The sequence below is a fragment of the Amphibalanus amphitrite genome, unplaced genomic scaffold (genome assembly GCF_019059575.1).
Source record: "Amphibalanus amphitrite isolate SeventyFive unplaced genomic scaffold, NRLGWU_Aamphi_draft 000069F_arrow, whole genome shotgun sequence".
NCBI lineage: Eukaryota > Metazoa > Arthropoda > Thecostraca > Balanomorpha > Balanidae > Amphibalanus > Amphibalanus amphitrite.
Genome location: NW_024881565.1, coordinates 565,654 through 677,966, shown reverse-complemented (window position 1 = coordinate 677,966; position 112,313 = coordinate 565,654). Strand labels below are relative to the sequence as shown.

The following is a 112,313-nucleotide window of genomic DNA, read 5'->3' as shown; positions in this document are numbered from 1 at the left end:
CGTAACCTCTTGCGGTCTTGAGCTTGGGTCCTAGCAGGTTAGGGGATAAAACCCTTCAAATCAATAAAGCAAGCTGATGCGTCGGAACTTTCCGTTTTGCGTATAACAGTGCATGACAGAAGAAATGGATGCAGAAGCATAAGCAATCAACATTTCTGATCGCTATAACCAATGAGATGAGACTTTCCGTCGTGAATCTAAAAGTGCATGGATAAATAAGATGCTATGACAAAAAGAAACGCAGCAGTTAAAATGTTTCAACTTGCATAGGGGAGACCCGGGAGGTATGGGCCCCCTGGAGGTATGGGCCATCGCAATTTTGAACAGGTTTTGCGTATTTTTTCCAAATTAACTGCGTAAACTGGTAGCTGTCATTTCGTTATACAACCCACGTGATTTCCAAAATCTTCCTCAGTCTCCTTTGGCAGTGAGCAGTGATAGTGCGTTTATGCCCTCTTCGAGTAAAATACAATGCATACAGAAAATTCGTGATTTATGTGAAACAGGCTGGTTTTATTATGTCACACCATCGCTAACATAAAATTTTAACCATGCAAATTAAGACTGGGCAGACAATTTGAAGCTATGTTGCAAGGTTATGAGCTGAGATGCAACGCACATTCAGACGTCCTAACCGGGAGGTTCGGACCACCCACCCTCGGTGATCCTAATTCAATTACACGATGCTTTCATTGAATGTCCTAAGTTTTAAGGGGCGAAAGGCAAATTCACGTACACAGAGTGAATTTCACAAAACCGGCCCATACCTCCCGGCTTTCCCCTAGTCAACGAGTGGAGGCGTAGCTGCAAATAATCGGAACTCTGTGTGCACCGACATTCTCTGGTGCTGATCGAACTGCTGGCGAGTCTTATGCTTTGCCTACTTATTAGTCAACAGTCTTATGCGTTCCATATTTGTTCAAAGAAGAAAAGTGATAAGCTTTACCAGAGAGACATCAAATGTTGACGTGATGAATACTGGAGCATAGACCTCTGTATATCTAATTATACATATATCTGTATATGTAGGGTAAGGTGCCTAATTAGCGACCCACTTAATTTGAACCGTCATTGCTCACGCTCTGTGGGTGCCATTGTGTTACTGGCTTGATTTTCGGAGAGATCGTTCATTTTTCTATTAAAATATAGTTGTTTTCTGCCCCAATATTCACCAAGTTATTTGTAGTGAGCATTTTGGCAAACCATTGCAAAAAACGCTAATAGGGAACTCTTCCCGATTAGCGACCGGGGAGGGTCGCTAATAAGTCTATGGGTTTCCCCATATTAAAAATGGCAAAAAATGCGACGCCTGAAAAGATGAAATATGATCTCAAAAATGTAACCTATGCGCAGAGCACTCAATCACTCGAACAGGAACGTTTATCCAACACATTTACGTAAGTAAAAACTGATCATGTGATGCACCGAAGGCGAAAAGAAGGCGGAAACCCAAATTTTGCGGGCTATCTTGTATGATATTTGAGGTCCGCGCTGAATTCGGCACCCCTGCAGTCGGTGACGACATTTGGCATCCCCTGCCACATATTGCAAGCTTCAGCAACACCTCATTTTCATTTCTCTCTTTTCCCTTTTCTTTCCCTTCTTGAGCTATTTGCGACCATGTCAGGCGCAAATAGGAAATTCGAGTTGCGACACATTTTTAATCGCCATGTTGTGCACAGTTGCGCGATTCACTATGGGAAAACGGCAATCAATTAAAAAAGGAATGTCGATTCAGAATAAAAAAGGTGCATCATCCTAATGTGCATCGCTTTTCATCAGAGAGGGCCCAAACACACACGTTTTGGATAAGAAACTCGTCATTTTTATTTAAACTCACCTGAAACGTCCCACCAGAAACATCGACGGCCGGAAAATATTTTAATTTGAAAACCAAAGTATGGCTGACCTTTTGACGATGTTTTTACCCCGTTTTCTCCTGCCAGTTTTTCTGTAGGGAGGTAGGTCGCAAATCGGAAAGGGTCGCTAATTAGGCACCTTACCCTATACAGAAGTCTATGACTGGAGACTTCGCCACCTTACTATAGGGATGGGATTATTACTTTTCGTCGGGCAGATACACCTCCAAGTTCCATTACATTGAAATGCTATGATCTGTAGTAAAACTATAAACCCGCATCCCGCTGGCTATTTGGCCATACGCGCCCCGCTGCATATGGCCCTCCCCAGCGCGCTGGGGAGGGGCAGATTCTGCCCCCCCCCCCGTCTAACTTCGGAACCGGTGGTCGTATAAAGAGGGGAAAAGCGGCACTCGAAAGCTCTCAACAAGACGGACACTTGGAGCCAAACGTTTTGCCTTAATAGGTCAGAGGTCAGGTCAAGGTCAGGTCAAGGGTACAAAATGCAATCTTCTACATTATCGGCTTTGGAGCGCGGCTGGCGAAGAATGGACTGAGGTTGATTATCCAAAACGTGCTCTTAGGCCTCCAAGACAAGATTCGTTGCATAGGCAAGAAAAGATCAAGGTCAAGGTCACGTCAGGTCAGGTCACCAAAAATGAAATATGGAATAGGACGTGTTCGACACATGTTTTATGGGTCAGTTTATTAATAGAATTCAATGGGCACACTAAGTTAACCAGTACAACGCCTTTTGGGGCGACTAACGGAGCGAGCGAGAGGGTGAGCCTTGCACGTGCGAAATTTCGAGGGGGTACCTCCAGCTGACTTGTGCACGGCACCCTACTAACCGGTCTCTAGTGATGTGCCAAATTTGAGCACAATCGGCCCAGCCGTTCTCGAGATCTGGAAGCGGCACCCTGCACGTGCGCACGTGCAAAATGGGTCCCAACTGGCTTTTGCACTGCACCCTACTAACCGGTCCCTAACCATGTACCAAATTTGAGCGCCATCGGTCCAGCCGTTCTCGAGATCTGGAATCGACCCCTGCACGTGCGCACGTGCAGCAGCACCCCAACTCTGGCACATGGATATGCATTGCCTAGTGGGTGCCTAGCTATATGCCAACTTTCAGCGCAATCGGCCAAGTAGTTACCGAGATATTGCAACAATTACAAAAGTGACACCTCTTCGTTTTGCACGTGGCACGTGCATAAGGGGTCACCCACATGCATCGGGAATAGTCCAATACTTGGTAGAAGGAATGAAGCTACCCTACAAAAATTACCGCGTGTAAATCGGTCAAGTGGTTGCTGAGATATAAGCGTCGCAAAAGCGTGACCACGGCCGGCCGGCCGGCCGGCCGCTCATACTCAGAAATTTCCGTTAATCTAAGGAAAGACTACGCTCGCTTCGCTCGCTCCGTAATGATATGGACCAAATTTGAATAAGTTTCAGGTCGAGATCAGGTCAAGGTCAGGTCAAGTTAGGTCAAATTTTGAAATTGATTCATAAGATCCAAAAAGGTGTTTATCTGAAGCAGATTTTCATGACGAATCGAATAGTGCTATTTTTTGTTCTTGTGCGAGGTCTAGAAATTCCGAAAAAACTCATTAATTGAAAATTGTTTGTGTCGTGACGTAAAAAATTGAATAACTCCTACATTTTTGAACTGAATCTTCTAAAAATTGGAATATTGCACAGATGCACCTTCTCATACATATTATGGTATTTTCGATAAACGTACCTATTTTTTTATTATTTTAAAACAAGTCATTTTTAAATGTTCGTTCAAATCCAAACTTTTCAAAAATCAGAGGTAGCCATTAAAATGACTTAAGTGAAATCCCGTGCATGATTTTGTTACGTCCTAATTATTTTAAAACTGATGATGTTTTGAAGTTTTGCACTTCTTGAAGTGAAAATGACGTGACATGACGTCACTAAAACGTCATTTTCGCAAAAATGTACCAACGGATTTCGCTCAAGTTTTCAGAAAGCATGCCAAATTGATGTATGATAAGCTACTGAAAGTTTGACGTCTCTGGCTTAACGCGTTCAGAAGTTATGGGTGAAAAACGGAAGGGGCAGATTCTCCCCAATTTTGTCAAAGAAACCAACACCCATTTCGGCAGGAGAGAGCTCTGGTTTCAGGTCATCGTTGAGGGGACAGCTGGGATCATGTGACCGGTAAGGGAACAGCTAAGGTCAGGTCCCAGTGAGGGGACATTGGAATCAGGTGACCAGTCAGGGGACCGTCGAGGGGACAGTTTGGTCAGGTGAGAGGACAACTGAGATCAGGTGACCGGTGAGGAGGCAGCAGGGATCAGGGACCAATGAGGGGGCAGCTTAGGTCAGGGAACCAGTCAGGGGACATTGGGATCAGGTGACCTGTCAGGGGACAGTTGGGTCAGGGTGACCAGTCAGGGGACAGTTGGGCCAGCTGACCGGTGAGGGGCCAGTTGGGTCAGGTGAGGGGATGCCAGGTATAGCGCGGCAATCCAGGTGGGCGTCCCGGAGCCCGGTGTGCATGGGCGGCGGGTCGTCGGTCGCGCGCGGCGCCGATCGATGGCTGCTTCCGGCCTGGCGACGCGCTGAGACGGCCGATGGAGAGAGAGGGAGAGCGCCCGCCCGCCCCCGGGCCGGCTGGCGCGTGCCCCACGGCCGGGTCATTGAGCCATCAGGTGCGGCCGGCACACACGCGCGTCTGCCCAGATCCGGGGTCGGCGGGCGTGTGCAGTCGAACAGGTGCTTTGATCCACATCCACCTCCATTCAGCTAATGCACCTGCGCGCTGTTCGCTCCGATGAATGGCCGCGTGTCGCTGTGGAGGCGAACAAGCCAGCTCTTGACCTTAGTGCTGTAAAGTTGACATAAAGTTGCAGCCACGATCAAACGGCAACATGCTATTTTAACCCGCGCCCTGCTGGGGGGGGGGGTGTTTGAACACCCCCCCTTGTGGTTTTTCGCGAATATCTCTAAAACGGCGGCGCGGAGCGCCGCCGTTTTTGGTACACCTTATCATACATCAATTCTACACATGTTGTGAAAATTTCAGACCAAGGTCATTCAAGGTAAGGTCACCAGGTCACTTGAAGTGACCTCACCTCATAAAAAGTTTCAATGTCTGTCATAGCTACACCGAGTGACCGATCGCTTTGAAACTTTCAGCGATTGCTAAGAGCAATAGCATGTACAAAATGTATATCTCAGAATTTTGATATCGATGACCTAAGGTCAGGTCAATTTTGCGACCTCCCCATTATAAGTCAATGGGAGAAAATTGAAATGCGCCTCTTTTGGACGAAAGACATTATAAACACTCCCAAACACTGAATTACAAGTGGTTTAGACACACTGAACATGAAAATGGTGTCCGTGACCCCTGTTTATACCCTGAGGTCATCTTAGGTCACGAATGGTATCTAACAGTTTTTCGCAAATAACTTTTGATAGAAGCATGCTAGAGCGATGAAAACGCCTTAGATGTGTTCAGCTCGACGATACGGATCGACTGATATGCAACATGACCCTTTCCGGTCAGGCCATGACCTTGACCTGAGGTCAAATTTTCAAGTTGACCTTTCAAGGTCAAGTTATAGTTCATTCGATGCGTCTTGACGAGAGGAACACGATGCCGGTAAAAGTGGGCTCGTACAAGGCTTGGGTCAAAAGTTATTGCAGAAAAACTGTTTCCGAAAAAATCGACTATTTTTGCAGTTTTTGCCCCCTGCAGGCAAAACCGTTGACGTTAGGTCAAATCTGAGAGAATTACTCAGAAAGGGCGTTAATAGGGCTATCGAATGCGCTTTTCCGCGGCGCTGTAGCTCTATTGGTTCCCGAGTTATGCGTTGGCTTCTTGGAAATTGTCGACATTCGACCTGGAAATCGGCGAAATTTTGCCTTCAATGACCTCTGGTGACCTGACCTTTGACCTGACCAAAAAATTGACCGAAGTGATTTCCTCATTATTTTTGACGCTCTTTCGAACGCCGCCTTCCGCGTATTGCTACGTGGCCCAGGAGCCGAGTTAGAAGGGGGGGGGGGGGGTGTTCAAACACCCCCCCCCCCCAGCAGGGCGTGGAAATCCAGGACCCCCAGCAGGGCGCGGGTTAAGAGCTGGGACGCGAAAACAGAGTTCATTCGGTAACTAAGCAAGGACGTGGTTCAGAAGCAGTGTGTGCTCCAGCTATAATAAACATCATTCAGCTGCTCGTTCTTTATTCCATCGCTGGTCTCTACTTCTCACCTCTCTTTGTAAAAGCGTGCAACTACGCAGAAGGCTGTAAAAATGACAGCGTATTGCTGTTTCTAAATAACCTGGAGTGTTGTTTCGTTATTTGTTTTCATAATTGTTTAATTAAAACATATCTGTATTTACCAGTAAAACGCCTTTTGGGCGAAGAACGAGCGAGCGAGATAGTGAGCCCTGCACGTGCAGAAGGGCGAGAGGGTACTTCCAACGGGCTTGTGCAAAGCACCCTTCTAACCGGTCGCTAGCGGTGTACCAAATTTGAACGCAATCGGACCAGCCGTTCCTGAGATCTGGAAGCGGCATTCTGCACGTGCGCAAGTGCAAACGGGGTCCAAAATGACTTTTGCACGGCACCCTACTAACCGGTCCCCAACCGTGTACCAAATTTGAGCGCAATCGGCCCAGCCGTTCTCGAGATCTGGAAACGCCCCCTGCACGTGCGCACGTGCAGTAGCACCCTAACTGCAACACATGGGAATGCATTGCCTGGTGGGTGCCTACCTGTATGCCAAGTTTCAGCGAAATCGCCCCAGTAATTACCGAGTTACTGAAATGGGAACAAATTTGACACCTCTTATTGTTGTATTTTGCACGTGCAGTGGGGGTCACTCACATAGATGAAGAGTATCCGACCTTTGGTAGAAGGGATGCAGCTACCCTATAAAAATGACCGCAAGACAATCGCTCAAGCCGCTGCTGAGATATGGGCCTCTCAAAATCATTACTTTTGCAAAACTGCTTGAACACCCTTGACTTTTCACGTGGCACGTGCCACGGCGGTCACTGAGATGTATCAAAAGTACCTAGTCAATTACGGGGTAGAAGGGATGGGGCTACCCAGCAAAAAAGACCGCAGGCCATTCGGTCCAGTGGTTGCTGAGATATAAGCCTTTCAAAAGCGTTACAGGCCGGGCCGGGCCGGGCCGCTCATACGAGGGGCGTTCAAAAAGTTCTCGGCCCGACCATGAAGGAGCAGAGATACGACGTTGACTTATTAGACCAAACATGTTCATTTAGTCAAATAACCAGCGTTAAGACAAAAACATTTCGCGCAGCGCTTCGCGAGAGGCCCCTGGGTCTCCATAGCCAAGTGGGTTTTGGACGCATCTGGCACGTCCAAGACGGGCGCATTTGTCTCCTTGCTGTCAGCGAAGTTGCCACTGCTAAGCAATTTCCTTATGTTGGGGAAGAGGTGGCAACCTGAGGGTGCAAGGTACGGAGAAAAAAGTGGCTGTGGCAACAACTCGAAGCCACAGCTCACTGCTTCGCTGATCGTCACCCTGCTCATGTGTGCTGGTGCGTAGTCCTGGATCAGGCGCATGCACTTTTAGTCAGCTTCCCTAGTCTCTCCTTGATATCTGCTGCTCGCTACTGTTATCGAAGGGAGGTGTAGTATTCATCAATAATTGTGCGTCCCTGTTTTAGAAAGTTGACGAGCAGGGCCCCGCCAGCATCCCAAAATGCAACCACTGTCACCTTGCCGTCTGACTTTAACACGTCGCACACATTTGGTGGCCTTTACTCAGTGTGCTTCCACTTGTGCAACTCGGTCACGCCCTTAGGGTCAACATGTGACACCCACAATCCCTCCACGGTAACAAGTAGTTCAATGAACTCTTTTGGATCTTCGATATAGGGGCCAAAATTTTCGCGTTACGCCTCCTTTCGAGTTTGCCATTCCTCGAGTCAGCAAACGGGGGATGCATCTTGCAGATATCTTAAACATATTAATACGCTGTCGAAGAATTTTGAGGAACCTGATAGACACCTCCGCTTCTGCTGCGTTGTTCCAGACCAGAACATTTGTCATTTTTCACAAAGAAGTGCTTATTTTTCATATTTTCTTGAGTCAATGCTGTTGATGGCTGGCCACTGCGGGGGTGACCATTAATGATCTGTTGACCAAAATTGAGCAGAGATGTCCACTCTTTGACGCTACTGTAAGAAAGACAAACCTCAACATGTGTTGGCACTAGCTTTTCGTGAATAACGTTTGGTGCATTTTTCTGCAATACATGAACCAAATCACTGTTCTCTTCTGGGCGTCGCCCATTCTGACCGGGAATGGCGAACTATGTTACGATTCATTAGCAGCCTAAACCAATCACAGGGCAGATTGGTTAATGGCTACGTAAGTGGACATCCCAATAACACATCATTGAACACACCGCGTTGCAGGCCGAAATTCCAACTCCTTCATGGTTGGGCCGGGAACTTTTTGAACGCCCCTCGTACTGAGATTTTTCCGTTATATTGAAAAGACTTCGCTTCGCTCGCTGCGCTCGCTCGCTCGTAATCACGTAGTGCCTTTGCAAGGCGCATGAATGAATAATTACGAGCGAGCGAGCGCAGCGAGCGAAGCGAGTCTTTTCAATATAACGGAAAAAATCTCAGTATGAGCGGCCCGGCCCGGCCCGGCCTGTAACGCTTTTGAGGGGCTTATATCTCAGCAACCGCTGGACCGATTGGCCTGCGGTCTTTTTTGCTGGGTAACCCCATCCCTTATACCCCGTAATTGACTACTTTTGATACATCTCAGTGACCGTCGTGGCACGTGCCACGTGAAAAGTCAAGGGTGTTCAAGCTGTTTTGCAAAAGTAGTGATTTTGAGAGGCTCATATCTCAGCAGCCGCTTGGGCGATTGACTTGCGGTAATTTTTATAGGGTAGCTGCATCCTTTCTACCAAAAATAGGATACTCTCGATGCATGTGGGTCACCCCCAGTGCACGTGCAAAATACAACAATAAGAGGTGTCAAATTTGTTCCCATTTTAATAACTCGATAATTACTGGGGCGATTTCGCTAAAACTTGGCATACAGGTCGGCACCCACCAGGCAATGCATTCCCATGTGTTGCGGTTAAAGGAAAAGGGCCACCTTTAATATGGGGATTGAAACTGAGATAGCCATCTGATCTTGTAGCCCGTGTCCGAAAACCCTCCAGTCTATCTCCTTACGGCCGATTTCGGCTTCCATTCGTAGGTATCGGTAATTTTAAAAGAGTAATGCGTCCTTATCCCAGGAATGCGTCCTTACCCTGTAATACAGCCACCCGCGGCGAGGCTTTGGTTTTTTACCAATCAGCTCCAATCAGCTCAGCTTTAACCAATCAGCTTATCTGACACTATCCGACGAGTCTGTCTTCTGAACGCTGATTGGCTTGAGTGTGACGTCATCGCAATGCCATCATACAGTAGGTGCCGCAGAGAGTATCAACATAGTACCAATATGTTAAATAGTTTTAAATACTTTTTCGCGAATTGTGCACTTCTGGCACCAGTTTTAAAAAGAAAATGAAAAATAATAATGTCAAAATGAAAAACAACGATATCTTCATATTTCACGAAGGTGGCCCTTTTCCTTTAAAGGAAAAGGGCCCTCGGCTTCGCCTCGGGCAATAGCACTTGTTTCGGTCTTCACCCTCGGGCGACAGTGACGTCACATCGGGCAATATTTTTTGCTATTGCCCGCTCCCCCATGCAGTATTCGTATAATACAACCCACGTGATTTTCAAAATCTTCCTCAGTCTTCTTTGGCAATGAGCGGTGATAAAGCGTTTTTGCCCTCTTCGAGTAAAATACTGTACATACAGAAAATTCATGATAAATTTGAACCAGGCTCGTTTTATGATGTCAGACCAATGCTAACATTAAGTTTAAAGGATGCCAATTAAGGCTGGATAGACAATTTGAAGCTTTCTTGCAAGATTATGAGCTGAGATGCTACGCAAATTCTGGCGTCCTAACCGGGAGGTTCGGGCCACCCACCCCTGTTGATCCTAAATCAATAAAAAGATGCTTTCATTGAGTGTCATCTTCAATAAGTTTTATTTTTGTCGCGCCGAAGTTGAAAATTTAGCTTCAAATTTCATTCGAACAGACAAATATTATATATTTTATTTCATGGTGCATGATTGAGTTTACCAAAATACATATGTGCCCAAGTGACCTCCATGCAGTAAGCTGTTCGCCGCTTATGCGATTCCTGGGCTCTAAGAGAGATCAAGGTAGATACCAGCTACGAGTATTGTTCTCATTGTCGAGAAAAGGATATGAAACATGGCACCGGCTCATACCTCCCGGGCCATGGCCCATACCTCCCGGTGTATTTCGATGGGTCGAAAAAGTGCATGATTTATTAAAAGTTATCTTGAGACAAAATAGTTGATCCCAGATGCCTAATATCAGGCACACTTTGCAGGCGAAAGGCAATTTCACGTGCACAGAGTAAAAAACCGGGTGTAGCCACTGCCCACTAGAAGAAAATTGCCTTTTCACAAAACCGGCCCATACCTCCCGGGTCTCCCCTACGTCTCGGTATTTAGTCCGCACGTGGGCCATTCGCGACGGTTGAGGGTGATTGAGGCCATCCAGTCTGTAGCCAATGTCTGACGCTAACTGGACGCACAGTCAGCAAGTGACGCCGATGATATGTCGGGAGTCATCGCTGCAAGTTTATTCTCTTTTTTGTCAGCTCTCAGGAGCGAGCCATGTGGCCAAAACTGTGTGGCGCCAAAGTAACCGTCAAAAAGGTCTTAGCGTTAGAAAGTTGGTAAGCAGGCTTTTCAGAATGGATTACCAGCTGTCGAGTATTATTTCGGGGTACATAACTCACGGTCACTTTGGCTTAAACTTAACGGAGGACGCAAAACAGTCGAAAATGTCTTAAAATGGCCAAACATTTGTTTCGTTATGCCTGAGGCTAACAAACTGGAGGGTCGATGACATCAATGTGGTCATCTGGAATGCCTAGTCCGTGTTCGAGATAAAACACCCGTCTAAACCCCAAAACGGTCCCATATGGGCGACGGAAAAGGCCTTCGTGTCATCCCGCTTTATTCCTATGCAAAAGGCCAGGGTCACGGTAATGTGGGGTAATATGCGTCCAGATGCTGAGCAGGTTGCGATTCATACTCCAGAAACAGTGTTGGGACGCAGAATGCTTCTCCAAGAAGATCTAGGAGGACTTTCAGCCTTCTAGCTTAAAGGGACTATCCCACCTTTAACCCTCGCCCGCACATGGGGGGGGGGGTTGCCACCCCCCCCCCCAGGCAGTCTTTCTGCTCTGCACTCAACATTTTTAGAGCTAGAAGGCTGATTTTTCGTATAGCTGCTCGTCTATCCTTTCTTGATGTCCACTGAAATTTCCAAGTTTCTGTGATTTTTGGTTTCGGAGATATGACCTTGTTTTTCAGGTCATGTCATGACCCAAATGGCCAATTCTCAACATCTTGCGTTTGCCATGGGCCTTGTGAGCTTTTGACACCCTGATTTCGGCCTTTTTTGCCAGTCTTACCTCCCACCTATCATGGAACATGTTGTTCGACGATGTACAGGGGTCAAGGTCAGGGTCAAGGTCAACCTAGGTCATCTACTACCACTACTACTGTACTACTACTGTACTACTGTTATCTGTGTCTAAGATAATTGCGTTTTAGGCAAGCTGAATTTACTTTTTGTGAAGTTTTTTGACTGCATTTTTGGTAAAAGCTTCTCAGATCATGATTTCATGTGATATGGACCCAAAAACAATCGGTGCACACATCAGTATACACACAGACACACACAGACATACAAACACATATAATTGACCTTGACCTAACTTGACCTGAAATGACCTCAGCAGCAAAATTCTGGTCGGATAGTGTGACAAAGAGGTTCTAGCTGGCTTGGCACCAGAAAACAGCATCGTCATCGGTATTTGATAAGCAGCGCACTTGATATCCAACGGTGACCCAAAACAGCAACATTTTTTAGTTTGACCTGACCTGGAAGGTCAATGACTGACCTGAGAAGGTAAAACTGGGTATCATTGGATTCGTCTCTTCCCAAAGAATCTTTTTGGTCTTTACTGCTAAGCTCTATCTCCAACAGGAACGAAATGGCGCGGGGGGGGGGGGTGGCAACCACCCCCCCCCCATGTGCGTTCTAGGATGGGAAAATGGCATGTGCGGGCGAGGGTTAACATGGGGTTTGAGTTGAGATAGCCAAGTTTGCGGCGAGGTTCAGAAACTACTATCTATCTAGGTTGCAACCCCCGCGGCCTCTTGGTGTTGAAGAAATTCGTTCCCTTCATTTGAAAATGGGCCTTGCGCAAGGCCCTATCTTCAACATGGAGCGACCGTTAGTGTGACGTCACCTCGTTTAGTCATTCTGATTTAAATGGGTTTGTTCGTTGAAAAATCGCTTAAAACTTGGTCTGAACTTTGTTGTGGTGCCTACAGAGTAAAAAGAATCAGCTTTATGACAGTAATGTGGCCTGGGGAAGGAGGTAATTTTGGGCTGTGACGTCACATATTTGAAAGTTTGTGTTTGGAATATGGGAAGCCTAAGATGTTTAATGAAAAATAAATGCCAGAACCGTGTTCCTGGTCATCCAATCTATAAAGTCGGGCACAATTTAACTGGTTTTAACAACATTTTAGAAGGTGGGATAGTTCCTTTAACTCGAACCGCAAGTATGAACACATTTTTGGAAGACAAAATGGCATCCGGAAGGTCGTAGGCCCATCTTCAAGCAAGACAGTGCATCAGTGCAGAGCTCAAACAAAGCTTAACCCGCGCAACGACGAGGGGCGGGTTAGAACCGAGAACGCCAACTTAGAACCGACGGGGGGGGGGCGGATGACCGCCCCCCTGAGATCTCGAGAACGAAGCAAGCTAGCGACAAGCGGTAAACAGCAATGGATACGCACGGACAAGGGCTACAATTTTTACCAAGGTCATTTTCAGGTCAGGTCAAAGATGACGTTACAGGGGTAAAAAAGTCAAAATGGCGGCGCTAGATATGGAGATGGAGAGAGTTTTTCTCGAATAACTTTCGAATTAGTCAAGATAGGATTAAACTAAGGGCACCATCGTGATCCTCTCGTCAATCCGCATCGAATGATATATATGTTGACCTCAAAAGGTCAAGGTCAGGGTTGACCTCAAGTCACGTGACCTCAAGGTCATCATGTATATCAATCGATGCGTCTTGACGAGCTGAACACAATGAGACCATCCGCGCGGCTGTATCTTGTTCCTGTGCGGAGTTATTGGCAAAAAAAACCTTTGGTGACCGTTGATGACGTCACATGACCTTACAGCTGCCCAACAGCAAAACATACCTCAAGGTAGTGAAGGTTAATCGTATATGAAGTCATGTATGGTATATGGGGCCATTCCGACCCGTTTTAGTGGTAAAAACAGGGAGTTGATTTTTCCCCCATTGACGTATACCTAATGGGGGGTCGCGAAATTGACCTGACCTTAGGTCATCGATATCAAAATTCCGAGATATACAAATTGTAGCTACTAATGACCTTATAACATCCTGCGACTTTCAAAGGCCTCCGACATCTACTGTAGCTCTGGCACGTTGACAAAGTTGTAAAAACGTGACGAGGTTGGGTCATTCAAAGTGACCTGGTGACCTGACCTTAAAAGTTAGGAGGTTCAAACTTGCACACCCTGTGTAAAGTTGATGAGAGAATAGTCGTACCAAATTTCGCGGCGCTACGCGCCGCGGTTTTCCCGCTATTCGCGAAAAACCTCAGGGGGGCGGATCCGCCCCCCCCCGTCGTGCGCGGGTTAAAAGCAGTGCCAGGAGACTGTGATAGGCGTCTATGGCAAGATCACATCCCAGCCAACTCGTCGGATCCAAATTTCATAAAAATGTTTTGGACATATTGAAATCGAGGCTCGTCGAAGCGAAGCGCTGTTCCAGCCCCGAGGAGCTCACGGCGCATGTCAAGTCAGTATGGGCTAACTTCAAGCCTGCTATGCTGCCAAACATGCCGGTTGGCATGCCGCAGCATGTATTCATGTGTTTGCCTATGAAATGGGGAGCATATTGAAGAGTCATAAGCGTATCAAAACGCAATGTACTCTGTTTTACATGCAGATATAAGGTGAGAGAACGAACGAACTTATTTTAATAAAATAAGATAACTTATTTTTAATAAAATAAGATAACTTATTTTATTAACTTATATTAAGAGAACGAACTTATTGGACACCCTGTAATTCCAGAGGGCCTTTTGCTCAGAAGCATACACCCTTCTTATCCAAGTGACTTTGCCAACATAGACATTGCCATTCCTGAAATGTCCTCTCTGAAATATTAAAGAAGGAAGCTCTCTGTATTGTTCGAACGAGGAGGTGTCCTGTAAGAACTGTGACAGTCAAAAGAAGCCAGCTGAGACCTATGTTGTCGCGAGGGTCTTGTCAGCATGAGGAAATGGAATCTCGATACAAGTTCTCGTTAAGAGGAGAAGAGTTCTATTCTGAAGCCTGGAGGCTGAAAAAGGCCACTTATCAGCCCGGGTGAAACTTGGTGGTTACAGGAGGCCCACGAAGCTTAAAGGGACCCTCCCACCTTCAAAAAAAGCTAATGAATAGGCATAGAAGTGATGTAACATGGTTCAGAGTGAGCAAAAATGATATCTACCAAGGTTCACCGAAAAATAATCACTACTTTTTGAAATATTGACTTTTACTTTTGATTATTTGTTGGAACCCTCACTGCTCCGGCTCCTATGGCGACTGGCGTCATTTAAAAGCAATAATTTAGTATCTTATCCCGTGCCCGGGGGGGGGGGCTATTTTTGCCCCCGTCCCCCTTCCAGACTTTTCGATGTATCTCCAGAACCGCTGCGCCGATCGTCACCAAACTTTCAGTACCCTCCCAGGCATCAACGACCAAAAATTTTCAAAAGGCTATGATAGGTTGGCCACAAATGACGTTAGAGTGACGTCATGTTTTGCCGTTTTCGACCCAAAGAAAAGTGTTGCGGGAAGAGCTGTCACTGTCAGGCCTATAGTTTTGAAGATACAGAAAAACGTTTAATACGTAAAAGGTGTAGAGTTGCCAGGGCTACTGAACTGCTTTCTCGAAATTTTCAAATCCTCGAATTTTGACCTCCAAAAATAAAATAAAAAGTTTTGAATATAATAGCAAAAAAATCGAAAAAGTTTTTTGATTTTCGAATAAGCCGGAATATATATGATAGCCCCTACCGACTTCTATTGGCATACCAAATTTTTGATCGATACCTCTTTTTTGGCCAACTTATAGCGAAAAAAACTGTTTGAAATTGATGACGTCAAATTTTCAAACTCAATTTTTTTTAACAATTTTAGAACACGTAGCGCAAAACAAAGACCACCATAAGACTCGCCGTGACGAGCTGCATCGAATCAATACCAATTTTATGCAAAACTATCATTTTTGAAATTTGTCCTTTTTTGACCTGACCTTGACCTGACCTCCACCAGAAAGTGACCTAAACCGTACCTGGTGGTCTTATGACCAACACCATTGAGTTGGAAATGAAAAATTGGCCATAAAACATGCATCGCACAACCTTAGTGAAGCTGGGTTCATGTGCTGACCCTTGTTGACCTGACCTGTGACCGGACCTGGTATTATCAGTGACCTCTAATAGCAGCATATGTACTAGGCAACTGACGCCCTATCGCTGATTTTCGACAAATTAGTTTTGCTCGGTGTTATAGCGCATTCCCTAGAAGACCCGTGAACGGTAAAACATTTTATCTTTGACCTGACCTGTGACGTCATTGGTGACCCTGAGGTCAATGAAATTTAGGTTCCTTCGACAAATTTGACAGGGCTATCGAACGCCGTTTGAATTTTCCGGATCCGTCCAGTAGTTTCGGAGATACGGGGGGGGGGCAAAAAATGCCCCCCCCCCCCACCGCGCGGAAGGGTTTTAGGCTCACTTATTTTTCAGGCCTTGGACTTCAGCGAAAAAACAAAACAAAATGAAAACATTTGCGGAAAAGTGAGGCATTCCGTCTCAGCTGAGTGAAGAAACTGCCTTTTTGGCAACCTGGAATAAAGGTTTTAATCTGCCAAATGAGTTGCTGAGCGAATGAAAGTGTTGATTTTTTCTTAAATGCTTTCTTCCGTTGTGACCCCCAACCCCTAATTTGGGAAGGATATGCTGTCCCAACAGTTCCTGGCCCTATGAAAAGTTGTGGGGGCACCACCCCCCCCCCCCGGCCCCAGAGTTATGGGAGCAAGCTGTTCCACTACCCCCCCCCCGTTTCCCGCGCCTACATGCTGAATGCTTTTGCTACTGAAACCCGTGCCGATGGGTGTGCCCCCACAACTGGGTGTGCCCACGATGGGTGTGCCCCCCAGCGTTCGCATGATGTTTGATTCCCTCGATAGTTGTGTCGTTTTAGATTCAGAGTGTACCAAACTGCTAATGCGTCTTTGTCACATCACACAATTAGCCGTATTGTCTCGACGATGTGTCCTCGTCTTCTCGCGACATTATTGACGAGCCCTGCGTCCGGTGGTTGGGTGTAGGTAGACTGTGCCGCGAAGCCGCCGTGTCCTGCGGCGCAGTCTACCTTGTCGCTCGGTGTGGCAACTGGCAAGTCTAGCCGCGCCGTGGTGAGGGGTGGGTTGGGGCAATTTTAATGCTTTTCAGTTTTCAGAGTTTGGCACACCATGTCATGCACCTTTCCCGAACCTGTTGTAAAGCTTTCAGCTATAGGTTGCCCTAGGTTGGGTCATCAAGTCACGCAAGAAGCCTTATATTCAGATAGGTATAGTATAAAATATAAATGTTTGTGATAGTTAGCTACACCGACTGAATGATTACATTGAAGTGTTAGCGATGAATAAGAGCAACGAAATGGACACATAAAATGTAAATCTCTTTTACATATATTGTGTCTTTTATATTGTTATAGGTGGTGTTCAAACACCCCTCTGCTTTTTAGTTTTTTTTTTTCGCTAAACTCTTAAAAGCGCCGTTTTTGGCACACCTTATCATGCACTTTTCTGCACATGTGAAGACTTCAGACCAAGGTCTCTCAAGGTCAGGTCACCAGGTCATGTCAAGTGACCTCGCTTAACCCATTTACGCCCTTCGTTGCGTTTTCGCAACGCAAGCAAGCGTCGACGTGATCGAAGCTTGAGAAGTGTGTAAAAGAGACTAACCGATGGGATAAGTTTCAGCGTGTGTGGCATAGTTGTGCGCATGATGCTACGCAGTTACAAGTCTGTGCGGCCGGTAAGTTACTGCCTAGAGCTCCCAGAGGGAAGTCGAAGGTTTTCTGAGTGATGACGTCACGAAAACCAAGATAAGTAGGCTAAGTGCTTAATAAAATCGTAATGAAAATTGTGTTAACATATTCTGCAGAATCCCTACAATAGCTTAGATATGCATTTTGTTAAGAAATAATGCTACAAAAAGGGTTTGTGACTATTTTCAAATATGACTACGGTCGCGTTGCGGGAACGCAACGAAGGGCACATCGGAAAGACAGCGGTGTTGCGAAAACGCAACGATGGGCACATTGACAGGGTAGCGGAAGTATGAATATCAACAATAGACTTCACTCGTGATACGCTGTGGGTTCTCTCTTTCTCTCCCCCATCTTCCTCTCTCTCCTCCTCGTTCCCCAACTCTCTCCCTCTCTCTCTCTCTCGCGCTCTCTCTCTCTCTCTCTCTCTCTCTCTCTCTCTCTCTCTCTCTCTCTCTCTCTCTCTCTCTCTCTCTCTCTCTCTCTCTCTCCCTCTCTCTCTCTCATTTTGTAGCCCTGAGGCTGTAGCGGCGAAACATCTTCAATTAAGGGGGCACTGCCGACTTTTGGTCCCATTCTTTCCATTTCCATGCAACGCCTATATGGATAATGTTAAAATGGCAAAATCAAGGGGAGCACGGTGCCCCGGTGCCTCCCCCCCCCCCCGCTCCGCCGCCTATGCCATGAGGGAACATACCTATGTATAGGTATGTTTAGTGCAAGGTGCGTTTGCACGTAAAATGTTGCGACACATTTCATATTTGCTGGCTCAAACAGCCACAAACACTCCTTTCTTTTTCTCTCGCAGATTATCGGCCTCGGGCTGTTCGTTCACTAAGCAATGTGTTCCCATGTATCTGAAAATCGCATGGTATAGGAAAAGGACCCATGCATCAAACGGTCGGCGATGCTAACGGAGCTGGGAGATAATAAGGTCCTTTGGAAATTGGATCTACTATGTACATTGTGCATATATAATGAGTAACGGGGATGTATTCTGGTATCAGGCGACAGATAGGCATCGCCATTCTCTGGATAGAATCTGCTGACTATTTACGTTAGAAAAGATAACTGAGGGTTGGCAAATAGTGGGATAGGCCCCCTCTGGGGGTAGCTGAGCCCTTCGGCAGGGGAAATGAGGGCGGACCTGGGAAAAAAATAATTTTTAGGATTCATAACTAGCATAGATTCATAAGCTGCTTGATGTGGAGTATACCCTTGTTTTCTTACTTTGATAGGCTTTTTATCTAATCAGACCATTTTAGAGCTAGCAGGATTATTGGAATTAGGGGAGACATATGTCTGACCGGACACGGTTAATCGTAGACTGGAGACTGAGCCCAGCCAGTGGGCAGGCCACCCATGACCCACCCCCTTCCCCCCTCCCAAGCACTCACTGCACCCGGCTACAGGCGCGCTCCTATGTGAGCTGCCCGATTGCGATATACGTTGCCGGTCCAGCCCGGAACAGGGGGTTGAGGCGTGGAGGAGGATTCAAATATCCTGAAGATGGAAAGGACGGATATTGACGTCGAATCACCATTCTGTCCTGGCATTGTCTCGAGAAAGAGGTTACACGTGAAGGTCGCTGAGAGTGGGGCCATGAAAGTTTTGGATTAGGTGTAAACATGATAAACTGGGAGTCGATTTGTTGCGATGCGCTACGCCTTACGCGGGTAATTTGTTAGAGCCGGATCGGTCCTTTTTTTCTTTTTGCTGGGAGTGGGTACGACTAACCTGCAATGGAATTTAACTTAACTCCTAGGAGGGTGGTGTGGTTAACAATGATTGCGGATATACGCGCATACGTGAGGCACTGGTTTACTCCCAATCCTCCGTTTAATTGTATTCAGTGTGGGGTCTGCTAGGTGGGGGTAATGGCTCTGTCTAGCTTCCAAAAAGAAAGCATCACCCTGGATACGTGTCGGCCACAACTTTAAATGAACAGCAATGGACAGCGTAAATGGTTGATAATGACCGTGTTGCCATCTCCCCGTTCGCGAATCATGAAGTTATGCTCCCTCACTGAGGCTCTTAGGCGGGTTATAGAGCATGGCGGATGTTGGTTCCGCATTTTCAAGCAATAGTTGTCAACAGTTGATTGACGTTTTGTCAAAACATATTAGCATATACGGCAGTTCAGTGTACTTTATGTCCGTCTGATGTGCCCGTCGTTGCGTTTTCGCAACGCTGATGGCGCCCGGTGTGCCCTTCGTTGCGATTTCGCAACGCATGTTTTTTTACGTTTTTCTCGAAAAACTTTTGCTGCAGGCAAAAATTATTTTCGATTCCATGCAAGGCCCTGGTAGGAGCATAACATATTTTGTTTTCGTCGATTTTCATGATGGTCAATATTCCTGGGCATAAATGGGTTAAACAATTTACAATGCTTGCCAAAGATACATAGAATCACGGATCGCCTTGAATCTTTCAGCAATTCATGAGGGCAGTAGTAGGCATAAAAAATTTGTTTCGGAATTTGTATGTCTGTGACATAAGGTCAGGCTAATTTTGCGCATTCTCCATTTTACAAATTATCAAGGGAAAATTGAAGGGCGCTTGTTTTGGACAAAGCTATTCTAAACACTCTCAAACACCGAGTTACAAGTAAACTTGACACACTAAACGGGAAAATGGCACCCGTGTTCCTTCCTTGTGTCCCTTAGGTCATCCCAGGTCACGAATGGTATCTTAACAGTTTTTCGCTAATAACTTTACTTTCGATAGAGGTACGACGCTAGAGCAATGAAAACATAGGGACTATCCCACCTTCTAAAATGTTGTTAAAACCAGTTAAATTGTGCCCGACTTCATAGATTGGATGACCAGGAACACGGTTCTGGCATTTATTTTTCATTAAACATCTTAGGCTTCCCATATTCCAAACACAAACTTTCAAATATGTGACGTCACAGCCCAAAATTACCTCCTTCCCCAGGCCACATTACTGTCATAAAGCTGATTCTTTTTACTCTGTAGGCACCACAACAAAGTGCAGACCAAGTTTTAAGCGATTTTTCAACGAGCAAACCCATTTAAATCAGAATGACTAAACGAGGTGACGTCACACTAACGGTCGCTCCATGTTGAAGATAGGGCCTTGCACAAGGCCCATTTTCAAATGAAGGGAACGAATTTCTTCAACACCAAGAGGCCGCGGGGGTTGCAACCAAGATAGATAGTGGTTTCTGAACCTCGCCGCAAACTTGGCTATCTCAACTCAAACCCCATGTTAAAGGTGGGACAGTCCCTTTAAGCTGTGTTCATCTCGATGATACGGATCGGCTGATATGAAACAGACCTTTTCCGAAACCTTGACCTAAGTTCAAATTTTCGAGTTACCCTCTGGAGGCTGAACCGTTCGCCTGAGGTCAAATCTAAGGACACAATTCAGAAAGAAGATTAAAGGGCTATCGAATGCGCTTTTCCGCGGCGCTGTATCTCTAATGGTCCCCGATCGCTGTTTCGAAAAATGTTGAAATAGGCAACCTTTTACCTTTGATGACCTCTGGTGACCTGACCTTTGACCTGACCTAAGAGATGACAGAAGTGTTTTCGTCCTTATTTTGGACGCTCTTTCGAATGTCGCTCACCGCGTATCGCATTCGCTACGTGGCCCAGGAGCGGAGTTAGAGGGGGTGCATTCAAACGCCCCCCCCCCTTCACCCTCCAGCAGGGCGTGGAAATCCGGTACTCTCAGCGGGGCGCGGGTTAATGACCTGTTAGGACCAAACAGTTGAGCTGAGTTCAAATCTGGCGACATTGTAGCGAAAAAAGATCTAAAAGAACTATGAAATATGCAAGTGATTGCTGATTTTTTCAAGCTTTTGTGGGTGGGGGGTGGGGGTATGCGTACATACATCTTGAAATATGTGTACAAAATGTGAAAGAATGTAGGCTAGTGTCATTAAAGCTGCCTAAATTCGTTCAAAGTGAACTCTTCTGGATGCTGCCTGGTAATTCACAAACAGCTCTGCGCAAGAACCGGTCTAATCGTCGTGTTCCTGCATTCCGCTGCCCCGTGTGTATCTGGTATCGCGGGCTAGCTGCGTGTGTCTTTAGGCGAGCGAGGCCGTACTATCCAGTCTGAACGTCTCCAGTGCCCGTGCATTGTCCGATCAGGCAGCTAGGTGTTTCCGAAGTTCAGCGGCTCGTCGATCGGTAACGCTGAGTTGTATGGTGATGCTTCCTCAGTTTGTGGTCGACCCGCTATATTCCCTTTGTGACCCAACAACATCAGTCCTGAAACGCCAATATCCCATTCCAGCCACGTTTATTAAAGTAAAAACTCTTATATAAGAATAGTAACAAGATGCACGACGATGTGTTATAGGTAACAGCGATGCATGCATGACATGATTATTCAATCGTATGAGCGATTGATTGGCTGAAGCGGTCTCCTTTGCGGCGCTGGGCGCCGGTCCGCCGCTGCAGGTACATGTAGTTAATGGCAGTCGCAGCGCCGCCGCGGGCGTCTACACTCCCGGTACATCGAACAACCGCGCCGTCCCCACCCGCTGCGACGACGGCGCCTATAAAAGATTGCCTACGTTCGTTGCGAGTGCAATGGCATGAGCGTGAAGCTGGCTGAGCAGCCTGGATGCTGGATGACTTGGCACTGGTTTTCACGGCGGCGACTCTTTGTACTGGCCGGCCGGCGGGCGTCAGCGCCGCGCCGCCGCCGGCCGCCTCGCCGGCCGGCCCATATCACACAGTGGTGGCCCACCGAGCCAGACACCCGAAATTCGGCTGCCGACTAGCCGCTGCCTGCCGAGCCGGCGCCTCGAGTCTGTGTGGCAGAGGCGCGGCCGGCGCCCCGGCCGGGCCGACCGCCCGGTCCCGGCCCCGAACTGGTGCCGGGGTCGCCGCCGGGACCCCCAGGACCCCGGCCCGCCCGCCGCGGCCGGCGTACGTGAACGCGGGCGTGCCGCTTCTTCTCGTCGGAGCGGGCGAACTTCTTGTTGCAGACCTCGCACTGGAAGGGCTTCTCCCCGGTGTGAGTGCGGATGTGTGTGGTCAGATGGTCCGAGCGCGAGAACGAGCGCAGGCAGATGCTGCACTGGAACGGCTTCTGACCCGTGTGGATGCGAATGTGTCGCGTCAGCTCGTCCGAGCGAGAGAACCGACTGCGACACGACTTGTCCGGACACGGGTAGGGTCGCTCTTCCAGCGGTGTCCGGCTGGGTCGCGGCGAGCCCCTGCGGGGCCGCACCGGCCGCAGAGGCAGGGATGACCCTGTCGCCGCTGATGACGACGGCGCCAGGCCGGAGGGGCCAGCAACGGGCGAGCTCAGGCCTGAGGGACCCGCTACGGGCGAGGTCAGGCCGGAGGGACCTGCCACAGGCGAGGTCAGACCGGAGGGGCCCGCTACAGCGGAGGTTAAACTTGAGACACCAGCAACGGGTGACGTCATACCTGACGGACCCGTAACGGGCGAGGTCAGACCTGACGGGCCGGTGACGGGCGAGGTCAGACCTGACGGACCCACTACGGGCGCGGTTAGCGCTGAGGAAGTTGATACGGTCGGAGGCATCGCTGAGGGCCCGGCCGCGACCAGCGTCGGGTCGAACTGGAGGACGGACGGCAGGACGGGCGGCTGCCAGCGGAGCAGGCCGGCCGCCGGCGCCGCGCTGGCCGGGTACGCCGGCGGCGGCCGGCTGTACACGCCGCTCGGGTCGAACAGCAGACCCGGCGGCTGGCACAGGCCCGGGTCGCGCCCGAACGGCGGCTGCGGCTGGTGCTGGTGATGGTGCTGCTGGTGTTGATGCGGATGCTGGTGGTGTTGATGCGGCTGCTGGAGGTGTGGGTGCTGAAGCTGCTGCTGCTGCTGCTGCTGCTGCTGCTGCTGCGGGGGTGGCTGGAATGTCTCCTGCTGGGCCGGCGGCTGACCGTAGGCGGAGAAGAAGGACGGGAACCAGGCGGCCAGTGTGGTGGTCACGGCCGGCTCGGCCTGCTGCGGCGGGCGCGCCGCCTGCTCGCCGCTCTCCTGCTCCTGCTCGGTCGGCTGCTGGGACGGAAACATGCCCAGCACGGCTGGCTGCTCGGCGGACGGCGACGGCGGCGCCGCCGCGCTGCTCAGGCTATTGGGGTTGGTGGGCTGGGGGCCGGCGCGACTGGCCGGCAGGGCAGGGACGGCACCGGCGGCGGCGCTGGTCGGTGCGGCGCCGCTGGAGGTGGACTCGCCCTCAGCGCTGCTCCGCAGGCCGTCTCCAACTGCCGACAGAGGAGGCACAGCGGGTCAGCGGGGTGCGCGGGCGGGCGGCTGGTGGGTGGACCCGCCTAACACCGGACAGAGGATCACGTCTGCTCGAATCGTATCCTCGTTGAGTCGTGCTCTCATAGGCGCGGGAGCCCGGGGGGGGGGGCAGTGGGGGCAGCTTGCCCCCCCCCCCAACTCTGGGGCCGTGGGGGCGGTGCCCCACACCTTTGAGACGGAATACCACACTTTTTTTGCAAATGTTTTCTTTTTTTGTTGAAAAAGCCGTGGGGTGAAAATAAGTGGCCTAAAACCGGTGAGAAAACTAGATTTGGGGGTACCCTAGGTTAATCTCTATTATGGTGTGCTCCCCCCCCCCCCCCCAGTCGGGAAGTAGTTCCCGCGCCCCTGCGTGCTCCAACTTTGACTAAGATGGATCCATAGTCTGATACTTTGCCACCATGCTGTCCACAAGCTATTAAGTTGAAAGAAAAAATGGAAGGGGGAAATGAGGTGCGTGTGATTCATGGGAAATTCATGTCCGTGAAAGGTCATTATTCATACCAATTTTTCGGACATGTCAATGTGCAAAAGGATGTCTCATGTCCGGTAAATCAAAATGTACTAGGGAAACCCACGTCGAATGAATTCTAACGGATGTCACCTTTCCTTTGAGGTTGTAAGGAACATTATGTTTTAATGTTGTTATTTTTATATGACTAGCATATTTGTTGTTGATTGCTTTGCACCGAGTACTACGTCAACTCAACATAGCTTTTTGGCGTCACTATTTTTGGATCTCGGTGACGGTAACCGCCTCTCCCCTTGCCACTCAAGAAAGCAACTCCAGTCTCCAACTTTTCTCGTAGTTCGCGGCGTCGGCGTGCTCGAACGTCCGCCTCCATCCCCGAGGGGGAATCAGTGACGATTGGGAGCCGCCTCTACTAAAACTGTTTCACCGCGACCGAACGGTTTACGAGCCGGGTATTTTGGTCGGGGCGTCATCTGTTTACTCCACGTCATGCTAATTCGGTCGCTGGCTGTCCGCTCCGGCGTGACGCGCCGGCTGGCAACAGCGCGCGCGGAATGTTGCCCTTGGCGGGCGGCACCGTGGTCCGCGCGCCAGGGCCGCTGCACTATCAATGCCAAGGGCTCCCCGCTCCCGGCGGCGGCGGTGGCGGCGGTGAGCGAACCGGTCGGGAGTGATCTCATACAGCGCCAATGGCAGGCGGCCGCCGGAGTGACCTCACCCGTCGCCAATCAGCCGCCAGTGCCATGACATCACATGTGACGTCAAACTGTGACGTCAAATGAGTGACGTTGCCGTTCGTAGCGCGGGCGAATTCGAGAAAGTAAAGGCGTGTTTTGGGGAGAGTGCGATGACGGGAAACCCGAAACGGGCCGGCTGGGGAATCTCCATTCGGAAAATTGGAAGGCCTTAATCGGGTCGTTTCCCGGGGAAGGCTCGGGTCCGGGAAGGAGGCAGTGGCTTACCGTCATTGGGGAAACAGTGAGGCCCCTACTGATTCAGCACACAGGACCTATGGGAGACCGAATAAGGCCATAGGCGGCGGAACGGGGAGGGCACCGGGGCACCGTGCCCCCCTTTGATTTTGACATTTTAACATTAGCCCTACGGGCGTTGCATGGAAAGAATGGGACCAAAAATCGGCAGTGCCCCCCGTTAATTGAAGGTGTTCCGCCGCTAATGAATAAGGCAACTACCTACTGGGACGACTCTCAATGGGATATCCCATAGAAAATCACACCACTTGGACCAATGTTAAAGAAGGCATTTGACAAGCACCAGTCAATGCATACGCACTTCATCTTACACAAAGATTTGATTGAGATACCAGCGTGCTCTTCAGGACAACTGACCCGAAATGGGGAGGCTACTGACCCATCGTCAGGGGGCAGTGACCGACTTAACATTGGGAGGCTATTGACCCACTGGGGGGGGGGGGGTGACTGACGGTGATTGCGGCAGAGGGAGCTGACTAACCCACCGTAGAAAGGCTACTGGCCGTCACCTTGCGGAGGGTGGGGCTTGCTGACCGTGACCGTGGGAGATGGTTGACCGTGACGAGACCGGATGACCCACAGAACATGGGGAACAGGGATATTCCTCCGAAGATAAGGTGTTTGACCCACCATGGGAAGGTGACCTGACCCTAGGGCTCGGAAGCCTGGCCGACCTACCGTGGCGTGGATAGGATGTTTGACGTGTTATAGGGAGTTTGGCTGGCCCAGGAGCCTGGCCGACCCACCTGGAGTGGGGAGAGGGTGTTTGACCCACCTGGCCTGGGGAGGTCGTCTGACCCACCTGGCCTGGGGAGGTCGTCTGAACCACCTGGCCTGGGGAGGTCGTCTGAACCACCGTCGCCTGGGAAGGGCGTTTGACCCGAGGAGCCTGACGGACCCACAGGTGGCGTGGGGAGGATGTTTGACCCCCTGGCGCGGTAGGGGCGTTGGACCCATCATAGGGAGTCTACCTGACCTACCAAGGCCTGGGGAGGGTGTCTGACCTGCTATGGGGAGCTTAACTGACCTATAGGTCACGGTATACCGTGACCTGGGGAGTCTAACTGACCTACCGTAACCTGGGGAGTCTAACTGACCTACCGTAACCTGGGGAGTCTAACTGACCTGCCGTGACCTGGGGGGCCTAACTGACCTGCCGTGACCTGGGGAGTCTAACTGACCTGCCGTGACCTGGGGGGCCTAACTGACCTGGGGGAGGGCGTTTGACCCACCTGTCGTCACCGTGGGGAAGCTGAAGAAGTCGTCGCCGACGTCGACGCTGGTGGAGGGCGTGTCCAGGTAGCCGGGGCTGGGCGTCGTCGGCGCGTCGTCGAGGTGCCAAGGGCTGGTGGGCGGTGACAGCCGGCCTCTGCACAGCTGCTCCCAGTCGAGGTGCACGTCGGCCAGGCTAGGCGTGGCGGCCACCTCCACCGCGTCCAGCATCATCTTGGGCGGGCTGGCGGTCGCACCTGCGGCACAGCAGAGACTGGACTCAGCGGCCGGAGTGGGCGGCAGCTGCAGCGCCGCCGCCGGCCGCCGTACTACGCTGGCCGTCGGCTTCATGAATGAGCCGCGTCAGAGTGGCCGCGCTGCCGGCCGGCCGACGCCGCCGGCCAATGGACGGGCACCTTCCTGCAATGTGACGTCATCACTTCCACTAAGCCCCTCCCTGCTTCCGGCGCTGAGCAATCCGGTCCCAGAACGGGGCCGAGTGACATCATAGATTGTATGATGTAATGAAGTTCACCGGCGCTCCGGAGCTCTGGCACGTGACTGGCACGGTGCGGGGTTTACCGCGGCCCGGCGGCGCGGCGACGAACGGAAGCACACCGTGGCCGACAGTGCTGTTTGAGTAGGGGCGCGCCGAATCTCCGGGACAGGGAGGCCGTGGGTCGGTGCCATGTACGGAACTAGCTGACCATTAAATTGGGCTGTAGAGCGCTTACTAGTCATCAATCGTCTGCCACGTCATGATAATTTGACAATTTTTTATTACACTCGTCAATTTAGCCAAAGCTTTTTCATGTCGAATAGTAAATATGCCGATCAGTTATTCAAACTGGCAGAGCGGCTGAATAAGTTATACCTACAACAACGCAGGCATGTAAAAACTGTGACTTTGTTTGGCCAATTTAATTTGCATGGTGCTCAGGACAATATATTCCTGCCCGGGGCCGGGATGATTCAATAAATGTCACCGAGGTTTTTTAGCGAAAACTCCGAGGGCCGTTAGGCCCGAGGTGCTTTTCGCTAAAAAAGCGAGGTGACATTTATTGAATTCCCGGCCTTAGGGCTGGAAGGTGTTTCCCATACCTGCCAAAAAGCTCACAACTATAATTGATAGTGACGTCAGCAGCCGTGTGGTTCAACGCGTTTAACCACACCCCTTGAACCACACGGCTGGCAATATTAAAGCACTGCATTAAACTTTGAAAAAAGTGGTACAGTGCACGTGCCATTAAAATGCCTGGATGTCTCGATTTAATCATGCAATGTAGCAGGTATGGGAAAGGTAGATACTATATAGTTCTTAATTTAGGTACTTGCTGTTCAAGAATGCATGGGTATTTTCGTTTCCAGTAAGTTTTGAAATCAGCGTACCTTTCAAAAGTTTGTTAAAGTTATCCTACCGTATGTGTATTGTGTAGGTGTGCATTAATACCTATACTGAATCCCATTTCTAATTTGGGGAAGTTTGAGGACTCGTGTGTTTTTAACCGAAGGTTTGTTGTCAAATGTCAATAGTTTAAACACTATTCTTTAGAATTGTGTTTTTAATTGAAAAACAAATCTGAGTTCCCTGACAATTTGGCAAAATACCCTAAGAGGTTTTCATGCATGAGCCAGTTTCACTAAATGAAAGGGAAACTAAACCTCGTCGTGTAGTTCACAGTTATAAACATAGACGTTCATACAATACAAAGCTACATCAGCTGGATAATTATTTTCCCAGCTCTCCAGGATGTTTTGTTTTAGTTTTCGTCTGAGCCACTTGGTGTATTTGATTAGCCATCGTAAAGCCGCCTCTGCTATCATGAATCCTGCTATGAACTGTTTACATTCACTATGTGAGTCATTATCGTAGCGTATCCTGTATGTCGTTTGTAAACGTGCGCGGGTTTGTTATTTTAAAGTTGATGAAATTCGTCTTCCTGTAAGTGCCGCATAAGCAGACCGGTATTATCTGGTAACGATCATCATTGTTTATGCCGGTAAAGCGGATCTTACCGCTACCTCGTATGTTTTTTTCAAGACATGAGCTATGTTGTATAAACATTTATCATGTTCTAACCGTCTCGTTCGCGCTGTCCTAGTATGTCTGTCCCGCCGCACTTCAGGCTTTGAGTACTTTGGCTCTTCCTTTGCCTCATTCATTCTGTTGTGGATCGTGTTCCGTGCCCGCGTTTTTGCCGTTACTACACGAGGGGCGGAGTTTACGCTGTGCCACTACAGCCCACTGCGACCCAGTCGCGTGCCATCCGCCGTGTTACCATCCGGCGGCGGCAGTGGCGGGCCGACGCGCTGTCTCGGCGCGCTGTCTGGACCCGTGCCAGCCGGCCAGCTGAGGCGCCGTGACGACTCCAGAGCGGTGACTCAGGGGCCGTCGTCACCGACTGAGTCACGCCGGCCGCTGCCCACTGTTGTCTGGGCCCGCCGCGCCTCCTGTGACGTGGCGGCCGCGACCTTTGCCGGCCCGCCGCGCCGATCAGCGGGTCTGGAGCCGGGCTCGCGGTCGGCGCGCTGGCAGCCCGCTGGACGCGCGCTGGACGGAGCTATCGCGGCCCCATCGACCTTCCGGTTTGGTGCACCGACCAGCTGACGGCGTGTGAGACTCACTGGGATAGTACCGAGTTGTGGCGGCTACCTGGATGGGTGCACAGCTAGTGGCATGCGGCACGCAACGGTATTACCTAAATAAGTGCGGCACGGAAGGGTGCTACTGAAGAAGTGATATGACAAGAAGGCGTGGGCTGAGTTTGCGATTAGGGAAAATTATTGTGATGCACTTACTCAAGCTGTTCCGGCAACCTATGCCACTACTGTTGAGGTCATCATCCATGGAATTTCCAGAGGAGACCGAACGATCCGAAAGCCGCAACCGGTATTTGTATGGTGTCTCCGAGTTTTCGCTAGGTAGCATTGCGTTTTCGTGAGACAATACGACATAATTTACTGTGTTCATTCGTCCACTAATGCACGAGTAGGTTGTTGTAAGAGCAATAATGAAACCAGTTGGGTGATACCTGATCAGTGAGGAGTGCTAATAAGATCTTTATTTTCAGATAGATTTAGTTCGAATGTTTTTCAATAGACGTAGGTACTGACTTATCAAGAGTCTGTGCCACACAGAGCATAACAGACCTTGACCTTCTCCCTGTGAGGGTCAAATTACGGGTCTTCAAATATCTGGAGGATTTTAGAAGCCATGAACCCCCCCCCCCCCCCCACCGTCGGCCGTTACTATAGCTCCGAACGCGTGCAGAGTTCTTACGTTTACTTTAAAAGTGCTGTTAAATTTATTTCGTCTCATGAGTATGCATGGTGTTTCTATTTCCAATTTTTCCTTTACTCCTTTCATGTATTTTTATTTTATGCATGTTTGTTCCTTTACTCCTTTCATGTATTTTTATTTTATGCATGTTTGTATCTCGCTTAAAGGGACTATCCCACCTTCTAAAATGTTGTTAAAACCAGTTAAATTGTGCCCGACTTTATAGATTGGATGACCAGGAACACGGTTCTGGCATTTATTTTTCATTAAACATCTTAGGCTTCCCATATTCCAAACACAAACTTTCAAATATGTGACGTCACAGCCCAAAATTACCTCCTTCCCCAGGCCACATTACTGCCATAAAGCTGATTCTTTTTACTCTGTAGGCACCACAACAAAGTTCAGACCAAGTTTTAAGCGATTTTTCAACGAACAAACCCATTTAAATCAGAATGACTAAACGAGGTGACGTCACACTAACGGTCGCTCCATGTTGAAGATAGGGCCTTGTACAAGGCCCATTTTCAAATGAAGGGAACGAATTTCTTCAACACCAAGAGGCTGCGGGGGTTGCAACCTAGATAGATAGTGGTTTCTGAACCTCGCCGCAAACTTGGCTATCTCAACTCAAACCCCATGTTAAAGGTGGGAAAGTCCCTTTAATATGGATCCACCATGTGAAATGGCCTGTAAATGAACGGAACGGAGCTGAAATGAACGGGTTTAAATAAATAGTTTTAAATTCAAAAAGAGTACCTTTACATTTGTGCACGATCAAATGATATAGGTACTTGAGCTAAACTTAAATAACAGTAAAGGAAATGAAAAGCCTAATAGTGACGTAAAAGTTTCAAACAACTTCTCGCAACAAAGCGAGAATATAGAATTCAACAACATTTCCTTGAGTCTGCCAACATTTCCTTGCAAGTGAGATCAGGGTCAGTTCAAAATTTTGACTTATAAGCGATTATATTGTTGGCTTCCGAGCCCAAACAGCGAAGAGTTATTATAGCAGATTTTATCCAAAACGCGTCCGAAGGTGACTTACTAAATGTAGTGCTGCGGACGTCTCACAGCGTTCAAAGTCAAGGGCCATTCATGTCATATAAGGTCATGTTAATCGCGATTAAATTACAAAGCACGTTAATAAATAACTTCATAAAGATAAATTGATTTGAATTTCCAATTATGATTTTGTTTTAGCTGAAGGAGCGGAGTTTGCGAAATGTATTCTTTTTGTGTTTCTGTCATTTTAGGTCTCTTTGAACGCAAGCCACTAAGGTTGCAAACAATTGTAACAAAGAAAAATATCATAGCAACGGGCCAGTTAGGTTGGAAATTAGAGCGAATCTGATTGACATTTTTTTGTGAACTACATGGCATCCAAGCCGAGACGGGCCTCTTTCTGAATTATCAGCGAAGCTTAACAGCAATGAATCTCGATCTCGACAGTTCCATGCAAGATTGCTTTACTAATGGTTCCCTGAGCTTTGCTATTTATCCTGTGCGAGAGGATAAAATTTTAGGGATTAAAAAATGTTTTTTAAATGATGTCCATGTGCAATGAAAACCCACCATGAGATTGTTTCAACCATAATTAGAAGTCTCCAATATTTTAATGAATTTTGCTGTCTCAGTGGCAGAATCGCAATTTTCGGAGATGAAGGGTCCAGGGAGAAATAGCCCCTCGCATCTGAGCCCCAATTTGATGTTTCAAAATAACGGTATGCACTATGCACATTCCTCTCTCAGTAACGGGTGGCATGGTTACAGATTGAATGGTGGCCTCACAGGTTATACGACGCTTTAATCCGTTCTGACTGAATCAAATTATTGTGGAAAGCCCTCTGTACTGTTATAAAAGTTACTATGAAGTTAATCAAAGCGGAAAAATAACATCTCAAAATGAGTGATATGAAATTCGAAAATCCCTTTCATCTGACCTCTGGCAGGAACAATCACTGAAGTCATTTAGGTAGCGCTAATGACCCCGAATGACATTATTGTTGATAATGATGCCTTTTGTAAGATTTGTTTTATGCGTTAATTAATTACGTAATGTGATAACCATTTCGATTGGATAATTTACGTAAGCTCTAGGGAATATGGCTGGTCTCTGAAAGCAAAGGATTATAAACACTGCATGACCTTATTGACCGTATGTGGTATTCGTAATTCACTGAAATAGCAATGAGAATGGAAATAATGGTCACTTTTAACATGGGGTGCCAATGTCAATCCTGCTGTAAGCTTGTACATTGTCATCTGTATATTTAATTTAAATCAAAACCTGATTTCAATCAAATCACGTCTGTTTATGAAGCTCACACTTTGATTCCCTTCTCTGACTTATTCTCTCCTGTGGCTTTCTTTACACAAATACAAATATTTACAAAGTTTATTGTAAGCTTAGCTATGAGTTACTTTGCTTTATTCTCCGGCTCGTGCTATAGTGGAAACGCCACATTCGCGAGCTAGTGGGGCATATGTGGCCAGTAATGCAGCTGTATTGGTGACAATTTAAAAAAAAATCGGTCGGTGTTCTCGCCTCTCTCAGCATAGGTAGCAACATAGTCATAAAGTTTAAGGCGGCTATAAAGTAAATAGTTTGAGTGTCCAGCAGTGAAATGATATGATACGAACCACCCGTGTACCACGTCTTTGTCCACAGACTTCAAACAGCGATTATTCGCCAAACCAGACTGAGTCCAATTAGCTTATAGCCCCGCGGACCTCACCTGAACGGCCACCTGGACCATTCAGCGCAGCGCCAGTCTGTCCGAGATAGTCCGTCCATCAGTCCGTCCCTCGCCTAAGCAGATGACAAGGTTCCAGGGCCCCGCAGACCCGGATCCAAAAGCCCGTCCGTGACCTAGACAAATGGACCCACCATGCAGCTGGACCCACCATTCAGACCCGACCCACCGCGCCGGCCTGTTTCTCACATGAGTTATCTATCCCTCGGACATATGACAGTCCAGGACCCACCAGACCATTTCCTACTGGAATCCTGAAGCGGAAACCATCATCCCCGGACCCACCAGCCCGTCTCTTACCTTCAAATCCCAAAGCCTCCAGCCGGTGAACTCGAAGAACTCGAAGCCCAGGACCCACGGCCCCGGACCCGCTGTCATGAACCCACAACCGCGGACCCTCACCTGGACCCTTAGCCCCGGACCCACAGCGCCGGACCTGCAGTCACGGACCCACGACTCCTGCCTGATGCCTCTCACCTGGACCTGCTGTCCCAGGCCCACAGCCCCGGTCTATCACCCGGACTCTCGCCTGACCTGCAGCCCCGGACCCAAAGGCCCGGACCCGGCACCCGTCTCTCACCTGGACCCGCAGCTTCCCTAGACTAAAATCTCTCACCTGGACCAAAAACCCGGATCCATCTCTCACCCGGACCCGCAGTCCCGGGACCCACGACCGCTGTCTCTCACCTGGACCCGTCGGCGGAGCGGCCGAAGCTGTCCGGTCACCGCCGCCGCCCGTGTGGCTGCCGTTGCTGCTGCTGCTGCTAGATTCCAACAGTGGAAGTGTCGGATCCATCACGCACTGACCGACACAGACAACCATGGTGTCCGCAGCATGCCAGCCGCGGGCACGGCCGGAATGAGCAGACCGGGTGTGGCGCCGCTCGGGGACGGGACCCTCACCGGTCACCTGTGAGTCCGCGGCCTCCGGCGCTCAGCGGCGGCCGACGCGGCACCACGTGCGCGGGGTCATAGCGCGCCGTCGGCCGGGCTTCCTCTCGCACGGTCGGTCGGCTACTGGCCGCCGCCGCCGGTCACGGCGGCTACTATAGCCCAGCGCCGCCGCCGTCGCACAGTGTGGCCAAACGCCAGATTAGCGCGAATTTAATCAAAAAACGAATTTTGGAATTTTGACTTTTTATAACTATCAGTCGATAGGAAATTGTCCAAAGTATGCCAATATCACAATAGTTTGGTTCAATGTCTTCCTTTCGGTATCCAAAAAGCTAGCTAAAGTGGACATACGCAATGCCGGTCCCGGCTGTGCTGAAATCGTCGAAAACCCGCGTCATGTTTACAACACATTTTGGCGTAATTGTCGGAAAGGTTTGGAAATAATTGGAGTGGCATATGACTACTGAGCCTATATTTGACAGTAAACCCGAATTCCATAGGTATCCTTGGACTAACCGATGAGTTATGCCCATTTGAAAATGACCTTTTCAAACATCCCCTGAAAACACTGTCCATCTTAAAAACGTAGAGATATAAGAAAATGGCCAAAAAACTCCACGCCAAATCTACCATGAGAAGATTCGCCACACTTTTCTGGACATGGTCCATTCAAGAAACCCTGCCCCAACCTGCCCCCCGGCCTTTGGCTCAGCTTTGAACGTATCTGGTTCGCCCGCCCGGGGAGGTCCGGCTACAGGGTGGGCGCGGCGGCGGCTCCGTAACGTTACGCGGATGGCTCAACCGCTGTATTTCTGGCTTGTTATATTGCAGAATACGGTCGCCAACGAATAAATCTTGACAATTTTTTAATCCTCGCCCATATAGGGGGTGATGGTGGGGGTCGAAAGGACCCCTCTCGGTTTTTCGCAAAAATTCATGCAAAAAGCGGCCGATCGCGACGAAACTTTCAGTACCCTCGAGTTTATCAATTTTACACCTACCCTTTAAATTTCACAACCCTAACCTCAATGACCTTTGACCTGTGACCTATTTCTCGAGACCATGTTTGGCCAGAAGCGCGATTGGGTGTGTTTGCTTGCATTAGCCGCGCGTTTGAGGTCTTTTCGTGGTTTCAAGCGTCTAAACATGTGATATTATGATGTTGGTCCCATGCATTATGGTCGGTGTCAAGGTCACTTGAAGGTCAGGTCAGTTCGATGACCTTTGATGACCTCGGTTCACCTTTTTTAGTTTTACAGGCTTCCAGGCTAGTTTTTGGAGCTGATTTCGAATTTAGTAACCATTTGAACATTTAGGAAGAAGTTTTGGTGTCTTCGTAACATGCAACGAAGCTGTCACTGGCGGTTGACACCTATTAATTATGAATACCCGGCAGGACTGGTTGGCCTGACCTGACCTGACCCGACCTACGTTCGCGGCTATAGCAAAACACCAATACGGGCGAGGGTTAATGACATGAAGGTGCTTATGGTGTAAGTTTTTGTTTTTACTCCCATTGCTGAGGTTTAGTCCTATCGGTGCGTGTATTTCAGCAACCATCTACCGATTCATGTGCTTCACCAGGAACATTCACACAGAAACATAATTAGATGTTGGTTTTTTTCAAGCTAACTTTGGACAATCATAAGAATTTACCAGAGAAAGGATGGGAATTTCGTAAACGATTCCTCCTCCTAACATGCCCATCATTGCTGGGACCCACAATTTTATGCCTCTTATTTGCGGTTAAATTCCAGGATTTCGTTATCAGAGTCGGAGTCGTTCGGAGTCAACAGTTCTGACCCTGCAGTCAGAGTCGGAATCGGAATCGATTTTGGAATCCGGACCAAGACTCGTAGTCTGAGTCACCGAAAATCCATCCACTGCGTGGACTTGCCATGGCTGCGGAGTCAGAGTCCGAGTCGATCGTATAAGTCGACAGTTTTGCCCGGAGTCAGAGTTGAAATTGACTTTTGAAAGCCGTAGTCGGAGTCGGAGTAACTCCATCGACTTCACAGCCCTGGCCTGGTAAGCACATCACCCGTCGTAAGCTAGTTCTCCTTACTTTTAGAGGCGGAACTATGCCATTATATGTCAGCAAGCATTTATAATGCATCGTAAAAGGTCTCACATAGGCTTAAGTGTCAATTTTGAAACCAGGGAACCATTTGCAACGGATCCGAGCAGCACTGGGATTTAATTCGCGCTAAACTGGTGTTTGGCCACACTGTGCGTCGGCCGGCTCGGCGATTCACAAAATTGGACCGAGGCCCGCCACCGGTGCGGCCGTCCATTGGTCGCCGCCGGGGTGACGTCACTGACCGGCGCGTGGAGAGTTGGCTGGTGAAACGGTGCGGTCGGGAACCGTCGGAGTGCCGGGGTCCATGGCACGGGCTCGCCGGGGGGGGGGGGGGCACCTCACGCACTAGAACACGTGCAGGGAGGGACTGAGGTCAGAGCGGAGCGGACACTGCTGGCTGCTCTCCTTCCCTGTCTCTCCCAGTCCCCGGATCCAGCAGGTGGTTCGCCCACTGCCGCTGATTTGTTCGATCGCCCACCCACCGTGTGAGTACGGTTGGGCGGCGACGGTCGACACTAGACAGCCCGCTAAGGTCGTCCCGTCCAGCCTGGATGCCATGTAGGGCAATGCTCAGCTCGGGCAAGGTGTGCCTGGTCAGCCGTCTCCCCCGGCGCGAGGGTGGCGGCAATTGCGGCACCGATCATCGTCGCCGGAGATCGCCAAATCGGGGCCGGCACGGAGCGCAGTCCGTGATTAACGCGGCAGAGGGAGGACACTCAATGCCGGACACGCCTAATGAAGTCAGCCACGCAGCAGCCGCTCCTCGCGCACTCGTGGGTCTGACCAGACCTCAATATGATACGGGGCACGGAACTACCCAATGAAATGCACCCGAGGGCCGAGACTTGAGGGAGTGCGCCAGATGATGTGATTGCTGCTTTTAAGGCAGCGAAACTATCTATCGACAATTCCGTTTCATCAGAGCAGTAGGGTAGTGTGGGGTAATTTGAACATATTTTTACGTCTTCTCCGTTGTACCAAATTCCAGTTCAACCCTGGATGAAGAAAAACTGCTTCAGTAGCGCAAGTGTCACTTGCTTTCACCATGCAAGCCTCATTTTTGGACGAGCCGAGCATACCTTGAATAGCATAGCCTCACTTCTCCACCAAGTCACGGTGTGTTCAAATTGCCCCACCGTGGGGTAATTTGAACATAATGCCTTTACCTGTCATAAAAACGATAGTCTCGCCAGCACCGATGTTGTTTGACCCATAAACAAATAGGCAGAACAATTCTAAACATACCTTCACTTGAAAAATCAACACAACAGCAAAAATAACAGTTGCAGAGTAGCAATATCTGCACGCTGCACACCGGTCAGTTGACAGAATTCGCCCCTCTTCAATTAACAGAACGTCTAGCATTTTTGTTCGATAAAAACTCTCCCAAGCGTACTACATCTGTTAAAGTGGTGCCAATCGAAACCTGGACATTTGGAGTTCTGATTTTGTCCAATGTCCAATTCGGCATTGGTTGGACAAAGGTAGCAGACTGGACAACATTGGACGATAGCTTGCTACACTTCAGCGCTTTTTATAAAGTAATCGTGCATAGCATTGATTGGCGAATGGAAAGCTTGTAAAGCTCTCAATATAATGAACACTTTTCGGCTGGTAAAATTACATGATAAGCAATATAAATGACGGTTTTGAGTGTTGATAGCTGCATAATTTTCGGACATATTTGGACAAATAGTTGACTTTAACATTTTTGGACGGAAAATCAACAAAAATGCCGGACATTAGACGGATATTAGACGTAACTTTTCTAAAACTGGCATCACTTATCTTCTACTGCCTTGGGTCGAAAACATTGGCAAAAAAAAACTGGGGGCGTTGTTTTTTTTCGGAGCTATCCCTGTCTTCATTCAAATTCTCACACTATGTTCAAATTACCCCAAGCTAAAAGTTATTTTGCCATTATAAAAAACAGGGTTCAAAAGCAAATTTCTTGGATTGAAGGCACTGATTAGGTCATTATACAACAAAAGCCGTTGCGTATTAGGCGCTAGCAATGCAAGATTTTGCGCTGCGATGAAGTTGCAATGACGTGTTGTTAGGCGTTTTTCCTTGCGAAATTGATTTTTTACACTGTGCGTCAACATCTTCATTCCCTGAAACTTTAAACCCCGTTCATATGATAGCCCTTTTAGTTACGATAATTTCTCCCATTGGTCTTATTGTCATGCCACTTATGGATTTTCCGTAATTTTCTGTTATTCACACTATGTTCAAATTGCCCCACATGTTCAAATTACCCCACCCTACCCTACTTATTCACAAGCCCATTTAATGTACGTATGTATGTGGTGTGTAGCTAAGGTGTGCAACTGCACAATGAATGAATGCCTGTACCTGTATTTGGCTGCAAATGGATCTGGAGCTGAGGCATTGAACGATGCGTTCCTTCTGGTGACGATTCTGATTATTTAGAGCGTCATGAGTTTTGACTGCGTCCATAATGCCGTTTTGACTGTGATTGCTGAGGCCGGAGATGGTTAATTGAAAGTTGATCTGAATTGCCTCATCCACATGTTACGCTGCATCAGAGACTTAGTCGAGAAGAAGACCACGGGTAATGACTTCGTGAGAAATGCTCTGCAGTCTGCATGCTTGAAAGTATTGGTGATATTTTCTTACTTTTAATATGTACCTACGTCTCAAAATTACCCCACATTTTGGTAGACCTGCTAGGTAGCCGCTTGCAGTGCAATTATCTTTTTGGTTGAGGTACCATGCTGCACAAAGATTTGAGCTTGAAATGAATATTGATAACGCTCTATTGGATAAATAATGTGAAAGTGCTTGCCCCTTCATGAGCTGTCCGTGTTTTTCGGTCCGTGATTTAGGTCTGTTAGGCTAACATCCCCTTCTCGCTGGCTTTGAACCACTGTAAGCATGCATGCTGTTCTTCTCTTTTGCCTTCGTGAGTATACCGCCATGAAACGTGTGTTTGACTTTGTTAATGTATGCTGATGTGCTGATAAGTGCCTATAACTCGCTAATTAACTCGGTGCGAGAGGTCTCTCGTGCTTAAGTTAACGTTACCATTCATAACTAAGCTTATCTGCTCAATTAGCAGTCCATAGCTCATGACGCGACTGTTGCAGTTAACCCTGTGAAAAGCATAAAGGCTCTCTTGTGTGCGGTCCTACCACCCATATTTACTATTAAATTACTCCGTTGATCCAGTTTCGTAAGTATTATGTAATAGTGTACTACAACACAAACACTATTAGCCTCTTAAATGAGTCAGAACTGACAATCTGAGTCATTAGCAAATAATGTTAATACGGTGCGATAAGCTGATACTCAGTAGCTCGAATTATTCGCTCATGGAACAAACGCTTGAAGCTGCTCCATTCCAGAGCCATCGACAGTTCCGTATTCAAGGCCAAATACAGCACGATATTCCGCGGAGAAATTAACCAGTTTCCGGCGGACTATGGGAAGTCTGTTTCCGGCCTGGAATTCGCCGTCCGCAACAGAACGCCATCGTGTGACGTCACACCAGGATGTATGACGTCAGATCCTGACCGTTCACCGGCGCCGCGGAATAGCGTGTCCGGCGTGGAGCGACGACCTTGTACTTCCCGTTCGGTGCAGGCGACGTTCACAGACCTTGACCGTGGTCACTGCGATAGACCGTAATCAGAACTTCACTCCGGAAACTATGGCTCGTTTTGAGTCGGAGTTGACCGAAAATTCCTGTTTGAATAGCGACAAAGTTGAATCATTCAAAGTCGCTGAGTCAACGAGAGTCACAGGCGGCCGAGTCAGTGAGTCAACCACAGTCGCCTTGCAATGACTCAGGCTGATAATTCCTGGTATGATCGCTGGCGGGCGACATTTGATTGACGAAAATGTTTACAGACATTTGATTGACGAATGTGTTGACTGACACAGCGTAGGTGCGCCGGCCCGCGCCAGCCCGGCCATGGAGGCCGAGAGACGCTTATCACCATAGCGAGCATACCGTGTAAGTCATCCACCGTACCATGGGAGGGGAGTGTTCCGGACACGGCCAACGTGAGTGCACTAATGAAAGGAGTTTAGGGAAGTCAAACCTACGTGAAGGTAGTGCCTTATGGAGGAATAAATGGCGCAAAATTTAGTTTAGGATACCTAGCACCGCCGTGATCAATTCATGCGAGGCTTTTATTGCGTCTTCTATCTGTGACTACTGACTATAGTGTGATGTGTAGGTATGAAGCCGGTAAGTAGTCGTTAGCATAGGCGCGGGAGCTACTTTCAGACGGGGGGGGGGGGCACACCATAATGGAGATCAACCTAGGGTACCCCCAAATCTAGTTTTCTCACCGGTTTTAGGCCACTTATTTTTCATCCCTTGGCTTTTCAAACAAAAAAGAACAAACATTTGCAAAAAAGTGCGGTATCTCGTCTCAAAGTTGTGGGGCACCGCCCCCACGGCCCTAGAGTTGGGGGGGGGGGCAAGCTGCCCCCACTGCCCCGCCCCCCCCCCGGCTCCCGCGCCTATGGTCGTTAGGCTTTTATTGCGTCTTCTATCTGCGACTATAGCGGGATGGGTAGGTATGAAACCGCGGTAGGTAGTCGTTAGGCTTTTATTGCGTCTTGTTTCTGTGACTATAGTGTGATGTATGGGTATGAAACCGCGGTAGGTGGTCGTTAGGCTTTTATTGCGTCTTCTTTCTGTGACTATAGTGTGATGTATGGGTATGAAACCGGTAGGTAGGTAGTTGTTACATCTGCCTGAATAGCGAAAACCTTTCCGCAACCCTGTCTTGCATCATGTGCGACATACGCGCAAACTGTGCATCATAGATACGTCGCACGCAGAGAGAGACACATTACATAAGGCTTATTGTAGTACATGCACTGTTAAGCGGTACAACGCTCCAACGCTCCATTCCAGCTCCAACCGTCCGAGCAATGTAACCGTAACGGTGCACCGCAACCTTTACACTTACAAACTAAACCGGTTACCGAAATGTGAGACGGCCTGACGAGATTTGTTCATCCGCGGCGATCGCGCTGAGCGATGACGTCTCACTGAGAAGCGGGCTCGGGTTTGTTAGTCCTGTCGTCACCGTTACAAGAAGTCTCGGTGGGATGATGATGTAAGGAGCCCAACCGGCCCGGACAGGTGGGAATTACGGCACAGTTATACCTACCCACGTCTGTCGGGGGAGGCGAATGGTAAAGGGCACCCAGCTGTACAGTGCACTATTAGTGGGTTGTACTGTGATGACGATACTTCGCTGAAGTTACAGCCTACTGGACTGCTGAATGTTGACATGGCTTTCAGCTAATGGCATGCAGCGTTTGCGTGAAGTCAATGAGTTGAAGTCCCGGTCTGGGGGGTTGGTTACCGGCTCGGCCACGTGTACGGCCGGCGGAGGCTGAAGCCTGCTGCGGGCTCCGCGGTGTTCCCCCGAGTAGCACACACACTGTGACGGCGGCGGCCAGCCGCGCTGGCACAGTACTCGGTGACTGGAGATGGGCCGTGGTCGGCTGAGTCGGAACTTTCCGAGTCAGAGTCACAGCCAGACTCGTGACTCAGTCGGCCAGCGGATGGTCATGCCTAAACCCGTGATTCGTTAGCAAGGTCGGAGGATGAGAGCGGACGTCCGAGTCTAACTAGGTACTACAGGCTGCAGCCGTCTCGAGCTGAAGGCAGTGAATAAAAGAAACTGCTTTGTGGATAACTCATTTGATGTTATATTACGAAGCCTTGTATAGATAATGTAAAGAAAGGTTATTATGTCACGCCCAGTGGTCAGTAGGTATTCACATTTAGGTACGGAACCAAGGGTAGGTGGGTAACGATCAAAGTGCCAACCTCTGCATCTAAAGAGTGAGGGAGGGGGCGAATATGCGTTTGTTATTATCCTTAGGCCTCGCTACGTTTAACTCGGTAAACATCACTGTCGCGCTGCAATAGCCAAACAGTATCCATATCCTGATTTTTCTCTAGCTCGGTCCGTCCGTTGGCCGTGTGAACGCTTAACGGTGTCTGTGGCGCTGGGCCTGTTTCGTATTCCAGCCCATAGATGGCACTAGTAACAAACGCCTGGAAGTAGACTGTACCGCACAACCCGGAACCGGCTGAGGCGTGAGTGTGCGCATCGGGCGCTGCCGCGGGGACGGGACTGCCAAATGGCGATCTATGACATCTCTTATCATTTTGCAGTATCAACTATCGTGGACTCGCTAGTGAATGGTACCTTCTAACCCCACGTCATCTTGCTACGGTCTCGTATATAGCTGTGGGAACGTGGCAGTGGCTTGGAATCTTCACGTCAAACCATTGCTAACCAAACTTCAATGGTCGGTAGGAACCCATTGCTTGGATTAATAATAACGCCAACGGGACCAATCGGCGTCCACTTTCAATCATTTACGGTCTGATACAGGAGTACCTATAACCAGCCTGCACCTCACAGGGCTGGTTCCGCCAGTTGGCCGGCCCGTCTGTCTTTATCAGATGTTTGATTGGCCGGTTTAGACATTTTGAGGTACCTGTTCCGCTCGGAAGTCCGTTATCGTAGGCTGATGGACACGTGCTGGCGGTGGCTGTGTGGCGGTGGCCGGCGTTGCAGTATCTTATCGTGTCGCGGCTTCCTCAGAGCAGTGGGGGCCCGGCGGGCGGGGCTCGTCAGAGGTGTGTCCCCGGACCCCTCCCCTCCCTCGGCGGTCATCGCTCGTCTCATCAGAGGCGACCGGCTGCCGCCGGCGGGGGCGGGGGCGGGGGCGGGGCACCGGAACCGGGCGGCCGCCCCCGCTTCCGGCCGGGCCGGGCCCGGGGCCGAGCCGTGCGAGCTCTCAGCTGTGGTCACGGGTGTGTTCGGAAGCCGGACAGTGCCGAACGGGCCGCCTCAGAGCACCCCCCTCCCCTCCCGCGCGTCCCAGAAACGGAACGGGGATCAAATGTCGAGTCACCGGCGTGGACTGTTCTCGGTAAATAAGTCATATGTGCCTTTGCGGAACTTATAAATAGGGCGACGAAAAAAAGTTTGAAAAGGGGTGTTAGCACACCCTTTTCCAGTTCAAAGAACTGCAATTTGCAGCTTTGAATTTTCTAGTCCACAAAAAAATACATTCTCTAACAAAAAAAACTTATGATTTTTTTTGACAGCTCGATATCTTTCAAAACAAATTACGCAAAATTGTAGCCAGTTGAGACGGTATTCATCATATCTTTTGTCAGTCAATCGCCATATAATTAATACCCATTTAATTCGGTCCTAATTCCTATAGCAGACTGTGTTTGTCGTTACGGATACAGTTTCTTGCTATTGTGGACAACAGCGGACTCTTCGCATGGATCTGGCGGCTAGTTATCTCGGAAAACTCACCACCCCTACCGGCCGGTGTGGCACAGCGGAGCGGGCCACGGCTCCACGGCTCCACCCTGCACGGCCCAGCTGGCAGCGGGCTGCTGTCAGGTGGTGTAGGGTAGTGGAACGGACCACAGCCGGGCGGTGTAGGACGGAGCGCGCCTACAGTACACGGCACAAGCACCTATCGCCACGAGCCTTGCACCGCACGGCACAGCGGAGTAGGTGGCGGCCAGCACGAGGTCCTGAGACACGCTCCCACCACGGCCCTGCCAACTGCCGGCTTAGCACGGCTCTCAGTGCTTGGAGCCGGTGCGGAGGCGGACCGCTTTTAGACGGCTTCTAACACCCCGGTCCGCCGCCCACGGGCTAACACGAAAAGTACATGACCTAATAAAGCAATTATGAACGAATCTCGTATCCATTACCAGCTGCATAGATATAGCTTGCGTTAAATATGGAACTCTGAACATCAGATTCTACATACTGATAGATTATGCATATATTTTTGACGTATTTCTTGTGGTATTTCACGATCCTGATGTCATCCTTAATCCAAGAAGCGTAGTCATGTTGGGCTTTGGGAACCGACACTAAGAACTCAAAAGGGTGGGTGTAGAAACGAAAATGAATTTGTAAGCACGTAGCTACATACATTCGAAGAAAAGTGTGTACTGGGGTAATGCCGGTTAGGTTTAGCCTGATACATTTGAAACTGAAACTTTCTGGACGTCACCACAATCATACCTCAGCAGCTGCCCGGAGGAAGACACGGCCAAAGCAGAGGGCAGAAAGAATAAAACGCCGTGGCAGCGCCGACTGCTGGAACTATCTAGATGCCCCTTAAAAGTTGTACGAAAATGGAAGATAACTGTTCCCTGCACTAAACATAGGGCAATTTATTTACACATTGACGGGCACTGGGAAAGGGAGGGTGGTGGTTCGGATTCATAGTTTAGAGGCTGCCCTGGCAGTCATTTTTGTTGGGATAGTAAACCCTCAATCAGTCAGACAGACGGAGTAAAATTTCGCTGGATTCCGTTCAAAATGGCGTGCCTTGTGTTCCTGATAACCGATTTATCAGGGGCGGAGCTTCCTATAGGTACCTACAGTTGGTGGGGCGGCTGTCCCACCAACTTCCCATTTTGCCCCACGAATAAGCGAGTTACCAACTTAGGCTCATTTGTTGCACATTTTTGCCTTGCAAACAATTTTTTTCCATTGAGGAGCTTTGGAATGTCTTTTTAAGGCAAAATATTAACTATGTAATGAAAAGCATTGTTTTACTCTAGCATTTCAATTAACTTGATAATTGAGCATTAAAGGTTTCACGACTTTTTGCCCCACCAACTTCTTTGGAAAAGCTCCACCCATGCGAGTTATTGTCTGGTGAACACTGGGAAATAACTGGGTTCTTTGGACAGAAAAAACGTGTTACTTAACATTCCTAATCTTGTACCTATCTAATCTACCTCGTAACTACGTCAATGTCTCAGAAATTGCGCATCTGTTTCCGCGGGAGTCAATCACAATTAGGCTTTGCATTATTAATCCAGGAGCGCAGTCCTGTATGACACCCACGAGTTCAGCGATGGTCAGCTCAGGTGATCCGCTTTTCGCCGAGAACCGCCAACAGCTGGCGTTCAGCGGACAGGCTGTCGCCGCATTATGCATGCGGCTATTCACAACTGGCCATGGGGTCAGCTTGCGTTACTGAAGCGGCCAAACTTCCATGATCTCGCCGTGAACACTGAGCCTCCACTGATGCTGCTTTGATGTAGTCATATTCTGCTGCTGGTGATCGTCGCATTGTTATAATGAAATTACCACGCGTTAAAAGTTTTAGTTATATTTCACCAAGTAGGTACCTATACGATGAAAGTTATTACGAAGAAGTGTCTTCTTACTGACTGCAAGAAGCCTTCGAGCTTTACACACGTTATAACATACCTACGTCCGATTTCCATTGGAAATTTATTGATACCTACCAAGCCATTATGAAAGAGCGCGAGCATGAAGCGATGCATACGCACAAATGCAATGTACAATTTTCCATTGTCTCGGTACGACATATATGGCATATTTCAGGGCCGTTATAATGTCACAGGTATGCATATATTATTTAATGTAGGTAGTAACATTTTTGGAAGAATGGACTCATTCGCGTTGATGGTCGGGCTGTTATTGGCCTAGAGACTGCCAATCAGATTATCGTTTCTTCCACTTATCGTTCATCCTTTCCCAGCAAACCAGGCTTCGTGGTTTTAACCAGCTTAAACTTTCCGCTAAAATTAGTGCAATGCGGCGAACGCTACACATACGGGGTGTCCGGAAATTATTTGCCCCTTGTTCATTCAGCTATACATAATCCCACCGTGCGCGTTAAGAACTGTTGAGATTTGCTAAAACCGTGCCTAAGGCTATCCACAGCTGTCTGTTAGTCACATGACCTAACCCGGTTACCTGACCTAGACACTTGCGAGGCGCCAGGGGCCAGTGTTTGGCAGGCGTAACTCGCACCTGAACGTGGTATCTACTATGACGAAAGAAACTATTTGACAAGCGTCATCGCGCTGAAGTTATGATGAAGACTGGAAGCTCCCACAGAAAACGGATTTTAGAGGAACCTGTGAAAGGTGTGGCTGAACATCAGCGCGGATACTCTGGACGTCTTGATCTAGGGAATGCCAAAGCGGATGAGGGAATGGGTACGACAGGGCAGGGGATAAATCGGTAAATAAACCATGACCCGGGGGCCCTTTTTTATTAATTATGGCGGCGAGCTGATGGAGGGGCAAATACTTTCCGGACACCCTACAGGATTAACACAGGAAATCTAAAGGCAGCTTTATGCATCGACCTCTGATACTTTGGTCAGGTCCTCTCAAATAACACTCACAATTCCGCCTGGACTTACACTGTTCAAAAACACTGAAATCATTCTGCTTTTCTGAGCCTTTCAAATCTCGCGCCACCCTCGCCCCGCTACAAGGTTCGTGGCCATTGCCTTCGGGTCACAGCGGAGTAAGCCGGTAATGCGTCGAGCGGTAAGACGATCGTCGAACGAATAGGCAGGTTCTGTGCTTTTGCGAGCATGGGGGGCCAAGGGGATCAGAAGGTCACAAGGGTCTAGGAGGCGCCGTGGGATCAAGCAGACATCGAATGATCAGAATGACCTCACTCGGAACGGGGTCGCAGAATGTGTTATGACTTGAGGCTGAATAGTGAATATCATTTTAACCCGCAATTTGTTTTATTCATTGACACTACCCAAGACGACGTAATGTGCTAAGATTCTGTTTTCCACTCGGTTTCACCCTCTATTCCCTAATCGTAGATATTGTAAATGAATTGGCACCCGTCATTGCTTGTCGGGCCTGAGGTTGTATTCTCTAAGTTATTTTATAGCATCAACAGGAACGTAAGAAGCGGTGACTTCTGTGCGCCCAGCGGCAGCAGCTACTCACCGGCGGGCAGTTACCATGTTCGGCTGGTGCCGGGCGGTCTGCAGAGGCGCTCCACCGAGGTCAGCACGGGCCGCTGCAGGCACGCGCACTAGCCAGTCGCCGGCACCGCCGTCACGTCGGCCGCGCTCAGCCCGGTCACTGAGTGCAGGGTCAGCCGGTCACTGAGTGCTGGGTCAGCCGGTCACTGAGTGCTGGGTCAGGTCACCACCGCTCGGCCCGGTCACTGAGTGCTGGGTCAGCCGGTCACTGAGTGCTGGGTCAGGTCACCACCGCTCGGCCCGGTCACTGAGTGCTGGGTCAGGTCACCACCGCTCGGAGAGCGCCGTCACGTCTTGGAGCGTCAGCGGCGGCGGCGACAGAGGTGGCGACTGCCGCCGCCGCCGGTCGGCGCGCACCTGGTGAGCCGCCGCCGGCCGGAAGTGGCTGCCGCGGCGGCGCGCGGCCGCCGCGGCACCTGAATGGAGACGCCGCCGTCGCTGCCGACGCTCGGCGTGGGCGGCCGCCCGACGCGCCGCCCAACTTTGCACCACGTGTAGGCTCACCGACTCGTGTGTTCGGTGCGCCCGGATAGGAATCAGTGCGCCGTTCTCTGGGAGCGCGCTGGCGCGGCCGCAGCCGTCGGCACGGTCAACGCACCCGCTTACCGACGAGACGTGCCGTGCCACGTCGTGGGCAAGAAAATGATGAATAACGCATGCGGTGCTATATTTAGCCTTATAAAGAGCTAAGAGGCGCCAGAAGATGAAGCCGGTTAAGGTGTTTACAAAAGCATATGCCACGTAGGTAGTACATGTGCCCGACCCGTCTTTGTGATGCAAGTGCTCCAGGAATACGTTAACCAAAAGGTAAGAGTAAGACTAAACTAACCCGCGCCCCGCTGGGGTATTCAGCCGAACGCGCCCTGCTGTGCCCCCCCCCTCGTCTACCTTTAGAACGGATGGTCGTAAAGAGACGAGGAAAACGGTGATCGAAAACTCTCAACAAGACAAATCTTTGAGGCACATTTTTTTGCCTTAGTTAAAAACAGCTCGGGCCAAGAGTAAAACCAAGAGTAAAGAGTAAGTTTCTACATTATTGGCTTTGGAGCACAGCTGGCGAAGAATGGATTCAGATTGATCACACATAACACGTTATTAGGGCTAGGCTACCGAGACAAGATGCATTGCACACTGCACAGGATGCCATGCAAAGATCGAGGTCAAAGCAGGTCCGGTCACCAAAAACAAACTATTAAATAATAAATAGGAAAGCTGTGATACATATCTTATGATAATGGGTCACTTTACTGAAAGCATTCGATGGACATGTCACATGCCTATTCAATTAGTGGTATGGACGAAATCTGGATGAAGTTCAGGTCAAGGTTAGGTCAAGTGAGGTTAAAATTAGAAGCTAGTTGTTAAGACCATAACAGGTGCCCATCTGATGTTTTTTTTCATTTACAACGAATCGAGAGGTACTATATCTTTTTTTCTTTCGATAAACGCGGTATTTTTAATCTAGGTATGACTATTTACCTAAAAATGTTAGTTCTTTTTAACTTTGGGTAAAAATCCGAAGTTTTCTAAAAACCGAGATAGCCATTTGAAAAAACAAAGTAGAAGTGCATATATGCTTTTTGTTACGTCTTGTTTCCCTACAATGAAGATGTCAGATGCGCTTGAAGTTTTCGAAATTGTCAAGCGGATACGGCTAACAATACGTTGCTAAGTAAAACATTGTTAAAAATTATGAAAGATTTCGCTCAAATTTTCATGGAGCAAATCAAATTTAGGCACCACAAGGTACTGAAAGTTTGACGTTGCTGCCTTAACCCGCGCCCCGCTGGGGGGGGGGGGGCAGAATCTGCCCCATCCCGTTTTTCGCCAATAACTTCTAAACGCGTTAAGCCAGCGACGTCAAACTTTCAGTACCTTATCATACATCAATTTGACACGTTCCCTGAAAATTTGAGCGAAATCCGTCCGATTTTTTTTTTTAGAAAATGACGTTTTAGTGACGTCATGTTCGCCATTTTCGCCTAAAAAAAACGGCAAAATTTCCAACGCCGCCAACATCTTCATTTTTAAAGGAATCAAGACGTAACAAAAAAGGTTATACGTGATTTTACTTTGTCTATCAAATGGCTATTTGTTTTTTGAAAATATTGGATTTTGGCCCAATTTTTTTCTTAAAACTAAATTTTTGGGAAAATCATTATAAAATCCAAAATTTTGAGTGTATTGAAAAAACGGAATATATGACAGAGAAGTGGTCTATGTGCACCTACATACCAATTTTTAGAAAAATCTGTTCAAAAATGTGTGAGTTATTCAAAATTTTATGACGTCACGACACACATTTTTTTAAATGAATATTTTGGAAGTTCTAGACCTCGTACGGAAACAAAAATAGCACTATTCGATTCACCGTGAAAAACTGCATCTGATAAACACCTTTTTGAGCCTTAACAACCCACTTCAAAATTTGACCTCACTTGACCTGACCTTGACCTGACCTCGACCTGAAATTCATCCAGATGTGGTACATATCATTTATTGAGTATGCCTATTGTTCTATGAATAAAATGACCCATAAAACATGTGTCGCACATGCCCTTTTCTATATTTTGTTTTTGGTGACCTGACCTGACCTGACCTTGACCTTTGAATGATATTTTATGCGACGAATATTGTCTTGGTAGCCTAAGAAAACGTTTTAGGCAATCGGTCTCCGTCCATTCTTCGGCAACTACGGTGCAAGGCCGATACTGTAGAAACTTGCATTTTGTACCTTTGACCTGACCTTGACCTGACCTCTGACCTACTGAACCCGCGACCGCCTGAGGGGGGTCGGATCCGACCCCCCCTCCCTCCGTTTTTCTTGAATAACTCATGAACCGCTTACGCTATCAACTTGAAACTTGGCATACCTTCTCCCCCATCAATTTGACGTCTGCAGTGCAATTTTAAAGAAAAATTTTCAATTTTTTTTAGATATATCGATTTTAGTGATGTAACTACATGGCGTTTTCAGTCAAAAAAGTGGTAAATGTTTAAAAAATCGCCAAAAATCGAGGTTTAAAGCAAATTGCAAATTAAGGACATGAATAGACGCAACTCAACGAGTTCTTTAAAATGGCTATCTCGGATTTTCCATAAAATGCGTTTTTCGCCCCTAAAAATTCAAAAAAAACTATTTTTTTTTGGAAAACAGCTAATAAAATCCAAAATTTTGGGAATTTCCAAAAAACCGGAATATATGTTATAGAGAGAACATTAGATGTCCAAATTTCAACTTTCTATCTTGATTTTTGACCCCGAAATTGTAAAAAAATAGCTCCAACATGCATAGGGCATGGTGACGTCATAAGCATTTTCGTGAATTAGAGGCACTTCTGAACATCGCATGTAAAAACAAATGGCACTACTAGATTCCTGGGACAAAGCTCGTCTAGAAAAGTGCATTTTTATGTCAAAAATAAAAAGTTGTAAAATTGACTTTTTTTCTTTGCCCTCGTTTAGTTATGTATGGAATAAACGATTTTTTTATGCTTCGAATGCACACTTATCACCAGCACAGCGACTTGGGGTCACATATAACCATTACCATCGGATTCGGCGTGAAAAATAAGCCATAAAACATGTGTCGCACGCCCATGTAGCAGAAAGTGAAAACCGGGACCTTTCGTGACCTGACCTGACCTTGACCCGTACTTAGTATGACCCCTATACGCACATGGTACCTTCACTAGGTCTTTGAGGTCATTTTTGGTGAGTTTCGAGCAGCAGCTATCGATTCCGCTGTCGGTAAGCCTAATCATGCAAAACCCCAGAATTTGACCTTTGACCTGACCTTGACCCGAAAGTTGACCTCAATCTTAAACTCTTTGGAGTGTTTTGGGAAGGTCTCGTAGAGATCTTTCGAACGCCGCCTCGCGGGGCTCGATACGACCATTGGTTCTCGAGATAACAGGGGGGGGGGTCTGATCCGACCCCCCCCAGGCTGTCGTGGGTACGGAAATAGCCCAGGCGGTGCCGGGTTAAGCAAAAAAAAAAAAAAAAAAAAAAATGGGCTCTTAACCCGCGCCCCACTGGGGTCTGCGTATAACACGCCCTACTGGGGGGGGGGGGGCTCTCTCCATAGCCCCCCTCCTAACTCCGAAACTACTGGGCCGATCGTCAAAATTCAAACGGCGTCTGATAGCCCCGGAAAAACTGTCGAACGAAACCTAATTTCGTTGACCTCGAGGTCACCGATGACGTCACAGGTCAGGTTAAAGTAAAAATTATTAGCATTTCGGCTTGTTCACATTTTGGGCTCTGGCCGCCGTCTTACAAGTCAGATCAGGCTCATTTTTGGTTTACACACTCGTGAATAGATGCTCTAGATACCTTGAGGGTACCAAACTTGTACTTTGATTTTCAGGTCAGGGTCAGGTCATCATAGATCACGGAAATATTATATCATGCGTCGGTCAGGTGACACATGTTTTATGGTCCATTTAGGCCATAGAGTTCGAATTTGATGTCGTCTGTGTCATTCGAGGTCATTTTGAGTCGAATTTAGCTTAGGTCAGGTCACTTTCGGGGCATTCCACGATAGATCGACCAAAAATAAATAAAATTTACACCCTCATATTTTATTTTTTGCTTAAAATTGGTCTACTGGGTTGTGATGGGCGGGGAACCCAGCTGTGCCAAGGATTTTTTTTCTTCGAGCAACGGTTTCCGAGATATAGCCTCAGGCAATTCCTGGAGGTCACGCTGCAACCCTATGTTTGGCGGCCTATAACTCAGAAACTATTGGTTTTCTATGGTAAAAACTTTATATGGTTCAACTCCCAATCAACCAACAAACGTTTTGGCTATCTCGGATTTTCGATTTTTGAAAATTTTGATCACGTGACATCTTGACCTTTTTTTCGAAGAGTGACCTTGCTATTTTCCCAACTGAAAGTCGCAATTATGTCTGATGACGATTAAAGCCTTATCAATTGTCATTCATATGCGCAAATAAAAAAGTGGCTTTCGGCCTGCGTTGACCTCAGGTCAGGTCATTTTTATGACCTTCCCATTATTACGAGCGGGAGCGACAGCGAGATCTCGAGAACAAAGCAAGATTGCGACAAGGGGTAAACGGCACAAAGTACACATGGATAAGGTCTACAATTTTTACTCAGGTCATTTTCAGGTCAGGTCAAAGATGACGTCACAGGGGTAAAAAGAAAGCCTAAATGGCGGCACTACATATATATGAAGTTTTTCTCGAATAACTTTCAAAGTATCCCAGCTAGGAACAAACTAATAGCACCATCGTGATCCTCTCGTCGATCCGCATCGAAACATGTGTATGTTGACCTCGAAAGGTCAAAGTCAAAAGTTGACCTTAGGTCACGCATGACCTTAAGGTCATCATATATATCATTCGATGGGCCTTGATGAGCTGAACACAATGAGCCTATCCGTGCGGCTGTATCTCAAACCTGTAAGGAGTTATTGGCAAAAAAACATTTGGTGACCTATAATGACGTCACATGACCCAAGAGCAACGTCACAGTTGACCAAGAGCAAAAAAGGTCTCAAGGTTAGTCGTATATGAAGTCACTCATGGTATATTAGGCAATTCCGACGCGTTTTAGTGTAAAAACAAGGGAGCTGATTTTTCCCCAATTGACTTATAATGGGGTGGTCAAGAAATTGACCTGACCTCAGGTCATCGGTATTGAAATTCAAAACGAACTGGCGCTAGGCGAAAGCAAACACAATGGTGCCTGTTCCACGTCTCTTTCTTTATTAGATCAAAAGGTACAGCCAAAACTATTTTGACTTCCTTTTTACCCCTGTGACGTCATCTTTGACCTGACCTGAAAATGACCTCCGTAAAAATTGTAGACCTTATCCGTGTGAATCCTGTACTGTTTACCGCTTGTCGCTATCTTGCTTTATTCTCGAGATCTCGCGTCGCTCCCGCTCGTAATAATGGACAGGTCATAAAAATGACCTGACCTGAGGTCAACGCAGGCCGAAAGTCACTTTTTTATTTGCGCATATGAATGACAATTGATAAGGCTTTAATCGTCATCAGACATAATTGCGACTTTCAGTTGGGAAAATAGCAAGGTCACTCTTCGAAAAAGGTCAAGATGTCACGTGATCAAAATTTTCAAAAATCGAAAATCCGAGATAGCCAAAACGTTTGTTGGTTGATTGCGAGTTGAACCATATAAAGTTTTTACCATAGAAAACCAATAGTTTCTGAGTTATAAGCCGCCAAACATAGGGTTGCAGCGTGACCTCCAGGAATTGTCTGAGGCTATATCTCGGAAACCGTTGCTCGAAGAAAAAAATCCTTGGCACAGCTGGCTTCCCCGCCCATAACAACCCATTAGACCAATTTTAAGCAAAAAATAAAATATGAGGGTGTACGGCTTTGGTCGATCTATCGTGGAATGCTTTCAGGTCAAAAAAGGTCAAATTTTGAAGTTATAATTTTTGAACAAAAAAGGTGTCTATTGGATGCAGTTTGAGCTCAGGAGCACGATAGTGCAATTTAAATTGGTGTACGATGTCAAATACGTACTGAAAATTGAGTTGAAAAATAAATAATTGTGATTTTTTTGCAATAATGCGTATAACTTGGCCATTTTTGAAGATATTTAGCTAAAACTTGCTAGAGTTAGTCACAAGCATGCGTTCTGTCACATATATTCCGGTTTTTTCGAAAAGTCAAAAACTTCCCCGGGCCTCGTGTCCGAATAGCTAGCGACAAAACAGCTAGTGTCATTTGAGCTAGTACGTTTGAGCTAGTGCTACAAAAGAGCTAGTGATGTAAAAGCCAATGTTAAAATAGCTAGTGACTTATAAGAGCTAGTCCCAAAATAGCTAGTGGTGCAAAGAGCTTTGAGGATACCTATTACAATTACTTTGAAGATACCTACATTGGGAGGCAGGGACGGAGGGGGCAGAGGAGAGCACAAAAATTTCGGAAAAGACATGTGGAATGTCGGGATTCGCACCGACGAGGGAATGTCGAGGACCAACAACAAAATTGAAGGGTGGCACAGGGCAATCCAAGGGATGGTGGACTCGCCACACCTGTCACATTGGCGTTTTCTGGCTGTGATTCAAAAGAAGAAGCGCTGCAAGCTGCAGAACTTTGCAAATTCAAAGCAGAAAACGAAGTTCAAAAACAAGAGAAAATTATGCCGATATAAATAAACGAATTAAGGTCCTCATTCGCCGTCTCACAGAAGACATCATAGACAGGCAGGAGTTTCTTCGCGGAGTTGGATACAACATTTCGATGAACGTTTGAGAATAAAATCTGAGTCGCATGTTTCGGTCTTTTTAGTGACCGATCTGATCTGAACTGAACTTTGCTTATAAAATCCCGAAGAGGTACGGCGTGAGCCGATCTACTAGCCCTTTACAACACTAGTCATTTTGCTCCTAGCTGTTTTGTGGGACTAGTTACAATCGCACTAGCTATTTTGTGGCACTAGCCCAAATGAGCTAGCTCAAACAACACTAGCTCTTTTGTGGCTAGCTCATTCGTATGGGAATCCCCCCAGTGGGGCGCGGGTTAAGATCCGCCTTGTTGAGAGCTTTCGATTGCCGTTTTCCCCGTCTTTCTACGACCATCGGTTCGGAAGTTAGACAGGGGGGGGGGGGCAGAATCTGCCCCCCAGCAGGGCGCGTATGGCTGAATAGCCCAGCGGGGCGCGGGTTAACGCTCGCACGTTTTGGTGTTTTGCCAGATGCGAACGTATAGGGGGAAGGGGGGGGGGGGTCCGTTAGACCTCCCCCTGCCGTTTGGCCCCTGATCAAGCTGGAGCTTCGCGGAAAAAACGAGCGTGTTGCCCGTGACGAGAGAGGAAGCCAATGATACCCAATTTTAAGGTTCAGGTCATTGGTTGACCTTTCAGGTCAGGTCAATGCCCCAAAAGCCGGGAAAATCAGGACCTGTTAGAACGTCGTAAAGTGTGGCTGCTAAGCGGGCTTTCGAGGTGGTCATCAAGAATATCACGTTAGCTTTGAAAACGGTACGGATGGTGTCTTCATGCATTTAGGTCGGCTCGGGTCAGGTCAGGTCAACCAGTAGGGGTCCTGCCAGGTATTCGTAGTAGGTACGTGTCAGCCGCCTCTGACAGCTTCGTAACAAGTTACGGAGGCACCAAAACTACTTCGCAAATGTTCAAATGGTTGCTAGATTCGAATTCAACTCAAAAAGTAGTCTAGAAACATGTATAACTCGAAAAAGTGAACCGAGGTCATTAAAGGTCAATGACCTGACCTTGATACCCACCCTAAGGTATGGGACCAACATCATATCACATGTTTGAACGCTTGAAACCACGAAGAGATTGCAAACGCGCGGCTGATAGAGCCGACATACGCCGAATTGCGATTCCGGCCAAACATGGTGTCGAGAAATAGGCCACAGGTCAAAGGTTATTTGGTTCAGGGTCATGAAATATTCAGGGTAGGTGTAAAATTGATTAACTTAAGGGCATTGAAAGCTTCGTCGCGATCAGTCGCTTTTTACGCGAGCTATTCGCAAAAAAACGAGGGGGTCTGTTCGACAGCCCCCCCCCCCCATACGATCGAGGGTTAAAGTGTTTAAAAGATATTGGCGAGACACGGGAGAGGGCAGATTCTGCACCCTCCCCCAGCGGGGCGCAGGCTTAGACCCATTCGCCAATCGCCAGTAGGTAGAACGGCCAAAGTGTTCAGGACATACGATTGGATCATTCATCATACCTTAGTGTCATTATAGGTGACGACTGACGATCATGGCAAAAGGGGACGATGTAAGGAGTGCTCTATTCGGATAGCAAAGAGGAAAATCGTGAATTCTACTCCAATAAAAAATCATCTCCAACATTCACGGGAGCTTGCCTTAATGAGCTACATAGTTTCAGGTCCTCAATTTTAACCGATAATAAGAAATTGAACATAATAATTACGTTATACAAACGGATTGTAATATTTCCATTTCGAAAGACCGTTTTAAAGGACCATCCTATCTAAATTTTAGTTCGAGTTCAGATAGCCAAATTGGGGTCCCTGGCGGTTCAATCACTTTTATGCCAATTCATTAACTTTTTTGAAGGTGGAGCCCCTTTAAAGGGACCCTCCCACCTTAACATTAGATTTGGGTTGAGATAGCCAAAATGGGGTCCCTGGCTCACAATTACCGGTTTCGGCACTCACAACATCGAGAAATGCCTTAAATCGGAAATATTGAATTTCAAAATTGCAGCATTTTGATTCAGAGGGGCTAATGCATAGGAATACCCCTCTGAATGTGTGACGTCAGCGCAGATATCTAACGATTTTTAAATGTTTGACTTAAACGTTTGGTAGCACGCGGTGGTATATGCTGCTTTACGCGCAACAAATGCCGCACTTTCAAATAAAGTCCCTGGGAACAGCGGAGATCCCAAAAAGTAAACAAAAGTAAAAGTATAATATCTTGAAAACCGGTGAATATTTTTCGATGAACTTTGGTAGATATTCGTTTTCGCTCTTTCTGAACCGAGCGACATCACTTTCATGCCAATTCATTAACTTTTTTGAAGGTGGGAGGGTCCCTTTAATAAACAAATCTCTTAGAATCCCCCTGTAGCATCCAGTATCATCTATTTGAATCTGGCCAGACTGCTGATGATTCCGATTCAGACTCTAATGAGTGATGTCGATTTCGCGTCACATACCGCGCGCCCACGGCAGTCGCATCAGATCAGTCTGTATTCAGACTGCACCGCAGAGCACCGAAGCGTTGCGGCGCAGTATCACCGCTCGACGTTCGCTCGCACAGCGCGGAGGAGGCGTCGCCTCATATAAGCACGGGATAAATGTCGCTCAGTGGACACCGTGACGTGAACGACTGGACAGAAGGCTGATGCCGTGTGAATACAGCACCGGTCAGTGCACTTTACGACCTAGACAATGTCCCGGACCGTGTCCACACACACACACACAGGACACATGCGGGCTAACATGCCGCTCTAAACAACCAAGCGATCTCACAGTAAAGCGGCGTGAGCCATGAGCAAATGAGCAATTCACATGCAGATAGTAGAGGGCGTGTACGGGCAGCCTCCCTTGTGTGCGGGCAGCCGTGTGGGGGTACAAAATTTGAACATCTAAGGTGAGCCGTGAGCGATATCCTTATTTCAGTTCAAGTCCTCTAGGAAAGTCACAATATAGCGGAAGCTGTCTCCTCCCTCTTGACAAACTGTCAGGATGCTTTTGGGTTCAGCCCTTGAAGTCAGTGACAGGAAAAAAACGCATCTTCGGAATAGAAGATGGACGTACTTTCTAGAAGCGCTCATAGCTCCGAGATTATTGATTATAATAAAGCTAGAGGACACTCGTCAAAACTACGCAGATACTCGGCAATCAAGAATGGAATGACCTAGAATCAACAGTTCACTTCCAACAATTAGCCTAAACCAAGTCGAGCTTAAACTATTACGAAGACCTAGCTGACTGGACCTCAGTCTGATAGCTGATCAAGGGACGGAAGAAAACAACGCGGATATTCATTGCATATGTATAACTAACGTACAAAACGATGCATAATGCAACACGCACAGGATGACTGAGCCACAGATGAAAATTAATGACACCCGCGGGCAGCTCCTAGGGGCCGCCGTTCCGAACCCCGCTGCATGCATCATGGTCACTGCACACCTCGTCGTTCCGCAGAATCGCGAGCTTTCGATGGCCACGGGCGAGTGCCTCAAGGTGTCGACACATTACGTAATCGGAACCACCGCACCAAAGCGCGTTCAACAGCCAAAATCCGGTTCCGCTCGGCACTGAATCACAACAGCGGCGACGTGCACGCCACACAGTCCGCCACGGGCGGCGCGTCACGGGCAGGCAAAGTTACCACGGCTGGCGACTCTCCACTCCACTATGCACTCAGAATGGCGGCCTCGGTTGGGTTGGAACTGACCTCCGTTGGGTCGGAACTGACCTCAGTTGGCCGGTCGCTGGGCCACTCGACAGAGTCGGGCCAGCAGGGCAGACATCTGCACCAGGGTCGTCTCGCCCTGCGCTACGCGCATGTGGGTGTAACCGATCTCCTGCCGAGAGAAACCAGTAGCTGGTATAAATTTAACAAGCACAGGAACAGGAACAAGTTAATGAAGGGTCGTTAGCAACGGCTGCCTGCATCAGTGCAGTCCATTAAATATTATCCATCCGTATGGAAATTCAGGTTTATAAGTAGCGCTAGGAACGCAAGTTCACGCCGCATTAAGTTAAAGTTGCCAGAGTATCAAACTTCCGCAATACGAGTTCATCGAACAAAAGCAGCCAAGCAGTACAACAGAGCAGTAAGTTGCGAAAACAGATGCACAGTGATGCAAATGGGGTTCACCAGTGGCCATAAATACTTAAAAGTCAAGTTAACTAAACCGAGTAAATCGCGATATGGCCAACCAAAGAAATCTCTAAGGCATCTGAAATCACATAGCTTTCATGTTTCTGTCAAAACCGGCCTCGTGCATGATTGTCAGAAGTCGTGACATTTTCTATGTCGTAAAATGACTGTCAGATACTACTGTCAGATACTTGCAAGTTCAAACGCCGCTAGCGTGCGTTCATTTCATACAAACTGCAAAAATTATCCACGGCTGCTGATTCTAATGCCGGATCACAAAAGGCCGCATCTCTTTTGGTTTGGCGGTGATGTAACCATCTGTCATCATGCTGCAATCGCAATTTTTTACTTAAAATCAAATGCTTTCGTTTCCCCCACAGCAGTTTACACAGTGTGTGCCCGTTAGTCCACTATGCCTTAGCCTTCCCCGATCATTTCTGAGCCGCACCGTGAAAGCATTAAGGCGCTAGCACAGGGCAGACCGACGCTATTGAAGTTTTTGTCCGGCGCGGTCGGGTGTCGCCGTGGACGGCAGGTGGGCGGATTGCTTTCACCGCGGATTTGTAATTTCGACAGACTTTGACCTGTAAGTCAAACATTGACCTTCAGTCAAAAGTAATATGCTCTTTTGCGAGATCTTGTCAAGAGCAATCCGTTGGTTTTTGTCGCGAGGCGCTACACGGCTCGTCGGAAGGTCATCTCAGGCTTAAAAGAAACGGTATATACCATTCGAAAGCTGACGGTAAGCTGATTCCAAAAATGTATTTTTTATCGAAATCGATCGATGGCATTTTTTGAAAATTGCGTTTTTGTAAAAACTTTATAATTTTTAATCAATGGGCTGTCCCCCGGGCATTCTTGAAAAAAATAAACTTGTTGTTTTCGAGTTCCAGTGAAAGCTGAGCGCCAAAAGAACAATATTTAGCGAAACAATACTTCCTAACATTAACCCGCGACCGCCTGCGGGGGGGGGGGGTCGGATCCGACCCCCTCAGTTTTTCTTGAATAACTCATGAACCGCTTACGCTTTCAACTTCAAACTTGGCATACCTTCTCCCCCATCAATTTGACGTCTCCTGTGTAATTTTTAAGAAAAATTTTGCAATTTGTTTTTAGATATATCGATTTCAGTGATGTAACTACATGGCGTTTTCAGTCAAAAGTGGTAAATGTTTAAAAAATCGCCAAAAATCAAGGTTTTAAGCAAATTGCAAATTAAGGACATGAATAGACGCAGCTCAACGAGTTCTTTAAAATGGCTATCTCAAATTTTCCATAAAATGCGTTTTTCACCCCTAAAAATTCAAAAACTATATTTTTTGGAAAACAGCTAATAAAATCCAAAATTTTGAGAATTTCCCAAAACCCGGAATATATGTTATAGAGCTCTATTAGGACATTAGATGTCCCAAATTTCAACTTTCTATCTTGATTTTCGACTCCCAAATTGTAAAAAATAGCTCCAACATGCATAGGGCATGGTGACGTCATAGGCATTTTCGTGAATTAGAGGCACTTCTGAACATCGCATGTGAAAACAAATGGCACCGCTAGATTCCTGGGACAAAGCTCGTCTAGAAAAATGCATTTTTATGTCAAAAATAAAAAATGAAAAATTGATTTTTTTTTCTTAGCCCTCGTTACCTGGGCGGGCGGGTACCACCTGGGCGGGCGCCGACGGGTCGGGACGGAGAGCGCACTGCTCGGCCCGGCACCCACCTTGATAAACTCCAGTTTGAGGTACTCAGGTAGCTCGTGCTGTTTGGCAATGCGGAATACGTTGGTGATGATGTCCTCTGCCGCGTAGCCCAGCCGCCAAAGGTGACTCATGATCTGAAGGCGGCACAGAAAACCGTACGTCAGAGTCCCGCGGAGGAAGGAAATGCTGATAGGACAGGCGACAAAGTCACCTTATGTCAAACAGCACAGATGGACAAATAAAATAGGCAGGCCACAGACTTCTCTATATAGAGAAGTAGACTTTTCTATATAAAGAAGTCTGCAGTGGGTCGGTTGGTCATGTTTCTTTAGTTTGTAAGGAAACTTCACTTTTAATGAAAACAAAAATCAGACCAAATCAAATCACTTAACAAGTTGAACACGTGCTTACCTTGTACGCTTCGTCTATATCTGCTTTGGCGCAGTGAGACAGCATGTCCTTGATCAGCATGGGATGCGGCTCATCACAAACCTGGAAAGGTTATCGGCCAATGTTAGCGGTCGGGAAGTGACAAAACGCCACACGGGGTAGCGGACAATAATATCATGACCAACTGACCTAAACTGTCCGGATCAGCGATCAGTAACTAATTGTGGTATGACAAGACGACGTACCATGTGAGCAACTGGACAAATGGGCAGTCCCACATAAAAATTAATGAACGCTGCTTATAAATTATCTCGCTACAATGCAGCTAAATAAGTAAACAGTAGCAACTTCAAATAAGTACCTGAATCCAGATCAAATGACACACAATGAGCCAGGGGGGGGGGGGGGGGGGGTAAATGCCAGAATAACTCACCGGCATCGAGACACCCCAGATCCATGATTTCTCTGTTCAACCCCACCGCGCTGTTCCCCTTCTCCGCCCCCTCAGCCCAGTCGGCCTCCAAGAGCCGGGCGTGGGTCGCTCAGCGCCGCCGTCCCCACCTTGAAGACGTTCTCGCTGTTGACGTGCCCGAAGCCGCGGAACGTGGACTGCAGGTTGTTGAGCGCCTGGCGCATGTCGCCCTCCGCCGTGAACACGATGGCTTCCAGGCCGTCGTCTGTGTAGCTGACCTGAGGCGGGGTGCGGTGGGAACTGAACACTGAGTGGAGGGGGATAGTGGACAGAACACTGAGCAGTGACGGGGGACGGTGGACTGAACACTGAGCAGTGACGGGGGACGGTGGACTGAACACTGAACAGTGACGGGGGACGGTGGACTGAACAATGAACAGTGACGGGGGACGGTGGACTGAACACTGAACAGTGACGGGGGATGGCGAATTGAGCACTGAGCAGTGACGGGGGACGGGGGACTGAACACTGAGCAGTGACCGGGGACGGTGGACTGAACACTGAACAGTGACGGGGGACGGTGGACTGAACACTGAACAGTGACGGGGGACGGTGGACTGAACAATGAACAGTGACGGGGGACGGTGGACTGAACACTGAACAGTGACGGGGGATGGCGAATTGAGCACTGAGCAGTGACGGGGGACGATGAATTGAACACTGAGCAGTGACGGGGGATGGCGAATTGAGCACTGAGCGGTGACGGGGGACGGTGGACAGAACATTGAGCACCGAGCGGCGACCGGACGTCAAGGGACAGTGGGATGTAAGGAGGGGACGGGGAACTGCGAGCAGTAACGAGGAGTCTCCGGCCCCATCCTCTGACGGACGATACCGACGGGAGCTACAATTTTACAGGAGAGCTGCTGGTAGCCGAGGGAGACAACTAGAAGCTGTACCGACACCCTCCGATTAGGTAACAAAGTATCACGTAAGGATAGCTAACAGACATAGACAATGGGTAGTACCAAGCCCACAAAGACGGCTGACGTTGGCGGAGACGCGCGCTATCACGCGGCCGCTGCCGCCGACGACAACGACGCGGGACCAGATGCTGGTCTGCCATGCTAACGTCCGGTCGCTCACGGCCCGGTACGAGGAAGTCACTGCCCTTATTGACAGCCTGAAACCGGAGTTGCTGTGTTTGTCGGAGACTTGGCTCACTGACAGCGTACTTGACTCCTACCTAGCCTTTAATGGCTACACGCTGCACCGGACAGACAGGAGAGTCCCCCGGAAGGCAAATACGGCTGTGAGAGGCGGCGGGGTGGCAATCCTGTGCAGCGCCAGTATCAAAACCGAACGTCTGAATATACACAGCAGCGACCCGGTCACCGACGCGCTCTGGCTCATGGTCACGTACCGGGGCAGGTCGGCCGTGATTGGGGTGCTGTACAGACCACCGGGGAGCACCGTGTCACGGTTCATCGACAGCCTTCGTGACCAGCTCCAGGATGCTTTAGCCACCGGCAAACCAGTGTTCCTTTTCGGTGACATGAATATTGACGTTTCCAAACCGGACTCACGTGGAGTGGCGGCGTACGGCGCTCTACTCGGAGAGCTGAATCTGCAGCAGCTGGTTGATAAACCGACTCACTTAGAGCCCACGCCTGCCATCCTTGATCACGTGATAACCAATCTCCCGGACACCCGAGCATCGGTCACAGTCCTAAGGGAGGCCATCGGTGACCACCAGCCGGTGACTTGCTCAATCGCTCTGCCTAAAATCCGTCTTAAGCCTGAGTACCGCGAGATACGTCGCTGGGACCGGGCTGATTGGAGCGCCATCTGCCTAGACATGCTGCAGGCGGACTGGGAGCCGATGTTTCAAGCCGTCGGCGTCGACGCCAAACTGGACGAGTTCATGACCATCTGGGACGCCGTCATGGACTGTCACTGCCCGACAGTTCGGACGAGATCAGCACCGCTTGGGTGCCCATGGCTTAAGGAAAACCCCGAGCTCCAGGCGCTGATGGCCGAGCGGGACGCCGCTCACACGGACTGGCTGCAGTACCGGACGGAAGAAGACCGCGCCATCTACCGCCGCCTCCGCAACCAGGTGAAGAGCAGGCTCGCCGGCGCGCGCAGGGAGTTTCTCTGCGATCAGCTGGCTCACCAGGACCATCGCGGCTTTTGGCGGCGGCTGAAGCAATTCGCCATTCGATCGAGTGCGACGTGCGGTGGAGGCCCATTGGCGGTGGGACCGGAACACGCAGACACGTTTAACGAGTACTTTTCCTCGATCGGGGCTCGTGTCGCTGATGAGCTGCGTGCCGATGTTGATCATGTTGCCGTAGAACAGAGTGCGCCGCGTCCCATTACCGTATGCTCGTCCGCTTTCAAACTAAAGCCCGTCACACTCCCGGAGCTGTCATTAGCTATCAGGGGTATGAGTGGCTCCAGAGCGGTGGGACTCGACGGTGTGCCTATGCATGCAGTGCGGAAGTGTTTCCCTGTGGTTGGCACAATGCTCCTCCACCTGATTAACGCGACGATAAGGACCAGCGTGTTCCCGTTAAAATGGAAAGTTGCACTTGTTGTGCCGATTCACAAGTCTGGCGATATCAACACTGCCAAAAATTATCGACCAATTTCATTGTTGTCGGTACTGTCAAAGATTTGTGAGCGAGTGGTGTGCGACCAGCTATCGGCTTACCTATGCGATAACGGCATACTGAGCGACACACAATATGCTTACCGACGCAGACACAGTGTAGAGGACGCCCTGGTCGACGCTGTCGAGTGGATCTCGAAGAAGATCGACTCAGGTCACCTAGCATCGATAACATCCCTCGATCTCAGTAAGGCATTTGACAGCGTCGACCACGGCGTCCTTCTCAATAAGATGGGATGGTACGGCATCTCGTCTGATTGGTTTGCCAGCTACCTGAGCGATCGAAGACAGATGGTTCGCGGCGGCACCACTGTGCTGCCAGTGACGTGTGGCGTCCCCCAGGGATCGATTATCGGGCCGATTCTTTTTTGTCTCACGGTTAACGAAATGCGAAATTTTCTTCCCCATGGACGGCTCATCAGTTACGCTGATGACACCCAACTGCTCGACAGTTCTTCAAGGGACAAAGTCAGCATGAGTTTGCTCAAGATTCGCCTCGAGGAATCCCTCAAGTCCATAGAAATGTGGCTGAGAGTAAATTCCCTAAAAATGAACCCCTCAAAAACGGTATTTTCACTTTTAGGCACACGGCAAGCCGTCAAGGAAAGTTCCTCCTTTTTCTTCGAAATGTCTGGTCACAAATTTACCCCATCAAAAAACATCAAAGTACTAGGTGTCATCATTGACCAATCCCTCACATGGGAGAGCCACGTGTCACTGGTAGTTCGCCGGTGTACGGGTATTCTCGTCTCGTTGTATCGGTTTAGACGTCACTTCACTACTGAAGCGCTCCTGGCCATCATCCAAGCCCACGTATTCAGCCATATCTTGTACTGTTTGCCAGTTTGGGCTAGTGCATGCAGCAGCCAGTTGAAGCGCATACAAAAGCTGCTGCATTTCGCAGCCCGTGTGGTCACTGGCGCACGACGAGCCGAGCACATGTCTCCCGTGCTTAGGTCTATTGGCTGGGTGAACTTTGAGGATATGATTTCGGAGCGTGACTGTATTCGTGTATATCGTGCGCTTCATGATCCGGACACCCCGATTGCGATGCGCCGGTTATTTACTCCGAGACGTGATACAGCCTCCCGTGACACCCGCCTCGCCCGGTCTGAGCAGTTTGACCTGCCTAGAGTGAGACTCGCCGCCACCCAACGTACTTTCTCGTACCGCGCCGCTACCTCTTGGAATTCACTGCCAAATATTGTGTTGCAGAGCTCGTCGATCGGGCAGTTCAAAAGCCGTCTGAGGATGATGCATAGAAGTGGTCAAAATTAATCAAATGAAAGTTCTGATTAGGTAGGAGTCTATATGTGTCATCATTGTTTTAATGTCTTTATAGTTTTAAGTTCTCTTAACCTTTGTATGACTCGAACTTCTGAAAAAGCTGTGTTCGCACGGAAGAAGTTTGTGAAAATATACAATACAATACAATACAAATAGTTGTTACACTAATGTACAGAATCAACTAAAAGGCCAGGTCGTTACTAAGCCGGTAAATGTCTCAAGAATTCCACTCATGTACGTAACTTTATTGACCTTATGATATTCAATCACCAGGAAGTTTAACAGTGTCGGTAAGTGATGCAACATTGCATGAACCCTGGGTGTGCTCAATGGTCAGGTGGTAAGATCCAGAATAATGTGTTTACTGCCTTACGCTTACCCGCGCAAAATGTGGAATAGCCGATACACGTGAAATCACAAGCAATGCAAACGTTCCCTGGAAAACGTCACATAACAAAGCAACACGAAAGGATGGCTAGGACGAAGATCAAGGATACGTATCAAAACGAGTTTCCATCGCCAGGCTTGATCAATGTCGAAAAGGCATCCCAGAGTTCTAATTCAGACTCTCGTATCGCTCACCGCGTCCTGGAAACTCCCATTCCTATAGCCTAGAATCTCCATCGCGACATTCCTCGCCCTATGCTAGGAGCTGCCTCGATGATGATGAGGATCATTATTTGACATTTTAGAGCGCCCGCACTGCGGTGGTCATCGGCGCCCATAGGAGCTGCCATGGCGGAGGAGTTTGTCTCGCCGCACACCCCGCCAGTTTCACCTCCCACATCCCATTTCCCTGACCCTCACCTGTTCCAATTCACAGACGCGCAGCAGCTTGTTGACGATCTGCGCGTCCGTGAGCCGACTGAAGCGCAGCATGGCGCAGCGCGACTGGATCGGTTCGATTATCTTCTCGCTGGTGTTGCAGGCCAGCGCGAAGCGGGTGGTGTTGCTGTACAGCTCCATGATGCGGCGCAGCGCCTGCTGAGCGCCGTCCGTCATACTGACGGCGGGGTGGAGGGAGGGGGGGGGGGGATGTCAGACGTCGAGAGATTCCTCCTTAGATTGGCGGTAAAGAGGAGCCAAAACATATCCAACCACCCCGAGCTATTCAGAGGGCAGAAGACCCATCCCTCCATCAACCAACCACGCAATGCCACAACTGAAGGAATGCCATTGATCACATTATCGTGACATTCAAATTTCCGTCAAAATTCAAGAACCTCTAATTCCTTCAGGGGCATGGAGCAAACTGACTCGTTCTGGTGAAGGCTTATGCCATCAGTGCCTAGTAACTAAAAAACATCAAGAATTACAAAATATTTGACTTTTCTGCTAACTTTCTTCCATTTCTTTATTGATAAAGGAAAAGGTTGCATCAGGTCGAGTTCAGTCACGGTCGGTCAACAGACAGCACTCTCCTCATGGCTCACCGTTCCCTGTCTGTACCGCTCACCTGTCGGCCTCGTCTAAAATGACGATCTTGTGTCGGCCGGGCGGCAGCGTCACCTGCGTCTGCGCAAACGACTTGATCTTGTTGCGCACGACGTCGATGCCGCGCTCATTGGAGGCGTTCAGCTCCAGCACAGCGGAGCGGAACGCCGGTCCGAGCATGTGCCGCGCCAGCGCCAGGATCGTGGTGGTCTTGCCGACGCCGGGCGGACCCTGCCGGGACGCGGTCCAAGTCAGAGGACAATCAAAAGAGCTGGGCCGGGTGAGTTTCGTATGTGTGGGGAGAGAGAGAGAGAGAGAGAGAGAGAGAGAGAGAGAGAGAGAGAGAGAGAGAGAGAGAGAAGAGAGATGAGAGGAGAGAGGAGAGAGGAGAGAGAGAGAGAGAGAGAGAGAGAGAGAGAGAGAGAGAGAGAGAGAGAGAGAGAGAGAGAGAGAGAGAGAGAGAGAGAGAGAGAGAGAGAGAGAGAGAAGCAGAAATTACCCCTGGTGCAACTGAAGTGAAGCACTGAGACAAGTACCTTTATAACATATGACCATATAATGCATATAAGATTACTATGGTCGGTCATGCACCTATGGAAAAATTGTGGAAGAATGCATAAAAATAACAAGATTGGATTATTAGTTATCTATGTAAAATAGTGATATACTTACAGCCAGTATAATGTTTGGAACATTTCCATTTCTAGAGAACACCTCCAAGCGTGCCACAGTGTCTTCATTGCCAACAATATCCAGGAAATCTTCTGGCCTATACTTCTCTATCCTGTAATGCAACAAATCAATGACTATAACCAGATATGTAAGCACATAAGAACAACTATTTATCTGCCAACCTCTAATCACATTTCGGTGACTGCTGTGTCAGAGCCGCAGTAGATGATGGAGTCATATTGAAAGTTGCAGGAAGTATAAATAAGGTTGTAAGTAGGTACCTACACCATGTTTATCATATTTACCATATCATATTGCTTCTTGATCTATGACCTGAGGCCAGTTTTACCAACAGAAAAATAGCCGCCTGCCGTTTTTTTTTTTTTGCATTAAGACCGCTTAACATACGGAGCGTAAACGCGATGGGCACGTAGGTAAGTGGATAGGAGCCTCAGGTCAATTTTTTGACCTACCAATATAAGTCAGGGAAAGCATATGCCTTTGTTTTACAAACAGGCATTGCAATCGCCGACTCAACCATGAATAACATCATTAAGGAGCTAAAACCAAACTTGACAACCTAAATGCATTGCTTTTATATAATGACTGACTGTTCTTGCTTGCTTGGTTATGTGACATCGTCAAGGGTCAAAACATGATCTTGCTAACAACTCTTTACATAATTGTCTCACTGTGTTTAGCTCGTAAAGACGCAGCAAATGACAAGCATTTAGAACTTGAGGTCAAGTGAATTGAAGTCAACTTTTGACCTTGTTCTTTTGAGGTCAACCCATACATGCTTATGAATTGACTACCTAGTGGATTTGGATGGTCCTTTTTTGCTCCAGCTTGATAAGATCAATAGTTATTGGCAAAAAAAAACTATATCATAAATTACTTTTTTAAAAGTATTTTGACCCCTGTGACTTCATTTTTACCCTGGCCTTAAAATTACCTAAGTAAAAATAGGAGACCTTATCCTCCTGTATACCCATTCCATTGACTGCTCCATTGGTTAGGTGGCTGTTCTCAAGATCGTTGTCTGCCCCCTTATGGAGGCAAGTACTGTGGCCACAAATCAGGTCTTGACATTATTTAGGCCAAATGCAATGCAAACGCAATGGCGAGCTTGCTCTATTTTTTTCTCTTGTAGTAGGGGTACTGACAACTTCTTTTGACATGGATATAATACGCATGGCCTTAACCAGGCAGGCGGTGGGCCTCACGGACACCTTCCGCGCGGGGGGGGGGGATCCCCCCCCGTATCTCCGAAACTACTGGACGGATAGGAAAATTCAAACGGCGTTCGATAGCCCTGTCAAATTTGTCGAAGGAAACCAAATTTCATTGACCTCGAGGTCACCGATGACGTCACAGGTCAGGTCAAAGATAAAATAATTCACCGTTCACGGATCTTCTAGGGAATGCGCTATAACACCGAGTAAAACGCATTTTGTTGAAAATCAGCGATAGGGCGTCAGTTGCCTAGTACATATGTTGCTATTAGAGGTCACTGATCATACTAGGTCAGGTCACAGGTCAGGTCACCAAGGGTCACCACTCAGTTCACCACATGAACCCAACTTTACTAACGTTGTCTGATGCATGTTTTATGGCTAATTTTTCATTTCCAACTCAATCGTGTTGGTTATAAGACCATCAGATACGGTTGAGGTCACTTTCTGGTGGAGGTCAGGTCAAGGTCAGGTCAAAAAAGGTCAAATTTCAAAGTTGATTGTTTTGCATAAAATGGGTCTTGATTCGATGCAGCTTGTCACGGGGAGTCTAATGGTGGTCTGTTTTGCGCTATGAGGTCTAGAATTGCTAAAAATTGAGTTTGAAAATTTGACGTCATCAATTTTGAACAGTTCTTTCGCTATAACTTGGCAAAAAAAAGGTATCGATCTCAAATTTGGTTTGTGGATAGAAGGCGGTAGGAACTCACATTTATTCCATTTTTTTTTAAATTCAAAAAACTTTTTGAATTTTTCTGCTATTATATTCAAAAAATATATTCTTTATTTTTGGAGATCAAAATCCAAAAATTTCAAAAAACCGAAATAGCAGTTTTGTAGCCCGGTTAATTCTACACCTTTTATATCTAACATATATATAAACATTTTTCTGTATCTCTTTCGCTCTTCCGGCGAAACCTTTTTTTGGGTCGAAAATGGCAGAAATGACGTCACTCCGAAGTCATTAGTGGCCAACCTATCATAGCCTTTGGATTTTTTTTTTGTCACAATGTGCAAAAGCTATTCACGGGAGGGTACTGAAAGTTTGGTGACGATTGGCGCAACAGTTCTGGAGATCTATCGAAAAAACTAAGGGAGGGGGGGGGGAAATGCCCCCACCGCCTGGAAGTTTAACCCGCGCCGTGCTGGAAGTGGCCTGAGTTTTCCGTGTCGTGCTGGGAGTGGGGGGGGGGGGGGGGGACGGTCCTGCCCTCCTCCGTCTAACTCGGCTCCTAGGCCACGTAGCGACACTCGGTAAGCGGCATTCGAAAGAGCCTCAAAAATAATGATGGAAACACTTCAGTCATTTTTAGGTGATATCAAAGGTCAGATCGCCAGAGGTCATCGAAGGTCAAATTGAGTCCATTTCAACAATTTTGAAAACTGTGAATGGCTAACCCCATTAGTGGCAGGCTCCTGGCTACCCCTATTAGTGGCAGGAGGGGGGGGGGGGCTGTTTACGACCCCCCTGATATCTCGAGATCTAACTGGCCGATTTTCAAAATTCAAACGGCATTCGATTTCGCTCAACGTGATCTACATTTCTTAAAAATAAAATTTAAAAAATGTCAATAGGGGGTAGAGGGGGGTAAAAACGGGCAAATTGCAGATACATTTTAGACTGTTTATCACGGCTAGGTTTCTGAACCAATCTTAACGCAACTTTTGCCGATCGATAGAGAATGAACCAGGAATTCACATGGATCCTAAAAATATGCATTTTCAAAAATCATAGGCGGATACAGATGTAATTACTAAATATTCCCCAATATTCAGCACCTGGACGCGCCTATGATTGTAGGGGAAAACATCGCTTGTAAGTGTTCACAAATACATGGTATGGTGCATTTGATCGCTTTCTGGCAATGTAACTACTACCAAACCGCTCATCAAATGGTACTGTACATTTCAGTATGAACCCCCCCCCCCCTTTTTGGACGCCTGGATCAGCCTATTATAGCAAAAACGTGTCAAAAGAGGATGCAGAATAACTTTGTATATGTTATCACATGATACCTTTCATTCACTGTTCGTAAAACTGGTGCATACAGTTATAATACATCAGCATCGTGATCTTCGCCCAAATGACTCGCTTCACGAATAGGACCCCCCAATTCCCAGTGCTCTGGAGCCGCCCCTGGTAAAGTTATGAACTTGAAATTTTTAGGGAATGTGCCCAATTTAGTTTTAGGAAAAGTCAGAAAATTTCAGCATCGTAGCTTCAGCGGTTTCGGAGATATTCCCGAAAAACCTGAGGGGTGGATGAAAACAACCCCCCCCCCCCTGCCACTAATAGGGTTAAGTCTAGAACCCATAGAGCTACAGCACCGCAGAAAAGCGCACTCGATAGCCCTTTTACAGACCTTTCTGGAAAATGCTCTGAGATTTGACCTCAGGTCAAGGTCATGGCCTGGTCGGAAAAGGTCATGTTGCATATCAGTCGACCGATATCGTCGAGCTGAACACATCTAATGTGTTTTCACCACTCTAGCACGTTTCCATCAAAAGTTATACCTAGTCAACCAACTGCTGGTGACCTTTCATGACTTGAGATGACCTCAGGGGCACACAGAGGGGTCACAGGTGCATTTTTCCAATTCAGTGAGTCATGTTACCTACGAACTGATGTTTGAGAGGGTTTAGAACGACATTCGTCCAAAAGACACGCATTCAAATTTTACCTCCATTGACTTATAATTGAGAGGTCGCAAAACTAACCTGACCTTAGGTTAGATATTAAAAATCCAAGAGCTTTTTTTAACATACTGTTACTCTTATCAATCCCGGAAATTTTCAAAGTGATCGTTCAGTCAGTGTAGCTATAGCAAGCCTTTGAACTTTTGCTGAGGTAAGGTTACTTGACATGACCTGGTCACCTCACCTTGAACGACCTGGGTCTGAAATTTTTACATGTGCAGAAAAGATGTATGAACAGGTAAAAACCTGAGGCGGGGGGGGGGGGGGCGTGAAAACACCCCCCGCACGGCACAGGTTAACTTGCAAAATAAACAAGACTGTCATCAGGGATCATCATCAGGAATGAAACCAGGGCTGCGGAGTCGATGGATTTTAGGGTGACTCCGACTCCGGCTTCAAAAATCGACTCCGGCTCCAACTCCAACTCCGACTCCGACTCCGGACGGTTCTATTAAAATCCATATCATGATATTGAAGTTCATGGAAAACGCAACAAAAATAAGCAGATTCTGGGGAATTCACAGTCTTGCTTCTTTCGCTGAAAACGTTCATTCAAAACAATAACATGGCCTTTTTTCAACAAAATTTAAATTCCAGCGCAGCGTCGGCAATCTAACAAGTGCAGTGTATGCCGTTGAGCCACGCAGCGTTAACTCCGAATCCGTAGTCGGAGTTGGTAAGATTTTGGCGACTCCGACCCCGGGCAGAACTGTCGACTCCGACCGACTCCAGCTCCGACTCCACAGCCCTGAGTGAAACATCCTAAGTTTAAGTGTCTTTGAGTTGTTTCATCCTTTTCCCATAGGGATAAACAGGCACCAACACAAAGACACTAGGTACCTACAATTCAGGGTGCATCTTTCCTGACAATGATCCCTGACCTGACCACAATCTTGTTATTTATTTCTCAAGTTGAGGCCATGCATATTATATCTGTGTCAAAATAAGTCTTCAGTAGGTACCCCCAATGCAAGAGATATAAGAGCAGGCTTGCCATTGCATTTGCATTAGTTTATTTGTCAAGATGTTATTTGCAGCCACTATTTATGCTTATGCCCCCCTTCCCACTCTAAACTCTAAAGACTGAAACAGACTCTTTCTGCATTCAGGAAATCACATGTAAGAGCCTATTCAAATACATCATAATTTTCCCGCATCAGACAATCACATCCAGGTGCATGCGATAAACGCAAGTGTGCTTCCATGTATCTGAATAGGCTTTCGCATGCGATTTCCTGACTGCGGAAAGTCTGTTTCAGGTAAAACATAGATGCAAACTTGGCCCCAAACCCATCTATGTTGATGTGCAGGTTAAAATAAGGAATCACTGAAATTAGCCAGATCTTATGTATGCATGTGTAAAAAGGTGAGCAAGTACAGCCCACCGCTAAAGTAATGTGTGGTTTTACCAATCTCAACAGATGGCTTTGACCGACGATTTTTAAATGCGGACTGATTGAAAAGTAGACATCAATACCCGACTGGAAAAAATGCCTCCACTACGCTGAAGTTCTCGGCGGAGGTGATGCGCCGAAATTTCGGCGCAAGGGTTTATGCGCCAAAATTATTTTACCAAGCCATGCTTCATGCGCCGAAAATTTTCAAGGCTTACTGATGGCTGCAGGCTGTAGCCACGCACTTTTCGTCGAGGGGGGGGGGGCTGGCGTGTGTGTGTGACTGTCTTCCAGTGACTACTGTCTACAGACGGTTGTTGGCACGGTCGACGGGATCGGGCAGACAAAAGACATCAGCAGGCCATGCGGGACCGAGCACCAGGGTTCGCTATCACAAAATCTCCTGACTCACAAACTCACTGGCATGTTCCATAACGTAACCTTTATTTTGTTGCCCGGCTCTGATCAGCAGTAGTGCCCAGCCGGTGACTGACGCCAGGGCCCTGTTTCACCGGTGATAGCAGCAAGCCGATTTTACGACTTGTCAAATTGGGTTTCCATGGAGACATCAACAGGCCCATTGCTCCAACACTACCACAAGTGTGACGTCAGCTCGCGCAATTTGATAGCAGCGTGGTAGCAGCAGCCCGTGAAACACCGCCCAGACGGGGCCTTCAACAGGCGTGGTGCAAGCACGGCCGAAGTGGGATCGGGCAGATACCAGGCCACGCGGGACCGATTGCCAGCGTCCGCTCACAAACCACACGCCGGAAATACAGGAATCACAACGGTCAATACGCACACGATAGCATACGTTATCTGAACTAGGGGATCCGACAATCCATAACCTCACTCTGGATCGATGAACTGTTCCCGCCGTGGGAGAGTCGCAATCAGGTTCACTGAACATGACTTAAATACCCTGAGACGAACACGAGACAAGATAAGTGATATTTAAGATGTTTAACTCCCGAAGACATTTAACCCTCGCCGGCCAAGGGGGGGTTTGGTGCCACCCCCGGACGTTTTTTTCGCGATTTACGCCGAAGTACGCCGAAAATTTCGGCGCAAGCCGTCGATTTACGCCGAAGTACGCCGAAAATTTTCGGCGCAAACGCCCAACTACGCTCGAGTTCTCGACGAAAGCGTGCATTTTTTCCAGTCGGGCATCAATAGATAAAGTTGTAGCTGCAAGGGTGAAGATACGTGTAAGCTACATTTAAAGTCTCGTTGCAGTCTGGCTAATCGTTCCTAGGCTTCAGAAGCAGAACATACCCATGACTGAAACCACACATTACTTCTGCTGTGGACTGTACCTTCAGTAGTTCATCATTTTGAAAGACAGCTGTACCTACATGTAGTTAGAATGTACAGATAGATATGTGCTTACCAGGGGACATTTCCTGCTGGAAGCTTGGCATCTCCAGATGATCCTGATTGGGATTCTTGAACCATTTTCTGGAAACAAATTAAAAACATATAGGGGCGGAGCAAATATAACATTTGGTTTTCATACAGCAGGCGTCTCGCATGCTGTGGGAAAAAGGGTGAGCCAGAAAGGTATGCAAATATTAGGCTTCAGTACATCAAATAATCAAACACCAGCAAAGTAAATGGGTACAAAAAACCTTGAAAATAAAAACCTACATACACAATTCAAGGTATAACGGGTATAACCAAATATAGCTCAAATTGAAATATTCGCGCGCCCTCGTGTACAGCATGTACCTTGTGCACCTGTTCGATAGCTAACCATCTCCCTTTATGATGCCAATATTTCACTTTTTATGAAGCAACAGAATTCTTCATTACATATGTTCATGATCTAAATTAAAATATAGCTTGCGGGCGATCATTTTAAAAACGCCTTTCATTTCGTAGAAATGTATTTGATCAATGTATGATAATGTATTGTCATGACAACCTGAGGTATAATGCTGCTCGCAGCCTAAGGTAACGCAATTTAGAACAGAACGATTGATGGCCCGCGGTTATTTTATGTAACATCTGCGTCAATTTCCCTACTTTTTGTTTATTTCTAAACAGCTGCAATATCTTGGGATTCAGCCACTGCCACAAGTGTGACGTCAGCAGAATAGCAGCGTGCTGCCATTACCGGGGTGAAACACCACCCAGGGGCCCCTGGAGTAAACAATTGTGTTACATAACGAAAATTTCAGAGGTGATTTGTACTGTCATAAAGAAAAAACAGAAAATGTTTTTTTTTAGAACCAATACCACTTCGTTATCAGTGTTGCAAGTAACTAACCTCATATTACAAAGTCTTGCTAGGTTATCGGGTTATCACATTAAATTTTACGAGCTCATCAAATGCCATAATGTTCATGCTTCATAGTTCTTGGTGACGCTGGCAGCCTGGTTCATAGCAATATTGCATCGAACACTGCGATAGACGTGTGTGCGCTGAAACAATGTGCTTTGGGAGCTTATCAAATCACAATCTTATTGTTTAGGGTGCTAAAAGCGGCCGAACCCCCTGTTCTTCCTGTCGTCTACAGTAGCCAGTGCTCAGTGAGGTATGAGAATCAGCGTTTCACATTTTTTTACATTGAACTATCGTGTCAAGTGACAGTAGTTTGTATTAATAAGCACAGCGGATTAATCGGTGAACCAACAACGGCACTTCGCATCGGAACACCAACAGATGTCAGCACGCATGATAAAAGACCCAGCACCGGCGCACGGCATCATCAAAGCTCATGACTTCATTGGATTTCAAATATCGTAAGATTATCAAAATATATGGAATATAACCACTCTGAATCACAGTTTTCAAGCTAGGCCCCAAGCAATCTTCGTGGTCGGCTGACAAGCCCCACGCATGCAATCAAGATACATTGATGGCACGCAATTAGGTACATACATGTCAAAATAAAGTTCCGGTCCTCAAAAAGGCACCTAGCTAACTATTTCCAGCGATAGATCGGTAATACGGCTACAATGCTTAATCAAAGTGATTAGTGGGCATTGTCCTGCTTCTAAAATACCATTCAACTGTAGGCATATAACAACAAACACTGACGTAGCCCCTGGCATTCGCCTCTGATCCACCGTAATACCGTTCCAATCCGTGACCGCAGCACACATAGCCGTGGCCAGCCCTGGGCCCGCGAATCATCCCACTTTTAGCGACGCTCTACATCTTCAGGCACGGTTGATATCCGATATCTGTACGGTGAAGTAGAGCGATTACTCTTAAACTGTCCCACACTAACTGCACTGTCGAACTGGTAAGCACCGCCGACGGGCCTGCCGACCCTCTACCATCATCTCACGCCATCAGCTCACGGGGTAGCATGACACGGTTAACTACGAATCCGAATAGATTCTGAAGAAGGCAGTGCAGAAACCTGCAGAGACTGGCTTAGACAAGTGCGGTAAACGGAAATCCCGCACACCGGAACTCCCAGTCCAAAAAATTGGTCCCGAGCCCTGCGGTCTTACCCCTAGTCTGAACCCATCCCCCTTTCGAGTTTTTTTTTCGCGCATAGGGGTCCTAAGCATCTATCCCAACACTGCTTCTGCGCCCTTTTGGTGCCCCTGGTCTGACCCCGTTAACAGCGGCTGCCCCATGGCTTGTAGGAGCGATACGCGCCTTTGACCCGCCCTACATGCAACAATCCTGGTTGAATGAGGGCGTGCTGCTGTCGAAATGGAAGTCGTCCTCGGGATATTCGACGCCGGCAGACTTCCTCATGGCCTCCACCATCTCGGCCGTGCGGATGGTGTCATAGAGAGACATCAGCGGCGACTCCTTCAGACCTGTAGCGGAACGGGGCGGCTCGGCGACGCGGAACGGTCACACATCCCACATACAGCGCACTGAGACTCACCGAGCGCCATGGCTACCAGAGCACGCAGTGTCTAACGACTAAAATAATGAAGGTTGTTGAGGTCGCATATCCATAAAATCCCAACCGCAAAAAATCATGTTTGAAAAGAGTACGCACAGCCTGCTTTGCCAAGATTAAGCTGTCAAAAAATGCAAGGCGAATGGAAATAAAATCCCCGATTATTCTAATAACGGATTCACGAATATTTTACTTTGTTTTATCGGTACGCGAGTCCGCATAAACATCACTATAGTCCATGTACTATCTCTTGACTTCGAAAGACGTCTTGAGATTCTGCGCTATCAATAGCCGTGGGCACTCCATATAGTACGGCAAATAGTGAGACCTTATCGCGTTTCAGTAATCATCGCGTGACAGACAAGAGGCGGGTCCACTTGAGGGACAGTTCGGTACAAGTTTGATTAATTCAATCGACTTATGTGCTTCACTTAAATGGTAAAATGGGCTAGCTCGGTGGAAGAATACAGGAACCCGGACCCCAACGGACAGTCCGGCCTTTCAGGCCCCTCGTTCCCCCTGTTCAGCAGCACTCCCCACGGAGGGCGGCACAGGTAATAGTACGCACCTTTCCGGAGGCACTCGGCCACGTGCAGCGCCTCGTACTGGAGGCCGGCTGAGTTCTCAAAGTTGTACTGCGCGCCCGGGAAGGAGGGCGGCACCGGGTAGGAGACGGTGCCCGACGGCAGCACCAGTTCCGTGGGCGCGTGGAACGGCGGCAGCAGCTGCGCGCAGACCGGGGGGGGGGGGGCGTCAGTGGGTGCGGACGGACACGGCGGCCGCAGGGCGGGTCGGGGTCACGCTGGCAGTGGTCGCATGACACATAGGTTCACCACTCGCCACACAGTGAAGAAAAGCCGGGTTATGTCATAGAAAGGTTGCCGATCGAGGGCGGCATGCTGTCGATTTGAAAACACTCCGAAAAGGATGGAAAACAGCTCCATATTCCTAAGAAAAGTCCGATAAAGAATACACATGTCACTTTGATAAATTGACGATGACCATTCCAAAGATCGACGGTATACTGAACATCTCGCAGCAAATAGTCAAAACCCATCCGCACACGGAGACCAGCTGTGCTCCGTAGACAGCGCGCCCACCCGTGCCTACCTTCATGATGCCCTTTGTGCCGGTGATGACGGCCGCACACTCCATGGCCACCTCGCAGTGCGTGACCAGCGTGGCCAGCTCGCGGCCCGGGTAGGTGACGCTGGTGCTCAGACTCAGGTCACACCCCTCGTTGTTGAGGTGGCCCAGTGTGCGCAGCCGGCTCCAGCTCTGGTTATCCATCACCAGGTTGGTGAGCTGGGCGCAGTAGACGCCCAGGTCGAGCGCCGTGCCGCCGCCTGTCGCCTTCGTGCTGCCGGGGGAGCGCCGTCACCGGTCAGAGAGGTTCGGCAGTGTACTGAGGTAACAACAGACTGGGGCCCAATCAGTGTACTGAGACCAAACGGATGTGTCGGCCACTTCGGTGTGCTGGGGTCAGTCTGGTCCCCGTGTGTTCCGAGGATACTTTTTTCTTTTGCATTTCTCATGGCGTTTCCGGCAGACTTAGATAGCGCACATCAGCACTAAGCGTGTTCATGAGCCTACCTATGAGGAATTGAGCGATGCCGACCAATAAGAGTAATGGGAGGGTCGAGGACATCCCGCGATTCAGGTACCTAACACGACCGATTTTCTGGCAATAATTATAACCAGGCGCGCCGACAGCCGACCGGATGACGTCAATCGCCAGCCCCCCAGATCGCCTACCGCCGTACTCGGGAGTTGCGTGCAGACCGGGCGGAGATTGCACAGGGCGGCGCACCGGTCACCGGCCGGAGACAGAGCTATGCCATTAGCCGACGTCCGGTCCCGACAGCACCGACTCGCGTCCGGCGTGCGACATTTCAAACTTTGAAGGCCGACACCGCGCCGGCCAGCGACGGCCATTACCCGTGTGATTAGAGATTTCGATACCCAGGTGCCAGCCGACGCCTACCCGTCAGCTTTACGGTCTCGAAACTGACCTCTGCAGCTTCACGGAACGAACACAAAAGAGTACGGGTGACCACCGCGATAAGGTGATTTCCTGAGTGAAAAATACGCGAATTTGGCGGTCAGAGTCACCAATATTGAAAGTGGAAAATGAATAGGCATTTGCTTCCCTTAATATAATCAATTGTTAGCCATCTACCGCGAATGAGCCTGCAACAGTAATCAAACAATACACACGGGCGACGGAAAAGGGGCACCGTGTGTGGCGTGGAGTCTACCTGGAGGAGGTATGCCGCCCATCCCCTCCTCCACCGGCTCTACCCCGGCATTGGTGAGCTGGCAGCCTGCGGCACTGTCGGCGTCGCAACTCAATCAATCGATTGCTCTGAGCCCGAATACAAGCGCTTTAACAGGTAAATCGATAAAAAAAAAAATTAGCTAACAAAGTTAGATTGAGGAAGAATATTCATATTCATATTCGTTCTGGGCAAAAGTTTGACAAAAGTTCTGTTCTGATAAAAGTTCTGGGCAAAAGACAAACACAATCTCGTTCCGAACATTGCTGGAAATGAGCCTCTCCGATACAGAATCTGTCAGCCTGCTAATGGGTAAAGTTTGACGCCGAAGTCAGTTTCCGTATCGTGATCGGATCTGTGGTGCAGAAAACGCCATCAGCAAAACATGACGCAGCACTTACTATACGGACATTGACCATTGATGAGTACCAATCGAAACTCCGGCATATGGGGGGGGGGGGGGTAAAAGGGTGCCGCCCTCGACCGTCGTCGTCCCCGGCATCTCCACGAGCCACCAAGGCCGGTCAAGTGACGATACGGAGACCGCATGTCACCGTGACTCGGCAGAGGAGTAGCGGCCGGCGGTCCCCATACCGCACCTCCCCACCTCCGGCCACACAGGCCATGGATACAGGCAAGATGGCGGAGATATAGCCGGGGGGGGGGGCACAGGCAGACCGGGGGGGAGAGACGATACCGGGGCGGCGAAACGCACGGCGGGCGACGGAGGGCCGGACACCACGATGAAAACCAAACTTGCAGACGGGAGGTGCCAACGAACGCTGGATAGGGCGAAAACAAACAATACTGACGCCTGATGGATGGTGCACACTGCACATAGCGGTTTTTCAAATATGATACTGATACACTTACCAAATTGAGTGAGTCAAGCATGACGTCCGTCCCGTCCATTTTACATGACCGTTTATTTTACGTTGCACAGGCTGTGCGAGTACTACACCCGTCAAAATATTTGGCGAACAGGCTCAATTTCGTCACACCTACGGACGAGATTGGCTCACTTTATTTCGCAACGCGTGTTCGGCGCTGCAATCAACTAGCGACATTGGACCGGCGACTCAAACATTAGGAATGATGGCTGAAGCGATGGTTCCTGTTTCGCCCCATTCCTTTACTCACGACTGCTTCCGATGCGACATAAAGGCGATGATTGGGATATTCATGACAAACCAACATGAAATATTCAATAACGCGATCGAAAATATTAACTATGCTCAGATCAATGTGACGATTATATTAACCCGCGCCCTGCTGGGGGGGGGGTGTTTGAACACCCCCCCTTGTGGTTTTTCGCGAATATCTCAAAAACGGCGGCGCGGAGCGCCGCCGTTTTTGGTACACCTTATCCTACATCAATTCTACACATGTTGTGAAAATTTCAGACCAAGGTCATTCAAGGTCAGGTCACCAGGTCACTTGAAGTGACCTCACCACATAAAAAGTTTCAATGTCTGTCATAGCTACACCGAGTGACCGATCGCTTTGAAACTTTCAGCGATTGCTAAGAGCAATAGCATGTACAAAATGTATATCTCAGAATTTTGATATCGATGACCTAAGGTCAGGTCAATTTTGCGACCTCCCCATTATAAGTCAATGGGAGAAAATTGAAATGCGCCTCTTTTGGACGAATGACATTATAAACACTCCCAAACACTGAATTACAAGTGGTTTAGACACACTGAACATGAAAATGGTGTCCGTGACCCCTGTTTATGCCCTGAGGTCATCTTAGGTCACGAATGGTATCTAACAGTTTTTCGCAAATAACTTTTGATAGAGGCATGCTAGAGCGATGAAAACGCCTTAGATGTGTTCCGCTCGACGATACGGATCGACTGATATGCAACATGACCCTTTCCGGTCAGGTCATGACCTTGACCTGAGGTCAAATTTTCAAGTTGACCTTTCAAGGTCAAGTTATAGTTCATTCGATGCGTCTTGACGAGAGGAACACGATGCCGGTAAAAGTAAGCTCGTACAAGGCTTGGGTCAAAAGTTATTGCAGAAAAACTGTTTCCAAAAAAATCGTCTATTTTTGCAGTTTTTGCCCCCTGCAGGCAAAACCGTTGACGTTAGGTCAAATCTGAGAAAATTACTCAGAAAGGGCGTTAATAGGGCTATCGAATGCGCTTTTCCGCGGCGCTGTAGCTCTATTGGTTCCCGAGTTATGCGTTGGCTTCTTGGAAATTGTCGACATTCGACCTGGAAATCGGCGAAATTTTGCCTTTAATGACCTCTGGTGACCTGACCTTTGACCTGACCAAAAAATTGACCGAAGTGATTTCGTCATTATTTTTGACGCTCTTTCGAACGCCGCCTTCCGCGTTTCGCTACGTGGCCCAGGAGCCGAGTTAGAAGGGGGGGGGTGTTCAAACACCCCCCCCCCCAGCAGGGCGTGGAAATCCAGGACCCCCAGCCGGGCGCGGGTTAAAAAAACTCGCGAAAGTCATCAATGGTACAAACATCGAATCCTCGAGAATTAATAACCTTTTTTAAAATGCAAATGGCCAGTCTGTACTGCATGACTAGGAGAGGGTGTGTGACCGCTTCCATTGTGCCCGGTCATGACCAGAGAGCCGTGCTCTGCCGCGACACTCACCGGACTCGGTTGTTCTCCGGCGTGTAGATGCCGAACGTGGCGGCAATGTGTTTGACCTCTCCGATGGTGCCTGTCTTGAGCTCCTCCATCATGCGGCGCACGGAGGGGAAGCAGCGCGTCCAGACCGCCTCCATGAGGAAGGTGTCTCGCTCCCGGGCCAGCGCCACCAGCTCCTGCGTCTGGCGCACGTTGATGCAGAGCGGCTTCTCGCAGAGCACGGCCCTGCCGGCCTCCAGCAGCTGCTTCACCAGCTCGTAGTGGGTCGGGTTCACCGAGCCCACGTACACAACGTCTGACGGCGCGCCAACATACAGTCACATAATTAAATAGAGGATAGCCTGAACAATGCAAGAAAGACTTGTCCCGAGTTAATAAAATGCAGCCTGCACAAGTACATGAGTGCACATCTACTTTGGTATGTATAACAGTAAACATAACATCAACAGGGAAAACTTATCAATACACCTACTCAGAAATACTTAACTTATACTTCGAAAGCTTGTGCACTGAAAAGGTCAACTCATGTCAAATAAACTATGTTGCTTAGAGGTGCAGTTACTGACCAATATCCCCATCTGCAATCAGTTCTGGATATGAGCCATAGGCCTTCTCTATGTTGTGGCACTTGGCAAACTCTTGAGCCTTTTCCAGCTGTCTTGCTGCCACGGCTGTCACCTACAGTAAATAGAGAGGGAAAGTGTCAGCTGTTTCATAAAAAGCCCATTCATCCTATTTCTGATAAGTAGGTAGCTCTTTAGCTACCAAGGCTGACACTGAAAAGTTAAAGACAACTTCTGCATTAATTCAGCCTATCACTTAAAAATGTTGCTAATCTGCTTCAAAGGAAGAACATCAAGATGTAACTCAGTCGGGGAAACTATGGTAAAATCTGCTATTTTTAGCAGTCTGCTATTTTTAACAGAAATCTGCCAAAAATGGGTACGCATGTGACGTCATCGTACCCAAATATAGCAGATTTGGGTACGGCCCCATACAAAAGCAGATCTGCACCCTAATTGAAGCAAATGCGCATCAAATGCCTGGCAGATTCATGATTAGAATAGTGCTGAGAATGTCCTCTGATATTTTTATTCAGATCCGACTATTTTCAAATAATGAATTTGAAAATAGTCGGATCTGAACAAAAATAGCAGAGATCACTCTCAGCACTATTCTCATCATGAATCTGCCAGGCATTTGATGCGCATTTGCTTCAATTAGGGTGCAGATCTGCTTTTGTACTCAAATCTGCTATATTTGGGTACGATGACGTCACATGCGTACCCATTTTTGGCAGATTTCTGTTAAAAATAGCAGACTGCTAAAAATAGCAGATTTTACCATAGTTTCCCCGACTGAACTGGGAAATGGTAACCAAATATTACCTTTTGGTTTTCCTCAGGTGCCAGACTTCTTACTGCAGTGACAAAGTCATGTGATATTTTCCCAGTGCTCAGGATTCCCCATCGAATAGCAGAGGCCATGGTCCTGAAAATAACACAGTCACAGGGAACTGTCACAAATGTCAATCAAACTATTCAATCAAACTATTGAAATATGACTATTTCAGTGAAATCTTGGGTACCTACATATTTTTAAGTAGGTTATCACTAACCACTGAACATAAGGACATCTTAAGATGTATATATATATATATATATATATCTATATATATATATATATATATATATATATATATATATATATATATATATATAGATATAGATATATATATATATAATATATATAATATATATATATAATATATATATGTTACGGGTCATATGCTAACTTGGGCAGTATGCAAACTACCCGGGCAGTATGCAAACTACCCAACAGCCCGGGCAGTATGCATACCGCCCGGGTAGTATGCATACTACCCGACCCCTTGGGCAGTATGCATACCGCCCGGGCAGTTCGCATACTGCCCGGGTAGTATGCATACTACCCACCTTTTCTCTCACGGGCAAGATGTTTACTCGGGCAATATGCTGACCGTGGCCCGTGAGACTAGTTAATGCAATAGCTCACATATACATGCCAATGACAGACGCTTTAACCCGCGCCGGGGCGGTGCTCGGCGCCAGTCGTGCCGGGCTGGGGGGGGCGGGGGGGGGGGGGTTGAACACCCCTGCTCGACTCCCGTGCCACTTAAACGCAGTTCACACATGACCGTCAGTCTGTCGGTGTCGGGCCCGTCACCGTCGACCTGACGGCCTGCAGCCCGTCAAACGAAAGTTGAGATTTGGTAGCTTCCATTGGCTGCCATATGTTGTGACAGAAATGGCGTACCATTTTCGAGATGGACGCAGATGGGGGAAGGGGATGGGGGAGGGTAGAGGCGGAAAATATTCTGTGAATTACAGAAATAAAATACCACGCTTTTACATTTTTATGTCAAATAATGCTGCAATTTTATTTTAATGAAAATCACATCGGTTCGCTGACCTAAATCAGGGAACGAATCTCAAGATATCGCGCCGTAATAAACACTTTCGTCTTAACAAATGGAGAGAAAATGCTATAAATTATCTTAAAAATGCATTTAAGCTTCATGCTGCATGATAACAGGGTTGCCAGACTTGGCGATATGTCGCCAATTTGGCGAATTTTGAAAGTCATTGGCGATAGAAGCACGGCGTTTGGCGATAGGCGATAAAACGTCAAATATTGGCGAATTTCCAGAGTTCACCTCCAAATCACCGAATATTATTTAAAAAAATAAACAAAACAAAGCAAAAAACATCATCACGAAATATTTCGTAATCTGATTAATTTAACCTTCCAACGTTTCATATTAGGCACTCAATTATAAAATGTTCCTGATGAAAATATCTTCTACTTACTTGTAAACAACTTTGTGGCGTGTTGCAAGGCCCTAAATACAATGCAAGGCGTGTTGCGGGAATGGCAGGAACGGTTGCTTGGCGACCTTTGCTATTTCATTTGGCGCTGGTTAAGGTACGCTGTTCTGTAGATGAATATGAGAAACGAGATAGGTAAATCGTGAACTTGGAAACGATTCGTGAACACGGTTACACGAACGCCAACTTGCGTTTTTGTTTGTTTGTTTTGTTGGGTTAGCCCCTTTCAGTCTGACAAGACCATTGCAAAGCCGGAAGGATGATAGGAATTAGGGGGAGACATTGGTCTGGGCAGACACCATAGAGAGTCGCCGGGGCTGAGCCCGTCCGAATGGACAGGCCGACCAGCCCCCCATGCACTCTCTGCACCCGGCTACGGGGTGCGCTCCCTCGGGAGCAGCGGTGCCGCTCCAAGGGAGCAGCCCGCATAAGATAAAGGTGCCTGTTTAGCCCGGAGTGGGGTTGAGGCGTGGAGGAGAAGGATTTCTGTATCCTGAGGATAGAAGCACGGAAAGGTGCCAACTTGCGCTGCTACGTATGCTTAATACAGTGCATCCTATTTGGCGAATTTTGGCGAAATTCGAGGGGCGAATTTGGCGATAAGGACCATTCTGGATCTGGCAACCCTGCATGATAACGTTCTTTTTCCTCTTCCTCCAACACGCAGACATTCAAACCGACGGGCCCGTCACCGTCAAAAGTTGAACATTGCTGAACTTTTCAAAGCGACGGCCGTCAGGTCCGGCGCCGGCGCAGTCAGCTGTTGCCGGCCGTCAAACGCTGCCGGTTCACACATGCCCGTCGACCTGACGGCCGTCGCTCCGTCGGTTTCGGCCGTTTTGACGGTGTCGGGCCCGTCACCGGCAGACCTTACGGGCAAGTGTGAACTGCGTTTTAGCGGAACAGAAGTAAGCGGCATGTAAGATGCGGTAACCGGCATTCGAAATAGCGTCAAAGATCATGACGAAAGTGCCCTAGTCATTTTTAAGGTCAGTTCAAAGAATAAGGCAACAGAGGTTATCAACGATCAAATTTCGTCTTTTCATTTTTTTACATAAATTCGCCCATAACTCGGCAGATATAGCGCCGCAGAAAGACGCATTCGATAGCTCTTTTAGCGCTTTCTGGAATATGTACCTACTCGGAGTTGATCTAAGTTCAAAATTTGACCTGAGGTCAAGGTCATGACCTGACATGAAAAGGTCATGTTGTTTATCAGCCGCTCCTTATCGTCGAACTGAACACATCTAAGGTTGTTTCCATGACCATCGCTCCAACACGTCTTCATAAAAAATAATGGTCAAAGAACTGCTGGAGACCTTTTATGACCTGATATGACCTCATGGTCATAAAAAGGGGTCACAAGTGCAATTTTTTTTGATTCAGTGCGTCATGTTTACCTATAACCCGATGTTTGAGGGTGTTTAGAATGACGTTCATCAAAAGGAGCGTCCTTCAACTTTCTCCTGTCAACTTCTTAGGGTCGGGAGACTGTGCAAAAGTGACTTGACCTAAAGTCATCGGTATGATATCAAAATTCAAATACATGCATTTTGAACCTAATGTTACTCTTATTAATCGCTTAAAAATTCAAAGCGATCGTTCGATCGGTGTTATACAATACTGAACGAGGCCGGTGTAAATAAATTTTCAAGACCGAGGTCCTTACTGAATTTTTGAACGAGGCCGAAGGCCGAGTTCAAAAATCAGTAAGGACTGAGGTCTTGAAAATTTATTACTGTATGCCTGGCCTATTCAAATACATTAGCCAGAGGGGTGTGGTAATAACTGGTGTAAGCAAATTGACCACGGTCAAAAATGCATTACCAGAATACACTAAAGCCAACATTTTTGGATGGTCTCGTTCCTAAGTCGGCTAAGAGCTTCGGTCCAGAAAATAAATTTATCGTTGGCATACAGTAAAATACATACCAAACTCGGCCGGTGATAAATTTTCAAGACCTCAGTCCTTACTGATTTTTGAACTCGGCCTTCGGCCTCGTTCAAAAATCCAGTAAGGACCTCGGTCTTGAAAATTTATTTACACCGGCCTCGTTCAGTATTATATATCACCGGCCGAGTTTGGTTACGGAGCGAGCGAAGCGAGCGTAGTCTTTCCTTAGAAATTTCTGAGTATGAGCGGCCGGCCGGCCGGCCGGCCGTGGTCACGCTTTTGCGAGGCTTATATCTCAGCAACCACTTGACCGATTTACACGCGGTAATTTTTGTAGGGTAGCTTCATTCCTTCTACCAAGCATTGGACTATTCCTGATGCATGTGGGTGACCCCTTATGCACGTGCCACGTGCAAAACGAAGAGGTGTCCGTTTTGTAATTGTTGCAATATCTCGGTAACTACTTGGCCGATTGCGCTGAAAGTTGGCATGTTGGTAGGCACCCACTAGGCACTGCCTATACATGTGCCAGAGTTGGGGTGCTGCTGCACGTGCGCACGTGCAGGGGTCGTTTCCAGATCTCGGGAACGGCTGGACCGATTGCGCTCAAATTTGGTACACGGTTAGGGACCGGTTAGTAGGGTGCCGTGCACAAGTCAGTTGGGACCCATTTTGCACGTGCGCACGTGCAGGGTGCCGCTTCCAGATCTCGAGAACGGCTGGGCCGATTGTGCCCAAATTTGGCACATCGCTAGAGACCAGTTAGTAGGGTGCCGTGCACAAGTCAGTTGGAGGTACCCCCTCGCAATTTCGCACGTGCAAGGCCCACCCTCTCGCTCGCTCCGTTAGTCGCCCCAAAAGGCGTTATACTGGTATGTATTTTACTGTATGCCAACGATAAAATAATTGTCTAGACCGAAGCTCTCAGCCATTTTTTGAACGAGGCCATCCCAAAATGTTGACTTGGTAATTCGTTTTTGACCGTGGTCACTTTGCTTACACCAGTTATTACCACACCCCTCAGGCTAATGTATTTGAATAGGCCAGGCATACAGTAAAGCTATGGCGAGCATTCTAACTTTTTCTGGGGTAAGGTCACTTGACCTGACCTGGTAACCCGACCATAACAACTTGTAGGTAACGTCTTTCATGTAAATGGTTTCATGTAACATTAGCTATTGAAACTATAATAACGCCCTCTACAGGCCCAAGTGCCAAACGAAAACCAGCGAGTGATGGCACTATAAATCTGTCCTCATTTCAGATGAAAATGGCTTGTTGGCCGCTGGCAATGAAATTCAATGAAATTCTGGGGAAATACTTTAGGTCTTTATATTCAAAGCATTATTTCACCCTTCAATCGATAAATCACATTTGACGGCAAAAAAAAGACTTCGCCATTGAACTACGTTGTTTTTTTAAATTTAGTCCGAACCTTTTGAATACAAGGATTCACAGGGACAGAGCCCCCGCTAAGCGAAGCTTGTTGCGGTAACCCTGCCCTCTACCCTCCGATCGGGCAATGCCGGTTCTATGGCAGAATTTGGAGTCCAAAGTTTAAAATGCGCACAGAGCCGCGCACGACCGGTCCTCTCACTGACTTCGCTTGGCTACAGCCTGCCACAAACCGCAATCATACCTAGTCTGTTCCCGTCGCTCCTCCCAAAAAATCTCGGATGAGGTTGGATGAGCTTGGAGGAGAGCCGTTTCAGAGGAGCCACGGGAACGTTTTCGCGAGGAAATCAGCTGTTTGCGGGCTGTAACGGTCGGCGATTTATGGCGCGCAAACATAAATCAAGAGATAATAATCGCTTTCTAATAAAATAACCTTAGATTAATATCAAACATTTCTATTTAAAGATATCCAATCGTCATCAATCACTAAAATCATTTCCACTTCCCTCAAATCTCATTTATAAACAATTCACATTTGTATTACGTGCGCCAAATATGGCTACGCAAGAGCCGCCCTCGTCTCCCGGCTCACCCCCAAACTCACACATTAATTAATCGCGGTTACAGGGCTTTTTCCCTCGCGCCGTTTTGGCTTAGGTGCGAGGTTTTTGCCCTTTGCGTTAGGCGTCGGGTTTTTATTATTTAGGACTTTTTCTCCCGACCATTACACCCCACAACAAGGCCCCGCCGGGGGGCTGGAGCCTAGAAGGTCTTATACCTTCTGTCAGTGCGATGAAAGCTTCCCGGCTCCATTACACTGACACCAGCTCACAAGTGTTCATGTCTATTATGTATTGTTAATAAAGTCATTACCACTGTTGTGTTTGCGACTCCGGACATCTCGGCTCTTTGGCTATACACGTAAGTACCCCCCTTAGCTTTGATTCCACATTAAGATAGGATCCCACGTTGTTTTTGCTACCGGGTTCACATAAACCGGTTTAACGTAAGACTTGCTGCCCGGCGAAAATTGCCGGAGTAACTGCCCCCTGCTCGGGTATGGCACTAGGCCGACCGAGCAAAAAAAAAAAAAAAAAAAAAAATCCTCCAAAAAACCAACTTTCGTTTGGGATGAGCATAGATATAAATATCGGGGTTACATGAGCACAGTAAATACGTATTTAGCCGCTAATTCGAATTAGGAACGCATTACCGACTCATGTAGCCACCTGCTAGTACGAATCGGCGATCCGATCCGCGGTTACATGAGCAAAGCAAATACGTATCACGATCGGATTCACCGCTAATGCGAATCAGGAGCGTACTACCGACTCATGTATCCACCTGCTAATACGAATCGGCGGTCCGAACAAAATCCGCTGAGAAACAGGCTTAGAAGCGAATAGGACCAAGATACGTATTACAGGAACTATTTCTTTGCAAAAAGAAACATTAAAATGCAAAATAATAGGTATTTTTTTCAATTTCTTCTTTTGAAATAATATTTAAAAAATATGTCGGTATATTGTCAAGTTTTCAATAATAAATATTGTGAAAACCAAATAGTAAATATCCACATAATTTCAGTTGAAACATTTTTCTGACAGCACTACAGACGAATCAAGAGAGGCAATTGCCCAATGAGTCAAAACAAGACAACTTTATGTTTAACTTTTTTTTGTTAAGTTAAATGAGAATGTTTTGAGCAGATTAAATGCAAAAAAGACATAAGATAATAAATTTTTAATTTAGCCACCTCTATTGCTACGGAAGTGCGCCACATTTGTATGCTATTCCGTTTGTAATGCGCATCGGGCCGAGAGCCAAACTAGATCCGTTTGACGTCACTGATACGAATTTGCTCATGTAGTCGGTGCACTGAATGCGTTCTTGGGAAGCTGATGCGAATTAGCGATAGTGCGTATTTGGAACGGATCGCTCATGTAACCGAAACGTCCGACGGTCGTCAAGTTAGATGTAAGTGAATCCTAATCTATAATCTAAGATTCGGAATCGGGCGAGCCCCTACGATTTGGACCAAACTTGGTCAGTGGGTAGTACGTAACGTCCTGATTACGATGCACCCAAAATCTAAGCTCGGCCCGCCATATTTACGAAGTTACGGATGTTTCAATTTCAAGGTCATTCGGGAGAGCCCCTACGATTTCCGTCAAAATTTGTGTACGGACACTCTAGATGCTCCTCATTACGAATATCACAAAATTTAAGCTCGGCCTGCCATATTTATGAAGTTACGGAGGTTTGAATTTCAAGGTCATTTGGGTGAGCCCCTGCGATTTCCGTCAAAATTGGTATACGGACATATTACATCCTCCTCATTACAAACATCATAAAAGTTAAGCTCGGCCCGCCATATTTTTCAAGTTACGGAGTCACAAAGTTACGTAATTTCAAGGTCATTCAGAGAGCCCCTCCGATTTTCGTCAAAATTTGTATACGGACACATTACATGCTCCTCATTACGAATATCGTAAAAGCTAAGCTCGGCCCGCACTATTTTAAAAGTTAGAGATGTTTGAATTTCAGTGTGTTTCAAACGTCAGTAACTTTTGAAATAGTGCGGGCCGAGCTTAGTTTTTACGATATTCGTAATGAGGAGCATGTAATGTGTCCGCATACAAATTTTGACGAAAATCGGAGGGGCTCTCCGAATGACCTTGAAATTACGTAACTTTGTGACTCCGTAACTTGAAAAATATGGCGGGCCGAGCTTAACTTTTATGATATTTGTAATGAGGAGGATGTAATATGTCCGTATACCAATTTTGACGGAAATCGCAGGGGCTCACCCAAATGACCTTGAAATTCAAACCTCCGTAACTTCATAAATATGGCGGGCCGAGCTTAAATTTTGTGATATTCGTAATGAGGAGCATCTAGAGTGTCAGTACACAAATTTTGACGGAAATCGTAGGGGCTCTCCCGAATGACCTTGAAATTGAAACATCCGTAACTTCGTAAATATGGCGGGCCGAGCTTAGATTTTGGGTGCATCGTAATCAGGACGTTACGTACTATCCACTGACCAAGTTTGGTCCAAATCGTAGGGGCTCACCTGATTCCGAATCTTAGATTATAGATTAGGATTCACTTACATCTAACTTGACGACCGTAAACGTCCGAGGCACACGATTCGGGCCGTATTTCACAAGAACTATTCTTTGCTGACTGGAAGCGTCAAAATGCAAAATACTAAGCATTTTTTTATTGGCTGCCTCGTAGAAAATAACAAAAAAATGTTAGTATTTTGGTTTAGTCTTTGCATGTGAAATAAAATGAATGAAATATTTTGATAGATAATTTTTTCTGACCACCCTGCTGTCGCTGCATGGCGAATCAGTGCCCACTGACTTAAAACAAGAAAACTTTGTTTTCATTTTTTGATTTCATGTTAATTTTAAATGTTTTTGAGCCTATCAAATGATATAATTATTTAAAATTTAGCTCAGTCGTCCCGGTAAATGCCGCAACTGCGCCATGACTGTACGCTAATCCTATTCCGTTTGTGATGCGAATTACCGGCCGTCGAGGAGTCAGCCCGGGTGAGCCAAACAAGATCCGTTTGACGTAGATAAAACGAATTAGTCTCATGTAACCGGTGCCGTAGATCCGTTTGTGGGGAGCTGATGCGCATTAGCGTAGTGCGTATTTGGAACGGATCGCTCATGTAACCCCGGTAAAAGACTAGATAGGGCACCCCCATGTCGGGAGCGACTCGCGAATACGTAGCAGCGGCCGCCATGTTGGTGAGGGCGAGAATCTGCGGCGCTGTGTAAACACTATGGGAGGAGGGGGGTGTTTGGGACAGATTTTGTGGTATTTTTCGACCGAAAAGTGTTAATCTTTTTTACCTATGGCATTCTTTGGAATGAGTAGATTGTGAAACAAGGGCAGAAACATGTGCATTTATAGTAATGTAATTACATCAGCCCTAGACATATAGCCCTGAAGACGCTGATAAAGGATATGCGGCACCGAAGGTAGATGCAATTGGCATGCTAATTTAAGATAAAATTAGTTTCCCATTATGGCTACCATACTTTATATCTATGTATGCAGTATGCAATGGACAATGATCGACAATAAGTGCAATTTTAGCCAGGGGCGCGGGAACTACTTTCCGACTGGGGGGGGGGGGGCACACCATAATAGAGGTCAACCTAGGGTACCCCCAAATCTAGTTTTCTCACCGGTTTTAGGCCAGTTATTTTTCACCCCTCGGCTTTTTCAACAAAAAAAGAAAACATTTGCAAAAAAAGTGTGGTATTCCGTCTCAAAGCTGTGGGGGGCACCGCCCCCACGGCCCCAGAGTTGGGGGGGCAAGCTGCCCCCACTGCCCCCCGGCTCCCGCGCCTATGATTTTAGCCCTCACCCGTTCGTAGTTTGTCAGCGTCTTACGAGTAGGGGAAGCCAGGGTGAACGGAGTGAACTCCAGCCGTTCGCCCCTCGACGGAGCAAGAACGGAAAAAAATAGGTATGCTGTCCGCGATGTGAGTAAACCAGTGATACCAAATTTCAGGGTACTAGGTCAACGGGTGAACTCAGAGGTCAGGTCAAACACTGGAAATCGAACCAGTAAAGTCACTGGAGTTATAAAATCGACCAAAACGCGTGAACTGTCCGCGAAATGGGTTACATCATTCCCAATCAACCTCATCTCGAAATCTAGCGAACCGGGTCACATAAGGTCATACAAGGTCAGCGACCTTAGATGACCTCGGATGACCTTGACACATGGCGGGTCATGTGAAGTGTATTTATGGGCGCCGATCTCGAATCCCGTGTCAATCTTACTTTAAAAAATGATTTGCGGGCACAAATCCGCAAACATAATTAAGGATTACGAATAAAATGAGCAAGATGCTCCGAAAACTGCCCATATGAAGCGCAGCCTTGACCTCGAGGCAAATGCACGTTATCTAGACATAAACACTAAAAAAAAAAACGCATGCAAAATGCATAAACATGCACTAGAAGGCAAGGAAATTCACCCGGATGCGGCAAATCGCAAAATCCGCTTATTTTAGCCGAACATGACCTGACCCGAGCTCCGATGACCCATTCCTCACTTTGAATCAATCCGCGCCCCCTACAGGCACCGACATCGCCCTTGCAGACAGCACCGACGATAGTCGCACAGGCACGTGGCGAGCTAGTGTAACTGTAGCCGCGCCTTCAGCCACGAACACCAGTTTGCGCCGGATCAGCCAGCCACGGAGCAGAGACGGCCGGCAACGAATCGGCAATTAACAGTGCTACATATCGACACGGTCACAAGAGGCGAGGCGTTAACCCAGCGCCCACTGCATTGGTCGCCAGTGGACCCACTCAGTCACTAAGCAATCATCGACAAAATACGTCTTTTATCGGCCAGACATTGATCTGTTCATTAATATGAAGTGTCCATCCAAATCCACGCTATCCGCCACACAGCAGCTATCGACGGTACCGGTAGATACCCACTCCAGCGGCAGCTGGCCGCCACTCACTGACACCGGCTAGAGACAGCTGACCGCTGAAATCACCAACACTTCGGCAGGGTATGAGCGGGTCTCAGTCAGATCCCAGGCATGTAACCCGTCCCCACCTTAGCTCATCTGGCAGAGATGATGAAGAGGTGGTAAAGCTGTGTCATGTCGTCCGGCTGGATGTCGCTCACCAGGGCCTCCTGACAGGTGCTACAGCTGACAGAGTCGAGCGCCTTCTTCACCACGAACCCTGCGATGTAGGTGACGATGTTGCCCACCAGACGACAGCCCAGGCTGGAAGTCGTGCTCCGTGATGATGTGGAGTGCCGTGGCACCGTTGTCTGAGGTGGTGGAGGCCGAGGTAGTAAGGCTGGCTCCCCGTCCGCTGGTCGTGTGACCGACTGCCAGGATGCTGGTCGGGTCGAGGGCTGCCACTTTCCCTGTGCTGCCGGGCCGGACGCCGCAGCGGTGGAGCAGGTGCCGGAATATCCCGCAGAACTGTGCGGCACTGGGGTTGTTCCAGCCACCTGGAAGGTTCGATTAGTATCAACTAGGGTTACCCGCGTGCTCCGCAACGCGAAGAAAGGTTATTTTTGACCCGTGGGTATTGGGTTGGTCTGTGTCGATTTGGTTGGTATCCATTTCGTTCGATTGCTTTTTGACGGCCAAGCATGTTGTAATAAAACAAAAAAGATGCATCGCATCGAGGTGCCCGTGTCGTATTATCATGCGTTCTACTTAAGAATGATTCGAAAACTGGCGTGAAGTCTTTTGAGGGCCATCGATGAACGTCGCTAAAAATGACAATGTAATGGTTTGGAACATTTACATTTTTTAAGAATACTGTTGCTCATCATGCAAAAATGAAGAGTGAATATTGAACAGAATTGAATGCTCTATCCAATGGTACCATATTCATTTGCCAAAGGTATCAGGTTATGCAGCAAACCCCGTGTGATTAATAAAGTGGCACAAAATTGACAAACATCATTTTCTCCTGTGATTTGCACCACCTTGATTTGGATCAATCAGCTTTTCACAATTTTTATATGAGAGGCGGTACCTTTCTCTTGCAAATAGGCGTTGATTCAACTCGCTCCATTTAATGGTCGCCTAAAAATAAAATTAATTCCAAAATCCCTCAAAAACCGCAATTTTTCAAATAAAAGTGCCCTCTCCGGTGCACGTGGCGCGTGCTATCCTCTGCATTGCACACCACTCAATAGCCCGTTCAATTCTGTACACGATGCTGTTTTCCCCGTGCCGGTCGGACCCCTGGTCACCAAGATATTGCACGGGAACTGGACCCGTGTCGGCCAAAATTAGCCGTTTTCGCCCGATTTCGCACGCCAATTTATACATGTAAAGTCTATGACGCGAATTTGCACTTTTTGAGCACGCGCCACGCACTCCCTATCGACCCGATCGAGCCCAGACCCCTCAAAGGCACGTCGCGCATCCTTGATCTATAAGTTGTGCAAATTTCAGGGCGCTAGGTGCAATGGTCTGGCCTGTAGTCCACGCAAAGCACCACCAAGTCGGGACCTCGGTAACGGACAGACGCACCCTCCTCAAATAGTAATATAGATAAAATATGGCTAATAGTGTTTAGTGTTAACATACGCCAGGCACAATTGTGTTGTATTTGTTGTTAACACATTGTTGACACACACGCACACGCACACACACACACGCACACACACACACACACACACATGTTGGCAATGGTAAAGCAGTCTCCGGGCATTTGGTAATAATTTTTTGCACTTATTCTGGTTTTAGTGACTGATGGGCCTTTACCCACGCATGACTGGAGGGTGGTGCTCTACAGAGCCCCTCTCCTGTTTTCTGCAATAAAATATTTACATTTATATATTGAAAAAAATTAAAATATATATTTGTTGCAATATTTCTAAACCACTAGACGTGACAATACGAAACTTGCAGTACCTTCGGCTGCATCAATCTGAAACATTTTATAGAAATAAAAATTGTGTAGCTACCATAGGTCGGCCGTAAATGACGTCAGAGTGATCAGTGAAGTCATATTCTGCCAATTTTGATGCAAGAAATTGAACTACAGCAATCGCTCTCGGTGACAGATAACCTGTAACAATATAAAAAATCAAGAGTCTGTAGCTTTTACTTGCCAATGCAGGGTGATCTCTTGACTCTTGAGCCTCATCCCTGGTTTGTCAGCAATCAAATCCAGAATCCTGCACATCTATTTGGCATCTTGATTCTTGAGAGACTGAGAGGCAAATTTCAATTTCAAAAGATACTAGTCTTTAAAGCTGAAACATATTAACAGTTAGTCAGATCAAAACAAGGCCTGTAGCATACAAGTGTAGGATACTGGATGTGCACACAGTACACACTACAAAATACACATAGCAAACAGTGAGATTACAGTCATGGAAAAGCATCAGGTTTTTAAAATAATAGTTTACACAGACTTAAATACAAGAATTTAAATGAGCTTCAAATAAAATGAGAAGTGGAGTGAAGTACCTAACAAATAAGGGTATCCATAAATCTGGTGCCACCGTCGGCACATATAAGGTTGGTAGGTTGTAGGTGGGTAGGTTGTAGGTATGGAGGTTGTATGTAGGTTGAGGTTTGTAGGTTGTAGGTTAGTTAGGTTAGTAGGTAAGGTTAGGTCAAGTAAGATTATGATTTTTATCTTCCTTGGACTTCATATTTACTTGTTAGCACTTAGCATTGATGGTAACGCCAGATTTACTAATACCCTATTTACTGATACTGATAACAGGTGAGCCAAAAGAGCATGAAGTGTAGTTTAAGCTTTACAATGTGAAAACTAATTAAGTAATGACAATCTGAGTTTAGGTGCTCCAACTAATGCACATTTTTACGTCACCCCTGTGCTGTTCATTATTGGGATCAAATGTGCGACACGGTTCACTGGTGCAGATATCACGACGTCTGGCATTTTCACTATCTATCAGCTCTGGTTGAGGGTGAGCGTGGTAGGCCACTGCACTCTGAACCCAGAGCGGATAAGAGCCCCCGAGGCATCTGGCATAGTGCATGGATTTTTTGTTTGGCACTGAACTACTATTTAATACTAACTGATGACATTAAGTAAAGTACTTATTTAAAACCTATAATCATAAAACCTTCTTACTTCATAAATATTGTCCATTGAAGGCAACAGTAGAAAGTGAGCAGGCAAAGCAAGTGTAGGTAATGAGTCTGCTTTCCGCTGCCAATGTTCTGGTACCTATCTAGGTAAGCTTTCTTTGTGAAAAATCATATGAATGATGCTCTATCCATGCAAGAATAATTAAAGGATTGTGGTGTGCACAAAAAAAAACATGAGAACTGAATTAAATCTAAAACAGGCATGCCAAGCAAATCTACCTTTGGTGCCGCCTATTCTTCATCAGCGTCAACAGTGCAACATGTCTAAGGCTAACGTAGCCAAATTACAATAGATAAGCATATTTCAGCACTTGTTCCACAATCTACACATTCCAAAGAATGCCGTGAGCAAAAAAGATTAGCACTTTTCGGTCGAAAAATACCACAAAATCAGTCTCAAATACCCCCCTCCTCCCGTAGTGTTTACACAGCGCCGCAGATTCCCGCCCTCACAAACATGGCGGCCAGTCGCACGCACTAAAACACTGCCAATGTCCCATCTAGTCTTTTATATCTATGGGGATGAGGGAGGAGGCAAATAGTGGTGGTGAGATGTGAAATCAAGATGAGCTTGGAGGAGCTTCGAGGAGCGACGGGAACGATTTTTTGAAACGAGAGGAGGTTAGAGGAGCTTGGAGGAGGTTAGAGGAGCGACGGGAACAAACCCATAATGTTGATGTGCACTGTGCATTCTAAAGTGTGTAGCAAGGCCGTATATTAGGTGTGTAGTTGACTGTGGATATTGATATGTGAGGTCTGTGAGGTGGACGTTCGGAGGGAGCCGGAAGGTAAATGGAGGGCACGTATTTTGAGACCACAACACAAATTGAGGCACCTTTTAATTATATTGATATTATTTCAAATTCTTGTAGATTGTAAATTATTGCATTATTGTTATGCAAGCCGTAGGTTTTTAAACTTGAAGTGCTAATATTTTTGGTAATTCAATTCAGGGACAATCAGGTGCATGCCCCGGTGGTGTTTCACCAATCAATGCTGCCAGTGCCAGCGTTCCACCAGCACACATGACAATTTGGGTTTGGAAACATCAACAAGCCCATAGCGATCACCACAAGTGTGATGTCAGCTTGCGAAATGCACTGACGGTTATATGGCCTTGGCGATGGCAGTGTTGGTGGAACATCCACCCGGCTATCTCTCCCGATCGGCCACCATATGTGAGAGGTTATTGAGAATATTTGGTCCCTGGTTATCAGTAGGTATGAGTTAATGCTTTTAATCCTCAAAGCGGGACTTATTAGATAAGCACTTGTTAGTTAATGTACTTATTTTGATGAGAACTGGCACAAATAGCTGAAACAGGAGCTGAAGAGGGAGGGTCAGGGACTAATTGTGAAAATGATGATGTTTTGTTTGTATTGATGTTTGTCACCATTTCTTGTTTACATGCACTCATAGCTGTGATGAAAACTATTTAGCCAGATTAATGGTAATAAGCTGCCATCAGGCATCAGAGGGTCATTATCTCAATTTAGGACAAGATACCTGATTTAAAAACACATTAAATGTCAGAAGTGGTCAATCATTAGATGCTGAAGTACCTTGAACTAAACTAGGTAGGTACTAGGTACCTCAAAGCTCAAAGCATTGACCTAAGAATGCCAATGTCAATGCAGAGATAACAATTGGTACAGCACTCCAACACTGTAATCCCTCACTGCTGCTGGGTGCATGCTAGTGGCATGATATGAGCCTGCCATCCCAATCCAATCAATTTCAGATTCTTAACATAAATCAATTTTTTTACCACATATGCTTTTGATATCATACCACTCCACTGGTCAAATTTCATCAATTGAAAACACTGCACCTTTAGTAAATTAGAGACACCATGAATTGTGATATCACTGGCAGCAGCACCCATCTCAAGGTCACAGCCCATCACCATACCTTCAGCAGTAGAATGCACAAAGTGTGGAAGGTTTTATACCTGCCTCTTCCTTGGTGAGAAAAAGTTATCATTTTGGATTTTACAGGGAGGGAGTATGTCCCTAAGGCCTAATGCCCACTGGAATTTGGATCCATCAAAGATAGTTTAAAAAATATCAAACAGATGAGATGAGAATGATATATCAGCTCTACAACCTGAATCTTTATCATATGTTTGCAAGTTAAGCTTACTTAAATGGATATCACCATATTTTGCATTGTACTTTCTAACTTTCCTTTTTCTCCTCAGGGACCTACATTTAGTTCACATTTGCTGCTATATACTCCCAAGTCCCAGGCAAGCTGTCAGAAACTATCATGAATGCAGGTCAAAGTTCTCAGAAGCAGTAAGTATGTGTATTGTACCTATATTAGCATTGAGCAAGTTCAAGCTTGGTTTGGTGTTGCTATTGTATTGATGCTTGAACTTCTGCTTTAAGTTATGATCAGTGGGCACCCAATCTTTTGCTACTGTCTGTCCCTCTGTCAGCTACAGATTCCACAAATGTATCATACAGCATGCTACCTCAATAGAAAATAAAGTGTGTACTGTGTGAAATAAAGACATGCATAATCAAATATAACCTAACCTAATGTAATCCAACATGTAATGAACACCTACCAAACAGCCAAGACCTACCTCTTGCAGAATGCATCAGGTACCTTACCTTAGTCAAAATGCCTGTAAATGTCCCTGCTAGGTAGCTGGATGTCACATAGTGGCACTATATAGCCATGAAAATATGGACTATCCTGATACCTATCAGATACCTAACTAAAAATTTTGGCTTTTGGAACTTGTAATTGCATGATGTTCTGTACTGTTCATGTGCATTATTGCTGTGATTTCAGATATGGATTAATCAAGCCTGCCAAGAAGTCCCAGACTAGTGCCATAAGGCCATCAATATTCAACAATGACTCCAGCAGTGGCGATGAGTCTGCTCCAGCTCAGGATTGGGGCAAAGCTGCGCTCAAGGCATGTGCCATGACATCTTGTTTTCCTTGCTTATAGGTATGCATGAGTGTGGTCTTATCTCTATGTCCTCCGACTATTCAGCATATTTCGTGTCTGATCACCTTATTTTAAAATACCTAACTATAGCGCATTCCTTGTGAAGCACATTTCCTTGTAATGCATATATTTCCTTAAGCATACTCTCGCCAGATTGATGAACTGTCAGCCTACGTTGTGGCTTGGGGAGGAGTCTTATTGCCACACTATTTCACTTTTTTGTGTGAAAATTTTGTCCCACCAGCTTGAATGAAGGTCAGGGAGGTCAAACTTTACCCGCGCCGTGGTGGGGGAGGGGGGTTATTTTCACGCCCCCCTCAGGGTTTTTGACGAATATCTCAAAAACGGCGGCGTGCAGCGCCGATGTTTTTGGCACACCTGTTCATACATCTTTTCCGCCCATGATGTGAAAATTTCAGACCCAGGTTCATCAATGTCAGGTCACCAGGTCACCTCAAGTGACCTCACCTAAGAAGTTTCGATGTCTGCCATAACTACACCGAGTGACCGATCATTTTGAAACTTTCAGTGATTGATGAGGGCAACAGTGTGTACAAAGTGTTTCGGAATTTCGATATCGGTGACCTAAGGTCAAGTCAGTTTTGCGACCTCCCCATTAGAAGTCAATAGGAAAAATTGAAATGCACCTCTTTTGAACGAACGCCATTTTAACACTTTCAAACATCTAAATACCAGAAAAGATGTAAAGATGACTCACATAACCGGAAAATGACCTCTCCTTATGCCTCTGAGGTCATCTCAGTTCGCAACTGAAGTCTAGCAGTTTTTTTTTTTTTGCTAATAACTTCTTATAGAGACATGCTAGAGCGATGAAAACGCCTTAGATGTTCCGACTCGACAATATGGAACGACTGAAATGCAACATAACCTTTTCCGGTCAGGTCATGACCTTGACCTGAGGTCAAATTTTCAAACTGATCTTTTAAGGTCAAATTATAGTTCATTTGAAGCGTGTCGACGAGAGGAACACGATGCTGGCAAAATTGATGTCGAGACTCTCTTAAGCGAAAAGTTATTTAAGAAAAAAAAGTTTTTCGTAAAAAACGGCAATTTGCAGTTTTTGCCCTCTGAAGGTCAAACCGTTGACCTGAGGTCAAATCTGAGGGTACCAGTACCACCCGGAAAGAGCTATCGAATGCACTTTTCTGCGACGCTGTAGCTCTATTGGCCCGAGTTGTGCCGTGGTTTTCGAAAAATGTTGAAATAGACAATATTTTATCCTTTGCTGACCTCTGGCGACCTGACCTTTGACCTGACCTAAAAATGACTGTATTTTCTTCATTTTTTTGACGTTCTTTCAATTGCCTCTTACCGCGCGTCGCTACGTGGCCCAGGAGCCGAGTTAGGCGCGGGGGGGGGGGGGCGTGAAAACGCTCCCCCCTCCCCCAGGACACCACGGAAAACTCAGCCCACCAGCACGGCGCGGGTTAAAGTAACCCTCCCACCACCTTCCAAAAAAGTCAATGAGTTGGTATCAAAATGATGTTCAAAAAGACAAAAAATGAATCTATAACGAATTTCACTGAAAAATATTCACCGTTTTTTTAGACATTAGACTTTTACTTTTGGTTACTTTTTAGGGCCTCCGCTGTTCCTTTGACGTCATTTGGAAGCAATAATTTGGTATCTTAAAGTGCGAAATATGTTTCGCGCAAACAGTATAAACCGCAAGAGCAACAGTTTTCTTTTAGTATTAGATTTTAAAATCGGTAGGCCTGCGCTGACGTCACAAATTCAAGGGGGCGTTCAAACGCATTAGCCCCTTAGAATCCGAAAACTGCACCTTTGAAATAAAGTATCTCCGAATTAAAGCATTGCTCGATGTTGTGAGTGCTCAAACCGGTAATTGCAGGCCAGGGACCCCGATTTGGTTATCTCAACTCAAAACTAATGTCAAGGTGGGACGGTCACTTAAAGTTCTATCTCGAAGGCGCTCTGAGCAATCGCGAACACATCGTCAGGGAAGGCAGTCGGTCGGTATGACAGTGTGGGCTAATTTGTTGGTGCCGTTTCAGTCGATATCGCACGGCTCCGTGCAGGCGGCCCAGACGCGAAAGGTGATCCGGCAGGCGATGCAGGAAGACGCCTCGCTCTTCCAGTACGATGAGGTCTACGATGACATGCAACAGCAGAAACAGAATAAGGTTGAGACCAAGAAGACAGTGGATAACAAGGTAAGCGACATTCAAAAACTATTTATGATCCGTATACGGACGTTTTCGTGCCCGTTGAGTTGTCGAACGATGCTGATGACCATAACTGTATTCTGTTGTATCGATAATTCAGTGTGTAACTATAGCTATGTTACAGGGAGTTTGAGAAATCCGTGAGTTTGCAAACTCCCTAGGGAGTTTACAGAGTCATCAGGGAGTTTGCAAACTCACTGACCGGTCAGGGAGTTTGGGAACTTTCAGAGTGATTGGGACAAATAAAATCAAGTGTGTCAGATGAGGGTGGCGGTACGTGCCGTCCGTGATGTTAAAACACAGGCGGCACGGTATATAGAGAACTACAGGCGGCTAGTGGAACGGCCTATATAACCGTCGCACGCTGACAAAAAGCTTACAGATCATTATTTTTTTTTTTTACCGGAAAAAAGCTACTAGCGGAGCTGAAAAGGGGAGGTTCGGAGCAACGTGCTCCTCCGTTCCGTCGTTTCCATCCTCAGGATACTGAAATCCTTCTCCTCCACGCCGAAACCCCCACTCCCGGGGCTGGACCAGCACCTTTATCTCATGCGGGCCGCTCCCAAGGGAGCGCACCCCGTAGCCGGGTGCAGAGAGTGTTGGGGGGGGGAGGGGGGGGGGGGGGCTGGTCGGCCTGTCCATTCGGACGGGCTCAGTGCCGGTGACTCACTAGGTTACCTGCCCAGACCAATGTCTCCCCCTAATTCCTTTCATTCTTCCGGCTCTGAAATGGTCTTGTCAGACCGAAAGGGCCTAACCCAACAAAACAAAAACAAACAAGCAACGTGCTCCAGTCGCAGCTGGATGCCAGCAGCGCCGGCTCTCGATGACACGTCTATGGCGGAGTGGGAATGGGGCGTGAATTGGTGCGTGTGCCTGTACTTAGCATAAGTGACCAACTGAGCTGTTTCTACTTTGATATATTGAGCCTGACTCTGGAATAGCCACACTTGAGTGGAACCGATCTAATTGGGTCGTGAACTAAATAAATGCATGACTAAATAAAGCGGCGGTACATGCTTGGATAGATCACTGAACAGTTTAAAATCAGACGAAGCTATTTATAGTGTGCATATGATCTATAAGCTTTTTGTCAGCGTGCGAGGCCTATATAACCAGCCGCCTTTGTTTTAACATCACGGACGGCACGTATGCCACCCACATGCTGCACACTTGTTTTTGTTTGGCCCAATCGCTCTGGAATTTCTCAAACTCCCTAACCGGCCAGTGAGTTTGCAAACTCCCTAGTGAATTTGTAAACTCCCTAGTGAGTTTGCAAGCTTACGGATTTCTCAAACTCCCTGTAACAGCTATAAATTTTATTTTCTGTGGTTCGACCATTTATCGTGAGTCATGTCTTGTAACACACCCCTGAGCCCTGACCGCACCCGTGTCCGTTTCTGTCTGCGTGCGTCTGTCGCGGTGTGTCCCTGCCCCCCGGGCGGTGTTGCTGACCTTCCCCGCGCTCCGCTGCCAGCCGCGCTACATGCAGAAGCTGCTGCAGTCGGCCGAGCAGCGTCGCCACCAGCAGGAGCGGCGCATCGAGCGCCAGGTGCAGCTGGAGCGCGAGCGAGAGGGCGACGAGTTTGCCGACAAGGAGCAGTTCGTCACAGACGCCTACCGCCAGCGGCTGCTCGAGCGCAAGGAGGAGGAGGAGAAGGAGCGCAGGATCCAACAGATCGAGGGTGAGTCGACACTGTCGGCAGAGGGCAGTGAGCGTGCCTTGAGGAAGCATGTGGATTCTTTGGAGATAATGAGATTGAATGCGTGAATGCATAGCCCACGATTTACATATCTAAGAACTTGTATCGCTGCTGTCTATTCAGATGATGGTCTACAAACTGATGCCCAACGATCTGAATTGTTTGTGTCGTTTTCTTGGTGCGCACGTTTTCTACATTTGGGCCCAATGCGTCGAGCTTGAGCATGGGTTTGCACTAAATTATTGTCTCCATCATATTCTGAATGCTCCATTCTGATTCTTGGATGAAATATGAATATCTACTACCTACACTCTGCATGGTAATTAATTTGAATCTGCCAACGTATTGCGTCTCAGTTCGCTATCAGCCTTTGACACTATGCCGTCCGTTCTTCATTTACAGAGATCAACGACGTTACGAAGCAAAAGGATTTGGGCAGCTTCTACCGACACATGTATCAGAAGGCGAATGCGGCGCGCTCCGACGCTGACGACGTCAAACCGGAGCCCGGCGAGACCTCTGAGACGGCGGTGAAGGTGGAGCCGGGCTCGGAGCCGACGTCCCCGGCGGCGCCGGGCCGCCAGTACCGGGCGAGGCGCGTCTCCTCGTCCCCCGAGCCGGACCGGTCGGAGCCGGCGGCCAGCGAGCGACGGCACCGGCGCCGGCGCCGCTCCCCCTCCGGTGACCGGGACCGGTCCCGCAGCCGGGACCCAGAGAGGAGGCGTGACGGCGGCGAGGAGCGGTCCGAGCGCCGCCGCAGTGACGCCGACTCGGACTCCAGCAGCGGCAGCGGTAGTGACGGGGAGGGGCAGAGGGAGCCGCCCCCGCCGCCGCCCTCGCAGCCGGCCCGGCCGCGGGCCTCCTCTGCCGAGCGGGCCGCCCGGCGCCGCGCGCTGTACGACAAACGCACCGTCGGTGAGGTGTTCGAGGCGGCGCGGCAGCGCTACCTGGAGCGGCGAGAGGCGCGCGCTAACGGCCCGAGCCCCGTGTCGCTGCAGGCCTGAGCCACTCCCGTTCGATACCGCGAGGTGTGAGTACCGACTGACGATTGAATTTGGCGCGCCGGTAGACGCTCGAAAGTACATCAAGCCACCCCGACGTGATCATTGTGTAACTAGGTGCATTGCTTGTTTTCATTGTGTTAGATGAAATACACATGTTTTATATTACTTTGGTAGCATTTAAAGTGTCAAAATAACACAGAAATGTTACAATATATTCATACACATCACAAATGTACGTCATTTATAAATTACACAAAGTGCCTCGACATTTAAAGCGTAGTAACAAAACAGCTGTATATCCTTATTTCCCTGTCGAGTGTCGAGTGCGCCCGAGCTTTCACCGACAGTAGTCTGAAGCGCCGAGCTTGTAGCCGCCCCTCCCACTTAATCACCACGTCGGAGTCCGCTTGCCTCGGCTGGGATAATTTCCAGCGAATCGACACTCGCTTGTTCTGTCTCTCGGTGAGGCGGGTTCGCGACTTAAACAACCAACTATGGGGCTGGCACTTGGCATAGTTATGCCGACGCTCCCCGAAGGGACCGTTTGCATAATACTGGGTCATCATATCCACGAAGGCCACGCCGGGCTAGCAATCATTGGTGACACTAGGCGACGACTGCTGACTGACACTGTCGGCTGTCGATCTGTCATACGTGCCGGTCAGTCCTCTGGCAGTTCGTCCACGACAGCAGTCCTGCTGAGCCGCCCAGTGTTTCTCCCGGTGCCGATGTCGGTCCCCTACCAGGTCAGTGGCGGCCCGTTCGGTCCATTATATCACAATACTGTCGGTCGACGACGTGAGAGCGTATCGCATTACCGACGAGGTTCCATTGTGCGCTGTAACGCCGTTCGTTGGTTGTCTACGCCCCCGGTAGACGACATGTCCACCTCAAATCTTGGAGTCTTCTGAAACACCGAAAGAAATGCGTCGAGTACTAACAACAAACCCAGGGGGAGGGGAGATGTAGGGGCGCGCCGACTGCAAGGTCATGTTGCGTTCAAACTTCAAACCCATGCTTAATCCAATGCTGATAGAAAACCAGTACTATCATATGCCGTCTTTTCCGGGGATGTGACATAACGACCGCATGCCGCCTACTGGCTACACATGTCTTGTCCTATCACTCTTCACAACGTAGTTACGAGTACTATCCTATCGTCCCACCTGTCCTAGTTGGTGTTACACGTACCGTCCTGTCCGTCTGCGTTGTCGGTGGGCAGCACGAGCACGGTGCGGTCTCCGAGCCGGCGCACCAGCTCGTTGAGCGCCTTGGGCGTGTCGTAGTGGTCCATGTCCTCGCTCTCCGAGCTGCTGGTCACCGTCTCCTGGGGACACTCGAGGACCGTGACCGGTCAGCGGGCCCGCTCCAGCACAGGCACCCATTGAACTTAGTCGGGCTAAAAAGAGGCCAAATGTGAGGACTGAATGGATCAGAAGAGATGTGCCAGAGTCCAGGGTATAATGATATCGGCAGTAGGTATCCCCTGTAACCTGTTTGCCATTACGTTTTCTGGAGACTGGAGTCTGCGCTAAACGACACAAGCTCTCATAGACATATGATTATAGACATAGACACTTATTAACCCTCGCCCGTTTAGGGGGGGGGGGGGAGGTCGAACGGACCCCCCATGGTTTTTCGCAAATAACTCGCGTAAAAAACGGCCGATCGCCACGAAACTTTCAGTACCCTCGCGTTCATCCATTTTACACCTACCCTGAAAATTTCATGACCCTGACCCGAATGACCTTTGACCTGTGACCTACTTTTCGGGACCATGTTTGGCCGGAATCGCGATTCGGCGTATGCCGGCTCGCATTAGCCGCGCGTTTGCAGTCTTTTCGTGGTTTCAAGCGTTCAAACATATGATGTTGCCCCCATGCATTAGGAAGGGTGTCAAGGTCACCTGAAGGTCAGGTCAGGTCATTGACCTTTGATGACCTCGGTTCACTTTTACGAGTTTTACATGTTTCTAGGCCAGTTTTTGGTGCTGAATTCGAATTTAGCAACCATATGAACATTTACGAAGTAGTTTTGGTGCCTTCGTAACATGTTACGAAGCTGTCAGAGGCGGTTGCCACCTACTACGAATACCATTACTGGTTGACCTGACCTGACCTGACCCGACCTGGCCTAAATGCATGAAGACATCATCTGTGATCAAAACTAACATGATATTCGTGATCAGCACCCCGAAAAACCTCATAGCAGCCACACTTTACGACGTTCTAACAGGTCCCGATTTTCCCGACTTTTGGGTCATTGACCTGACCTGGAAGGTCAACCAATGACCTAGGACCTTAAAATTGGGTATTATCGGCTTCCTCTCGTCACGGGCAACACGCTCGTTTTTTCCGCGAAGCTCTAGCTCGATCAGGGGCGAAACGGCAAAGGGGGGGGGGTCCAACGGACCCCCCCCCCCCCTTATACGTTCGCGGCTGGAAAAACACCAATACGGGCGAGGGTTAAGGCGATCCACAGTGCTTGTGGTTATTACCACCTCTCGTCAACGATACAAAGTCATAAAAAGTTCATGTGACAGACCAATGAGTAAGCCGAAACAGCGTCGTATGACTGATGCAACATGAGTGTCCCAGCTCAGCGTGCGATCAAACATAAGGCCGAGATTATTTGCTTCCGAAATAGGTGAAATTTTGTGATCGCGGAATTGTACCGTAAAACTAGGGGCATTGCGCAAATTTTGGCTGCTTCCCAGCAATATCAGTAAAGTTTTTCAGCGTTTACTTTCCAGCCGTTAGTACGAAACCATCTGTCAAGTGAAGCCAATGTGATTTCCATCTTTCGTATAACGTTGGAGAACTCTGTGCTTTTACCACTAACCAAAATTTGGGTGTCATCAGAGTACTGTACTACTACTGCATCCTCGGCGAACAGACTGAGGTCGTTGGCGAAGACGCAGTGGAGCAGAGGGCCGAGACAGGATCCTTGGAAAACGCCGATGTTGTTGGGAAGCGGAGCTGATATTTTGGTGTTCCCCAGAGTGTCAGTGAGGCCTCTGTGCGTGGCTCCGAAGATAAGAAGCAAACCAATTGATATCAATTCCGTGCAGCTGCAATTTTGTGAGTTATTTGTCGTGGTCTATCGTATCAAAACATTTGCTCAAGTCCAGCAGGCACAGGAGTGACAGCTCTCCCCGATCGTTTGCGGTTAGGATGTGATCGAATATTGATACTAGCGCGGTTTCAAACGAGTGACGAGGCCAGAAACCGTGCTGGGTGGATGATAGGTAATTGTTGTTGAGGTTATTGTAGAGCTGGTGATGAACGGCTCGCTCTACAATCTTAGGGATGGCAGGGACAATGGATATAGGACGGAAGTTGGACGGGTTGGAAGGATCGCCGGCTTTGTGGATTGGATGGACAAGGGAATGTTTCCAGGATTGAGGTATGTCGGAGAGAGATGCTGGAATTGACCAAATGCACGAGCACCGTGCCAATCGCGACAAACGACATGCGGACCATGCGGATAAAAATACCGTCCTCACTATGGGCGGACGAACCGCTCATGGAGAAGACGATAGAGCGTAGCTCAGACAGTGACAGGGGTGACAGTAAAAACAAGCAGGCCCCAACGCGTGGCAGTCTGCAGGGTAAGTGAGGCGCTTCCCCCTAATTACGCTCCTCACAAGACGCGCGTGGCCCTTCTTCCACGAAGTAGTGGTTCAGCTCGTTGAGCTGTATATCCGGCGTGGTGCGGCCGTCTCGACCACTCCCCACTCCAGACCGCACCACCCTCCACACCGAGCCGCGCCCCTCCTGCAGCCGCCGCCGAATCTCTTGACAGCTGTCGTGTCTGATCGCGCGCCGGGCGGCCCGGTTCACCCGTTTATATTCGGCGGAGCTGTGGCCGAGTGTAGCCAGCACGGCGCGGCGATGGGATAACAGATCGCTAGTCGGTTCACTTAAAACAGGCGCATGAGCATTCCTAATCCGCATGGTCCGCATGGGGGCATGTGAATCGACAATGGGTAAAAACAGGTCGGTAAAACAGTTCCATTTCAGGGTGACAGTAGGGGCAGTCAAATCGAGCAGTCTCGCAGTCATGTGGATATCAGGGCGACATGCTTTCTAAACCTTTACGATCGTTGTGTTACCGAACTGGGGCTGGGCTGTGATTTCGGGATACGTGTTCATCTACCCATTATGACGCACTCCTCACACGCCACACCAGACTCGGACTGCGACTCACCACATGGAGGCAGGCGGCGGCCGTGATACGGCTGCGCTGCTCGGCCGACAGCGTGAACTCGTGCACGGACAGCGAGCGGTCCAGGTCGACGCTCTCGTCGTCGGCGAAACTCAGCGAGGCTCCGTTCTCCTCGGTCGCCGGGTTCCAAGTGCGCGCGTTCTCTGCGGCGAGACGTGAAATTCGTCGTAATGTTTTGTGAACAAATGGCACTGATAATCCAGCAGTTAACAACGAGTTTTTATGCGGTACCGTTTCAGACGACCATGACGTACCCTGTATTCTTTCTGAGAGCTGTGGTGTGCGCACGAAGGAGAAGTTTTTCAGTTTGGCCGGCATCTGCATCAGGAAGGAGTTGTTGATGGTGGAGACGGTCACCGGCGAGGGTAGGTCCGGGTCGTCGGGGTTCCGCCACAAATAGTTGAACAGCATCACCTGCGAACGACATATGCACGCTGCATCAACATCGACAACTAACGTCATGCGTCAACGTCATACTCATGAGTTAGAGCGTCATGCTCCTCGCAACAATATTTTTAGCAACACACACTTGCTTTAGCCTTCTCGTCCGAGTCCAAGCCAGGGTTTTCTGTCCAAGCCAGGGTTTTCTATCAGTGTCGGGCGGCTCACCTTCCTCAGGTAGAGGCAGACGAAGAAGACGCAGACGCAGACCAGGTTGCAGATGACGGTGGCGGTGGCGGCGCTGTGCTCAGCCGGCCAGGAGAGCACGGCGGCCAGCCAGCCGGCCCAGGCGGCGCCCGTCAGACCGGCAGTGGCCAGCAGCCAGCGCGGCTCCGGCTCGCGGCCGCCCGACGCCGACTCGCCGCGCCAGCCGGCCGCGCAGAAACACACCAGGCCCAGCTTCAGCAGCAGCACGTAGATGAGCGAGACGGCCAGCTCCGCCTCGAACCGGCCGGCGGGCGCGCACCGCAGTCGGCCGACCAGCATCTGGGCGCGCGGCGGCGACAGCACCAGCCAGGCGGCGCCCAGCAGCGCCTGCACGGCCAGCAGGCAGAGCGAGACCAGCAGCAGAGCGCCGCGCTGTGACAGCTCGTCGCACCGGCCACCGGCCACGCGCCACACCTGGATCATCTTGACCAGCAGCGCCGAGTACACGGTGGCGTACGCCAGGCCGGTGACGAAGCGGCGCGCGCCGCACACCCCGGCACTGGCCGGCAGCAGGAAGGCCACGTTGTCGCAGCAGATGAGGATCAGGCCGACCAGCACCTGGGCGTCGACTGGCGAGCGGCAGACGCGACTACTGGCCGACAGGCTGAAGTAGGCTAGACAGCCGAGCGCCACCAGAACACCTAGCGCCGACAGTACCACGCTCACCACCCCGAACACGGACCGCAGCGCGGCCGGCTCCGGCTCCGGCGGCGGCCCGCCGGCGCGCGGCGCCAGTAGCTCCGTCTGCTGCGCGCAGGTGGCCAGGCACGGCCCGGTGCTGCACTCAGAGCGGTGCTGCTCCAGCGCGGCCCGCCAGCCGGCCTCGCCCTGGGCCAGCCGCAGCAGACCGCGCCCGTAGGAGGCCAGCGGCCGCGGCCGGCGACCGTCCGGGACCGCCCACAGCTGCAGCTCGGCAGAGAGCAGCCGCGGCCGCTGCGGCGTGGAAGACGAGGTGTTGGCCAGACGGGCGTCCAGCGCTTCCATCAGCTCGGCGCCGACCAGCTGCGCGCACGGCTGTCCGGGCACGCAGTGGCGCTGCAGGTACTGGGACAGCGTGTCCAGCAGCGCCGCCACGGCCGCAGACGCCTGGTGCACGTACGCAGAGACGGGTGGCGGGCTCTGCTCGCGGGGCAGCGCGGCGCAGTCGGTCGACGCCGGCTGGCCGTCGGCGGCGGCCTCCGCGCACTTGCGACGCCGCTCGGCCAGTTCGGCGAACCACTCGTCCGGCAGCGGCGCGTGCGAATCGGCGCTCATGGTGGCCAGCCACCGGGAGACGGCTGTCATCGGCGGCGACTCGGGCAGCGAGACGAACACGGCGCGGCGCAGCGCCGGCGCCAGCCGCTCGTCGTCGGGCGGCGGGCCGCCGTGCCGGCCGACCACGAACAGCAGCCGCTCCCGGAGACCGTCCTCAGCCGCGGCGGCCGCGGCCAGCAGCCGGCGCGTCTGCTCGGCCCGCGACACCAGCACCACCACGGTGGAGGCGGCCGAGTCGCGGCCCAGCTCCGCCAGCGCGCCCTCGGCCTCGGCGGCTCCGAACCCGCCGCCGACGCCGATCACCGAGCCGACGCAGATGTCGTGCTGCGGCGCCGTCTCGACCAGCAGCTGGCGCGCCCACAGGCCGTACTGGTCGGTCGAGTGCAGTACCGACAGGTAGCGCCAGCCGAACCGGCGCGCCAGCGACACGACGGCGTGCACCTCCAGCTCGACGGGCGGCACGGCCCGGTAAGGCCCCACCAGCCGGTCGTAGGCGCCGCCGTGGCCTGTCAGCGGCAGCCACACGTGCGGCACGCCCGCCTGGCGCAGCATGCCGGCCACGGCGGCGCCGGCCGGCTCAGACAGACTGAGCACCCCGAGCAGCCGGCGCGGGTCGGCCGCCGCCGAGCTCAACAGCGAGAAGAGCTGGTCGCGCGCCCGCTCCGGTCGGCCGCACGTGTCCAGCACCCGGGCGCCGACCGGCAGGCGGGAGGCGGCCACCGACCAGGCGGCGGCCGCCACGCCCAGCAGCGTCTCCGTGTCGGCGAGCGGGCCGCAGCGGAACATGTCGGCGCCCTCGCGGTGGACGGGCGCCAGCACCGCCAGCTGGTAGCTGGAGCCGGCCAGCGCCACCTGCCGATCAGAACAGGACTTACCACTGCACTCGACTTTTGGGAGACAACAAACTACTAAGCTTGGTCTGCCAAATGACACTGAACCCTAACCAGGAAGAAGCACAGAAACCCGACTTCAGCCAACCTCCATAATTTCATTTTCATTGAGAGGACGTGTCGTGTCGCCAGGCAGCCGTTTCTTACCTCCATAATGTGCGTCTGGTCGGGCGGCGGCTGGCAGCTGGGACACGTGGAGCGCACCTCGGCGGCCGGCACCGGCTCGCCGTCCGCCTGGTACGCCACCAGCTGCTCCAGCTCCAGCTGCAGGCCGTTCTGTACCGTGCAGTTACCGACCGGCTGCCAGTAGGCGCCCTCGTCCGACTCTGGGTCCACCCACAGACTCTCCACCTGGGAGACACAGTCCCACGGGTTAGGTCACCAGACTTCTCCTGCTGGTCACATATCACAGGTCATTCATCATCCTCCCCACCTGGGAGACACAGGGCGCAGGCCAGGTCGTCGGCCTGTGCCACTCTCCAATCGGAAACGGTGCGTCCCATTCCCCGCCGTAAGAACCATTGTGCTCCATCCAGTCTTACTAGTCTTCTCGTCTAACACAGTCATCCACGTTGTCTCACATTTATACTGCATGACCATATCATCCTCTCCTGTCTCGTCTGGCTGTCTACCGTACTCGTCTCATGCCTAATCTGTCTCTGTCCGGGGCCGAGCCCTGTGCGAAGTCCTTAGACCAGTCCGCACACCTGTCCTATGACGTGTCCCACCTGGAGCGGCGCCGAGGCCAGGTAGTGGCTGTCCAGGAACGAGGTCGGCCCGCCGTCCGCGCCCGGGAACGTCAGTGTCGTCACGTGTCGGGTCAGGTCGTCGGCGTCGAACGCGTCCAGGGTGGACAGGTCGCACTCGGCCGTCTCCGGATCTCCGGGGGAAACACGGTCAGAGGTTCGGTCAGTCGGCGGAGAGCTATTTGGGTCTGAAGGGAGCCAGAGCCCGGTTAGTCGGCGAAGGTTGTGTCTGAAGAAGCTTTTGATATGTTACTCGCAAAGTTGTTTTACAGGAAGGTGTCATAGTGAAAGAGATATTCAGTAGACTTCGGCAAGCTTTACTTTACTTCTCGATGTGCTAAGCTACTGTTTGGTTATCAGTCTTTTGAATGAGTTGACGGTCGGTGGCCGGCGCTACCTGGGCAGATGGCGTCCAGTAGAGGCAGCAGGTGGGCGCTGAGCGCCGTCACCGCCGTCACGGCCGCCGTCCAACTCTCGCCCTCTGTCCCCTCTCCCTGCCGCGGCTCGGCCTCCGGCCACAGGTCAGCGGTCAGGGCGGTGGCCGGGGCACGGCCAGGTGCGGGCGGCGGCGGCGGAGGCACCATGCGCACCGCTCCGGCCGTGCCGGAACTGAAACACATTGCCTGGTCAGTCGCTGTTCCGTCCAACTACAGTCCAATATTCCAGCATTTCAATATATGATGTACGTACAACAAGCATACCTAAAATCTGCCATTGTAATGTAAGGCATTGTAAATCCGGTAGTATCAGCTGGTACTCACTAGTCGACCTCTCCGCTGCGGCTCAAGTCGACGCTGATGACGAACAGCCGGACACCATGTTGTCGGAGGGTACTCAGCAGCTGCCCGGTGACCGGCGCCGGCAGCAGGGTGATCAGTACATGCGCACCGCGCTGCCGGCCGGCGGCCAGCGCTGCCGCCGCCGCCGCCAGCTGCCCGCCGCCCGGCTCGGCGCTGAGGGCCTCTGTGACGGCCAGTCGCGGCGGCCGCGGCCCGGCCGTCAGCTCGGCCAGCACGGCCGCGTGCCAGGCCGAGTGGGGCGCGTGCACCAGCGACACCAGCCGCCACTGCAGCTGCTCGAGCAGGCGGCCCAGCGCGGCGGCCGTCGTCTGCGGGTCGGCCGAGAGCGAGAGGCGGCCCTCGCCGCCGCCGGCCGCCGCCACCACACTGGGCACCCGGTGTCGCCGGAACGCCGCCGCCACTGCCTCCGAGCCGGTCAGCTCGATCAGACCGGCCAGCCGGCGCGGCGGCCGGCCGGCTGCCGACAGCACCACCGCCGCCTGCTGCTGCCGGCGCAGCGGCTGCTGGCAGCCATCCACCAGCAGCAGGCCGGGCCGGTGGCGCGGCCGGCGCCGCCACGAGCGCTCCAGCGCCGCGGCCGCCCAGTCGAGCGCGGTGAGCGCGGCGGCGCGCGGCCGGCCGCAGCCCAGCGCGCCGCCGCCGCGGCCGTGCGCGTCCACACTGAGCGCCAGGTACCAGAGTGAGCCGCCGGCGGCCGGCAGGTGGCGCTCGGGCAGCGGCGGCGGCGGCTCCCAGGCCCAGTCGGCGCCCCGCCGGCCGCCGGACTCCGTACTGCTGGCCGCTGTCGACGTGGACATGTTGGATGTTTCGGTGGTCCACTCTGTGGCGCTGGTGGTTTGTGGAGTCGGCATGGACTGGGTCATCTTCTTCAGTATGGATTCGATCGTGCTTGTTTTCCTGTACGCTGAGGCGATTGTACTGGTCCATCTCGTCGACGAAGGTTCTGTCGGTGCTGGGACCGCAGACACAGCTGAATGCACGACAGTCTTTTCCATTTCTTTTTTCTCGTCTCTGGTGTTCGATTCCGACGTCGTGGTTTTAGCCGTTGAAGTAAGCTCGCTGAGTATTTTGCTGACTAGGGAAATCGCGCTCGTGTCTTTGGTGGAGGACACCGTGTCCTTGGCGGCTGGCC

General features: G+C 48.9%; 5 protein-coding genes and 1 long non-coding RNA gene across 34 annotated transcripts; 1 reads left to right on the top strand and 5 right to left on the bottom strand.

The window, feature by feature from the left end:
* Positions 1 to 21,895: 21,895 nt before the first annotated feature.
* Positions 21,896 to 26,441, bottom strand: LOC122378976 (E3 SUMO-protein ligase EGR2-like). Its single transcript, XM_043360734.1, has 3 exons — positions 26,111 to 26,441; positions 22,801 to 23,371; positions 21,896 to 22,542 (listed from the first exon to the last, which is right to left on the bottom strand). The coding sequence occupies exons 1-3, from the start codon at positions 26,439 to 26,441 to the stop codon at positions 21,915 to 21,917; spliced, it is 1,530 nt and encodes a 509-aa protein (XP_043216669.1). The 3' UTR covers positions 21,896 to 21,914.
* A 29,973-nt stretch (positions 26,442 to 56,414) lies between these two features.
* Positions 56,415 to 73,163, bottom strand: LOC122378972 (replication factor C subunit 2-like). Of its 6 annotated transcripts, none has more exons than XM_043360724.1 (9): positions 72,888 to 73,163; positions 72,550 to 72,617; positions 65,834 to 65,945; positions 65,184 to 65,392; positions 64,535 to 64,730; positions 59,916 to 60,044; positions 59,376 to 59,456; positions 58,985 to 59,098; positions 56,415 to 56,966 (listed from the first exon to the last, which is right to left on the bottom strand). In XM_043360724.1, exons 2-9 carry the CDS (start codon positions 72,612 to 72,614, stop codon positions 56,859 to 56,861), a joined length of 1,014 nt encoding a protein of 337 aa, XP_043216659.1. In that variant the 5' UTR covers positions 72,615 to 72,617; positions 72,888 to 73,163; the 3' UTR covers positions 56,415 to 56,858. The 6 variants fall into 6 exon arrangements, with proteins under 6 accessions (XP_043216659.1, XP_043216661.1, XP_043216665.1 ...); XM_043360726.1 differs by lacking the exon at positions 72,888 to 73,163 and adding an exon at positions 72,807 to 72,884; XM_043360730.1 differs by lacking the exon at positions 72,888 to 73,163 and adding an exon at positions 72,837 to 72,882.
* A 578-nt stretch (positions 73,164 to 73,741) lies between these two features.
* On the bottom strand, positions 73,742 to 86,420 carry LOC122378971 (trans-1,2-dihydrobenzene-1,2-diol dehydrogenase-like). 15 transcript variants are annotated; one of them, XM_043360720.1, is made up of 7 exons: positions 86,328 to 86,420; positions 81,316 to 81,418; positions 80,494 to 80,605; positions 79,931 to 80,222; positions 76,142 to 76,391; positions 75,600 to 75,756; positions 73,742 to 74,942 (listed from the first exon to the last, which is right to left on the bottom strand). In XM_043360720.1, the coding sequence occupies exons 2-7, from the start codon at positions 81,412 to 81,414 to the stop codon at positions 74,788 to 74,790; spliced, it is 1,065 nt and encodes a 354-aa protein (XP_043216655.1). In that variant the 5' UTR covers positions 81,415 to 81,418; positions 86,328 to 86,420; the 3' UTR covers positions 73,742 to 74,787. The 15 variants fall into 15 exon arrangements, with proteins under 15 accessions (XP_043216655.1, XP_043216651.1, XP_043216648.1 ...); XM_043360716.1 differs by lacking the exon at positions 86,328 to 86,420 and adding an exon at positions 86,290 to 86,319; XM_043360713.1 differs by lacking the exon at positions 86,328 to 86,420 and adding an exon at positions 86,259 to 86,287.
* A 3,111-nt stretch (positions 86,421 to 89,531) lies between these two features.
* On the top strand, positions 89,532 to 102,781 carry LOC122378969 (nuclear speckle splicing regulatory protein 1-like). 9 transcript variants are annotated; one of them, XM_043360699.1, is made up of 6 exons: positions 89,532 to 89,646; positions 96,938 to 97,034; positions 97,540 to 97,666; positions 99,739 to 99,897; positions 101,387 to 101,594; positions 102,015 to 102,781. In XM_043360699.1, the coding sequence occupies exons 2-6, from the start codon at positions 97,006 to 97,008 to the stop codon at positions 102,614 to 102,616; spliced, it is 1,125 nt and encodes a 374-aa protein (XP_043216634.1). In that variant the 5' UTR covers positions 89,532 to 89,646; positions 96,938 to 97,005; the 3' UTR covers positions 102,617 to 102,781. The 9 variants fall into 9 exon arrangements, with proteins under 9 accessions (XP_043216634.1, XP_043216640.1, XP_043216638.1 ...); XM_043360705.1 differs by having other exon boundaries at positions 89,608 to 89,646; positions 97,540 to 97,702; XM_043360703.1 differs by lacking the exon at positions 89,532 to 89,646 and adding an exon at positions 95,248 to 95,284.
* LOC122378970 lies at positions 90,845 to 95,250 on the bottom strand. 2 transcript variants are annotated; one of them, XR_006256107.1, is made up of 3 exons: positions 94,957 to 95,250; positions 93,719 to 93,866; positions 90,845 to 92,099 (listed from the first exon to the last, which is right to left on the bottom strand). It is a non-coding gene; the product is annotated as an uncharacterized LOC122378970 (long non-coding RNA). The 2 variants fall into 2 exon arrangements; XR_006256108.1 differs by lacking the exon at positions 93,719 to 93,866 and having other exon boundaries at positions 94,957 to 95,249.
* A 33-nt stretch (positions 102,782 to 102,814) lies between the features above and the next one.
* On the bottom strand, positions 102,815 to 109,297 carry LOC122378975 (metabotropic glutamate receptor 2-like). Its single transcript, XM_043360733.1, has 5 exons — positions 107,453 to 109,297; positions 107,098 to 107,257; positions 106,826 to 106,986; positions 103,808 to 103,943; positions 102,815 to 103,523 (listed from the first exon to the last, which is right to left on the bottom strand). Exons 1-5 carry the CDS (start codon positions 109,295 to 109,297, stop codon positions 103,507 to 103,509), a joined length of 2,319 nt encoding a protein of 772 aa, XP_043216668.1. The 3' UTR covers positions 102,815 to 103,506.
* Positions 109,298 to 112,313: the final 3,016 nt, after the last annotated feature.

Coding starts and splice junctions, on each gene's coding strand:
- LOC122378976 (XM_043360734.1), bottom strand. CDS start 26,441: ATGAAGCCGACGGCCAGCGTAGTACGGCGGCCGGCGGCGGCGCTGCAG. Junction 23,372..26,110: donor CTTCCCCACGGTGACGACAG/GTGGGTCAAACG, acceptor CTCTGTCGGCAG/TTGGAGACGGCCTGCGGAGC. Junction 22,543..22,800: donor TACAGCCGGCCGCCGCCGGC/GTACCCGGCCAG, acceptor TGGTGTCTCAAG/TTTAACCTCCGCTGTAGCGG.
- LOC122378972 (XM_043360725.1), bottom strand. CDS start 72,662: ATGTTATATTTGCTCCGCCCCTATATGTTTTTAATTTGTTTCCAGAAA. Junction 64,731..65,183: donor ATTTTAGACGAGGCCGACAG/GTGAGCGGTACA, acceptor CCCCGCCGTCAG/TATGACGGACGGCGCTCAGC. Junction 60,045..64,534: donor GCGTCTGTGAATTGGAACAG/GTGAGGGTCAGG, acceptor ACCCCGCCTCAG/GTCAGCTACACAGACGACGG.
- LOC122378971 (XM_043360723.1), bottom strand. CDS start 81,805: ATGCATACTACCCGGGCGGTATGCATACTGCCCGGGCTGTTGGGTAGT. Junction 81,419..81,707: donor CCCAAGTTAGCATATGACCC/GTAACATATATA, acceptor TGTTATTTTCAG/GACCATGGCCTCTGCTATTC. Junction 80,606..81,315: donor CACCTGAGGAAAACCAAAAG/GTAATATTTGGT, acceptor TATTTACTGTAG/GTGACAGCCGTGGCAGCAAG.
- LOC122378969 (XM_043360699.1), top strand. CDS start 97,006: ATGAATGCAGGTCAAAGTTCTCAGAAGCA. Junction 97,035..97,539: donor GGTCAAAGTTCTCAGAAGCA/GTAAGTATGTGT, acceptor CTGTGATTTCAG/ATATGGATTAATCAAGCCTG. Junction 101,595..102,014: donor CAGGATCCAACAGATCGAGG/GTGAGTCGACAC, acceptor CTTCATTTACAG/AGATCAACGACGTTACGAAG.
- LOC122378975 (XM_043360733.1), bottom strand. CDS start 109,297: ATGCTGCGCCAGGCGGGCGTGCCGCACGTGTGGCTGCCGCTGACAGGC. Junction 107,258..107,452: donor TCTGCCTCTACCTGAGGAAG/GTGAGCCGCCCG, acceptor TGTCGTTCGCAG/GTGATGCTGTTCAACTATTT. Junction 106,987..107,097: donor GCTCTCAGAAAGAATACAGG/GTACGTCATGGT, acceptor GTCTCGCCGCAG/AGAACGCGCGCACTTGGAAC.